General features: G+C 37.1%; 1 long non-coding RNA gene across 1 annotated transcript; it reads left to right on the top strand.

Annotated features, from left to right (window-relative positions):
* Positions 1-17,824: 17,824 nt before the first annotated feature.
* On the top strand, positions 17,825-85,407 carry LOC131519928 (uncharacterized). Its single transcript, XR_009265880.1, has 9 exons — positions 17,825-23,685; positions 61,986-62,105; positions 62,544-62,701; positions 71,517-71,703; positions 72,401-72,474; positions 77,667-77,722; positions 81,261-81,369; positions 82,170-84,064; positions 85,103-85,407. It is a non-coding gene; the product is annotated as an uncharacterized LOC131519928 (long non-coding RNA).
* Positions 85,408-118,820: the final 33,413 nt, after the last annotated feature.

Genomic DNA, 118,820 nt, shown 5'->3' with positions numbered 1-118,820 from the left:
ATCAGGCTTAACGATTCAGTTAGCTGAAGTTTTCTTAGCTTCATGTGAGATCTTTAACCATGGTCATTCTTCTCTTTGTTTTTTTTAAATTTCTACTTCCCTAGTAATGCTTCTCAGAGTATTAGCTGAGTAGACTGTGGTTATCATAATGGTTATCCATTCAGTTACTAATATTTGATACCCATCACTAAACTGTCAGGACAAAAAAACAGACGTTTAAGTTTTATATTCTCAGAGGCATAAGAACTATGTGTATGTGCAGAAAACACTTAAGAAAAAATGAAAATGTCCAGAAGTAACCTACTTCATTTAATTCCCAAGTTTGAATAATAGTTGCAAAGACAATTTTATTTTTTAATTTAAAACAATTTTTTTAATGTTTATTTTTGAGAGACAGAGAGAGAGAGAGTGCAAGTAGGGGAGGGGCAGAGAGAGAAGGAGACACAGAAACTGAAGCAGGCTCCGGGCTCAGAGCTGTCAACACAGAGCCCGACGCGGGCTCAAAGTCATGAACTCTGGGGTCATGACGTGAGCTGAAGTCAGATGCTTAACCGACTGAGCCACCCAGACGCCCTGTAAAGACAATTTTAAATGGTTTCTAACTCTATTTTCCCTTACAAGAGAAGCTTTAGATGTTGGGAGATTCACTAGTGGAATCATTTTTTTTTTTAATGTTTATTTATGTTTGAGAGAGATGGGGAGGGGCATTGAGAGGGAGACAGAAGATCCAAAGGGGACTCTGTGCTGACAGCAGACAGCCTGATGCAGGGCTCGAATTCACAAACCATGAGATCATGACGTGAGCTGAAGTAGGAGGCTCAATCGACTGAACTACCTACGTGCCCCAGTGGAATTGTTTTAATGGAAGCAGATGGATGAAGGGGACAAATACTGGTCTAGTCTCTCCTGCACCAAGGATTCCCCACTTGACCACATGATACCCTGGGCTTTAGAGCAAACTGCACAGTGAGCAACTCACCTGTGATCGGACAGACATGGAAAAGAGAGTGCACAGTTTACACACACTGTTATCTGTGAGGCATATGGTGGATATGTTCATGTTTCTGCCACTTAATTGGAACTCTGAAAGTGAGGATTGTGTTTTATTTATTTTTGTATACGTGTTCTCATTCATGTACACAGACATGCATATAAATACTCGCACCCACACACGTCGTATTCTCAAACCCTACATCACACACACACAGCCGGTACCAGCACCATCACCAGGACTAACCCGTTATGGATACTTAGTGATTGGGTAACATGTTACTTCTTCAAACTTCGCCATCTCCCTTCACTCATGCCTTGCTATCCCCTCACCTACCCTAAAACAGCTCTAACGTAAGTCAAGATTTTTCTGCAGAAATCAGAAGATATTTATCTGTAATTCTTATAGATGCCGTATGTAGGGAAGCGATGGGAGTTTTGTTGGAGAGGATGCAGTGGCTCTCAAATGAGGGTGAAAGGTGGGACATGTTTCATTAAAATCTCTACAGCTAGCATCTCTATACACACAATTTTATATATAAAATTGAATCTATATTATTTAGGATATAAGCCCTATTGTTTTATCTTATGATATTGCATAGAATCTTCTGAGCAGGTGGGGACATCTATTTATAAGATGTACTTATTTGGATGGGGCATGTTGTGAAAGATGGTGAGTTTCATGAATATCAAAGGGCTCAGCGCTTTAAAAAAGGTTAAGAAAGGGGCGCCTGGGTGGCGCAGTCGGTTAAGCGTCCGACTTCAGCCAGGTCACGATCTCGCGGTCCGTGAGTTCGAGCCCCGCGTCAGGCTCTGGGCCGATGGCTCGGAGCCTGGAGCCTGTTTCCAATTCTGTGTCTCCCTCTCTCTCTGCCCCTCCCTCGTTCATGCTCTGTCTCTCTCTGTCCCAAAAATAAATTAAAAACGTTGAAAAAAAAAAAAAGTTAAGAAAACTTTACCAATCGATGCCGAATGAAGGAGTCCATCTGTTTTGAAGGCTCAGAGATTTACTCTTTCATTGCATAGGTGCCCTTAGGACCTGAGACGCAAAGTCGTAAGAACCAAAATATAAATGAGACTGCAGTGTAAACCAGAATGGCAGGGAATTCATCGAAAGTCAGTCTTATAAGTGTCCCATGTTCTGGTCTAAATCCCAGGGGCCAGTCCATTGTGTCGCCATGGTCACAGTAACTTAGAAGCTAAAATCATGATCAGAAAGCCTCTGTTGATTTTATCTGAAGGAGTGCTGCCAAAAGTACCAAAGTTACTCCACCCCTTAACACTCTACACGTTGTAGGTAGGCTTATGTGGCAAAAAAAAAAAAAAAAAAATCATACTTGGTGAGCATGGGTTTAGACCCAAGAGAGTTAGATGAATCAAATGTTAAATGGCATAAGACTAAAATAATCTGATACATCCATTTCAAAACAGAGATGATCTCTTGAACAGGATTAAAAATACTCAGAGTCCCCTGGCTATAGCACTTCACATTCGTCTCCACACTTGGAACAGCCTTGCAAGTGGGGACTAGCAAGACCTACACTGACAATACGAGCCCCTCTCCAGCCTGGGTGCTTAGACGGGCACAGTCAACGCGTATCTTTGTGTTCTTCTTTTCCCATTTCTCTAGCTATCTGATCCTTCTTCCGACTGAGAGTCTAGTCTACCTCTTGAGTCTTAATGAGTTGGAAGCTAATGACTTATACTTACACTATGTTCAGCTAGGAGATTAACTGTCAAAAATTAATTGTTCAACCTTTGATTCCTAGTAATAGGGGAACCTCCAGAAACACCTAAGCACTGCTAACAGCAGTTAGCGCTCTAACATTCAATGATTCTAAGGCCGATGTCTCCCCAGGCGGTGTGAAGAGCATGGAGTTTCTGGTGCCTAAAGCATTAAACTTTAAGGCAAAGAGACTCAGATCCACGGAATCCTGCATGGGCTGTATAAGCCATTCACCTGAAGGGTCTACTTTATAAATACAAAAAAATAATAATAAATTTTTGAGATGCACAGTTGCATCACACTGACTCTTCTTGAAGGCAGTTGGTGAGACGTGAGGCAATTTGCCTCGGGAGTCGCCACAATCCATTTAGAAACGGCGGCACAAAAGTCCCATGATCGTCTCCCCCCTGCCAGCCTGAAATGTCAGCCCTGTGGGAAGCTGATAGGTGTTCCTGCTATCAGCGGAAGCAGCACCTCTACATGCGTATCTTCCAGAGTATTTTATTCACTCTATATCCTATGTAAACTGTTGGATTTGACAAGGAGGAGTTGTCAAAGGCAGACTACTGGGAAGGGGCTATGTTGGGTTGAATTTGGCACCAATCTCTCACACTTGACAGCTCAAGTACAGGGTTGCGGATGAGCTATAGAACCTATGAGCCCCCTCAGTCAGCGTGCGCAGACCCTAAGTCACATTTAATTCAGGGAGCCCTGACAGCCCTGCATAAAATGGGAGCAGTAAAATGGAGAAATAGGAGCTGTGTGCAAGAGTGGGCCATTTAAGTTATTTCCTTTTACTGGAGTTTTGGAAAATACGAACCAGGACAACATAGACTATGAGACACCACGAGGAGATCGGCGTTAGCAATGTAAGGAAAATAAGCCAAACGTTACACCTGAGTGACGTGATAGGATTTTTAACAGCTAAAAGCTAAAAGTGGAAGCAGGGAAGAGTTTGAAACTGCCTAAAATTCTTATTTTTTAGCCTACATTGTACTTATCTGTATCTGTATCTCCATGTAAACAAAATAAAAGAGAGAGAGAGAGAGAGAAAAGAGAAGGATCAAAGTAGTTTTGTATAGTGAATAGAACATTGGATTTGAAAACATCTATATCTAAGTCTTGACTGACACTGGCTGCCTGAGATAATGACCAAGGTATTTAACCTCCTTAAGCCCCATCCTTAATTCTCAAATGGCAAAACTAATACTTTACCTACTATATGAATGATTATTCATGCCACGATAATTCTGTATAACAAATCACCCATGACTCAGTGGCTTTGCAAATGATTCTGCAGGGTTGAGCTGATGTTGGCTGGGTTTGCTCACGTGTCTGCTGTAAGCTACGCGTTGGCCGGGCAGTGCTGCTGGACGTGTGTCTAGTTGTCTGATGTTTCTGGGAACTGGCTGGAGCTTGGCTGATTCCAAATGATCTCAACTAGGATTACTGGGGCAACTCACCTCTATTCCATGTGTCTCCTCCTCTAAGGCAGAAGTCAGCAAACCATGGGTGGCTCTTCAGCCAAATCGAGCCCACGGGCTATTTTTATAAATAACGTTTAATTGGGACACAGTTGTGCTCATTGATTTTCATTTTTTCTACGGCTACTTTCCTGTCACAATGGCAGAGATGAGTAATTGAAGAGTTGCAAAAGAGACCACATGGCCCACAAAACCAAAAAAAAAAAAAAAAAACCCAAAAATTACGATCTCATCTTTTACGGGAAAAGTTTTGCTGACTCTTGCTCTAGTAGGCTAGCTTGATGTGCCACCATGGCCATGGCAAAGAGCAATAGAGGAAATGGAAAAATGTAAGCACGTTTTCAACATTCTGCATGCATCACATAGGCTAACATGCTATTGGCAAAAAAAAAAAAAAAGTCACATGTGTAACTGCAGAATGAAAATGCTAGGAAATAGACTCAACCTCATTAGTGAGAACTGCAAAGTCACATGGCAAAAAGGCATGGATGCACAGAGAGAGAAAGAGTTTAGGCTGTTTATGCAAGCAGTCTACCACATCTGCCCATGTTATGATGTTGTTATGTAAGGTTCAGTTCGAACACATGTAAAGCATCTTATAAACTCTACCGCATTAAAACAGCATTCATTCTAATGTGTAATAATTCTTTTCAGATTCGTGGTAATCTGTTATAGACTCAGTATGATAGCAATAGTTGTAACTAAATAAAAAATATGATACTGGGTGTGTGAACTTGGCCTTCTCCCTCTCATTTGCAATGTGCTGCCTAGGGAGACAGATGGGACAAGGAACAAATATTTGGATAGCCTTATTGCCTCCATAATCAAGTTGGTTCCCAAACTGTGCCCAGTCTGTTCTCTTGAATTATGACCTGCACCCTGCTCCCAACCAAGTGTTTCCTCAAATCTAATCAATTTCTAACTATTGGTGTATAGAATATAGAATAGACAATATTACTGGCCCAAATGTAAAATTTTTGTTTTAGTATTTGCTGGAATAATTGTATATTATCTTTCTATGCATTGTATTAATGATGAAAGTAAGAACTGTGCTAAATTCTTCTCTGAGCTACTAAATCTATAAGCTTGATAACTAATGGTATATAATTTACTTTTCCTTAATAACTCATATTTCATGACAATACAATTAGACTTGAGAACCAAGAACTGGTTCCAACAACAGTTTTGCCACTAATTTGCATGAGACACTCTTGCACATCACCTACCCTTGCTCTCTCCATTTTTCACACTTAAAAGAAAGAGGTTGAATTAGAAAAACATTTAACATATTCTCTGACTCTAGAAGTTCTATTTGTTTTAAAGGCAGGTATTGGACTCTTCTTTTTCCAGTGGTAAAACGTGAATGGCAAGATGTGGGAATAGTTATAGCAGAAAGCTTGTAGCATCTATTAATGAGGTCAAAGATAAGCTTGTAAGTTAAATATCAACTTGTGGTTTAATGTCTTAGAATATTAATCTTTAAATTAATTTTCTCTGAGTATCCAATGTGATGTCACCAAAACCAAATGATCACTTGTTAATTTTCTGGAAAAAAATGCATTATTGCTCCCACTTTTAAGCTTTCCTTCTATTAAACTTTTTCAGACATTAAACATACTATCACTGCAGTATTCCAGTCACTAGTAGCGGTGATCATTTGTGGGACAGAGCGAAATAAGATTCCTTGTTTTTTTTTAATTCTTGGCTTCCAGAATGTTGACTCTAAGAGTTAGCGAGGTTCCATCTAGTCCAAATATCTACATGTAAAACAGCAGAAAAGGTTTTATTCATTGTTTTATGAAAGAAATATTCACTGAGGGCCTCTTCTGTGCCAGGCACTGCTCTAGGTGCTTGGTATACATTAATGATAGACAAATGAAGATCTTTGCCTCATAGAGTTTGCATTCTAGTGGGGATCCTTTAATTTAGGACTTGTAAAGAAGGCCAAAGGAAAGCAAAAGGATTTGTTCAACTGATTGAACCTATGCTATAATGGGAATTGTCTATGCCAGAGTTCAGGTCACTGTGGCCTGTGGGCCACATCTGACCTGCTACCTGTTATTGTTAGATCCATAAGCTACAATTTTTTTTCTTTTCTTTTTTACTAATGAGCATGTGCACTAACTTTGATAATTGAGCACACCCTGAACCACAAATAAGCTAAATGGTATCCTTTGAATAAAATTCCATTCTTCTCTCTAGTGGATCTGAATTACAAAAACAGAATTGGGCTCCATTATAATTGTCTTTTGAATTTCCTCAATTAAAAATGTGGAAATTTGCTTTCTCTCTTGTCATAAAAGTAGCTGCGTAACACACTCAATTTTGCTCTTAGTTCACAAAGTTTAAATATTCACTATGCAGGCTCTTACAGAAAAAAATGTCGGTTCCTGATCTACACAACTGAATCAAAAGGACACAAATGGATGCAGCAATGTCTCTAGTTCTTTTTCATTAAATAACTTATGCCAGAATTTAATCAAAGCAACTAAGAAAACTTTATTTCAGGGCACCTGGGTAGCTCAGTCAGTTGGGTGTGAGACTTTGGCTCGGGTCATGATATCACGGTCTGTGAGTTTGAGCCCCACGTGGGGCTCTGTGCTGACAGCTCGGAGGCTGGATCCAGATTCGATGTCTCCCTCCCTCTCTCACAGTCTGCCTCTTTCTCTTTCTCTCAAAAATGGATAAACATTAAAAAAATTAAAAAAAAAACTTTATTTCAACATTGATCCTCTTATGTTTGACTTAAGTTATCTATTTTTGTTACAAATTATTATGTCCTACATGATATGGCATATGCTGGAATATTTGGTAATCTTTTAAGCATTCGCTCAATTGTTAAAGGGATTGAGATATTGTTAATTGACCTCTGTGAAAACACAGCTTCTTACCAGCATGTTTTGCATCTGGATGAGTGCTCCCTGGTAGCTGAATTTTCTCCTTGAGATCAGTACTCTTGATGTTACCATGAGGGATGTTGAGGTTTGGAAGGCCTTTTGGCTGTAAAAGTTTCGTGTTGCTTGGATTAGACGTACAGAAATCATGACACTTCCAGTGTAACACTATTATTCACTCACATGTCAGACACGGTAGTTAAAACCATTAATGTTTAATCACTTCAGGCAGTTTACACTAACAGAGAGCAGAATAAACTGTGGGCAAATGAAAGTGAATGGGAGACTCAGAAACCATTGACGAGACTTAATTCAACATCTTTGTTTTTTCCTGGGACATTTATGCTCATGGTGGTGATTTTATATTGCATACATATAATATAGTCATGGTTATTGATTTTAAAATTGTTCTTAGTTTCTTTGATGGATTTAAATTTATTACTATTTTATGGAGAAATAGGATCTTGTTCGACTAGAAAAATCACTTCTCATTGCTCTGCCACACGAACGAATTTTAAATTCACGAATTCAAAAATCACCCCAAACCCTTTACCAAAACCCAAAACACTAACCATTACATTTAGAATTCTGAGTTAGAGTTTTAAAATTATTTCAAAATATGAACTAGCAAAATTGCATAGATACCCATTTTTAGGAATCCATCCCAAAGATATACCAGTCCAAAATATGAAAGTACTTGTGAACAAGGCTGAAGCACCTGAATTCACTGAAGCACCAATGAATAGCAAAATACTGAAAATAATCCAAATACCCACCAATAGGGAATAGCTGAATTATCTATGATACACATGGATTATTATGCAGCTGTAAAGAATGAGAAAAATTTCTATGTTAACTATGGAATAATCTCCAGGTTGTAAGAATGTGTGTGTGTGCATGCGTGTGTGTGTGTGTGTGTGTGTGTATGTGCATGCCAGTGTGTGCTTATATTTTAAAAATCAATGAAAAGACAAACCATAAGGTTCAAAAAATAACTATTTTTTTTGCAGGGGACAAAGAAGGTAGAGTGGAAGGGGGAAGGATAGAAACTATTCTTTTCTTCCTTTAAATACTTTGTTTTGAAGATGTGACTTTGGAAATGTAAATATTTTACATAATAATAAAATTAAATTAAACACAAAGAGCAATTCCTAAACACTGAAAGTCAAAAGAAAAAGAATCCTCAGAGTGTGTGTTGATGGCATAACCTCCCACAGAGGAACTATCCCAAGTGACTTTAAAGCGTAACAGATTGATTGTACATCCTTAGTGGGACCAAAGAACATAAAAAGACAAACAAACCAAATCTTCTTTTCCGTGATGCTATAGCTGGTGGTAGTGTCAATATTATTCTAAGACGTTTGTGTATTTAGTGTGAAATAAAGCAAATGAGTAGTTATCCTGGCATCGTTGAAAATCAGGATTTAGGGGCATGGCAGAAAGGAGATACAAATATGAAATCAGTTAGTGGAGTGAAAAGCCTGTACTCCTGATTTTGAATTGGAAGTATTAGTTTGAACTTATGATGTGTTTCATCTAAAATGAAACAGAGATAACCTTACTTTCTATCTACGTTCACTGAAAAGAACTAACAGCCAGATGCAGGAAATGTAAGATGAACCTGGAATATAGCTTGTCACATCAGGAAATAAGGATGCTATTCAACTCCACTAGTGTCATCTTGAAAAGGACTCAGGGGCCTAAATGAATAGACTCCTGTGTCAAATACAGGATGACTTGAGTATCAGGAGGAATAATTGCAGTAAACGGTAACACATCAAAGATGTTTAAATCCATGAGTTGATAAAATATTTACAAATACATACACATACATATGTGTACATGCATGCATATTATACATCTAATATACATAAAAGACCACATATATTATCTTCTTTGAAGGATGTTAGGGGTCCCATTGTTTTTGAAAACTGTTAAAAAAAACCAAGCATTTATGTTGCCTCTTTTACAAACTGTACCTCAGCGTTACCAATTGCTGTTGAGAGGGAAATGTCTCTTTGTAGAAGAATGCCAGCTAATAATTGAAGAAAAAAAATTTGTCTTTTCAATACCTTATGAATTAATGGATCCAAACAATGATTATTCATGACCACAAACATCACAAAAAGAAGACAGCCAGCGATAATTTATTCCTGAGGGTAGTATACAGCACCACCTATGAAATTGTCTGGGCAAAAAAAAAAGCCAGCATGAGTCTCCACAAGCCTCTAATTTTTAATACAAACTTATAGGAAATACAAAGGATTAAAAGTCACCATGAGGATGAGATTAAAAATTCAGACTGAAGCAAACTTTAAAAGACAATCCATTTTTTCAACAAAAGCTTGAAGAAAGAGAATAAAAGCAACAGAGAAAAAGAAAGACACTGGGGCGCCTGGGTGGCGCAGTCGGTTAAGCGTCCGACTTCAGCCAGGTCACGATCTCGCGGTCCAGTCCGTGAGTTCGAGCCCCGCATCAGGCTCTGGGCTGATGGGTCAGAGCCTGGAGCCTGTTTCCGATTCTGTGTCTCCCTCTCTCTCTGCCCCTCCCCCGTTCATGCTCTGTCTCTCTCTGTCCCAAAAATAAATAAAAAACGTTGAAAAAAAAAAAAGAAAAAGAAAAAGAAAGACACAGACAGAGAAGGAACCGATAGATAAAAGAAATTTGAGAGATTTATCATCTGTCCATGTATGGATGTCATTTGGATTCTAAATCAAGAAACAAAGTGAAAACCAGTAAATAATTGGGGAAATGTGAACATGATTGAATATTTGATATAAAGGAATATTTTTTAGAAAAGAATTCCTTTAACATTTTTCGGGTGTGATAATGAGATTGAATATGCAAAAAAGTCTCCATCTTTTAGAAACATCTCTGAAATATTTACAGATGATGTGGTTGGTGTCTGAGATAATTTCAAACTGCAGGGATGGGATAGAGGACAAGAAAGGGTGGGTGTAAAGAAAGCGACATTGGTCTTGAGTTTTGAACTGTTGAAGCTGAGTGATAAGTTCATGGAAAATCACTATACTGTTCTCTCTGCTCTTATTTGTGTTTGAAATGTTTTAAAATAAGAGAGAGAGGGAAGATGGCGGCGTAGGACCGCGCGTCCTGCTGATCATTTAGATTCCACCTACACCTGCCTAAATAACCCAGAAAACCGCCAGAGGATTAGCAGAACGGAGTCTCCGGAGCCAAGTGCAGACGAGAGGCCCACAGAAGAGAGTAGGAAGGGCGGCGAGGCGGTGCGCGCTCCACGGACTGGTGGGAGGGAGCCGGGGCGGAGGGGCGGCTCGCCGGCCAAGCAGAGCCCCCGAGTCTGGCTTGCAAAAGCGGAGGGGCCGGATGGACTGTGTTCCGACAGCCAGCGCGACTTAGCGTTTGGGAGGTCATAAGTTAACAGCTCTGCTCAGAAAGCGGCAAGGCTGGAGGACAAAGGGAGGGAGAGCTGCTGAGCCCCCGGACGGCAGAGCTCAGCTTGGCGGGGAACAAAGGCGCTCGCCAGCGCCATCTCCCCTGCCCATCCCCCAGCCAAAATCCCAAAGGGAACCAGTTCCCGCCATGGAACTTGCTCGCTCCGTGCAAACACCTAACGCTGTGCTTCTGCGGAGCCAAACCTCCGGCAGCGGATCTGACTCCTTCCTGCTGCCACAGGGCCCCTCCTGAAGTGGATCACCTAAGAAGAAGAGAGCTAAGCCTGCCCCTCCTGCTCCCATGCACCTTGCCTACCCACCCCAGCTAATACGCCAGATCCCCAGCACCACAAACCTGGCAGTGTGCAAGTAGCCCAGACGGGCCACGCCACCCCACAGTGAATCCCGCCCCTAGGAGAAGGGAAGAGAAGGCACACACCAGTCTGACTGTGGCCCCACTGGTGGGCTGGGGGGAGACATCAGGTCGGACTGCGGCCCCGCCCACCAACTCCAGTTATACCCACAGCACAGGGGAAGTGCCCTGCAGGTCCTCACCACGCCAGGGACTATCCAAAATGACCAAACGGAAGAATTCCCCTCAGAAGAATCTCCAGGAAATAACAACAGCTAATGAACTGATCAAAAAGGATTTAAATAATATAACAAAGTGAATTTAGAATAATAGTCATAAAATTAATAGCTGGGCTTGAAAACAGTATAGAGGACAGCAGAGAATCTCTTGCTACAGAGATCAAGGGACTAAGGAACAGTCACGAGGAGCTGAAAAGCACTTTAAACGAAATGCAAAACAAAATGGAACCGACGACAGCTCGGATTGAAGAGGCAGAGGAGAGAATAGGTGAACTAGAAGATAAAGTTATGGAAAAAGAGGAAGCTGAGAGAAAGATAAAAAAATCCAGGAGTATGAGGGGAAAATTAGAGAACTAAGTGATACACTAAAAAGAAATAATATACGCATAATTGGTATCCCAGAGGAGGAAGAGAGAGGGAAAGGTGCTGAAGGGGTACTTGAAGAATTTATAGCTGAGACCTTCCCTGAACTGGGGAAGGAAAAAGGCATTGAAATCCAAGAGGCACAGAGAACTCCCTTCAGACGTAACTTGAATCGATCTTCTGCACGACATATCATAGTGAAACTGGCAAAATACAAGGATAAAGAGAAAATTCTGAAAGCAGCAAGGGATAAACATGCCCTCACATATAAAGGGAGACCTATAAGACTCGTGACCGATCTCTCTTTTGAAACTTGGCAGGCCAGAAAGGCTTGGCACGATATCTTCAGTGTGCTAAACAGAAAAAATATGCAGCCGAGAATCCTTTATCCAGCAAGTCTATCATTTAGAATAGAAGGAGAGATAAAGGTCTTCCCAAACAAACAAAAACTGAAGGAATTTGTCACCACGAAACCAGCCCTACAAGAGATCCTAAGGGGGATCCTGTGAGACAAAGTACCAGAGACATCACTACAAGCATAAAACATACAGACATCACAGTGACTCTAAATCCGTATCTTTCTATAATAACACTGAATGTAAATGGATTAAATGAGCCAACCAAAAGACATAGGGTATCAGAATGGATAAAAAAAACAAGACCCATCTATTTGCTGTCTACAAGAGACTCATTTTAGATCTGAGGACACCTTTAGATTGAGAGTGAGGGGATGGAGAACTATTTATCATGCTACTGGAAGCCAAAAGAAAGCTGGAGTAGCCATACTTATATCAGACAAACTAGACTTTAAATTAAAGTCTGTAACAAGAGATGAAGAAGGGCATTATATAATAATTACAGGATCTATCCATCAGGAAGAGCTAACAATTATAAATGTCTATGCGCCGAATACCGGAGCCCCCAAATATATAAAACAATTACTCATAAACATAAGCAACCTTATTGATAAGAATGTGGTCATTGCAGGGGACTTTAACACCCCACTTACAGAAATGGATAGATCATCTAGACACACGGTCAATAAAGAAACAAGGGCCCTGAATGATACATTGGATCAGATGGACTTGACAGATATATTTAGAACTCTGCATCCCAAAGCAACAGAATATACTTTCTTCTCGAGTGCACATGGAACATTCTCCAAGATAGATCATATACTGGGTCACAAAACAGCCCTTCATAAGTTTACAAGAATTGAAATTATACCATGCATACTTTCAGACCACAATGCTATGAAGCTTGAAATCAACCACAGGAAAAAGTCTGGAAAACCTCCAAAAGCATGGAGGTTAAAGAACACCCTACTAACGAATGAGTGGGTCAACCAGGCAATTAGAGAAGAAATTAAAAAATATATGGAAACAAACAGAAATGAAAATACAACAATCCAAACGCTTTGGGACGCAGCGAAGGCAGTCCTGAGAGGAAAATACATTGCAATCCAGGCCTATCTCAAGAAACAAGAAAAATCCCAAATACAAAATCTAACAGCACACCTAAAGGAACTAGAAGCAGAACAGCAAAGGCAGCCTAAACCCAGCAGAAGAAGAGAAATAATAAAGATCAGAGCAGAAATAAACAATATAGAATCTAAAAAAACTGTAGAGCAGATCAACGAAACCAAGAGTTGGTTTTTTGAAAAAATAAACAAAATTGACAAACCTCTAGCCAGCCTTCTCAAAAAGAAAAGGGAGATGACCCAAATAGATAAAATCATAAATGAAATGGAATTATTACAACCAATCCCTCAGAGATACAAACAATTATCAGGGAATACTATGAAAAATTATATGCCAAAAATTGGACAACCTGGAAGAAATGGACAAATTCCTAAACACCCACACTCTTCCAAAACTCAATCAGGAGGAAATAGAAAGCTTGAACAGACCCATAACCAGCGAAGAAATTGAATCGGTTATCAAAAATCTCCCAACAAAGAAGAGTCCAGGACCAGATGGCTTCCCAGGGGAGTTCTACCAGACGTTTAAAGCAGAGATAATACCTATCCTTCTCAAGCTATTCCAAGAAATAGAAAGGGAAGGAAAACTTCCAGACTCATTCTATGAAGCCAGTATTACTTTGATTCCTAAACCAGACAGAGACCCAGTAAAAAAAGAGAACTACAGGTCAATATCTCTGATGAATATGGATGCAAAAATTCTCAATAAGATACTAGCAAATTGAATTCAATGGCATATAAAAAGAATTATTCACCATGATCAAGTGGGATTCATTCCTGGGATACAGGGCTGGTTCAACATTTGCAAATCAACCAACGTGATACATCGCATTAACAAAAAAAAAGAGAAGAACCATATGATCCTGTCAATCGATGCAGAAAAGGCCTTTGACAAAATCCAGCACCTTTCTTAATAAAAACCCTTGAGAAAGTCGGGATAGAAGGAACATACTTAAAGATCATAAAAGCCATTTATGAAAAGCCCACAGCTAACATCATCCTCAACGGGGAAAAACTGAGAGCTTTTTCCCTGAGATCAGGAACACAACAGGGATGCCCACTCTCACCGCTGTTGTTTAACATAGTGCTGGAAGTTCTAACATCAGCAATCAGACAACAAAAGGAAATCAAAGGCATCAAAATTGGCAAAGATGAAGTCAAGCTTTCGCTTTTTGCAGATGACATGATATTATACATGGAAAATCCGATAGACTCCACCAAAAGTCTGCTAGAACTGATACATGAATTCAGCAAAGTTGCAGGATACAAAATCAATGTACAGAAATCCGTTGCATTCTTATACACTAATAATGAAGCAACAGAAAGACAAATAAAGAAACTGATCCCATTCACAATTGCACCAAGAAGCATAAAATACCTAGGAATAAATCTAACCAAAGATGTAAAAGATCTGTATGCTGAAAACTATAGGAAGCTTATGAAGATAATTGAAGAAGATTTAAAGAAATGGAAAGACATTCCCTGCTCATGGATTGGAAGAATAAATATTGTCAAAATGTCAATACTACCCAAAGCTATCTACACATTCAATGCAATCCCAATCAAAATGACACCAGCATTCTTCTCGAAGCTAGAACAAGCAATCCTAAAATTCATATGGAACCACAAAAGGCCCTGAATAGCCAAAGTCATTTTGAAGAAGAAGACCAAAGCAGGAGGCATCACAATCCCAGACTTTAGCCTCTACTACAAAGCTGTCATCATCAAGGCAGCATGGTATTGGCACAAAAACAGACACATAGACCAATGGAATAGAATAGAAACCCCAGAACTAGACCCACAAATGTATGGCCAACTCATCTTTGACAAAGCAGGAAAGAACATCCAATGGAAAAAAGACAGTCTCTTTAACAAATGGTGCTGGGAGAACTGGACAGCAACATGCAGAAGGTTGAAACTAGACCACTTTCTCACACCATTCACAAAAATAAACTCAAAATGGATAAAGGACCTGAATGTGAGACAGGAAACCATCAAAACCTTAGAGGAGAAAGCAGGAAAAGACCTCTCTGACCTCAGCCGTAGCAATCTCTTACTCGGCACATCCCCAAAGGCAAGGGAATTAAAAGCAAAAGTGAATTACTGGGACCTTATGAAGATAAAAAGCTTCTGCACAGCAAAGGAAACAACCAACAAAACTAAAAGGCAACCAACGGAATGGGAAAAGATATTTGCAAATGACATATTGGACAAAGGGCTAGTATCCAAAATCTATAAAGAGCTCACCAAACTCCACACCCGAAAAACAAATAACCCAGTGAAGAAATGGGCAGAAAACATGAATAGACACTTCTCTAAAGAAGACATCCGGATGGCCAACAGGCACATGAAAAGATGTTCAACGTCGCTCCTTATCAGGGAAATACAAATCAAAACCACACTCAGATACCACCTCACGCCAGTCAGAGTGGCCAAAATGAACAAATCAGGAGACTATAGATGCTGGAGAGGATGTGGAGAAACAGGAACCCTCTTGCACTGTTGGTGGGAATGCAAATTGGTGCAGCCGCTCTGGAAAGCAGTGTGGAGGTTCCTCAGAAAATTAAAAATAGACCTACCCTATGACCCAGCAATAGCACTGCTGGGAATTTACCCAAGGGATACAGGAATACTGATGCATAGGGGCACTTGTACCCCAATGTTTATAGCAGCACTCTCAACAATCGCCAAATTATGGAAAGAGCCTAAATGTCCATCAACTGATGAATGGATAAAGAAATTGTGGTTTATATACACAATGGAATACTACGTGGCAATGAGAAAGAATGAAATATGGCCTTTTGTAGCAACGTGGATGGAACTGGAGAGTGTGATGCTAAGTGAAATAAGCCATACAGAGAAAGACAGATACCATATGGTTTCACTATTATGTGGATCCTGAGAAACTTAACAGAAACCCATGGGGGAGGGGAAGGAAAAAAAAAAAAAGAGGTTAGAGTGGGAGAGAGCCAAAGCATAAGAGACTGTTAAAAACTGAGAACAAACTGAGGGTTGATGGGGGGGTGGGAGGGAGGGGAGGGTGGGTGATGGGTATTGAGGAGGGCACCTTTTGGGGTGAGCACTGGGTGTTGTATGGAAACCAATTTGACAATAAATTTCATATATTAAAAAAAAAGAAATGTTTTAAAATAAAACATTAAAACATAAAGGGGGAGGTGAACAAAGTCTTCTAAGACCTAGAACTATAGCTTTATCAAAGTCTAAATAAATTAGATGCTGTCTGTTGAACTAATACTTTAAAAATATTTGTATTCTGATGAGCACGGAGTGATATATGGAAGTGTTGAATCACTATGTTGTACACCTGAAACTAATATAACTCTGCATATTAACTGTACTGGAATAAAAATTGATAAAAATAAATGATCAACCAAAGGAAAAAATGTTCTGTACTCTATAGAAGAAAATTATAGACAAGCTGAGGTACATTAATTGGTGCTTATGATTAGCATTTTTATCCACAGTAAAATTTTATATTATTTTCCAACTTTGGATTTCTCCTTTAAAATCTCTGTTAAGATATTGCCATGCGGGGCCAATATCTTAATATAACAGACTCGATGTGCATCTGTACATATATAATGGAGATAATATTTTCTCAAACAATTTAATCTCTTTTAAACCACACAATTTTTGCCATTAGTACATGCCCTGAGACTTTATCACCTCAGGCAAGAAGAGAGTAGGTACCTTCTAGAATTGAGAGGCCCATTGGTAGGAAAGAGGGAAGATATGACACAGGAGAATTCTTCATTGAAGAGGGACAGCAAACCACCAAAAAGAGAGAATGGGTCTAGGAATGAACTGCTACTGAGATCCTATGAGGGGACCTACACCTCCTTGGCCTTTGTGAGAAGATAGAGGCCCCAGTAAGAACTGTGTCCCATCTAATTGGTTTAATAGTGCCCCCTCCCAAAGATGTGTACAAGTCCTAACCCACTAGAACCTATAAATGTGAAGGATCTTTGCAGATGTAATTAAATTAAAGATCTTGACTGGAGATTTTTCTGGATTAGGATGGGCCCTAAATCCAATACCAAATCCTTAGAGGAAAAGGGAAGGGGAAACAGAGGCTGAGGTACAGAGGAAAGAAGGTGATGGGAAGATAGAGGCAGACTGGCGTTATACAACCCCTGCCAAGGAACGCCAAGGGTTGGTGGCAGCCATGGGAAGTGAGGAGAGAGCCATAGAACAGATTCTCTCTCAGAGCTTCCAGAGAAAACCAGCCCTGCTGACAACTTGATTTCAGACTTCTGGCCTCCACAACTGGAAAAGAATCAATTTCTGTTGTTTCAAGCCACTGAATTTGTGATAATTTGCCACAGGAACCCCAAGAAACTCATATGCCCAGCTTCTGATAGTGGGCTCTGGGAAAAGTGCATCTCACAGGGGTTCCAGGGCAATATGAGAATAGCAATGTCAGCGTCACGTAGTTTGGAAGGGAAAGGCCCAGAAATAAGACCCCCAAGTCTCTCCTGGCTCACTTTCAGAGACTGTTTTCTGAGTTTCTGACCTGTTCCAGGTGAGATAGCTGAGAACAGGAGGCCTTATCACAGAGGTCCCACGGTGAGGGGGACTGTGACTCTAGTGACGGTCACAGCAGAGATGACAGGGGCAGGTGGATGGTAGACGTAGACACTGGGACAGAGGTTGGGTGGGAATGGAGGATATTACCAGACACACTAAATGTGCTGAGAGAACAGCCCAGGGATTCCACGAGTATGGACCTGTTAGAGTGCATTTAGACAGAACACTCTGAGGTGGGAGAGTAGAAGAACCTATAAATGTGAAGACTGAAGCAAAACTTTAAAAGCTCAGACAAGCAGAAGGCAGGAGAGAAATACAAGAGACTGGACATCACTTCCCCCGTATGAACTTCTTCATGTGCCCAAATTTCACTTGGAGGAAGAGGAGAACCTTGCAAAGAGAAATTGCTCGAATAACTAGTTTGAACTGCAGTAGGAGTTTGCCTGCAATGGATGATTGTACTCGAGAAGAGGGTTGGTGAGCATGCATGGGAACATTTAAGACTTTTCTTGTCATTAGATGACGGGGATGTAGGCGGGTGGAACTGAGGACTTTGAAATTACATCAAGTAGATACTTTTTGAAAAGCTGTACTAGGGTGCACGTAGTATGTGTAAAAGTTGACCTTGCTACACATAGAAGAGGCAAAAAAAGATCAGTGCTTACAGACTTTGAATAGTTTTGTCATAATACAATCCACTGTGATTTTTATCATCTAAGTTAGATCTAATTTAATTTATTTGCACATCTGTCTGCCTGTGAAAGAGTCAGCTTTTGACAATGAATTTCTGATGCAACTGTATCTATTTCAGCTTCAGTCCTACCATCAAAGGCCAGGAGAAGCCTGCCTCTTCTGAGGGCTTTGTTTTATCAGTCTGGGTGGCTGGCTTTGATTTGGCTTTGTCATCTTGCCATGAAGCTCACAAGTGACTCTCATTAAGAGTTCTGCTGATGCTAATTTATAGATCAGCAAGTTTGGAGGACTGTTTTTAATGTATTCACTTTATTTTGAAGCTTTGCATCTTTTCAACCTCTCAAGGGTCAGGTCTGTTTTGCAGACAGCTAGAACAAGAGTATGGAAGTAATCATCTGTAAAATGAGGGTCTCCCATCCAGATCCTCTCCTCAGCACACTGGCCTGAAGAATCTATCTGTCTTCACTCTTTGCTTTGTTTGGCTATCCAGTGACTCTTTAGGTGTGGTCTATCAAGTGGTGAAGGTTTCAGGCGCTGCAAATCTTTCTGACCTCTGCTTGCCTTCAAATGCAATGACTGATTTGTTAGGGTAGGAGGTGAAGTTCAATAAATGAATGTAAAGCCCCCAAGCGGCTAGTGGTTTGGAAATTCTTGGGCTCCTCGGGTGCATTTCCGGGATCTCCCATTGCCACTAGATGTCCCTGTGTGGCTTTTCTTTTGGACATCGGTGCTGTGTGCCTGCAAGTTATTTCTGCCCTGCTGCATGGCAGGAGAGCGTTCTACAGTCTCCGAAGAGCCAGTTTACAGTTGAGTGTTATCCAGGCTGGCACCCGACACACCTTACTCTCATACTCTGATTTCAAACATAAGGGCATGGCAAAGGGGAAAATCACTCCGAGATTGTGAAGAAATCAGGACCCTCTCTACAGAGGTCCCTGGGTCCTTTCCAACTCTCAGTCATTAAACTTCCCTGCCTGTCAGCCCACTCTCAGTACCCTGAACCAAAGCTTTTCAAACTATCATGAAGAACTAGCTCTTAAAAATATGTTTTTATGCTTCTGATCTCTCTCTCATAGACCAATACATAGTCTCACTGGTGCCCAGCCAGCTTGCCCCTCACATCACATGTAACTCAACAGGCGAGTTTGGTAACATCCAAACTGGGTATTCCCTGTTTAAGGAAATGAGTTCACTGATTATGTGCTTGGATGTGCCATTGTACTGCAGCGTAAGCTGACTATAAGTGTTTTCTCGTGCGAACTCTCAGTTTCTGTATTTCTGCTGTCATTGACTGGCAACAGTTTGCAGAGCAGCATTGGTCTGAGGACCACATTTGGAGTGGCACTGGTCTAGTGTTACCCTAAGGCTTAGTTCTACATCCTTGAATTAAAACCAATGGGCCATTAGGAAATGGGGAACTAAAGGCAGCTTTGGAAAACTTGAATGGAGACTCATGCCATGTGTGGAGGGTGTGGTCTCTGTCTTTTCAGGGCACCTGCTCTAGGTCAGATATGGATCTTCCACTGAGCTCCTGCACTGCATCTCAAATTATGGATACTTTTTTTAAAGTTTTTTTTAATTTATTTATTATGAGAGAGAGAGAGAGAGAGAGAGAGAGAGAGAGAGAGATCAGGGGAAGGGCAGAGAGAGAGGGAGAGAGAAAGTCCCAAGCAGGCTCCACACTGGCAGGGCTTGGACTCATGAACTGACAGATCTTAACCTGAGTTGAAATCAAGAGTCATATGCTGAACCAATTGAGAGACCCAGGCGCCCCTCAAATTATGGCTCCTTTAAACAGAAACAATGGGTGACCCTTGGAAGCAACAACAGTGGAGAGGGAATGAGAGTTCTTACAGCTTCTGAACCTTCTTGCAGAAATTAAGTGAGCCTTGTAAGGGCTCACCTGCACTTTAGAAAAGAAATAAAGGTGGGGTAGGGATCGTAAATACCATGTACTTGGATTCATTTTAATAATTACCCATAGTGAAGCCTAGGTGATAGATAGTGTGATGGCTTACCCAGCAACCGGCTCCAATTACAGAAATAGGGGAAGAGAGTTTTAGCTTCACAAACGGGAAAGAAATAGTTTGTTTACTCAATGTACCAACAGTTTGTGTCCCAACAATCATTTATTAAGCCAGCTATGCGTAATGCAAAAGCACAATTTGCCTTAAAGACAAAGTCGAGGATGGTGGTTAAGTTTCCTGTTAGTTCACAGAATATCATTTAAACCAGGCAGTAATTGAATTAAAATAATAAAGCAATGTTTTTTTTTCTTTTATAATTCCATAGGTTAGATCAAGTCCACCGGCAGAAAACATTGATTTCTCTATTACACCCCATTTTGATCGAAGGTTTCCCTGCCCTTTCTCAGGAGAGCCGCTGGAGGCACAGGGTTTCTCTGAATTTCCTTGCTCTGATCAGGACAGCAATATGACCCGAGACCCTCATGGCAGTGGCCAGACGAGAGGTAGGATTCCAGACAAAGGGAATTGTGGAAGAAGGGTTTCATAAGCTGTTTCTTTGAAGTTTGAAGTATAAAGCCATGTTCAATGAGGAGGGTTGGGGTTTGTGCAGTACAATCTTCTAGTGGTGGCCTGGAGCTAGGCATGGGATGTCTCACAGACGATGCAGAGTGGGGAGTACCAGAAACTCTGAATCAGGTACTACCGAGAGGAAGTGCGTAGAAGAGTGAGAGGAAGCTGCACAAGTGGAAAAAGAAGAGGAAAGAAATGCGCAGGTGAGAAAAGAAATTGAGGGGCAATATACACAGGTCCATCAACTAGGGACTGAAATTCCACGGGGTAAGGCTCATGTTTATATGTTTGCCTTTATGTGGCAAGGGCTCCAAAAGAGGGGCCCTAAATATGTCCTTCCAGAATGATGCCTCTTGTGAGGGCCGACCTCTGCAGCATCTTCCTTGGAAAATATAACACAGGCAGGGACACAAACAGGTTTCGTTGAGCCTGAAGCATATGTACTTTGCGGGTACCTCAGAGAAAAAACAAATTTAAAAATATATAAAATTAGGTATAAAAGTAAGTATTTATTGAGATGAGAAAATAAAAACAAAACAAAATATCCATCTTAAGGAGCTAACGAGTACCACAAAATACAGAAAACATAACCATTTTTAATCGCCAGCCATCTTCGTGTCATTTTTTTCTACATATTTTCATTGCATCTTCTTTGAGTGCCTCTTCCTTTCATGTGATCGGGTTGAGGATCAGTTACCTCAAAATATGGCACCTTGGCATATGGAGTATTTTTTTTAAATTTTTTAATGTTTGTTTATTTTTGAGAGAGAGAGAGAGAGAGGCAGAAAGAGATGGAGACACAGAATCTGAAGCAAGCTCCAGGCTCTGAGCTGTCAGCACAGATCCGGATGCAGGGCTGGAACTCATGAACTGCGAGATCCAGACCTGAGCTGAAGTCAGATGCCTAACCGACTGAGCCAACCCAGGCACCCCAGCATATGGAGTATTTTAAGGTGAAAAACTTTGAAAAAATAGCAGAAGCAAGAATGTCAATCTGACCTTCCCAGCCCTTCTCTCCTGAAACAGGTCATACAACCCTTGTGAAAGAGGTGCCCTCCCAACACCTGGAGGAAAGACGTGTCCTTATCTCTGAAGACAAAAGGATGCCAAGGAGAACTTCACAAACCACTTTGTTAAGTTTTGCCAGCACACTGCACTTATCCCATACTCCTTAACTTATCATATTTCTATACAACTGCTCACCCCTTATCAAACCTAGCATAAAATATTCTGATCTAACCATCTCTTGAGGTTTCCATTCCCTAACGAAGGCTCCTGTGTCAGGCAAAACTCATATTAAATACATTTGTGTGCTCTTCTGCTGTTTATCTGTCATTGTCAATTTAATTTTCAAACCCCGTCGGGGCCCGCAAGAGGGTGGAAGAATAGTTTTTCCTCCCCTACACACGTTTAGTCAAAAAATTTAAACACGTACTGATACTATGAGAGAAATTTTAGTTTTATAATGTGTTATCAGTTAATATCATGCAAACTTTTGGGATTGTTGACAAATTTAGGAACATTTCCATCAGATTTCTTCATACATGAATGGTTGGAAAGATTTCTACAGACCAGGCTCTGGTTGCATGTGTTTCAACCTGATTTCTCTCCCTGTATTTATGTGATTTGGGTGGTTAACACAATAATATATGTTCGAATCATAATATAAACTCTTGGCGGTCACTTGTGTTCTTACCAGGTGAGTCAGCACAGTGGCCAAGATGAATATTCCTACAAGCCATTACTACACATGGATGCTTAGCAATAACTTAACCTTGCCCAGAAATGACTACAAGCAATTATCTGTCTCTTCCCCATCTCTATCTTTATCTTTATTTAGCTGTATCTATTATATAATTATTTGTATCTATTATGTAATTATATCTAGTCAGATGGATGGATGGAGAGATAGATAAATAGAGAGAAATTGATATTTATCCATATCCAACTAAAATCTTTTTTTTTAATGTTTATTTATTTTTGAGAGGAAGCACAAGTGGGAAAGGGACAGAGAGAGAGAGACAGAGAGAGATAGAGAAGATCTGAAGTGGGCTCTGCGCTGACAGCAGAGGGCCTGATGTGGGGCTTGAATTCACCCACCACGAGATCATGACCTGAACAGAAATGGGTCTTCGTTGTAACCGACTGGGCCACCCAAGCATCTCCAACCTAAAATCTTTTTTTTGTTTTTAATTTTTTTTAATGTTTATTTATTTTGACAGAGACAGAGAGAGAGCATGAGAGGCAGAGGGGCAGAGAGAGAAGGAGACACAGAATCCAAAGCAGGCTCCAGGCTCCGAGCTGTCAGCACAGAGCCCGACATGGGGCTCGAACTCACGGAGTGCAAGATCATGACCTGAGCAGAAGTCAGCGGCTTAACTGACTCAGCCACCCAGGCACCCCTCCCACCTAAAATCTTTTTAGTGTATTCCCAGTTCAACTTCCCCTTAACCAAGTATCAAAAATGCTCTGAGCTGTTGTAATGTCACTCAACATGAGCTGAAGTTTTCTGAAGGGTGTGTCAGGGTGAAAATAGACAGTGAGTGGTCTCAACTCATTCCTGTTTACACACATTAGTTTTGCAAATTTTATAAAGACATATAATCATGTGAACACACTGCTGGGGCTCTTTCCAGACCTTTTGAAGACACCTGTGCAAATGAAGGGGTCTTCATGCTTAAAGTTCAATTGCTTCAGAGTAAGTTGGTGAGAAGAGACAGGAGCAGGAGAGTGTGTCCCCAAAAATGTGGGAAATAAAGAGGAATGTCCCCTGTCATGTGCACTGTCAACACTAGATTCTTGGAGTTTCCTTCCTGTTTTCTTTTCCTGTCAGGGCAAGAAAAACCTGCAGTGAGAGGCTGTCCACACAAGAGCAGTGACTCTCAGATATTACCACAGCAGCAAAGGTGAAAACCAACAGATTTGGAGTACACTTTCATCAAACCTGAGGCCTGGAGGAACAGCAGGTAACAGTTGATGCTCGTAATGAAAAAGCTTATAAACCTTTGGCAATCACCTGGATTTGAGAGACATGGTTTGAGGAAAGAAAGGAGGCTGATATTTCAGAGAATATGCTAATTGGGGCTCAGCCTGTTATACTTCCATTACCCACATCCTTATGTTTTTCTTCCCTTGGTCAGTGGCCCCAAAATATCTGCTACACTTAAACATTTGTAATGCATTTAAGCCACTAGGATATTGTTATCAGTTGACACGCAACTCAAACCCAATCCAACCTGACGGTATAGTTCTTTTATTGTCGGTTTTGTTTGACAATCTACTACATTAATAGACCGCATTTATCCAGCTTATAAACATTTAGGTTGCTTCCTAACTTGTGCTGTGAACATCCAGATACATATGTCCCTGGGCTAACATACAAGATATTCTCTGGGAGACATACCTAGAAGACAAATTATTGGGCTGTAGAACATGTACATCTCCAATTTTACTTGGTAATTACAAACTGTTTTTCCAACCTCATGGCCTCATGAAACACTTCCACCAACAGTATATGAGACCTCCTTTTGCCCTACATCTTTATCAACACTTGGTAATGTCATACTTTTTAATATTTCTCAAATTTATGAATGGTTAATGGTATCTCTCTGTGGCTTTAGTTTGCCTTTTTGTCTATTGTGGCAAGCAACTTTTCATACATCTTTGACTCTTGGAGTTTTGTCTTTTTGCAAGTGCTTATTCAGCTCTTTTGACGATTTTTCTACTGACTTATCTGCCCTTTCTTTATTGATTCATAAAACTTCTTTATATTTTCTGAAAACTAGCTCATACCAGTTTCATATGCAGTAAATATTTTCTGATAAGCTTATCTTTTTCTTCTCTTTGAGGTGTCTTTTGATAAACACAAATATTTAACGTTAGTGTAATTGAATTAAAATATCTTTTCTTTTTCTGTTTTGGTGTTTTCTGGCTAAAATGAATGACAATACTCTGAGTTTATAAAAATATTTCCCTGTATTTCTAAAATATTTGTAGTTTTATCTTTTTATAGGCCATAATTCACAGGGGGAAGTGACATTTGAAAATATAGTATGAGACAATCTTGAAAAAGAAGAACAAACTGGAGGTATCACAATCCCAGATATCAAGATATACTACAAAGCTGTAGTAACCAAAACAGTATGGTATGGGCACAAAAATAGACACATAGATCAGTGGAACAGATTAGAGATTCCAGAAGTAAATCCATGATTAATAGTCAATTAATCTTTAATAAAGGAGGCAAGAATATGCAATGGGGAAAAAAATCTCTTCAGCAAGCAGTGTTAGGAAACCTGGACAGCTACATGCAAAGAAATGAAACTGGACCACTTTCTTACATCATACACAAAAATAAACTCAAAATGGATTCAAGACCTAGATGTGATACTTGAAGCCATAAAAATTCTAGAAGACAGCACAGGCAGTAATTTCTCTGACATCAGCCATATCAACATTTTTTTCTAGATATGTCTCCTGAGGCAAAGGAAACAAAAGCAAAACAAACAAACAAAACTACTGAGACTACATCAAATTAAAAAGGTTCTGCACAGCAAAGGAAACAATCAACAACATTAAAAGACAACTTACTGAATGGGAGAAGATCTTTACAAATGATTTAACTGATAAAAGGCTAATATCTATATCTATATATAGATATTTATATTTATATATATATATACATACATACACACATATATATAACTAATAAAACTCAACACTCAAAAAATGAATAACCCAATTAAAAATGGGCAGAAAACATGAATAGACATACCTCCAAAAAAGGCATCCAGATGGCCAACAGACACATGAACAGATGCTCAACATTGCTCATCATCGGGAAAATGCAAATTAAAACCACAAGGAGATATCTCTTCACATCTGTCAGAGTGGCTAAAATCAAAAACACAAGGAACAAGTGTTGGTGAGAATGGGGAGAAAGCAGAAACCTCGTGCACTGTTAGTGGGAATGCAAACTGGTGGAGCCATTGTGGAAAACAGTATGGAGGTTCCTCAAAAAGTTAAAAATAAAAATATCCTACTACCCAGTAATCACAGTACTGGGTATTTACCCCACAAATACAAAAATGCAACTAATTCAAAGGGATATATTCACCCCTATGTTTATAATAGCACTTTTTACAATAGCCAAATTATGGACACAGCCCAAGTGTCCACCGATAGATGAAGGGATAAACAAGAGGTGATTTATATTTATATATAAATATCTATTAAATGGAATAGGACTCAACCATAAAAATGAAATCTTGCCATTCACAACAACATAGATGGATCTAGTGAGTAAAATGCTTAGTGAAATAGAGGAAGACAAATACTATATGATCTCACTCATATGTGGAATTTAAGAAACAAAACAAATGAACAAAAGAAAAATAGACAAAAAAATTGACTCTTAACTATAGAGAACAAAGAGATGGTAACCACAGGGGACGTATGTGGAGGGATGGATGAAATAGGTGAAGGGGATTAAGAGTACACTTATGATGAGCACTGAGTAATGTATAGAATTATTGACTCACTATATTGTGCACTTGAAACTAACATGGCATTGTATATTTACTATACTGGAATTAAAATTTTTAAAAATATTAAACATAGTAATTAAGCAGAAGATAAAACTGAAAAGAGAATCGGATTGATAAAACACATAAAGTCATCTATAGAATAAATTTAATAAACATACACCTAAAAAGGGGCTACATCTAAGACTGAAACTATAAAACTAAGGAGAAAACATAGAGGTAAATCTTTTTGACCTTGGTTTTGGCAATAGTTTCTTAGGTATGACACCAAAAGTGCAAGCAACAAAAGAAAAAATAAAGTGATCTTCCTCAAAATTAAAAACATTTGTACATCAAGGAATATTGATGGAGTGAAAAGACAACCCACAGATTGGGAGAAAATATTTGTGAATTATATAACTGACAAGGGTCTAGTATCCAGAATACATAAAAACAATCCAATTTAAAAATGGGTGAAGAGGGGCGCCTGGGTGGCTCAGTCGGTTAAGCGGCCGACTTTGGCTCAGGTCATGATCTTGCGGTCCGTGAGTTCAAGCCCCGCGTCGGGCTCTGTGCTGACAGCTCAGAGCCTGGAGCCTGTTTCAGATTCTGTGTCTCCCTCTCTCTCTGACCTTCCCCCGTTCATGCTCTGTCTCTCTCTGTCTCAAAAATAAATAAACGTTAAAAAAAAAAATTAAAAAAAAAATGGGTGAAGAACCTAAACAGACATTTCCTCAAAGATGTATACAAAATGGCCAAGCATGTGAAAAGATACTCAACATCATTAGCCATTAGGGAAGTGCAAATCAAAACCACAGTGAGATATCATTTCACATCCACCAGGAAGACCATAATTAAAACAATAATAATAAGTTGTGGAAACATTGGAACCCTCATACAAGTTGTTAAAAATGTACATTGGTGCAGCCAGTTTGGAAAATGCTTTGGTAGTTCCTCAGAGAGGCAAACATAAAATTACCTTATGACCCAACATTTCTACTCTTAGCTATATACTCAAAAGAACTGAAAACAGACATTCAGCAAGTACTTGTACACATATGTTCATAGTAGCACAATTTGCAATAACCAGAAGGAGAAAACACGCTAAAAGTCTGTAAAGGGATGAGTAGATAGGCAAAATATGATACATACATACAAAGGAATTGTTCAGCCATAAAGAGGAATGCGGTGCTGACATATGCTACAACATGGATGAACCTTGAAAACATGCTAAGTGAAACTAGCCAGACGCAAAAAGCCACATATTGCATACTTCCATGTATATGAAATAAGCAGAATAAGTAAATCCATAGAGTCAGAAAGCAGAGAGGTGGTTTCCATGGGATGGGCTGGGGGGCAGAAATAGAGGGCGATTGCTTATTGAGTATGAGATTTTCTTTGGGGGTGATGAAAATGTTTTAGAACTTACTAAAGGTGGTGATTGTACAACGTTGTAAAAAAAAAAAAGAAAATATCGTACAAGGTAGGAAATCCCACTTTCTCATTACCATTCATTGAAATTCCATCATTTCCCATTTAAATGAAATAAACCTGCTCTTCTCTCTCCCTAGTCCCTTCTCTCCTCTTATTCCTGTGCTTTTATGTTTATAGCTGAGGGCCTAGTTGATATTACTGCCACAGTTCTCTTTTCAAACCTGTAATAGTCGGGTCAAGGAGAGAATTTCAAAGCATGTACAATTAAATCTGAAGGCCTATAGTATGCATTGTGAAAGAACCTGGGTCATATATGGTTTTATAAATTTAAAACTTACAATTAAAAATTAACACTAAAAATTAAAAGATAAAATGATATATTTTTAAATTTTGGACATTTGAAGTAAAATACATTAGAAAATTAAGGCAGGTTCATAATATTTGTATTACCATTTAACCCAATTAAAAAATATTTTGACTAGAAAAACATTGAGAATGCAATTCACATTTTCCTCCCTGTTTCATAATCTCCCTCTTATCACAAGTATATCACATCTCTTTCTATGAGTGTCTTTCCACTTTCTGAATACCCTTCACTACCTCACCCTCTAGAGGTCTCTTTGAAAAAGACTTGCCATTTTTTTTTCCTGCAGTTGATGCTTTGACATATACAAAAGTTTACTATATATACAGTATAGTATATATAGTATAGTTAACTATACTATAATGCTATATACTATAGTATATACAATACTATAATATATACTATAATACTATGTACTATAGTATACAATACTACAATTGTAGTATACAATACTACAATATATACTATATACTATACTATACATATATATACTATATATATACAATTATATATGTTATACTATATATATATATGTATATATATATATATACATATATATATATAAATAATTTTTTTGGATATTTTTATATCAACATATGTGAAGTTTCCATATATGTGTATGTGCTTCCCTGACCTCTCTATATTCATTTCCATTAGTCTATGTGTCTACTCCAGCATCAACAGCACAGTATTTTAATTAAAATAGCTGTGTAATGTCCCTCCCCCTCATCCTGCCCACAGCACTACATTAAAATTTGGGATAGGGTTACATTAAATCTATAGGTCACTAGAAGACCTGTTGGAAGATTGACATTTGTACATAATTGAATCTTCTAATTCACGGTCACAAATATCTCTCCATATACTTATACGCACTATGAAATCTCTCACAAATAGTTCAATTTCTCTATAGAATTTTGTGCATCCTTGGTTAGATTTATAAGTAGTTCTTATTATTTTTGATGTTATTTAAATAGGACCTTTTTCTAATTTTTTTCCTGTTTGCTGCAGTGGTATAGAAATGTAATGGAGTTTTATATATCATTCTATATCCAGTACACTTACTCAAATCTCTTAATATGATAGATTCTTTTGGATTCTCCATTTATTTGTGACTTCTAAGCTTTTCTTGATTAGTCTAACAGATATTTGTATGTGTTTTTTGTTGTTGTTTATTTGTCTTTTAAGGAACCAACTTTCTCTGTTGTTGATCTCTTCTATTCTATGTGTGTTTTCTATTTTATTGATTTCTGCTGTTTGCTAATCTATTTCCTTTCTTCTACTTTCTTTGGATTTATTATGGATTTTATTTTTGCCTTTTTTATACATTTAAAAATTATTCTACTTTTTAGATGGATGCTAGACTCAATAATTTTTATTCTTTCCGTTTTTTAATATAAATATTTAAGACTGTAAGTTTCCTAAAAGTACAGATTTAGCTGCATCCCACAAATTTGGCATGTAGGATTTTTATCATTCAGTCAAAATGTTCTCATTTTTTTTTCCAACTCTTCTTTGACCCATAGATTATATTTAATACTAAATGTGTGAGTTTATTCCCTCTTTTTTGCTTGTTTGCTTCATTGTTACTTCTAGTTTCTGACTTAAATTCATGAGGCAAGAAGATATGCCATGTATGATTTCAGTCCTTTGAAATTTGTTTAAACGTTTTTTATGGCCCATCATATAGTCAATGTTGCAAATATTCCGTGTATTTAAAAAAAACTTATTTTGCAATTGATGGATATAATGTTCTCTATGTGTCAAAGTTTAATTATGCTGTAAAATTTTTGTCTGATTTTTTAATGTCAATTATGAGCAAACTTGAAATCTTCCACTATGATCGCAGAGCTATTCATTTCTCCTTCCAGTTCAGTGTTGTGTCAGGTAGTTTGAGGTCATGATTTAAGCAGATACAAAATTATATATGCAAATATATGCATATATATTTGAGTTGTAACTTTTGTCCCTCTTTCTCCCAAGAAATTCTTTCAGCCTTAAAATCTGTTTTGCATGATAATTAATATAGCTACACTAGCATCCTTTTAGTTAATGTTTGCACAGTGTTTTTCCTATCTTTTTACTTTCAACTTGTCTGAATTATTACAATAATTAACAGCATATATTAGATTATTTTTTAAAATTCAATCTGACAATCCTCATCTTTTTACAGGAGCATTTGGTTTCTTTTTAGTCTATTCACTGCTGATATATTTGTGTTTATCCCTAATCTTCTATTTTTCTTTTTTATAATTAATCATTTATTCTTTTCCCAGAACTAGTTTAGAAGCTATATATTCTGTTTATATATTTTTTAATGTTTTTTTTTTTTTTTGAGAGAGAGAGAGGCAGAGAGAGGGAGACATAGAATGTGAAGCAGGCTCCAGGCTCTGAGCTGTCAGCACAGAGCCCGACGCAGGGCTAAAACACACTTACCCCAAGATTATGACCTGAGCCCAAGTCAGACGCTTAACTGACTGAGCCACCCAGGCACCCCATTCTGTTTATATTTTTAAATGTTATTCTTAAATTACTACAGGCATCCTTAACTGATCAAGTCCAAATTTAGCCAATACTTTTAACCTTCTCTGAGATGTTTTAGAGATCATTAAAATTTTGCTTGATTTATTTCTTTCCATACATTTATGCTATTGTCCTTGTTTATTTTAATTTTTAAATTGTAGAGATATTACTACTATTGTATTCAGTCAGTGATCTAGCTTTACATCTTCATATGCCACTTTATTTGCTCCTTATGTCTGTGTATATAGAACTGTCAACTAGGATTACTTTCCTTTGGTTTGAGGTACATCTTATAGACTTGTTTTTAGCATGGATATGTTGGTGGCAGTTTTAGTTTTTGAAAAATGTCTTTATTCCACCTTTATTCTTGAAAGACATTTTGATGAGTATAGAACTATAGTGTGATAAATGCTTTTCAATAAGCACATTCCAACTATCATTCTATTTCTTTTTCACTTCCTTTAGCACTGTTGAGATGAAAGCTACCAGTCTAAATGCTCTTCCTTTAAAGTTAATCTTTGCCTCTGACTACTTTTACAATCTTTTATTTCGGCATTTGGCAATTTTACTATGAGTATTTTCCTCTACTTTGAATTTATTGAGATTCTTGTATTTGTGGTTTGGTATATTTCATTTGTTTTAGAAAATTCTTAGCTAATAAATTACCTTTTTTTTTGTTCTCCTTTCCCTACTTCTGAAATTCTGATTTAATATGTCAGATCATCTCACTCTCTCTTTCACATTTTTCATATTTTCTAATTCTTTGTAAATTTGTGCTACATTCTGGATAATTGCTTTTGATCTCTGCCTAATTCACAAATTCTCTTTTTAGCTGAGTCTAATCTACTCAAAACCCCATATAATCCACTCTAAAGTCTATATGTATTCACTTTAAAATTTTGAGTGTAGTATTTCTCATTTTCAGAAGTTCTTTTTTGTGTGCAAATTTACTTGGTCATTCTTTAAAGTTTTATATTCTCTGAACACAATGTTAAATTTATCTCTTATTTTTAAACCAACTAGACATTAGTATTTTATATTCTGTGTTTGTAATGTAAACACTTAAAGTCTTTGTGGATATGATTTCTCTTTCTGAGTTCATGTTTATGATGTCTAGTTTTCATGAATAGTTTACAAAGAAAATGTGAACTGCTTTTTTAAAAGAAATGTATTGGGGTGCCTGGGTGGCTCAGTTGGTTAAGCATCTGACTTCAGCTCAGGTCATGATCTCTAGGTTTGTAAGTTCAAGCCCTGCTTCAGTCTCTGTGCTGACAGCTCAGAGCCTAGAGCCTGCTTCAGATTCTGTGTCTCCCCCTCTCTCTGCCCCTCCCATGCTCATGCTCTATCTCTTCCTATCTCTCAATAATAAATAAGTGTTAAAAAAAAAATAAAAGACATTTATTTGTAGAATTATTTGAGGCCTGGAGTTAAGGCAGTGTCTGTCTGTCTGTATATATGTGTGTACATATATTCCCAAATATACTTTGACAGAAATGTCTGTTCAGAAAACAGTCCATTTATTACTCATAGAACATTTTAGCATCTGTTAATCATAAACCAATATCTAATAAGGTGAAGTCATGATGGCTACATGTTCACCGATGCATGCTGTCGGGTTGTACCACAGGAAAGAATCTCTGAAAATAAGGAAGATTGGAGCTAACACATCTACCCTTCTTCATCTCCACAAAAAGAGAGAGAGGAAAAAGAGGAAGAGAAATCTTTACTCTGAAAAACAAACAAATTCTCTTTAAGAAGACAGGAAAGGAATATTCAGATTTTTATCTCCCTGGAATGTAGCAAACAAATGGCTCCTGGGGAACTGTCTCTAAACCTTTCTAGAACAATACCATATCCATTGCTTCCAGGGCAAGTTTGGTATTCAACCATCCATTAGCCATATTACCAGTGTTCCTAACCCATCCATTTCTCCTTATTCACAGAATAGACTACACTTAATTGGTTTGGTCTTGTTTTCTCTCAAACTTCTTCAGAACCATTCTATCACTCTCTTGCTTTTCTACCCAGTTAGGCTGTCCTGCATAGAACCTTTGCTGTGACTTTCCCTCTGGCTGGAATGTACTTCCTCCTGGCTCCACGCCCGCTTATTTAGCTCTGACTCTTCAGCCATTATGTACTTAGGAATGCTTTCCCAGACCTCTATCTCCTATAAAATCTTTCTGTTAAGAGACCTTCAAGGCAACACCTACTTGTCAAAATTGTAATTGTGTATTTGTCTGTTTTTATTTATTGGCTGTCTTCATTCTAGGCCTAAGTTTTATTAGGGTAGAACCATGTCTGTTGGACTGGCCATGACTTCTAGTCCTCAAGGTCTTGTGCAACCCTACTGCCTGGATCATTGTAAGTTTTCAAAGTATTCATTGAATAAATAAAAAAATTACATACAATGTTGAGTATATCTCATACATTATAATGATTAAATCCTGTGAAGTGAGTTATTATATGAGCCACAATCATGAGATAGCCAAAGAAAGATTTTAAGTGTATAGAGAATATTACCTAAGATACTTTTGTGTTAAATTTAACAGACTACTGGGACAGTGAGAGGTTGCAGTTCAAAAAACCCACAAAGATTTTTTTTGAAAAGTCAGTCTTCTTTAATAATATATGATGTTTTTGGATGACTTAGCTTATGCAGTTAATTCTAATAAAAGCTAATGTGACATGATAAAGGGATACACAAATGGTGGTGTTTCAGGTGATGTAATTCCTCAAAAGAGTAGCATCATAACAAAGTTGCTCTCTAATGCTCTAAGCAGAGGATAGAACTAGGGAAGGACCACGACTTCTTTGATGATGTATGTTCCCTAAAGAGGTATATTAGCCATAAGAGTAGTAGAGAGTAATCATTAAGAGCATGGATTTTAGGATCAGTCCTGACTTCATATTTAGGCTCATTCACCTTTAGCTTTGTGGTCTTTGGAAAGTTACATAAGTTCTATAAGCCCTACTTGACATAAGTGCCAAATGGAATTAATGGTAATACCAATCTCATAAAGTTTTGGTAAAAATACAATTAGCTCATATAACGTACATAGCATAGTGCCTCCTAAATAGTAAACTACTTATAAATGTTAGATATTCTTGTTATTTGGCCAGTGATATGTCTGAATTTTTGCATTTAGAAGTCATGCATATGCAGTGTGGAAATTGGAGCTACACTATTCCTAGTTATTTCTTTTTATAGATCAAACTTAAAGTGCATTAGACTTGAAGTCAGAACACTTGTATTTGAATCCAACTCACTAACTGTGACCATGGGCACAGCCTAAATCTTAACAACTACATCAATCACGTGAGGTATGGTAACATCTACCTCAGAGGATTGTTTTACACTTATGAAATATAATCTTTAAAGTAACTGCCCCACCCCGATCTGCCAGGTTTCCTTTTTATCATTTTGTTCACAGACAAATGTAGTGAGATATTACTTAGAAATATTAATTTTGTCCTAATCTCTTCCTGGTTGGAATTGGTCAGAGGCATTCATTACTTTGAAGAGAATTAGAATTGTAAATATTAAGAAGCATTTAGAGAAAAAACAAAAAAACAAAAACAACTGACATTTCTTCCAGAATAGGCTTTTGGATCCATCATCAAAAGCAGTAATTTTGAAAATAATATATTTTTTTTTAATTTAGAAGACTCAGCTTTCTATGGAAAGAAGAAAAGCTTCTTAAGATCAAGAAGAGGGCTCTGAAGGAAGCAGAACATAGAGTATATGCCATGATAATAAGTTAGAAATAAAGTAACGAACTCCTTGGTCTTCCTACCCTTGATGGTGGTGGTAGTGGTCATTAATTTTGGGGTGAGTCGTGTGGTTACTCAATGAGGACCACCGAGAAAGAAAGGAGGGAAGGGAATGGATGAGGCTAGCAAATCAGCATCAAGAGAACCACTATCACTCTGGTTTTTCAACCTCAATTTGATGTGAAAGAGCAAGTTGATTCCTGTGATGCTCTGTTGCCATTTTGGTGGCCACCACATGTCACTTGTGTTGAGGAGCCCTGTTAGCTGCTGCTCATGTAGTTGTTAAGGGAGAGTCTTGCATTCACAGGTGCCTGTATGTTGTCTGTGGATTCTTCAGCAGAAAAGACATCTGTTCATTGCCCAAGATTTTGCTGACTGTCATCCAAAGCAATCCCATTATGAACAGGTCATCCGATTTTTAATGGCTGGGACATTTTGTGAACACTGAAAACAGCAAGTAAGTGGTTGTGCGGCATTTGATGAGAGAGAAATCTCCCAGCCTGAGTATCTGGATGAGGAAAAATGATGATGAAATATTCATTACACTAGAATTCCCTTTTATCCTCTCCCCAGATAATGTAAGCAAAGTCTACTTATCTTTATAGATACATCTTAAATGTCTCACCTACTCTTAATTCTTTCCACACATTCTCAAAGAAGTGTTGATTATCCCCTCCTTTTGGGTAAACCACTACATCTTGTTATTCTAGCACCTGTCATAGTATGTTGCCAATATTTGTTTACATTTATTTCCACTTCTAGGCTATGCAATTAATAGTGTCATTTAATCTTGGCATCTCTAGCATATAATTCCTGGCACATAGAAAACTCTTAGCAAATACCAAATGAATGAATGAATGTATCTACATATTATTCTCTTCTTGTAAACATAATAGTAAGCCTTACTCTGTGCAATATTTTTTTTTTCTAAAACAGAGTGAACTTTAACTTTTATGTAGGATCAGTAGTTAAGTATCATGATACATGCCTAGTAAGAGTTGTGACTCTATGGTCTTATATAACCATATAAGTATTTCCTACTTATTTCCTACTTGGTAAAATTTTTTGTGTCTGTAGAAGGCTCTTTGTAACCAAATATTCTTCACTCCAACTTCCAGGATACCTGAAATTCTATTATACAGACATTCCAGATATTAAAGAATGCCAAGATGAAAAGTTATGAACATCATGATTGGAAGCCTTGGTGTAAGGGAGATGGGAGAGAGAGAGAGAGAGAGGGAGAGAGAGAGAGTCACACATTTCAACATAAATTTTGAATGAATTGCAAGTTTAACCTCGTTGTAAACTAGTACTTTGTATAGAGTAAAAGTAGTTAAAAGTGCTTGTATTATTCCTTTAGAATCATTCTATTTTGTAATTCTTCTGTTAACAAAAAATATTGCTTTTTTTAAAAAAAAAAAGAGAATTATAATACTGAAGTAGAGTCAGTGAGTATTCATTCCTAGTCATATATTTATGTCCTTCTTCCTAGAACCACATACCACTTTCCCAATGGCCCTCTCTAACATAGTACCAAACACTTTGATCTCTATCCTCTTATCAAGGAAGAGCTGGAATTTGCCTTCATCTTGGACACTCCTGAAGGCTGATAAAGAGTGCATGGAGCTTTGTAAAGAAAAGAGAACCATGGGGCGCCTGGGTGGCGCAGTCGGTTAAGCGTCCGACTTCAGCCAGGTCACGATCTCCCGGTCTGTGAGTTCGAGCCCCGCGTCAGGCTCTGGGCTGATGGCTCGGAGCCTGGAGCTTGTTTCCGATTCTGTGTCTCCCTCTCTCTCTGCCCCTCCCCTGTTCATGCTCTCTCTCTGTCCCAAAAATAAATAAAAAACGTTGAAAAAAAAAAATTTAAAAAAAAAAAAAAAGAGAACCAGGGTGAGTTTAATTGTGAGGGTGCTGCTACCGTATTCAGCAAGTCCTATCAGAATTACTGTTCAGTATTTCATTGCTCATTGTCAGTTCTAAGAAAAACGTCTTGACAAAATAATATACTTTAAACTCAAATCTAGTAATTCTCAAATCTTACCAACTGCCAGAATTATCTGGGGCTTGTAAAAAAAATAAAAATTCTTCATCCCTTTGTAGATTTTGTTTCAGTAGGTCTAAAGAGTGCCTGTAATTTTTAAAGTTCCTAAAGTGATTCTGTTATTCTATCCATATCCAAGTGGTACTCAGGGTAACATTTGTCTATCATGTCTCTCATTCCACAGATGTTTTGTACAACCAAATAGACCAGTAGGTGGTTGACTCAAAAGTCCTTCCAATTGCAGACACTGGGACTTGGTGCCTAAATAAATGTTTTACGAGATATGTCTGCCAGTGTTAAGCTATTTCAGAGGCTGCGAACCTTCTAGGTCAACACTATCCTCTCATGTTTTTTAAGGCCAACTTAAAAATCTATTCTGAACTGACGGCTTCCTAAACTAGTAGTGCTCATACTAACCTTTTTCTTCTCCAACACCCCTGCATCAATAAAGCCTATAGTATGCAACTTAACATTTAAGGATATACCTTTATTAAATGAAATGATGAGCACTCTTTGTAATTGCTAGCTATGAATCAAATTTTATATTTATTATTTTTTCTTATATTTTTTGCTGTTATATTTCTTCTCTCCTTCCTATTGAGATTTCAAAGTCTCTGAAAATTACTAGGAATTGCACTTTTCTTATGCGAAGAATGAAAAATCAAAACAACATGCTGGCTCGCTTGTGAATATGCTGCAAGAAAGGCAAAGTGGGTTGCTAGTTCTACCAAGAGCAATAATATTGGTGTCCACAAAGACAATTAGGCTTCCTAAACTTCTGCACTCTCTTTATCCCTCTGGGATGTCAATTATTCTAGCTACTACCTTTTAGTTTTATGTACACAGATTTGTGATATTTTTTAGACTAAAAATGTGGACTCTACAGGTCAGAGACTCACAACCAATTGGTAAGCTATTTATTACATTCAAACTATTGACAAAAAGTGGAAGATTCATGACTTCCTCCATACTACCTGATTTCTTTAGGTCTCAAGATGGTTATTTAAAAAATATATATTTTCTGATAATTACTGTATGTTTTAGTATTTATGGTAGGTTAAAACATTTATAAGGAACTGAGCATTAAAAGCCAAATTTGCATTTCATAGTTGATATGTAATTTTCTGGAATCACATATAAAGGAGGAATATACATTTCTGAGTTCTTGGATGAGACCTTTGTAATAAAGGACAGACTAACAAAAGAAAAACTGAAGTTTATTGATACATATGTACACGTTGGAGATACCCAAGGGAAAATGAATAACTCCCTAAGCTTGCTTAAAATTCAGGCTTAAATACTGTTTTAACAGAGAAAGGAGAGGCAGGATGTAGACTTAGTCTTAGAAGAGCCTAAATGATTTTAAGAAAGGTGAATGGGTCCTTGGAAGCATATATGGGAGGTATGATCATTTGTGACAAAGTTCCCACATCGTGTCTACTTCTCGTCTTCTCCTCTGTGACAAAAGTCAGTCTTCCTTCATTGATGAAAGTCAGGGAGGGAACTCATGGCCATTGAGTTCTTTTTGGAGGGTCTGTCTTTAGGCAGAAGAGAAAGCTTGTCCCTGCATTTACTCTTTTCCAAAGGCCTGCAGCTCAGATTAATCACTATATCAAACCAGCATATTTTTGGGTAGCATATTCTGCTACTCTTCCCATACATTAAGATTTTAGACAGTCTACTCTTCACGTATGTCTTTCCATTTTCCAGTTTGAATACAAAAGCAAGAATTTTTCTCGCTAACATTTGGAGTTTATATTGTTTATTTCATGATGCCAGTTAATTAATTTCCATAGTGAAGAGGGGTGCATAGTGAAGTATACAGATTTGAAGACATCATCTTATTTACTCACCATATTTGCTTAGAAAACTCACAAACAAATGTCTTTGAAGCTTCTTTTATAAATGTTTGTAGCAATATTCTAGAAATAATTGAAAGATTTGCACTCTCTATATACATTCTATATGCTTTAGCAAAAAGAATAATATGTAGTCCCTTCATGTGTGTTTGTATATACATAAATGAATGGTTGCCTTTAACATAGGGTCAGATGGGCCTATTAATTTTATCTACCTGTCTATCTATCTATCTATTATTTATTTATTTATTTATTTATTTATACGTTTATTTTAAAGTTTATTTATTTTGAGACAGAGAGCATGAAAGAGCGTGGGGGAGGGGCAGAGAGAGAGAGAGAGAGAGAGAGAATCCTAAGCAAGCTCCCCACTGTCAGCACAGAGCCCAACACAGAGTTGGAGCTCACAAACCATGAAATCATGACCTGAGCCAAAATCAAGAGCCAGACACTTAGCAGACTGAGCCACCCAGGTTTAGTTTTCTATTTGGGAACAAGATATTAAATGAAACCATGTGGAAATGAAATAACTTTGTAGTTATAGATTTCATTGATTATGAAGTCAATTTACACCTCTATTTTAAAAACTGTTTTGTATTTTTGCTTAAAGGTATTGTTTATAAATGCGCTAAGCTTGTCATTTTAATGACGTAAATGAAGATAGTTTTCAAAAGTTGCAAATAAGTAAGGGTCAAACTCAGCCTAGAAAAGAAATACAAAAATGTATAACTTTTAAACTAGATTGAAGTGCTATTGTTTAAGATTGGAAACTTGGAGGAATTTCAGAGGAAAATAAACAAAATGGATGAGAGGGTAGATGTAGAAAGAATTGTTACAGACTGGAGAGATTTGGTTGAAAATTTGGAAGTTCACTGTTAAAAACTGAGGTTAGAAATTTGTAGAATTATTATCATTCCTCATCTCATTTGTTACAAGTCCAGATCCAAAGAGTGACCACAAGGTAGCCAGCTGAAAATGTGCCAAGCTCTTTAGCTTTCAATTCCTATACTAATTGTCTAATTGATTAAAATATTTCTTGATTCCACAAACTTTGTTTTTTTGTAGTTTTTACCTTGTTCTAGGTACTCTGATAGACTCTGTACAAAGAACAAATAAATGAGAAATGGTACCCGGCTAGAGGAGCTCAGAGAGCTATTTGTCCAAGATGCTGCCGACAGATAGTAGCAGAGCCAATGTGCTAACTCAGGTTGTCACAACTCCTGGTTTAGTGCTCTTTCTATAAGACTTCTGAAGTTTAAGAGTCTGACCAATACTAAAGACAGAGAATGCTCGGCAGTTATGTAAATGAATCAGTACCTCTAACTCATGGCAGGTTAATAAAGACCTTTCTATTTTGGAACTATTAAAAGCAAACCTACAGTATTTGAAGTAATGGGCCTTAACATCCGTACAACAGGGATCAAATTCAGAACCTAGAAAACATCCCCAGATGCAAGTACTAAAACATCAAAGGTATTGGTTTTAAAATACAAAAGCACTAAAGCAAGTATTTAAAGTATCAAGACAAGTATTTAAATGTAATTGAGGTCCTTCCTTAATTACTCAATTAAAGCAATTCAACATATGGAAGATAGGAAACCTTCAATTTCCAGCTTGAGCAGCTCTTCCTTGCTCCTTGCTATAGGGAAAGACTGTTAAGACTTGGTGGCTGATTGCACATGTATCCCTTCATCAGAATATAAAATAGTCAAAGCAGGACAGAGGGAATTCATGATTATTGAGTATCATCCATAGGCTCCGAATGTTATGTTTGTCATGTCATTTAATCATCCAAACAACTTTATGTGGCAGGGTTTATTGTTCTCATTTTATTGAAAACTGAATTCAAATATTTTAAAAACTATGCACAAGGACGCAGTTAGTAAATGGTAGAGTCAAAAATGGAATGAGGCTAGTTTAATTCCAAGGTTCATGTTCTTTGCAGCATACCAGTCCACCTCCAAGGATGAGAGCAAGGTTCAAATGAGAGGGAAAAAAAACACCTGAAGGTGAAGCAGGGAAGATGGAAATCAGGAAGTGCTATCATTTATATTTTTGCTGAATTAACAAATATATCATCATAAGGGCTGCGCTTATTATCCTTGTTATTCTCTGATCAAAATGACTTTCAACATGGAGTGCCAGGAACAGGAGTTCAGTTCCCTCACTTGTTCTGTACCCAGGAGCACACTCTAATACTCAGAGAATATTCTGAGAGTTCTACTACCATCAAGAAGTAAGAAGATGAAATTCTGGGCTTTGAAGACAGAGAGTCTGTATTTAAATACCACTTTTCCCACCAACTAGATATATGTAGGCAAATATTTAACCTTTTTGTGCTTTGGTTGTCTCGACAGGGATAATAATAATAATAATAATGTCACTCCTAAGGTTGTAGAGAGTAAATAAGATGATACATATAAAGAACCTAACATTGGGTCTAGTCCAAAGTGAGTGCTCTGCTGAAAGAGCATCAGAGACATTCAAAGTAACAATGAACTTTCCCAGTAAATTATCTTGTTACATAAATTTGTATAAAGCCATTCTACCTATAAGATACTGTAGGAAATATTGAGAAGAATATGATCTATTCCTTCAAGGAGCTTACCATCTAGTGAGGGAAATGAGACCTAGCCGAGATAAAACAACTGAGCCACTTCTAAGCTTCCTGGAATTTCTATGAAATATCTGAGTATCTTTGATTTTAAAGTGATTTTAAAACATGACAATTTTAACTAAGCACTGGTTTGGAAAGCTATATCTCTGCCTGAAGATATACTTTGATGGCCATAATCTTTGCCTTTCTGCTTCAATGACATGGAGACGGATTGGATGCCAGGGTGTCAGAGAATCTTCCTAGCTGATTAGACTGCTGTAGACATAACAAAGGCCATACTTTAAATTAGCTCCAACAGTCTAATCAGAGTGAACAGACTACTTGGGTCTGTGATGGAGACATATTGGCAGCTGATAAAGGCTGTCCAGAGGGATTTTGGTGAAAAACCAAAGTATATTAATGCTGAAAGCAGTTTGAATCCAGTGTAAGGATTAAGGGTGATTTAGAAGGAAATGTTTATGCTAACAATTTATTTCTACTCTGATTTTATTTTCCTTAAAGTTTGTCTTTATGTATTGGCTTTAAGAATCAATCATGCAAAATAATAATTTTTCCTATTTCTTTCACGGGTGACTAAAAATGTTAATCTTTTAAAATAATTACACTCAGGCACATTTTGATATCCCAGACCACCTCATCTAGGTGCCCACTTCCATAAGGGGCAAAATACCCTAACTGCAGATTCAGGTCTTTTCATTGAGGATGCTAATTGCATTTTGATTCTGCAACATTGAGCATATTCATAATCTAAGGAAAACTCACCTCCCTTGTCATTAGAAAGGCTCTTGTAATGAACTTTCCCAGACTCTATGTAATTTTTTACATGTTTTTAAATCTAAATAGAAAACTGTCTTAACTTAGGTTTCCTGGGAAATAAATTTTGAGTCTGAGGTTACCATGTTGGATGTTTCTTGAGGTGTGCTCGTAGGATCAACACTGGTGATGGAGTGAAAGAAGAATAGCAGAAGGAAGTTGAATTGTGATGCAATCACGACAATACCTCCTTGGATCCTATAGAAAATTCTGGAACTGGAATGATTCTTCAGAGTTGGACCTTTATCCAAACAGCAATTGGATTTGGGCTGTCAGTGGGAAGGGGAGGTGACCCTGGGAAACACTGCTGTCTCCTGTCAATTGCCAGAGGACTCATCTAAGAATCTTTAAGCATTAGCTGAGGTTCCCAGCAGTTGAGGCAATGAGTGCCTCGGCATCTATTACAGTCTACCCATTGAGCTTATCAGATCCATTTGCTTTGCATGATAAGTTCTAGGATCACTTTCTCCAGGATTCTGATAGGTCCCTTTTTGGGGTGAAACTTGCCTGAGAAAGGTTACTGGGATGCATTACTAGCCCATTTCCACAATTGTTCTCAAGACTGCAGTCGATGCTCCTTGTCTCCTTCCTCTACTAAATTCTGCTACCAATTTCCCTGCCTCGTGACTACCACCTCTTTTTGTCTGCATTACTTGACCTGATGAAATGATCCAGACTTCAGTCCTGAGGAGTTGCTATACCCATGGCTACTGCACATGTCCATTTACCAATAAAATTGGGTGAGAGAATAACAGTGGATCACCTGAGTACCAAACATACACCCCCATTGTTTAAAAGTAACCTTATCACTTATTGATCAAGGTCTGTTGCTTCTAACAGTAGGGCTACTCCTTTCCTTTCCTGCAGGTTTCTTGGAAGGATGACTCTCTGTCTGATGAGGTAATAAATAGCCTTAGCTTAAAGTTTAATGAGACTCTTATTTTCTTCCCTGATGAAAGCATTTCCCTTTTGGGAACTAGACCACTAAACTTATAAAGCCCAGAGTTCCAAGAATGAGAATCACCAATTTCCCAAGTGGGGCTTCTTCTACTTCTAGTTCATAGCTTCTAGATCCATGTATCCTATTTATTGAATACATAGCATATTCAATAGCATAGCATATTATAAGTGTTATATACTTAAAATGTATTTTTCACGTGAACGGTATTTTCTATGTATGGAATCATCTCCTAATTGTTATCTCACTTCTGCCTTCAAATCGTTCTTTCGTCACTCTATCAAACCAATAGTTTCTGGATGGTACGGTATATGATCCATTGTCATGTCCATGGTGATAAACTCACTGCCATGCTTCCTTTTCTGTAAAGTGGTTTCTTTTTTTAAAACATTTTTTTAATGTTTTTATTTATTTTTGCGACAGAGAGAGACAGAGCATGAGGAGGGGAGGGGCAGAGAGAGAGGGAGACACAGAATCGGAAACAGGCTCCAGGCTCTGAGCTGTCAACACAGAGCCCGATGTGGGCTTGAACCCACAGACTGTGATATCATGACCTGAGCTGAAGTCGGACGCTTAACCAACTGAGCCACCCAGGCACCCCTGTAAAGTGGTTTCTTAGTTAGAGCACTCTTAGATGGAATTTTGTGCTGATGAGTCAAATACTCTATAAGCCCTATCATAGTAAGTAAGAGCAACCCGTACTTGAAATGTGTGTCCGTTTTCGTCAAGATGAATAACACCACCTTCTAGAGTAGAAGGGTTCAATGTAATCAACCTGATTCTCAGTGGCTGTTTTAATCTCCCTGAGGGATGGTGCCAAATCTGGACCCAGCATTCATTCCTGTCATCACTTTAGATCTCTGTGGCTGGCTGCTTTGATATTCATCATCAGGAGCAGTGGCTAGTTCAACCTTAGTGAGTAAGTGCATGCTACACCCATGTATAAATAGTCTTCATTCTACCATCTTAGACTTTTACACCAATTGTGCCAACAATGCAATGGCTATTGGCCAAGCCTGGCTAACATCAACTGACTGGGTCATTCCGTCTCAATGGCCATTGAATCCTTCTACTGGGGGACAGGTGCTTTCTTCTAGGCCTTCCCTTGGCATTTTGTTTGTGCATTCATTATGATTCTAATTATCTGAGGACTTGTTATTTTGCTGCCCAACATTCATTGACCCTTCCTAATTGCCTATTCTATTCTTGGAATTATGAATTCTATTATTGAAATGACGGCTTTTCCATTTCACTCTTCTGTCTAAAGGCACTTGCTCCATGATAGGCCAATCCTACACTCCTTCCCTGGAAAGAAAATGGTCATTTTACCTAAGCACATAAGTAAACTTACCTAAGCCTCACCAGATTCTGCTATCACTCCTCTGTGGTGGTTCTTGCATTTTAGCTTTCTTTCTGGATGTGGTGGCTCTCAGTGCTCTAGCCTGGTTCTTAAGCTTCCCATTAATTCCGAAAACCTCCTCAATTCATCCAACATATTTTCCTGTTTACATTCAATAAAATGACCTACCCAGCTTTGTATTATTATTAAGCGTATTTCTTGATGCAACTAGACTACAAGTCAGTGGAGAGCAAAAACCATGATTTATTCATCTTCTTGTCTTCTGTAGAACCAAGAAGAAATATAGATGTTAAATAAATGCTGTCTTAAATTTAATCAATCATTAAATGTTTTTAGCACCTACCTTGTGAAGGATATATTGTTTACTTACATGAACACGTCACAGTCTTTCAGTCCAACAGAGCAACCAGAATCAACTTCACTTTGACCTAAGTCTTCCGGAGAGAATGTTTGGAAGAAATAGACAGCATTTTCTATCTAAAAGTATACAGGAATGAAGTAAAGCCCTTCATGTACCACTTTGCAAAAATCCTCCAAACTTCTCTGCAAAATCTAGTGATCTAAAACTTCCGAAATCTGTACATTGCCATTGATAATATTGAACTCTCCTCTCTCATGGACACCTTTTCATTCCTGGGCATTGAGTTACCATTTTTACCTTTTCTTCTAGTTAATCCCTCTGAGATCCAGGATTGAAATGTGTGCTCTGTTACTTCTTCGCTTACTTGCTCTCACCACATGTATGGAGTATGAAGATGGTTTCCAAATCTTTATCCAAGGCATAATTTCTCAGCTGTGCTCCAGTTTTATGTCTGCTGCTGCCTGAGTGACATGGGCATGTGCATATACTGCCACCCATAAAAGCTAAATCTGGCACAAATTGAACTTCTTACCTTTTAAACTGTCACCTTGTCATTTTCCCCACCATCATTAAAACTACCATCAGCCCTCATACTTGGAAAGGGAAATATAGCCTCTATTTTATTACCCTATTCATACAGATCAAGTCTACATGAGTCATACTTCCCCAAAGTAAAGCTTCTTCTTTACCTCTCTTCATATATATATATAGTACACACACACACACACACACACACACACACACACCATATCATAAATATATGTATATATACCAAAGAAAAAAGCAAAACAGATATGTTTGGGTCAGGGAGAGGGAATTCTTGGATGACGTGCTTTTTTCTTTATCAAGCTGAGTGCTGAGAGTCTCTCATTTGTTTTCCCTAAAGTAGCGCCTGGAAAATGTTCAAATTTGTGTGCCTCCTACCAATCCTGCAGAGTTGGGCTGGCTTTCTGCATAAGTTCACAAGCCACCTGCAAAGGAACACAGTCATCTTCTGTGGGGGCACATGGGGAAACTGCCATGTTGGGAGGGGAATGAGGTGTGCAGAGCATTGGGGTTTTCCATAGGCCACTCAGGTGTCCACAGGTGAGGCATCCCACACCACTCATGGGTGGATTTCCTGATGGAATTCACAAAGTGGTTGGTGGGATCCTTGGCCCTTTGATGAATTCTGAGCCCTGATTGCTTAGAACCAGAGTCCCTACTCCCAGAACACGTATCTTCCCTGCTCCTAGGCTCTCAATCACTCGGCCATGCCAATCACCTCAGCATTCTGGGTAGGCTTTGGGCAATATCCTGCCTAGCTAGGAAAACTAGTCTCTCCCTCACTGTGCTCTCTTTTCTGTGTAGAAGAAATCGTTGGCTGAAGGGAATCTCTCTTGGAATTGAACTGTGCTGCCTTGGGACATGAGTGATACAGATAAAGTAAAGCTGTTCTTGCATCTATTTTTGGGTGTTTTGTTCCACTAGTATTCTGGAATTGCTCTCCTTGACTCCAAGACTCCCACGAAAGTATTCTTGTCTTTGAGTGATTGTATAGCTAGTTTCAAGCCTTATTTTAATTTAAAACTTTAAAAACTTACTGTTTTTAATATTTGTTCTTTTTCAGAAAGTCATATGTATGCTGGGTCACTTCAGCTATTTTCTATGGCTCTTACAGTCACTCTTGTGTTGTGGTTGATAGTTTGAAACTCTTATTTAAATTTTTTAGTTGATGTTTTGTTCCTATAATTTCCTTTCTTTTTTTTAATTGAAATATAATTGATATATAACATTATATTAACTTCAAGTGCACAACATAATGGTTTTTATATTTGTATTTATTCTAAAATGATCACCCAATAAATCAGTTGATGTCCATTACCATATGTAGATGTATGTTTTCCTTCTTTTCAGATTGTTAAATAGTACTCTTCACTCTTCCATGTTTCTTAACTTAGTTAGGGCTTGGAGCAGTGGGAGAAAATAAGTAAATACTTATGAGCAGCCTGCATATTACCTAGTCAACCCTGGATGGTTGTTTTCTGCTTCATAGCTGCAGCAATGATTCGCTTAAGAGCAGATGGGACGAGCCAAAAATGAAGCTTAAATTATTCAACATCTTAAACTTCTACTTTTGTCTTTGTTGCCCCCCCCAACTTTATAGTCTTATTCCTGATAATACATCTTCACCCCTACCTAAGTCACACACACATATACACACACACACACATGCATATACACACATATACTGTGTCAGTCAGAATTCTCCAGAGAAATAGAACCAACAGGATATGTGTGTGTATACACATACATACACACACACACACACACACATATATACATATATATACATACATATATACATATATATAAATAGAATCAATAGAATGTGTGTATATGTATCACATATAGAGGTAATATATATGCATATATATTGCATATTATATATGTATATATGAGATATATATATATATATATATATATATATATATATGGAAGAGAGATTTATTATAAGGAATTGGCTGTCATGATTACGGAGACTGACCTGTCCTAAGATCATCTGCTGGTGAATCGACAAGGTGGAGTCCCAGAAGAGTCAATGGTGTAGCTCCAGTCTTAGTCTGATGCCCTGAGAACCAAGACACAGATGGTCCAGTTCTAATAAAGACCAGCAGGCTGGAAACCCAAGAAGAGCTGACATTTCAGTTTGAGCCCAAGAGAAGGAAAAGCTAGTGTGTGATTTTGAAGGCAGTCAGGTACGATTAATTCTCTTTTACTCAGGGGAAGGCCAATCTTTCTATTCTATTCGGGCCTTCAAACAGTTGGATAAAACAACACTCTTTTAGGGAGGGCAATCTGCTTACTCAGTCTATGGATATAAATATCAATCAATATTATTTAAAAACACTTTTACAGAAACACCCAGAACAATGTTTGACCAATGTGCACCTTGTGACCTACTCAAGTTAACCATCAAACACACACCTCCAATCCAAGATGGTCTTCAGTGTCCCCAAGGCTTTCTGTTAGTTTTAATGTTGGTTTCCATATCTATGCTTCTACCTCTCTTTTCTGATGTCCACAGGGTTGATTTTGATAAACGCCATTATCTCAGACTAATTTTCTATTTTCTGCGAATTTACAACTCCTAGATTGGTTATATCATCATCAATACTTTTTCCTGTATGAGAGTAAATTGTTTCTTTTTTCCAAAACTAACTTCTACTATTTCCATCTCTTTCTCCAGTCCCCATTATATTTTCCATTTCAATGCAACAACAAGCACCTTATATGTATATCTGTAAGCATGTATTTATCTCTATTCTATCTGGACTAATAAGAATATTCCTCATATAGGCACACCATCAATGTTTATTGAGTGAACAGATAAATGAATGGCTAATAAATGGATGAATGAAATAATCACTGAAAACAAATATTTAATGCAGAAATCATGAAACACTATGCAAATAAGAAAGAAATGCATTTTATGAATGGTGGTAGCAAGTCATCCAGTTGAGCTGTACAGCATTATAAAACACTTTCTAGTTTTAAAACACAAGATTAAACAACAGAAATTGTTGGTTCTTGCGATCACTCTTTATGTCTCATTATAGTTCCAAGTAATTTTCATTTATTTTATTTCAACTTGTGTGTGTGTGCGTGTGCATGTGCGTGTGTGCGTGTGTGTGTTTCTGTTCCATTTTTAACATGCTGCAACTAGATTTGGCTTGTGTCTATATGCTGGATACTAGGAAAAACTCGCAGAGAATTATTCCATGACCAGTTAAGTCCCTAGATGATTCAAAGATTCATTGTCACCTTAATTAAACAGCCGTTCTTCATTTTTACTTTTTATTTCTTATCCCGCCTCCTATATACTCATTACGCTCTTTTTTTCTTTTAGCAGAGATGAGTGGAAGTTCTGAATTGTTTTTGGAGCATTCAAATCTCTATGGGGAATTAACCAGCATGCTTGACTTCCAAGAACCCTTAAAGTAAAACGATTTGACAGAATGTAAATTTAACCCTACTTTGATAGCTTCCGCTGTGTGGTTTTCTCATAAATAGAGATCACATTTGATATTAGTTTGGCTTAGAAAATTATTTTCTTATGAAATTGAAAGAACATAAGCAATGAAAGTTAGAGGAGAAATGACATTTTTAGTTAACTTAATCTGGTAGGTTTGTATAACTCTTTCATTGTTTATTTTTAATTTTATCCAGGATCCTGTTTTAAATATATCTAACAAAAGGATGTCCATCTTTTACCAAAAAGTCCATTTAAAAACATTCAGCTCCGGGGCGCCTGGGTGGCGCAGTCGGTTAAGCGTCCGACTTCAGCCAGGTCACGATCTCGCGGTCCGTGAGTTCGAGCCCCGCGTCAGGCTCTGGTCAGGCTCTGGGCTGATGGCTCCGAGCCTGGAGCCTGTTTCCAATTCTGTGTCTCCCTCTCTCTCTGCCCCTCCCCCGTTCATGCTCTGTCTCTCTCTGTCCCAAAAATAAATTTAAAAAACGTTGAAAAAAAAAAAATTTAAAAAAAAAAAAATAAAAAAAAATAAAAACATTCAGCTCCAATTTATTGAGCACCTACTATATACCAATATTCCAGGCACTATTCTAGGACCTGGGAATACAGATAACGTAAAAACTTTTCACAGTATACTCTTGTTATTTATCTTTTTTGTTTGTTTGTTTATAAGCTCTTTCTATATCACTATTTATTTTTTTTCCAATATATGAAGTTTATTGTCGAATTGGTTTCCATACAATACCCAGTGACTTGTTATTTACCTTAATTGGCTTTATGCTGATTTCATTTCCCTGTCCTAATTAAATGTACAAATAAAGAGTCATGAGAGACAAGAACATAGAAATGTTCAAATACAAGTACAAATGAATGAATATTGAAATAGCACAGGTAAATTTGTAAGTTATTGTTCATAATTCCCTTGCTTTATAATTACAACTTATAGGCAATACTTTGGCAATATTATTAAACGCTTTGGTTTTCATAATTCTAAGGAAATGTGCCTAAAGTAAACTTACACCTTGAATTTTACATTCTAAATTTTATCTTCTCCAATTCATAGCTAAAACATATATGATTTCAATCAAATTCTGACTATGAATTTTGATTTCTTTATGTTAGAAACACTTTTGTCAAATCATCTTTTTTCTCCTTCAACATTCTGAGTATTTTTTTTTTTAATTTTTTTTTTCAACGTTTTTTATTTATTTTTGGGACAGAGAGAGACAGAGCATGAACGGGGGAGGGGCAGAGAGAGAGGGAGACACAGAATCGGAAACAGGCTCCAGGCTCCGAGCCATCAGCCCAGAGCCTGACGCGGGGCTCGAACTCACGGACCGCGAGATCGTGACCTGGCTGAAGTCAGACGCTTAACCGACTGCGCCACCCAGGCGCCCAACATTCTGAGTATTAATAAAAGGGAATTTTTTCCCTTTCAACATTCCACAAATATTTCATAATTCTTTTTTACATGCTGAATGGTAGATATAGAATAATAAAAAGACAAGGCATATAACCAAATCAGAGCTACAATTCTAAAAGTTATGAAAACAATTATAACCCTAGATCTCATAGAAGAAACAAACCACTCAGACTAAAGTGTGGAAAATTAAAAATTCGACATGATTGTGTTGTTTATTATCTTTTCATAGGATAAAGAATGAAATGTGTTGTACTTAGGGGCATTGTTATTTCAGATACTGTTCTAAGATAGCCTTGAGTTTTCAATAGCCCTTAAGTCATAAGATCTATGCAGAAAAATTCAAACATAGAACCTATGTGATATCCTTGAAAGAAACTAGCTATTTTGATGCTGACACAATAATATATATGTATATATCTCACATATACAAATTCTTTCGAAAATTGACTTCATAATTCCTTGGCTTTACTGAAATCATTTAGAGCCTCTAATTAGTACTACCACAAAGGTCAACACTATGGAATTTCAACCTCTTCCAACAACAAGGTATTTCTAATAGGCTAGTATTTGCTTTTCCTGAGAGTTGCACTAAAGAAACAATGACAAAATAAAGCTAAATCAATTACTAAATATTTACCCAGTTCTTACAATGTGAAAAACATTCTGTTGAATACTACGAGTGATAAAATCACCTTAAGGTAGGCTCTGTCCTCAGGTGTTTAAAAATTTAGTTAGGCAAGCTATGCCATGTGATGTGCCACATTCAGAGAAAGCTTCCAGGAAGACCTGAACAAGGAGATGGAATAAGTTTTCCTTAAATGATAGGTATTCTTCACATGTTAAATTTATTGAGAGAAGGAAATATGTTGCCTATGTCTTTTTCTCTCTCGATGTTGCCTAGAACAATGCTTTGCATTCAGTAGAAACTCAAGAAATGTTTTCTAACTGAATCCACATAAGTAAATGCAATAAAAGAAGGTATTCCAGGGAAAATGTGAATAATTATAATAATAAGTATAATGATAATTATGATGATGGCAAATATTTGTTAAGTGCTGCTGTTTAAATGTATTGAGTTTTTTAATTTTCAAAACTGTATTGAAATAATTGCTATTGTTATGTCTATGTTGTCCCGAAGAAGTATCTGAAGCACAAAAATTAAACAACTTGTCTAAGATCACACAGCTAGTTAGTGGTTAAGCCAGGACTTAATCCCAGAAGTCTGGTTTCAGCATCTGTGCTCTTAACCACTGCACAATGCTTCTCAAAGCTCTGTGGGTAATATAGAGAATGATATTGACATGGTCACTTCCTTCAAAGAACTTTATATATAACCGGGAAAACTGTGCATGTTTGCATCATTTAAGTAGCTAAATAGTAATAAATACATTAAAATTATAGCTATTGCAACTAATCTCAAAAATGAGGAGCAAGGGCATACATGATTACGTTAGAGAAAGGGGAGATTACTGAAATCCGGAGTACTCTGGGAAGACTTCCTGGAGGAAGAGGAATTCAGACTAGAGTCCTGGGAAGGTGAGATCAGACAGGAAGAAGATGTGGGACATTTCCCAGAGAGAAACCATGTCACGAATCAAAGTCGTGTGACTCTAAGCAGCAAACAGTTATGCTCTGGGAAACATGTATAGACCAGGCTGTCTGGAATGATGATTCTGTTTGAGAGTCAAGGGTAATGGTTAGGAAAATCTGTTTGAAGCAAATGACAGGCTGACACTGGCTCTTTTTGAATCTTCAAATCTGGTGACACCTGAATCTTTGGCAAAACAAATCCACCCTGTGCCCAGGATTTGGTGGCTTCCAGAAATTCTTCCCAGAATAACCCCCAACGCTCTGCAGTCTTATCTCCATGAATGGCTGGCACAAGTTGACTTTCAAGTTCTCATTACTCTGGAGACCTCAGATTTCTTCTCAGGCTGACTGACCGAACTAGCTTTCAGTTCCTTCTTGGTCAACCTTAAAGGCAAGCCACTCTTTTCTCTCCCTTCCAAAAGGAAGGCACTTTGCGTGATCACTTCTAAAAGTTTAGGCATTTTCAAAAGAGAAGGAACACACCTTTTCATTCTTTTGCAAATGTGCTCTGAGGGTAAGAGATCATAAACTCTGTTTGGAAAAGAGCACTGAGGGCAGAAACGAGTGATGGTAAAACATAGAATAAACAGAAATAAACCTCTCACAGATTTATTTATCCCCAAGTTTTACCAGAAGGTGACTTGGTAACATGTCTTATAGGAAGTGAAAGACCTAGATCAAATGTTTTAAAGTATCCTGAATGTCTTTCCTCTAGGACCCGGGTTGTCCTCACAGGGTTCATAACATTTTAAAACTGTTTGGCATGCCTGGGCTTACCTCTGTGGTATAGTAGAATAAAAAAAAAAAAAAAAAAAACCTTTTGTCTGCTCTTGGAAGACAATATTGGGCTAAATATAGTGCCATGTTCCACAGCTTGTAAAATCAACGATATGGCGCAAATCTGAAGGCATCCTCAAAAGAAATATGGCAAGAAAAGTACATTGCCTGCGTTAGTCATACCTGCCATCTCCCTGAATATCCCTGAAGTGGCTGGACATCTGCATTCCACATCCTGGCTGGCGTTAATGTGACTTTTCTATAAAAGGAGAGGAGGACAAAAGAAAAAGCAAAATGTGCTCCACAATGGAAAATGTGATCCTCAGCCACTGGGATAAAATTACATTGACAGTGGGGGAGTTACTTTCTTCCTTCGAAGAACAATGTTTGATGTTTGAACTAGACTCTCTGGTGACGAAGCTCATAACTTGGGAGATAAATCAGGTTCAGATTTAGAAAAGACTTTTTCAGAAGTTGCTTAGCAGGGTAGTTTTAGAGGTTAACATGTGAATAGAGGTTACATCATGCCTTGTCTGTCTGTCCTGCGTTTATTGGACAGAGATAATATGGCCTCTTCCCCGTGTAGCACACATAAAGAAATTTAGATTCTGTCATAATTGTTCATTTTAAATACTGTGACATTTTAATATCTGGAAAATGTTTAAATCTGTCTCTTTTCCTTCTTTATGTTAATTTCTACATCTCTTCCTATTTATCTCTTTTGTGCATCACACATATTTTACTATGAACTCGATTTTGCGGGTGAAAGGCCACAACTAACTGTTTGCATGCCTTATCTCTGCCCTAGAGAGGGGTAACTCACAAATGAGCCAGCTGCACCTACTGTACATAAAACAGCAACATCACTTTGATCTCTCCCTTAATGTGCTAGGTTTAGATTACTTTGTGAGCAAAAAGGGGTGAAAGGTGGCCGGATACTATTTTAACTAACTACTGGGGGCAGTATTTATTCATGGTGCAATTTTTAATAGGAAAGATGGAACATGAAAGCCTGTCAAATATACTGCTCAAACAGTCTGACAACACAGAATATTTTTACAGATGAAAGGTGAGGAATCTCCAACTTCTCAGGATAACATAAATTGTATGGAAAAAGTAAGACATGTGAAAAAAAAAAGCCAGATAGAAGACTATTTATATCCCCTTGTGATTGTATGAAACCCTGCCACAAAACCAGAGGACTATTTCAGAGTTGCATTTGTCGGGTACAAAGAGGAACATAGTGAACATTAAAAATACACACTTTGAGAAAGATTCTCATTACATTTATAATTCATGTAATATTGTTTTTACTAAGAACTGAGTGTTTCAGGGAGTGTCTGTTCCAATTTGGTAACAAGGTGGAAACCAGAAATATATAAGAAATATACGAGGATGTTATTCTTCAGGATTGGAAGAGTGACTGTCTCCAACCACCAATCAGATTCTTACTCCTATTGTGTTTATTCAGAAATAGCTTGAAAATTCTGTTTCTGCCTTTGATGAGAGCTTCATCTTTCCTTTCTTGGCTTACCACAGCCTTGTCCTAAAACATTTATTTTCAATCTTTTTTCTTTCTGTCCCCAAAACACTGGTGGTACTTGATGTACTCCTGTTGGAGTTACAGTGGCTCCCTATGAGAGTGTTCGATAAGGTGGAGGCATGGAAAGTACAAGAGGGGCATGACGATCTCTGGAGTAACTTGCATGTTATAAAGAAGACTCAGTCAGACAAGGACAGATATCATATGTTTTCACTCCTATGTGGATCTTGAGAAAATTAACAGAAGACCATGGGGGAAGGAAAGGGGGAAAAATAGTTACAGAGAGGGAGGGAGGTAAACCATAAGAGACTCTGAAATACAGAGAACAAACTGAGGATGGATGGGGATGGGGGAGAGGGGAAAATGGGTGATGGGCATTGAGGAGAGCACTTGCTGGGATGAGCACTGGGTATTGTATGTAAGCGATGAACCATGGGAATCTACCCCCAAAACCAAGAGCACATTTTACACACTGTATGTCAGCCAATTTGACAATAAATTACGTTAAGAAAAGAAGAAGAAGGAAAAGGAGAAGGAGAAGGAGAAGGAGAAGGAGAAGGAGAAGGAGAAGGAGAAGGAAGACTCCATAGGTGCCTGGGTGGCTCAGTCAGTTGGGCTTCTGACTTGGGCTCAGGTCACAATCTAGAGGCTCATGAGTTCAAGACCAGCATCTGGTCCTGTGCTAATAGCTACAAGCCTGAAGCCTGCTTCAGATTCTGTCTCTCTCTCTTTCTGCCCCTCCTCCACTCATGCTCTGTGTCTCTCTCAAAAATAAATATAACATTAATAAAATTTAAAAAATAAAATAAAGAAGACTCCACAGTTATTTAAACACACCTAACTCATGCCTAGGAATCATTAGTGTTAAATTATTTAGCCTTTTGTAATCTGGATATAATCCAGGTCACTAATTTCATTAGCATTATGAACCCCACTTATTTGCCCTGAATCTCACCTTTTTATATATCCATCTGGAAAAGCAAACTCCACCTACTCTATTTTCTTTCTCCCCAGAACATTTCTATTTCATTTAAAATTCCAAGCTGAAAAATAATAAAATAAAATAAAATAAAATAAAATAAAATAAAATAAAATAAAAAATTCCAAGCTCAAAATTTGTTCTCGAGTGAAGCCTTCGCCATCAGCCCCCACAAAGACTTGGTTTTTGTCATCCTAGTTATTACCTCAGCAACACAATGATGACTCTGAAAAAGAATTTATGATATGATATTCTGATTTGTCTGTTTAAATACCTGTCTTCACAACCCCACCACCAGAATGTGTGGTAGGATGTTCATTCATGTTTTTTGTTATTATTATTATTTTTTAGAGAGAGAGAAAGCAGAGGAGGGGCAGAGAGAAAGGGTAGGGAAAGATCGAGCAGGGAGCATCCCAATGCAGAGACCTGAGCCAAAATTAAGAGTTGGGCATGTAACCAACTGAGGCACCCAGGCGCCACTGTTCATTCATCTTTGTGAGTCCTAACTTCAAATTCAGTGGCAACCACAATTTAAGTGATGAATAATGATTAAATAACATTTGCATATATTTGTATATGTGTGTTTTCATTTTATTATAAATAAATTGAGAAATATAAATAGATAAATATAAATAAATTGAGAAATTACGTACACACACACACACACACACACACACCTTAAGTGTAGGGCTCAATAACTGTTACATTTGTATACCTCCATGTAACTGGGACTCAGATGAAGGTATAGAATAATTCCAACTTCCCAGAGGGTTTCTTCATGCCCCTTCCTAATCAACACCTTCTCCCTACCAGGTCACTGCCATTCTAACTTTAATGCAATAAATTAATTTTGCTGGTTTTGAACTACATAGGGAGTCTATAAGTGGAGCCAAACAGTATTTACTTTTTTGTGTCTGACTTCTTATATTTGGCACAATGTTTTTGAGATTCACCCATACTGTTCTATGTTCATTCTTTTGTATTATGGTATAGAATCCCATTGCATAAGTATGACATGACTTATTTATCCATTCTCTTCTTCATGAACATGTGGACTATTTATAGCTTTTAATTTCTATGAATAAAGTTACTATTAACATTTTTGTACTCATTTTTTGTGGATATTTATGCCATTTTCTTGAGTATATATGTAGGCATTGGATTGGTATGTCATAGGATAGGTATAAGATTAGTTTTTCAACTTTCATTACTTCCTAAATTGGCTGGGGCAATTGATACACTCAAAAGCTAAATTTAGGAGTCCCACGTGTTCCGTATCCTTGCCAGTAATTCATATTGTCAGTGATTGATTTTAGCCACTCTGGTAGCTTTATAGTGGCCTCCTTGTAGATGAAATTTACATTTCCTTATTGACCAATAATGTTGAGCACATTTTTATGTACCTATTGGCCAATTTGGATATCATATTTTATTAATTGCCTTTTCAATTCTTTTGCACTTTTTACTAGGTTGTCTTTTCCCACTGATTTGTTGGAGTTCTCTACATATCTGAATACAACTCCTTTGTCAGATGTATTGCAAATAAAGTTTCTCAGATGTGGTTTGCCTTTCTTTTGATGAACAGATGTTCTCATAAATTTTTTTTAATGTTTATTTATTTATTTTTTTGAGACAGAGAGAGACAGAGCATGAACGGGGGAGGGGCAGAGAGAGAGGGAGACACAGAATCGGAAGCAGGCTCCAGGCCCTGAGCCATCAGCCTAGAGCCCCGCGGGCTCCAACTCACAGACCGCGAGATCCTGACCTGAGCTGAAGTCAGACGCTTACCCGACTGAGCCACCCAGGCGCCCCGATGAACAGATGTTCTTAACTGAGTCCCATTCTTTTTTTTCCTTTCATCTCTTTATGTACTTTTAAGAAATCTTTAGCCAAGTTTGTAAAGATATTGTTCTGTAATTCTTCTAGAAATTTGATTTGTTAACTTTCAAATTCAGGTCTGTTATCCACTTCAAACTTATTTTTCTTTATGGTGTGCAGAAAGCTTTGAGATTTGTTTATATCCCATAGACAAATGCAACTGCTCCAGAACTATTTATTGAAAAGATCATCTTTACTGTCACCAGCTTGCAGTAGGACCATATATGTGTAGGCTTACTTTTGGTTTGTTAATTTGATATCATTGGTATATTTGCCTTAATTACTATATCTTGAAATCTGGTAAAGTAAGCCCTCTAATTTTGAATTTTATTAAGATTATCTTGAATATTCTAGGTTGCTAGCTTTTCATACAAATGTTAGAATTAGCTTGTCACTTCCCACTTACTACCCCCCCCCCCCAAACTGTTCTAAATTGATTAGAATGGTATTGAATCAATAGATTTTAACTTGGAGAAAAACACTTGAAGAGACATAGAACAGTTCAGGGACGCCTGGGGGGCTCAGTCAGTTGAGCATCCAACTCCAGCTCAGGTCATGATCTCATGGTTCATGAGTTTGAGCCCCGCGTTGGGCTCTGTGCTGACAACTCAGAGCCTGGAGTCTGCTTCAGATTCTATGTCTCCCTCTCTCCCTCTGCCCCTCCCCTGCTCATACTTGGTCTCTCTCTCTCAAAAATAAACATTAAAAAAAATTTTTTTAAAGACATCCAACACTTTAGATTTTCCATCTTGTGCTGGTTTTGGTAACTTGTGTTTTCAAAGGATTTTTTTCCCATTTCATGATTTTTAATAATTTAGCAAATGTAAATTCTTTAAAAAATCACTTATTACCTTTTTAATATCTTTAAAATATAGTTTTCCTTTTTTTTTTACTTTGAATAGTGATAATTTATGCTTCTTATTCTCTCCCAACCCCTTATTTTGTCCATCTTACTAGTTGTTTATGAATTTCATTAATCTTTTCAAAGTACCAACTTTTGGCTTTGTTGACTGCCTCTATTGTATGCCTGTTTCTACTCTTACCTAATTATTTTTTTTCTTTCCACCTTCTTTGAGTTTAGTTTGCTGTTCTTTTTCTCACTCTTGAGGAAGACGCTTAAATTATTGATTTTAGATCCTTCTTTTGTAATGCATGCATATAAAACTACAAAATTATTACTCAGCATGCTCTAGCTGCATTGCATAAATTTTGACATGTTGTATTTTTTTATCATTTAGATCAAAATATTTCCTAATTTCCCTAGTGATTTTTTCTCTGAATTAAGTCTTTCGCAGGGGTATGTTGCTTAATGTCTAAATATTTATAGATTCTCTAGTCGTCTATCTTTTATTCAGTTCTAATGTAAATACTTCGATGATCAGAATGTGACTTAAATCCTTAGGAATTTGTCAAGGCTTATTTTAAGGACAGAATATGGTCTATTTTGGTAAATGTGTTATGTGCACCACAGAAGAATATGCTTTTTGTGGTTGTTGCATATGATGTTCTATATATGTCAACTAGATAAATTTGGTTTGTCAGTTCTTCAAATCTTATTCTTATTGATTTTTGTGGGGGGGGCGTTAGGCAATTAATTTGTTTTTTCTTTTAAATATCCTTTATTTTTTAGGGAAGTTTTAGGTTTAGAGAAAAACTGAGTAGAAATTACAGAGTTCCTTTATACCTTCTATCCATATACATGCACATCCTTCTCCACACTCAATATCCTACACCTGAGTGTAACACATTTGTTACAGTTGATGAGAATATGTTGACACATCTTTTACATCCAAACTCCACAGATTACAAGAGGAATCACTCCATGTTGTACATTTCATAAGTTTGGACAAATGTATATTGACATATACCCACCATTATAATTACCTACAGAATAGTTTCCCTACCTTAAAAAAATCCTCTTTGTTCTGCCTCTTTATCCCTCCTTCCCCCAACCCCTGCCAACCACTGATCTTTTTTATTGTCTCCATAGTTTTTTCTTTTCCAAAATGTTATATAGAGTCATACAGTATGTGACCTTTTCAGAATGACTTCTTTCGCTTTGTAATGTGTATTTAAAGTTTCTCCATGTCTTCATGGTTTTATAGCTTTTATTTTTAGTACTGAATTACATTCCTTTGTCTGGATGTACCACAGTTTATTTATCCATTCACCTACTGAAGGACATCTTGATTGCTTCCAAATTCTGGCAATAATGAATCAAGCTGTTATAAATATTCACGTACAGGTTTTTGTGTGGACATAAATTTTCAACTCTTCTGGGTAAAAGCCAAGACATGCAATTGCCGGGTTGTGTGGTTAGAGTATGTTTAGTTTTGGAAGAAACTGCCAAATTGTTTTTCCAAAGAGGCTGAACCATTTTGCATTTCTACCAGCAATGAGTTTCTGTTGCTCCATATCCTTCCCAGCATTTGGTGTCTTGTGCTCTGGATTTTGGACATTCTAACGGGTCTGGAGTGATATTTTGCTATTGTTTTAATTTGCATTTTGCTGATGACACATCATGTGGAGCATCTTTTCATGATTATTTGCTATCTATATGACTTCTTTGGTGAGCAGTCTTTTAATGTCTTTGGCCCATGTTTTAAATGGATTGTTTTCTTATTGTTGGGTCATAAGAGTTCTTTGTATATTATAAAATATATAATGCTGCTTTATCAGATGTGTCTTTTGCAAATATTTTCTCCCAGTCTGTAGTTTGTCTTTTCATTCTCTTGACATTGTCTTTCACAGAGCAGAAGTTTTTAATTTTAATGAATTCAAGCTTATCAGTTGTTTTTTCATGAATTATGCCTTTGGTGGTTTATCTAAAAAAAAAACCATTGCCATACTCACAATTACCCAGATTCTCTCTTAATGTTAAATTCTAGGAGCTTATAATTTTGCATTTTACATTTAGATCTAGAATCCATTTTGAATTCATTTCTATGACAAACATAAGATCTGTGTCTAAATTCTTTATTTTCTTTCTTTGCTTTTGTTTTGTTTGTTTTGTTTGCATGCAGATATCCAGTTGTTTCAGCACCATGTGTTGGGAAGACTACTTTTTCTATTTTGAGATGCCCTTTTTTCCTTTGTCAAAGATCAGTCGACTATACTTATGCAGACCTACTTCTGGGCTCTCTGTTTTGTCTGTTCCTTCACCAATACCACATTGTCTTGATTATTAGCTTTTTAGTAAATCTTGAAGTCAGAGAGTGTCAGTCTTCCAACTTTGTAATCCTTCAATATTGTATTGGCTATTCTGAGTCTACCTTTGGGGGTTTTGTCTGCTGTTCTCTTAGTTATTGAGACAACTGGGTTGAAATCTTGCAGTGTTTTATATTCATCAGTTAAAACTTGAGTGTGTTATATTTTTCAAATCTTATATCCTTACTAAATTTTTTACTTGTTTATACTCTCAGTTACTGAGAAAAGTGTGTTAAACTGCCCAATTGAACTTGTGCATATACTTGTTTATTCTTTTAGTTCTGTTAACTCTTGCATTATATATTTTAAATCTTTACTATTAGGTCCATAGTAGTTTAGGCTTATATATCTTCTTATTAACTAGGACTTTTATCTCTACAAAGTGTTTCTTTATGTCTTGTAACATTTCTTGCATTCAATGCAGTTTTGTCTAATATTAATACGGTAATAGCATCTTTCTTATGGTAAGTATTTACATGGAAAACCTTTTTGTCCATTGTTTTATTTTCAATATACCTTTACTTTTATATTTAAAGTACACTTCTTGTAAACAATATACAATTAGATCTTTTAAAATCCACTCTGATAATCCTTGTGTTTTAATAGGGATTTTTGATCAATTCATGTGTAGTGTATTTATGACATGGTTATGTTTAAGTCTAACATCTTACTTTTTGGTCTTATTGTTCCATATATTATTTGTTACTGTTGTATTGATTAAATATTTTTGTTATTCCTCTATTAGCTTTTTCCTGGGGGGGGGGGTTATAACTTTTAGTATCATTATTTTGTGGTTATCCAAGAAATTACTTCTTTAACTTATTACAGTATAGCTTAAATTAGTACTTTTAGAACATCTTAAACAGTGTAAGCTCTTTCTACCAGTTGACTCCACTTAATACACTCTCATCTCTTTTTCATTTTTTATATTTTGCTAATTTTGTCATGCCTTTCATCCTAATGTAAAAACCCCCACAAAATATTATGATTGTTGCTCCAAATAGTAAATAGTTTCATGTTTATCCATTTATTTACCATTCCAGAGCCATTTATTTCTTTTCACCTCTCTGCTTTTATCTTGGCTTATTTTCCTTACAGCTGAAGGAAATCCTTTAGTATTTCTTGTAATGTTGGGCTGCTAGTGACACATCCTCTCAGCTTTTTTTCTCCTTTGTCTGAGAATGTCTTTATTTTAGCTTCTCATTTGAAGGATAATTTCACTGGAGATAGCATGCTAGATTTTAGCAGTTGTTTTCCTTAGCACTCTAAAGATATTTTCTGGCTTCCATAGCGTGTCAGACATTGATGCAAGATTAAGGAGCACAAAATGTTTATTGGAGGATGGGAGGAGTAGGTAACTCCTGTGAAAGATAAAAAGGCAGAAGGCAGGTATGTCAGATTGTGAGGCTGATCTGACATCTGTGAGTAGAAATTAAGAAAGAAAAAGACCTGGGCAGGAAGAGCCTCATCCCATGATACAAATCTGACACAACCTTGACTAACTCTTTGGAGAGCTCTGAAGCAAATTCTACCTGTTTGAGAAGTCCCATGTTAGTGAGAAATAGCCAGGTTATAATACCCCTGCTCTGTTTAATCATTAGTTTGGTGCTGCCTGGCAAAAACATAGCCTTGGCTAGAACATTGAAGTGCATCCTTAAAGCACTGCAGTTGGAGGCTGTTAGCTAAATATACTCAATACAACTGAATGACGAATTCTCCTCAAAGAGAGATCAGAGAGGAATAACTCTATGCCTAACATGATCCATGTCTTGCATTACAGGGATTCACTTTTTATGTATTTAGGTTGTAGCCCCTTCAGGGTTCCGATGGATCTCTCTTCCAGGGTGGAAAAAAAGCATGAGGTTAGTGGGACAACTATAACCACCACTGCTGTAGTTGTTCTTGGGACCACAACTGGTGTTCATAGTCTCTCTTCCACAATGATTTAAATAACCCTCATCCTCAGTGTTATTTCTGCTGGTTTCCATGACTAGTGGAGTGACCTAGGGGTGTTTGAGTTACATGTAACAAAACCCTTCTCAGAATAGAGTTACTGCATTTGTTCATTCACATGTACTGTCAGGCAATGGAGTACCAAGAGACATCCAAGTAGATTCCATGAATATTTTTCTCTGGTCCATTATCTAAGAATAATCCTAACTCATCTTACTGGTAAGGATCAATTGCCCCTGACAAGATGATAACTATTCTTCTTGTCTGTTGTTCCCTGATCTCAGCGTTCCAAAGTGCCCCGATGGCAATCAAAGAATATAGGTCAATCGCTACACGTGTCCACTGGCCAGAATATGACCCTGTTGGGGATCAGGAGCTCCAACTGTACAGAATCCAGAGTTGTAGTAAGGGAAATCTCAAAGTCTTACAGTGGATCATTAGGAATGATGGTATATATGTAGACCCACTTCTACTTCCATCTTCTGGTTCATGTATGCATGCATGTTTTTCTTGGGGGGACACAGTGCTATATAAGTCTCTAATTCAATATGGATGCTGCATCCTAAGAGATGGCAGCCCATCCTCACAGAATATTACTTCTGAGCTGGTGCTTCTAGCATTACCTCTGGGAGGTCATTCCAATGTTCTAAGGCTAGCTAATTCTGGGTGGTACGTTGTACGATATGACTAGTGGATCCCAATATTTGGATACTTTCATATCGTGTGTGTGTATGTGTGTGTGTAGAGAGAGAGAGTGACAGAAACAGACAGAGAGACAGAGACAGATATTTTAAAGAACAGGCTCGCATAATTGTGGGGGCTGACAAGTCTCAAATTTTCAGGGAAGACCAGCAGGCTGGAGACTCAGAGAAAAGTTGATGGTGCAGTGTTGAGTCCAAAGACTGTCTATAGGAAGAATTCTATAAACACTGAAGAAGACTTCAGTGTTTTCTCTTGATGCCTTCTGCTGAATGGATGAGGCCCATCAACATTAAGGAAGGTAAACTGCTTTACTCAAAATCTACTAATTTAAGTTAATTGTTCCTAAAAAATACCTTCACAGCAGCATCTAGACTGGTGTTTGACCAAAAACTGGGTACCATGGTGTAGCAAACTTAACTCACAATATTGGCCATCACAGCTGTAAATTAGACATCTGTAGGCTTCCAGATAATAGTTTTGGCTGAAGTCCTACAAAGCAGAATTCAAACTCACATCCAATAAAAATGTCATTTGTCATCCTCAGATAAGAGGAGCCAAAAGTAGTCACCTTGTCACCGAGTGATGGTATCTCCTTCAGAAATAGTGCCACATTTTGTGTCAGTCTTATTTCTGGAAAATTGATGAGAGGATACAGTAGCTATATTAGCCTTGGTAAGTGGTATTCCATGCTATTAGTCCCATACATAACCTAAGTCTTTGCCACTGTGGTCAATCCTTCCGGGTGCCTTTTTAGCTAGTTCTAAGTGGCTAATGACAAAGGCTGACTTAAGACAACTTTCTGAATTATCTTGTCTGCTCGGTTTTTCAGTGCCTGTTCCATAGTTGGTGTTTTCTTTTTTTTTTTTTTTTTTTTTTTTTATTAAATTTTTTTTTTTCAACATTTTTTATTTATTTTTGGGACAGAGAGAGACAGAGCATGAACGGGGGAGGGGCAGAGAGAGAGGGAGACACAGAATCGGAAACAGGCTCCAGGCTCCGAGCCATCAGCCCAGAGCCTGACGCGGGGCTCAAACTCACGGACCGCGAGATCGTGACCTGGCTGAAGTCGGACGCTTAACCGACTGCGCCACCCAGGCGCCCCCATAGTTGGTGTTTTCTGTGAGCATTAGTTTTTATTATAAAAATATTCACCTTATACCTATTTTTATATATCCTTCAGAAACCTTTTCTCCAGACTCTCTTGTTATTGATCTTTCAATTTATTTCTATAAGTTCCTTGGCAAGCTAGCTAAGCCATTTTCCACTCAGAACACTTTTCTTTTACCAAAGCATGCATAGACATAAACAGCATTAAAAGTTCCACCTATTGGGAAAATTTTGCCTCACCAATATCTTTCAAGGCCACCTCTAAGAATAACTATAGAGCAGGCATATCATTTTCAGCTTATACCACATACTGAGCCAATCCTTCCATTAACCTAGTCAACCCATCCACTGGGCTTTGTTTCCCTCCTTCAGCTGATTAGGTAGAATCTTTCACATGGCCATAGGTATGAATAAACTGAAGGAACCGTGGTGAAACAACCATGGTGAGTGACATGTGGTTCTGAGTAAGCTGTTCACATAGCTTACTTATGCCTTCTGGTTTTGCTTAGTACATACAGTTTCAATTTGTGATGGATTGTTGCTGGGACCACTTGATTACATGACTTGGTGGGTCCAATATAATTGAGCTCATAGGAAATTTTAAACAAACTGATAAACTAAGAATCTTGTACCATACCAGAAGCTGCTTTTTTAAAGGAACATAGTTTTGTTTTGTTTTGTATTTTTGCTGCAGATGGCATGACTTCTCTAGCGGCTTGAATTGTGATTTTCCCACTGGAATTTGTCATAAAATCCATACTGCATATTTTACACTGCTGAAACCTCCAAAATCATAAAGTCTGCTGGATTTTAAGTCCCAAACTGCCGGTTTTATTTACTGCGGCCTGGACTTGCTGTAGAGTCCTTTTCCATTCCAGACCCCATTCAAGTCTATCAGTTCACTACATGGGCCAGAGTATTCTTAGATGTGGAATGTGTGCTGCTTCCAGAACCCAAAGAGGCCCATTGGGTATTGTGGTTCTTTGTGGTGGGTGATGAAAGATACAGTAAATAGCCTTTACGTTGGTGCGATTGTCCTGGGATAGCCCTTATGATTGAGCACTAGAAATTTGCTGAAGTGGCAGGTCCCAGAATCTTTGCAGAATCTGTCTTCCACTCCCAGAAGCTCATGTGTTTTATAAAACCTTATCATTTACAAACTAAGTTCTGTGACAGCATTTCCTAGAATCTAACTTGGCCTGAGGAACAGAGCCACCACTGAACTTATTATTGATTCTGGTATCCCTCACACCAGTGGATTCCTGATGGCCTTGCTGAATGACATTTTCTCTGGAACATAATCTGGAACATAATTATGTTTCTGTGGAACATAATCCTCTGGTGGGTCTTCTGGTCTCACATAATATAGCCATTCTAGCCTGCCCACCTCCCTGAGGTTTTTTATCCCTTTCCCCATTGTCTCGCATGGCAGTTCAAGCATTGCAACTTCAATTATCATGGGCCATCACTTTCTCTAAACTTCTGAAAGCCACTATAAAGCAACAAATTTGCATCATTCTCTGGAGTCCTTGCCAAGTGTTAAAATCATACCCTGGGAGAATTAATAAACTCTCCTTTTTTTAGTGTTATGTCCTGTCCTCTTGATCAAGAACCTTCAAAATTCAGTTGTGAGTACTCTGCACAGGCTTTTCGCCATCAATGCTGGCTAATTATTGAATATCTTTTTCCTTTCTTTTCTTTTGTTCTTTCTTTTTTTAAGTATAGTCCCTTTCCTCACTAATCAAGCCCAGTAGATCTTTGACTTGCTTTTGCTATGACTTAAATCAAAGTTTGGCCTGATGTGCAGAAAAGAAGATAGTGGGGAAAATCCTGAAGCTGACCCTGTTTCCCTGTGGGAGAGAGGACTCTACAGTGTTTCCCCACATGCAGAAAAGGCCACCTGTATAAGATCTAAGTATTTAGAGGATTTGGGGAGCCCAAATGTTTGGGTACATACATTCAGATGATCATCATATGTCAGGGCTTCAGGCTTTCCCAGCAAGAGCCCTAATCTTGGCATAACAGAACTGACTCTGTCAAGCACTCTATAGTCTTTCCCAGCCCCTGCTCTCAGCCAGACATCCTGTAAGCAGTCTCAGAATAAGGTCAACTCAGGAGATGTCCAAGGTTCTGACAGGTGGTAATGGTGCTCACCCATGAGCCTGACTTTTTTCATGGGTTGTAGCCTTGTCTCAATTGCTATCAAATGCCTAAAAACAGTTCCCTCATATATATTTTTCTAAGTTTTTTAGTTGTTTATGGTGGGAATTTAATTACAAAACTAGGTACTCTATCATGGCCTGAACCAGGAGTCTCTTAATAAATGCTGATGAGTTGAAGGGAATTCTGGTATATCCTGATGAAAATATTGAGGAGGCATTGGGAATTATCTGTATATCGGCAATAGTTAAAAGAGGCTATAAGAGTGGTTGATGTTTTCAAGGAAGGTTATACAAGACCAAAGAAAGGAAAAATTTTAAAACAACAAATTAGGGAACAACAGTATTTATAGGGTACAAGATTATGAAAATTCAGAAAAGACTGAAAAAGTGACAGAAACATAAATATTTTATCTAGGCATTCTGTTGTGCTTCAGTTAATTAACAAATATTTGCTGTAATATTCTAGAATTTGTATAATTAACAAGGAAGAGATCGTATGAATTTGTGGGTAAATCAAGGATTAGGGTTCGATGAGGAAGAATTTCTAAAAGAGTAAGTTTTGAGTTAAAGACTAATTGGATCAAAGCATGATGAAATGGAATAGATGTAGGGAATAGGGTTAATTCTGCCCTCAGCTAAGCATGAGCAGGATTAAGACTTTGCTGCTGTAATGCACATGAGGAAATAAAGAGACATGTCAGGGTAGAAAAAAACAAAAACAATGGCTCCAGAATTTTCATGTTGATGGAGATTCAGAGCAACAATGTAGTTCAGAGCAGATTCAGGGCACTTGTCTGGAGGCTGCATTTCCCTAGTAAATACACTCAAAATTTAAAGTCTGTGGTATAGATCAATGCAAATAATATTGAGTTGATGTTTTCAAACACACATTTGCTAATTCTCTTGTCATTTAAATAATTAAGTGATTATTTAACTTGGGGTTGTTTGGGGAAGCTACTAAGGATTTTAGAAGACCTTTAGTTCTCTCCAATCTTATCCCAAACTATCTTCATTCTGCTAATGAAATGCATTAATGTGTTGATAGAAGAACAAGGTGGAAGATTCTAAATGAAAGAGGAAAGCAGGAAACATTACCCTAATTGGTCTGAAAGGCAGAAATTCACTTTAAATTAGATCTCATTTGTAAGTGAGGTAGGGGAAGGTTAGGTCTTTAAAAGTCAAGCTAACAATGTTAAAAATAACTCATAAAAATACTGGTAATTTTAAACCTAGTAAGATGGAGAAAATCATGATGCTATGGGGTCTGTGCTGAACTTTTTGTAAGTCTAGTTGTTGAGGTGAGTATACTGTAGTGCATATGCAGGTGGACACTTTGTAGTTAGCAAAAGGCCCGCGATTGGATGGAGAAAGATTGATTCATGGTCATCTGTCTGTCTGTGACATAACAAATACTCCATGATGTAACTGTTCATCAAAACAGAACGGCAGTAACCAAGATAAACTATATTGTATTACCAATAGGGGGCTCTGTGGCTTTGCAATACAATTGTGCTCATTCATTTAAATGCCCCCCCAACCCCCCTCCAATGAACCACTTTGCTTTGTTAATAAACTGTTGGGGCCTTCTATCCATCCATCTATCCCTTCATCCTTCCATTCTTTCAGTTAGTGTCATTTACCTGCAATTCTTCATTAGTTAACGGTGAAAATACTCAGAAGGCAAATAGCTCCACTGCTTTCTCTCCACCTCATTGGGATTGTGGGAACTCTTATTGAGTGGTGAGGGTTAGGGTAATGAAACTTGGAAAAATGCCATCCCAGGATTCCTCTGTGCTACCAATATGCAAATAATTTAATAGTAATGCAGTCAAGAGTTCCCTGAGTAAAGACTCTCCATTTTCATCACTGTTGGTAAGTGCCAAGAGGGACAGATGAGAATAAGTTATAGCCACATTGTGACATGTAATAAATCTTCCAAAAGAGGTTTACACATACTCAGCTCTTTGGCTTTTATCCTGTGTACGACACTTCTGTTTGCTTTGCATCTAAGCAACAGAAAGTAATCAGCCTCTAAGAACTTAATTATTGGTTGCACGGATAACCCTTAGGGTGTGTGTGTCCAGTCACTTGGGCCTCCTCCTACATCTCTCATCACATAAAGCAATATGCTTCTCTGAGTGCCAGCCTCTCTGGAAAGCACGGGGGTTCATTTCTTCTTCCAGGGGAAGACAAAGGGCTGCTGAAACAACAGAATACATCGAAATGGCCCTTCTTTGGGAAAATGAGCTGCTAACAGTTCTTGATGACTGAAACAAAGGAAGAGTCCTAGGGCTAGAAATCACTCAAGAACAGAGCCTTGATAACAGTCAGCCGCGGAGAAGTAGAAATTGTAAGGAATTCTAGGGAGAGCAATGGGGCAATACTGTAACAGGCTTGCAAAATCCAACTCAGAATCACACTAGTATATTAATGAGACAAGTTTAAACCAGTCACACTCCCACCTCTAAACCAAACTGTTAACACAGTTTAACACACTTTCAAAGGGGCACCCCTATGATGTGCTAATGAAGTCACTTTCTTCCCAGCAGGAGTCAATGGGCTTTCCCTTCTTTGTTGAGCTCTCTTTGATCAGGCAAACAAAATACTCAAATACCTTGTCAATCCTGGCAGGCAGTGTGTTTTTCAAATGTATCTTAGGGGAAACTGAGGCGTAAAGGATCAAATTTAAAATTTAAAGGTAGTACAATTATCTGAGTTTGGATGGATTTTCTGCTCCAGCTTTTCCCTACTGCTATTTAAACGTTGTGAAATGAATAAGAGCTATTCAGGTATTATATCTTTTAAGTTAACAACTTGGAGAGTAACAATAGCTGTGAAATGCTCTCTAATTGTTAAACACTGAACAAATGTATGAAGCATTACATTTCAATTTTTTAAATTACATTGCAAATCGTTTGTGTGAAACTGGACATTTAAACAATTGGGTTAAAAAAAAAGCCTATAAGTACTAATGGATACATTCTAGACACCAATGGATACATTTAAAGCAGCCAAACAATTTAATTCAATTATTTTCAGAATAGCTTCAATGAAAGCAATCTCTTAAAAAGCATTGTTCCAGGTAGCTCCAAGGACAGAAACTATATTTTTTTAGATTAGGACAGTGGTGTGTACATGGGGTGTTTCTTTTTTTTTAATTCTTTAAACTGTACACACAAAAATATACAATATATACTTTTCATGTGTATTCCACATTTCAAAATAAAAAAGAATTTTCAAAAAGACTTTGTTGCATAGCTGAAATCTTAAAATGAATTGAGCAGAGACAATGCATTTAGCATTCTTAAAAGTTTCTTGCAAGATTTTATAGAAAAACCGCCCATTATTCTATTTGACAACAAGCCTATGAATTTTGAAGAAAACCAAAAAGAGAACCTGTAAAAAACAAAAGGATCTTTTTAACTGAACTACATAATATACAGATCACTATCTGTAATTTTTTTTATGAGCCTCTAGATTTCGGCAGAAAAGATTTTAAAATTTCTTATTGCTCTTATAAACCTTTGTGATTATCTGACAATGATTCATGTAATATTATTGTATATCTGACTTTGGCAGTTACCCATTACACCATGTTAACATATTTCAATAAGTAATCAATTTGGTTTCCACTACGCTGATTTAATTCAGGTTTCATTACTTGCCTAGTATTTATTTTTTAGGCATGTTGTCCATCTTAGTCTAGGACTGCCCTTTTTGCATTAGCCATTTTAGGATAAAATACTTAATAAGATTTGCATTTAAAAAATGAACTAGAGGAACTGGACCCCCTCCAGCCAGAACAAGTAATTATGTCATTTGTATTGCAAAGCAGGAGTGGCTATAAAGCAATGGTATACTTTTTTAAAGATTGATAACCTTAAGCAGTATTATATTACACATAAAATGGCAGGTCTGACAGAGGAACTAAACGTGGGCAGTGTATAAAATCCCGAGACTTGTAGAGAGTTTCAAAGTTTTTACTTTGCCTTCCGATGACATACTCAATTAAAAGCAATCATTTGCAGTCTATGTCCTTATTTTCTATTATATCTCCGTGTCCTACATCAGTCTTTCTCACAGAGAACCCTATGTTTATGTAGATAACCCATGTCACATAGGACTGAACGCTTTCAGATTTACGTCCTAATATTCAGAGGCCAAAGTTAGATTGTATCTATAAGAAGTGGCCAATACAAATGAACCTATTTAGTTGCCTGTAATCACCTAGGAGGCACTCAGTCTGCCCCACTGAAATTTTCCATTGTTCATAATGACTGAAACCTGGCAATGCTGTTGATGTTACTGTCACTGCTAAGAAGAACCCAACAGAGAACCTTTATTGAGCCTTTGGTAGTCAGTACTATGCTCTAAGTGCTGTGTTAAGTACTATCTCATTAATCCTCACAATAACTTTTCAAGGTTGGTATTAGTCGTAGGAATGAGATGTGTTTATGAAGGTTACATCATGATCCCAGGGCCACAAGCTATTAAAGTGGTAAAATTGGGATTTGAACCCAGTCTAGGTCTAACTCCAGAGCTGATGTCCTTTTTTTTTTTTTTTTTTTAATGTTTTTATTTATTTTTGAGACAGAGAGAGACAGAGCATGAGCAGGGGAGGGGCAGAGAGAGAGGGAGACACAGAATCCGAAGCAGGCTCCAGGCTCTGAGCTGTCAGCACACAGCCTGACGCGCGGCTCGAACTCACGAACTGTGAGATCATGACCTGAGCCAAAGTCGGACACTTAACCGACTGAGTCACACAGGCACCCCCAGAGCTGATCTTCTTAATCATTATGATAAACTTATAAAAACTAAAAAAATCTTTTAAAAATATTCCTAAGATATTTCCCTAACAAAAGCATCTATGACTATGTTTCAGTGAATGACAGGGCATTATAATTTCCTGGCCTATATTGAAATCTTTTGAATTAGAAGTGGTCCCCTCGTTACTTTGTGGAAGAAGGTTTTGTGATAGAATGTGCCCAAATTATCAATTATGGTCTTTCTTTAGGATGAAAGGATACATAGCAGGTTATTATTTAGGCAATGGTCAAATTGATAGTTCTCAGATTGGATGAAAGTGCTCCAAACCTTAAGTTCACAGGGCTCACATTCTCATAAAGGGCAACAGAAAGACATGCAGGGCAAATGGGAAAAGCAGTCTCATAAGAAAATCAAAATACCTCAGAAGCACTAACCAGTGTGATATGAACCAAGAATGCTGACTGCTGACCGGGAAAGCTTCTACTCTTCTTACTTGCTCAGGAAACCCATTTAGGGAGTTGTTAAAAACTGAGAGAGGCAATTTAGAGATAGCAACATCCTCTTAGACTTCAAAGAGGAGGAAATATATTTAGGGACCTTTCTGATATAAAAAGCCATTATAATTTTGAAGCTTTTCCTTAAAATATATCTTTCTCAATTTGAAACTCTAATGTTCAGTAATTGAATTCAATGTTTAATTGCTCAATATTTCAATCAACAGTCTACTTGATACAATAAATCAAACAAAGCCTCCGATAGTGTATTTTATATTATTTATACAGACATGCAGATACACATATATGCATATATATTTATATCATAATTGACACTCAGCATTTTTTAGTTAATTACGGAATAAGATTTATTAGTTTCCCAAGGCTGTCATAACAAAGTACCACAAAATGATTGCTTAAACAATAGAAATGTGCTGTCTCACAGTTTTGGAGGCTCTAAGTCCAAGTTCAAGGCATCCATAGGATTGGTCTCCTCTGAGGCCTGTGAGGAAGAATCTGTTTTGTGCCTCTCCCCTCGCTTCTGGTAGTTTGATGACAATCTTTGATGTTTCTTGACTTGTAGAAATATTGGCCCGATCTCTGCCTTCGTCTTCACATGACAGTTTCCCTGTGTGCATTTCTGTCTCCAGTTTTCCCCTTTTATGAGGACACCAATCATATTGGATCAGGGGCCTATTCCACTGTGATATGACATCATCTTACCATTACATCTGCAATAACCCTGTCTCCAAATAAGGTTGCATTCTGAGGTACTGGAAATCAAGACTTCAAATATGGGTTCTGAGGGGACCCAATTCACCTCATAACATAAGCTTTAACTTCTGAAAGGAGGGAAATATTTAGGATCAGAATAGAGTTGTAAGAAACTTCAGAAATCCATCTGTCTTCCATATGAGAATACCTCAGCCCAGAGAAATTAACTGGCTTACCTACTGAACACAGTCAGTGGCAGAACTGGGACTGAAATTCAAATTCCAATATATAAACACAATGTGGTTTCCCACTGCCTAGGCTGCAACTTACGAAGAGTGTACTGGGATAAATTATTTCATTTAGAAACTGATTTTTTCTTTTCTTTTCTTTTTTAATATTTTATTTAGTTTGAGAGAGGGAGAGAGAGTGCGTGTGCACAAAAGACCAGGGGAGAGGCAGAGAGAGACAGAGAGAGAATCCCAAGCAGGCTCCATGTTGCAGTGTGAGCCTGATGTTGGGCTCAAACTCACAAACTGTGAGATTATGACCTGAGCCGAAATCAAGAATCTGTTGTCCAACCATCTGCACTCCCCAGGTACTACTCCTAAAAACTGATTTTTTTTCCTGATAGGAAAATTAAATTGTTAAATAAGATTTTAAAGGTGAGAGTGTATACGTCTCACACATTTTATGTAGAAAATTATGGACTAAATAGTTAAATAACAACAATTTAATCTCGAATTCTCTTTCCAGGGACACTTAGGTATCAAAGGCATTGCAGAAAGCACTCTACTTCACTATCTCAATGTATCTTAAGACTTCAAAAGGTGAGTGCAATTATTCTCATTAGAAAGATGAGCAAAACAGAAAGATGTCAAATAAGTTGACCAAAGTCACGTGGATAATAAGTTGTGTAAGTAGAAATCAAAAAGGTCAACTATCACTGTGCTGTCCCATATATTTGATTTTTGGTATCACAAAACAGCCTGTAAAAGTATACAGGAAGAAGAGATCAAAGATGAATCATTTTAGACATAATTTTCCTGCTGGAAGACATGGCCACCATATAAGTAAAAGCACTCCTTAGCTAAGAGTGTGAAAAGGAGAAGTTCAAGGTGTCAAAATTGAATCATTGATGAAATTTGTAGTTAATGTGAAAAATGTTCAATAAATTTGAATAGACAAAGACCTGGGAGATTTGAAGAGAACCAGGAAAGACTGCAGCCAGATATCTTACATTAGGAAAGATGTGAATGAAAACAGTTTATTGAACCTAATCCCATACTGGAAACAAATCTTACTTTGATATTTGCATCACCACTGTCTGGTGTGCAAGAAATGATTAGTAAGTATATATAAATATATTGGAATTAAAATTTTGAAAATGCCTATAGGAAGACATTTTCCATAGAATTTTGAGGATTATAATTACATATAAGTGTAGTAAATGTACATAATTCCATAATAATCTATTCTACTGGTTTGAAAATTGATCCATGCAAAGGAGAGTAATAGCCAACATTAACTGAGCACATACTATGTTTCAGGGACGGTTGCAAATAGTTTATCAATATTGCTTTTTTCTCCACAACAAATTTATGATGCGGGTACTATTACAATCTCCATTTAAAATGAGGAAAATGAGGTTTAGAAGTCACAGAGTAAAGGACCCACTGGATTATTCAGAGCAATCACTCTTAACCACTGATATCACCAAGGAAGAAGAAATGATACATGAAGGAATTTAATTCAGCTTTTTTTTCACCTATCATAGCACTTGGCAGGTATTTAATAAATGTTGGATAAAGTGCACTGAAGTTTTAAGTTATGTTTTATTAAGGATTGGGTGCATGGAAATGCTGAATAGTACAGGGGTGTCTTCAGGGGATAAAGCAGATGATGCTACAGAATGAGAGGAAACATCCGAACCAAGAAGCCTCATCAAGTAAAAGTAATCTATGCATAAGCATGGATAGACAGGGTAACCTTGTGTAGAAAGGGAAATACTCTGCCATATATTGCTGTGTTTCATCAGATCTTGAATTTCAGAAATCAATATAAGAAAGTTAAGTTTAAGTTAATGGTCATGAAACCCATGGAAAGAATTGCCCTGGGAAATTTATATATTTTGCAATTATCTATCTCAAAAAATTGAAATATGAACCATATTATTAATATTGTATAACCATAAAAATTTCATCAGTAAGTTATTTTATTTTTTTTATAAGTTTTGTTTACTGTTTATTTATTTTTAAGAGAAACGCACAACATGAGCGGGGGAGGGGCAGAGAGGGACACCCAGAATCCAAGGCAGACTCCAGGCTCTGAGCTGTCAGCACAGAGCCCCAAGCAGGGCTCAAACTCACGGGCCATGAGATCATGACCTGAGCCGAAGTCGGATGCTTAACCAACTGAGCCACTCAGGAGCCCCTCAGCAGTAAGTTATTAAAACAAAATAGATGATAGGTGAATTATTTGGGAGTGTGTTTATGAGCGTATGGAAAGTTATATTGAACTATTAAATGGCAAAATGCCTTAAATTATTAAAATAAATAATATTTAATTAATATTAATACATATTTAAATAGTTAATTAATAATTATTTAATAAATAAAAAATGCCAAAATTATTCAATGTGAAAATAGCTAAATAATTGAGTTATTTAGCATCAAAATACTTTGATGCTAAAATATATGAACAACTGCCTCAAGATATGGACAACTTAAAATATATAAGCCACTATTTACATTTCAAATATAAACAGATTTATTTCACATTTATTGAGTTTCTGTTATATGCCAAATATTGTGCCAGGCTCCAGAATGTCTTCATATTTTTAAAATAAAAAAAAAATAACTACTGGGGTGCCTCAGTCAATTGATCATCCAACTCTTGATCCAACTCTGGATACCAGGGTTTTGGGATCCAGCCCCACATCGGTCTCTGTGCTGACAGAGTGGAGACTGCTTGGGATTTTCTTTCTCCCTCTCTCTCTGCCCCTTCCCCATTTGCATGCGTGCACTTTTCTCTCTCCTTCTCTCAAAATAAATAAATCTTAAAAACTTTAAAAATTAAAATAAAACAAAATAAAATAAAAAATAACTACCATTTGTTAAATTTTTTTTTGTTTCCGAACTGTGGAAACACTTGGCATTACTAATTTTCCCCAATTAGAAATTTTGATTTCTACATCTTTTAAGTGAATATACGGGTGCCTGGGTGGCTCAGTTGGTTGAGCCTCCGACTCTTGATTTTGGCTCAGTTTTTTACCCCAGCATTGTGGGATCAAGCCCTGCTTCAGGCTCCATGCTGACCATGGAGTCTGCTTGAGATTCTCTCTCTCGCTTTCTCTCTCTCTTTCCCTCTACCCCTCTCCCCTACTTACACTCACTCTCTCTAAAGAAAATGAAATAAAAAATAATAATTAAAAATAAATGAATATAAATTTTTGACAAATATTTTCTGAATGTTAGATAAAATTTGTTGCAGCCTCAAACCACTATTCACTATGTTTATCAGATTCAGAGGCTGAATTTAAAAATATACTTATATTTTCCATCTTTTTTGAGAAAATTATTAGTATGCCTTTAAACCTTGGTACTAACCCAAAGATAGCTATTTCAGTCAGCTGCAAAAAAAAAAAAAAAAAATCTATTCAGGTGCAGAAGCCATACCCTCTCAGACAATGGGCCTAACCTACATACTAAATAAAAAATAAATGGGAATATGCAAAGATAAACTTACCTAAGGAACATCGGTAGCTATTTCTGCAATAAATGCCATTTTCAATCACCACTGACTCACTAGAGGCAAAGGGCCCAGAAAGAACATTAATCTAACTCAGTATTTTGGAAATACTCTTAATTAACACATGAACTTTATCACCTCCCCTACATACTTCTTCATCTACGTTCTCTAACTCATAAATAGCATTATTAGCCTTCCACGTTTTCCAAAATGGAAACCTCAAGCTATTCTCAAGTCCTCTCCCTCTCCACAGCCAATCAAATGTGAAATTCTGTCAGTTCAGCTTCCGAAAACTGATGGCATTCATTTCCTTCTCCACTTGTTCCTTAATTCAAATGCCCACCTTCTAACCTGGACTAATGTAGGAGTCACTAAAGCCCTACCTCCCTCTGGTCCGCTCTGCCCTCCAGTCAGTCTTCACTTCACCCAAGTTAAAGACCTGACTTGTCATTCCCTGCATAAAAATCTTGTAAGTTCTAGCCAAAGAATCCAAAGAATTCTAAAGAATCTAAACCATTCTTTTTATGGAATTCATGTTGAGAGACTTATGGCTTCTGTGCCGGTCTTTTCAGAGCTGAGCATGAATAAAAGAAATGACATTGGTATTACTAAATAGTTTTACTACAAAATTCTTAACTAATGTATACTTATTAAGTATTTACAATGATCCCAGCTATAGTTTTAAATTCCCTTCAAATATATATGTACATATCATATGTTGTATGTATTATGGATATGCATTACATAGATGTATATGTTTACATTTTACTTTGTTTTGAAAAACTTGGTAAGATGCTTTGAACCTTAGTAGTAGTAATCTAAAGATGGCCATCTTATTAGGTTGCAAAAAATGTGCCCTAAATACCCTAGTTTATAATTCAGCAAAGTGCTTGGAGGAGGCACAGTAGATGATGAATAGTAAAGATGGGGTTATTACTCAAGTCTCATTTGTGACAGTTGACTTCCGTGATATTTATCTTACATTTTTCTTTTTGGCTGTGTGTGTGAGTGTAATACAGTTTATATATTAGCATTTGTCCATCTGTTATTATATTGGCAGCAGGAGATTTTCATTGATTAGTTTCTCTCTATTTGCTTTTTCTTTCTCTAAACCTTCGTGCTGTAATGCAGAAGATTTATTTTCAATGATTTATTAAAATGTAATTCTAAGGTGACTCCTTATCAAGGAAGTAATCTGCAGGCTATCTTTGTTTAAACTTGCAACCTGCTTTGTCAAGGAAAACTGCCTATGAAATTTTCATTATAATAGACAGCTTTTCATAATGAATGAAAAACAGCTATTATGATTGAAAACAAATTGCTCTGAAACATATTCTTTGAAACAATGTGCTGCTTAATTGTATTTTGGAGGAGGGGGGGGAGCAAAGGCAATTCTATTTAATTGGTTACATTTTTCAGTTCTATAAATTAATTTGCACTACCCAATATCACTTAATTTTTCCCTAGGAAAGCTTTTGCTTGCCCTAGCAATATTATAACTGCTAATTCAATTACACTGAAATTGTTTAATAGAAAATATAATTGCTTATTCATACAGAATACCCATTAAAGCAGTGCAAAAGCGTGAACCCGAGGGTTACTGCATATTAATACTTTGGGAATAAAGATGGGAATGTTGTGCAGAGAAGGTGCTGGCTGATCTTTAATTGTTCATCACCTGCCTCCAAAATAATATGAATGGACCCAAACTAAATGACCACTCATTACAAGTTTCAATTTAGGAGCTTGGCTGGGGTCAGCAGATTGCTTATGCTGATCGCAATGATTTGAAGTTGTGATTACCATAAGCAATTTAAATTTTATTGATCTCCTCTTCTGAAAGTTGTAATTGAGCATAGATGTTGGACCCAGAGCTCTCCAAACTAAATTGTACTCTGAAGCCCTTGCTGGATTCCTGCAAGAATCAATAAGCAGTCAGTCACATTAACAATGAAATAGGTCCATTAACATACGGTGCTATTGGTGAAACTTTATTTAGGAAGGGTGTTAGTTCACTTCATTGTTTTATCAATGAATCTTGGCTGTACAAGGAAAAGTATTGCTTTAATAAGTATAATAAGCTTGTATGAAAATGAAATTATATATTATAAATATATGGAATATGACTAGGTAGGCAGTTGAGTCCTTATATGAGAGTCATTGTGATTCATATCATCATTTTACTGTAAACAGAGGTTTCATATGACTGGAATTGCAGCTTGCCCGCTGCAGTGCTTTGCAGTAATTCGGGATTTTTATTCCTCTTTATTAGATACAAGGTTTCCCTCCATCAAGGTTAAGTACATCTCGAAGTCTCCATGTTCAGTCGTAAGTAGTGGCTTGTTAGGGAAGCTATATGACCTATCCTGCTGAGCTAGAGTGAGAAAGCTGGGAATTCTAACAGAAATCCAAACAGGTCCAGGTAATTTGGGACAGTATTTTATACCTGGAGCACTACTGAGCTTTAGGGACAACTCTGGCTTACATATTGTTATCAAATTATAAAACGCTTAAAACTGCAAAAGTCTATTAAAGCTTTATGACAATAGGGCATTATTTGTTTTTCCAGAATTAATCACTTAACTTCTCTTTCATTCACTTCCCTCTCAAATTATGAATAGTAAACTCCAGAAGATTCCCCACCTCTTGGAAATTTTAAACCCAAAGAAGCATGGGGATGAGAACACCAACATCTAAGAAACTTCCTACTCATCCCATGAGTTTGGGGTGTCTGAATTACCTGTTGCATGGGGCTCTCTAATGTGGCATAGTATGGTAAAGGAAAAAGAAAATGAGATCAAAAACGTTTCTGTCTAATTTTTATTACTTGAGGTTAATTTAACAATAGTACGTACGGCCAACTTTTATTTTTTGATTCAACCAAGGTCAGGAATGAAGAGGTGGGAAGGAAATGTCAGATCAAGGGTCAGATCAAGGTAGAGAATCTTATCTGATTCAGGATGTGCTTCAGGTTTTTGCTAGAATATCTCAAACAATTCTGGAACTCAGCTTCTCAACTACATCTTTTGCCCTCATGACCTTGATAGTACATGTAAAGCTCAGTGGAAATTTACTTCAAATATGGCCTTGGGTCATGTCTGTCTTTATGGGGAAGGTCTCTATAGTGGCTTTGTTTCAACAATCTCAAACAGCAACGAGGATTGACTATGGGCTATGGAAGAGGCATACTTTATGGATCTGAATATCACATTTTTTACCCACTTGTATTATGGAAATAAAAGCTAAATGGATTGGCAATGTTATACAATCCTTCTATGTTTCAGTTTCCTCAGTAGTTTCAGGATGATGATAGAGGACACTTCATATCTAGGGTTGATGTGGAGATTAATTGAGACAGTCCATGTAAGGAATCTGGTATAGGGCTTGCTACAGTGTATTCTCAATAAAGGTTATTTTTTAATAGGAAGACACACGTCTGGGTTGCCTAGGATAGCCGTGGTTTCTTGTAGTGTCCCCTTACAGCGGTTTGGATGAAAAACTAAATGTCCACTTGAGCTATCATTATCATTCAATGAAACTGTGAGTGAAAAAGCATAGCATGGACATTTTCTCCTGACAGAATGAGAAAGTGAGAGAACTCGAGGAGCCATATGGTCAGTTAGAGAGTTAGAGTTCATGCAGGACAAGGTGATATGGGCTGCCAAGAACTTAAGTAGGCCTGGACAAAATGAAAAACTACTAAACAGTTTCTCTTACCTACTCCCACCTTCCTTGTGAGAGCTCTGCTCCCAACCTTAAGTGGTCTCTGTTCCGCCCAGGCATCTCCTCTTTAGTGTGACTTTCCCTCACTGTTTGAGGCTGCCTAATACTTCCTAGGATGGCAGTGGATTCAGGGTAACTTTCTTTGGGGAAATATCTCATGCTCTGGGTGCTGTTTTTGTTGTTAATCGCCTCCACCCTATTCACTTTTAACCCATTCTTTATACTCCATCTTTGGTAAATGATTTCACATTTAAATTCCGATTAAATTGCAATGGCTTGGGTTTTTTTGTTTGTTTTTCAAATAATTTGTTTATGGAGTGGGTGATGAAGTGAGTGAATGAACACTCAGAGGGGTTTTTGTGTTTTAACAGATGTCTGGTGATGCCGTACCTGAACTTTAACAAACTATTCTTAACAGGTAACTGTTCTTAAAAGGTAAATTTCTAGGTTCCATAGCAGGCCATTAAAGGAGATAGTATAAAGCAAGAAGCTTTCCAAGCAACTCTTAAATCATATATTTAACTTACTTGCATGGTGGAGAAAGTTTAAGAGAAGATGCAGAGGAAGATGCACAATAAGTGGATGAAGTGAGTGTTACACAAATTAACTAACAGTAAAGCAAAATAGAAGTGATAAAGTAATAGAAAAAAAAACAAGGAAAATAAAGTGGGGTTGCTTTGGAGACAACCGAAGCTAAGGGGATGATAAGTTATTTCAATGAATCGTCCTGTGTTCAAATGCCAGTTTCATGGCTTACTGACTATGTGACTGTGACTTACAAGTTTCATCTGTAAAGTGGGTATAAAAATACTATTTACTTTATAGGTCATGAGAATTATGTAAAAGAATCTGTGTAAAAATACTTCTCGTGCAGCCTGGCACCTAGTGAATGCTCGATAGTGGTTATCATGAAACACTTAATGCGGTAGAAATGCAAAGTAACATTTCTCGCATCACACTATTCTTCCTACTTTAATTTTTTTTTAAACGTTTTATTTATTTTTGAGACAGAGAGAGACAGAGCATGAACGGGGGAGGGTCAGAGAGAGGGAGACACAGAATCTGAAGCAGGCTCCGGGCTCTGAGCTGTCAGCACAGAGTCCGACGCGGGGCTTGAACTCACGGACCGCGAGATCATGACCTGAGCCGAAGTCGGCCGCTTAACCGACTGAGCCACCCAGGCGCCCCTATTCTTCCTACTTTAATCTATCGAATGCCATAAACAAGAAAAGCTTTCATGATTAATATCTTCTTGGTTTTGTTTTTTTTTTTTTCCTGACTGGTAGCCTCTAGAGAAAAGGTTTTTTTCCCGCTTTGGTAAAATGGGTAGTTTCTCTGGTAAATGATTTCTTTTGCCCCAGAGTGATTTGGCTTCAGATCGTAGTATGATTAAAAATTTAAGGGGCGCCTGGGTGGCGCAGTCGGTTAAGCGTCCGACTTCAGCCAGGTCACGATCTCGCGGTCCGTGAGTTCGAGCCCCGCATCAGGGTCTGGGCTGATGGCTCGGAGCCTGGAGCCTGTTTCCGATTCTGTGTCTCCCTCTCTCTCTGCCCCTCCCCCGTTCATGCTCTGTCTCTCTCTGTCCCAAAAATAAATTAAAAAAAAAAAAAATTTAAATCCAAGAGTCTATGATAATAATTAAGCAAGGGCTGTGTGTATTTTGCTTCAGGGCAAGTGTCATGCCAACCAACAAGCTACCAGTTGTTGGAATTACAGTGTAGAGTAAGGTTCCTTCCTGAGCCATGGAGTTTGTATGCCCTGGCTTCCTACTCACAGGCACTCACGGGCATTACCCTGGCACATAACTTCAACAGTTTAGAACCTGAACCTAATAGTTACGCATTTCTGCTCAAATGACAGTCAGTCCCGTGTTCCTGAGTCAGTACAAGGCTTTATGTAGTGACTGTGACACCGAGCAGCCTTCCATCTTGGGGCCCCTCTATATCCTACAGCTTTGTAGTCCTCTCGGGTGCAATGTGTTGTAATTCAATAAATTGTTGGATAACCTCTACAAATAAAGAGAAGGGAATTCTCAAAGAGAAAGTCCTTTTGCTTTCCAATCTGCCTGCTTTCTAAGAACCCATGCCTCATTTCCCCCTGTGCACATGTTTGCTTGACACCAGCGGGGCTGTGTGTTCTACAGACTTGGAACAGCAAACTAGAAATACCGTACTCTGTACCAAGACTGCCTCTCGGCAGAGAATGGTGTGTATGAGCAGCCCGTTTTCCAGATGCATCCTAGATGCGAGACTGTGTTTCCCTTATTGACTTCAATGTGGATAGTGGCTAGGTGAAGGGGGGTGGTAGGGTGCACGCTGGGACAGGGAAGAATCGCTCCACAGACCAGTAGGGGCTTGTTCTTAAATAGAATCCCTTTGAACTCAAAACGTTTACGAAACACAAGGTGAAGAATATGAAACCATTTCTCTAATTCACTTTATTCTGAAGGGCATACATCTTATGGGAAAGTGTGACCAACCAGATTCAACTCTGCTCACATCCTGTATTTTAAGGTCTAAATTTAACTGGTTAACATTTAAATGGATTGGGGCTATTAGTACAGAAAGTGTGATGGGCTATGTTCCCCAAAATTTTACATCTCCCACCCCTTCAGCCTTTTCGCTTTAGGCCTGTCGTTCATATTCTCTGACTTGCATGTTGTTTCTCAGTTAAGACATAACTTATAGGTCTTACTTTCCTTATTCTTTTTTAAGTATTGAAGTTTCTCTGGAGGTAAAAACGAACATTTATTTTATGGAAATATCTGTACTTATTTAAAGACTCAATTGCTTGATTATTCAAGAATTATTAATTTGTATAATAAGCTGATTAGTACAGTAATTATATTTAAACACACACACACACGCACGCACACACACATACCATTTGCATTTTCTGCGCATAGTTATTGGCAAATAGTCACATGGCCATACTGAACCCGGCAGTAGGTAGTGTATTTTTGTGCCCTGGGAAAAGAAGGAATGGATTGGTGAATGGTTTGAGGTTTTTGTACTACTATTCCTCTCACAGAACCCTGATTTTTTTTCAACAGCTGTCTAGGTCAAGCATAATGATTCTGATGAAAAGTGAAGGATTCTACTGTATGTAATTGGACTTTGACAGAACAGTTTTGCATAAAGACAAGGTTATTATTGAAACTTGGCCATGACAAAGAAACTGGTACAGCTTACTTTTGTCATCTAGTCTTAAATTCATCAACCTTGGTTTAAGAACGGTTTTGATACCACAGTGAAGAAGAAAAGATTTCTAGTTTGAGGTCATTAGACATGAACCGCTTGAAGGAAAGAAAAATGAGTCGTCTAAAATGGCTACAGCAGAGGATATTGTTTGTATCAGCATGGAACAGAATGAGCCGCCTCAGAAAACTACAAGAATCCCAATTAGACATATTTTTCCTCTGGATGGAAACTGGTAACAAAGATAAAGGAGTCCAATAACGAACTCTTTATTTTTCTTTCTCTTGACACACCCCCTCTTTTGTATCAGGCACTAAAAAACATGCCTGCCCTAAAATCTTGAATATTGAGCATTTTGATGTTTCCTCCCTTTTTTCTAAGAATTTAACATTTCCCACAATTTTGTAGCACTGATAACTATCACTCCTGTCCCCTGATAATCTCAGTTCCATGCAACTTGTAAAAGGCAGTCTGACCCTGAGACTTCATAGTGGGTGGCAGATGGCTTTCGTGAATGCCTATTTCTGCTATTAAAATAAAATGACAGGAAACACCACAGAGAAGTTTCTTTTATTTGAAAAAAAAATAAGGTTGTCATATGATGTGAAATACAAATCTAAGGGCTTTGGCAGTCACTAACTTCACATAGCATGGTTATCACTGGAAGGTAAATGTAACATCCACCTTCGGGTCTCCGTGAAAGATGCATTGTGCGAAAGGCAAGACAGTGCTTTCTGGCCCACTACTTACACGTGTAGCAATTTATTATATGAAAATGCAGAGTGCAACTCAGACAACTTGTGAGCACTTATTGAAGTTGCCAGGCAAAAATATTTTCCTCCATGCTACATTAGCATTTTCTGGTTTAGACCAGCTGATCTTTTTGAATTGGGCTGCATGAATCATCACATCCAGTATGTAAATTTCATACGTATATTTAAATATTTTTCCTTTCAAATTGGAACCAGAATTCATATTATAGCCAATATAGTCTGGAAAAAAAAAAAAAGTCAGGTTGCTGTCCTGTGTTCCCTCCACACATCTAAAAATTCTAAGAGCCTACAAGCTTAATGTGGAGAGCATCAGGGATGTTTTCAATAGTCAAGAGTGTCACTCATTCTACTTTTTCAAAGTTCTTAGTTCCCGTTAATAATTTTATATACCATAATCATTCACCTTGAACATTTGCTAATACGTTTAAAATGCCATTCTCTACTTAATTGTTTCCAACAAGCGCTTTTATTGAACATCCACCAGGCAAAAATGTACCATTTCGAGTGTTCTGGAACCTCCTGCTTTCGCTTATTAATAACTCCCAAACAGAATGTCTGCTTTAGACATTAGCTTCCGAAATAGAATCGAATCTTAATTAGTTCAAGAGAAACTCTACTTAAGTAGTCTTAGAGAAAATGCGCTAATTTCCCCTCTAATATATCCTCCTGTTGTTTGACTGTGATGAGAATGGTCTTTTAAAAGAGGCCTCAGGTGTGAAACCAACTGTTCAGGCTCATTGTCAGCTGCTGGTTTCTAGAGTATTAATTCAAAATTAGTGAAAATATAAGACTATGTCTACATTGGCCAACTCTATTGCAAAATTGAGCAATTTTCAGTCAAGGGTGCAGCATCCTCTACAATGCCCTTGAGGAAGATTCAGAAGCTCATTCTATTTCCATCTGCTTCCATCATTAGAGAATGCAGTTGATTGATTCAACCTCACTAACAATAAGAACGGATGCTGTTTAACTAAAAGGTGAGTATAGGCATAACATCTACGTCAGAATTTAGAAAAATAGCAGGCTCTTTGTTAATTTATATACAGATATGGGATACACATAAATTTATACATAGATACATATAACTTTTAAAGATAGAAATTATGGGTCTCATGGTATGAAATGCCCTTATTTGTATTGGGCCCTTGTTATTGGGTGAAAAGTGCAAAACAAGAGTGGGCACCCATGAGCCAGCTAATGCCTCTCATTCCGTCTTCCAGCAGGAAATGAACACTGAATACGAATAGCACACATCTTCCACGCCACTCATTTAGCATCCTTCATATGTTCCGTTATCAGCAGCATTATAATTCATATTATTATTGATGGAATTTTGTGTATATAGCTGATTTCCCTAAAAATATCAGACCTTCCTTTTGAGTAAAAATTGGTATATATTTAAAATCCCTTGCGGGCCCTAGTGAAGTGCTGTATACAAAGTAGGCACTCAGGAAAAATATGTTGGAAGATAAATTAATCAAAAGCATTATATTATAAGCTATCTATTAAATGCTTAAGTACAGATTGTTAATTGCCCCCTAATATCTACTCACTTCTTCTTTCCTGTAGGAACACAATGCCTATCCCCATCCTCCAGTTTTAGCAGGGCACACGGCTGTCTTGTTAGGGACTACATTTCTCCATCTAGCAGATAGATAGCAGCAGATAGCAGACAGCAGGCTAGCAGTTAGATAATATGTTCAATGTCTAGCTCATTTCTTTAACAATGAAACTGGTACCTTCTATCTCTTTCATCTTTTCAGGGGTGGTGGTGAGCCATCTTCACTCATGTGAGATGAGCAACACTTAGGGAATGCTAGAAAATGAGGCAGAAGGAATCTAGATAAAGTAAAGCTTTTTATGTGTAAGAAACTTGTCCCCTATCGCTGCACTGTTACATGTGAAAGAAATAAAGTTCTATTTTCTTTTTGAGTGATTGTATTTTGGAGTATCTTTGTCACTGCACCTTCACTAGCAGCCTCTTTTACATAAATGCATAATGTTCTTTTCCATAGGTGCCATTCTAGAATTTCATGGATTCACCTGTTGTCCCCTAGTAGGTCTATGATAATCTGAGAAAGCAGCTAGACCGGACCCTTGCAAGAGGGTTTGTGTCCTACATGTTGAAGACTGAAGAGGACTCTGTTAAGAATGCCAGCTCCCAAGTAAAATATGGGCAAAACTGGTTGGAGTTGAAGGCTTCCTTGTAAAGAGGTGCTGCACATTTGAGAAGTCAGCACCACACAGATCCTCAGACCAAGCTACCTTCATCGATTATGCAATCCGTAACTCTGCCTCAAATAAAATCAACAGGAATTTCTTTTAGGCTTTATAAATAACTGAAAACAAAGCTTAAACTTAGCCTTGGATGATGAAACTATTTTTTTTTCTAAAAGCTTCTTTGTGGCCACACACACACACACACACACACACACACACACATTATAAACAAATGGAAGAAAAAAGTTGTTTTATATTTCTGCTTACACAGAAATCATATTATTGTACAGAGTAAAACAGTAAACTTAACTTTGGGGCTCAATTGAGACTTGTTTAATTGATTGTTCAGAATACAGATACTCGAGAATATTACAGATTTCCTAGTTTCTATGACTAATAATTGGAAAAAGTTTCACTATAATTTACTAATCAAAATACTATTTTTTGGTCATTTTTGTTTGTTTGTTTGTTTTGGCCAAATACAAAATGGCCATTATTCTAGTACAAAAGGAAATGTTTGGGGGAGTTTACTGAACACAAAAAAATCAAGTGATTACCAGAGTTATTTGAGCTTATAGCTGTCCTTCAGTTGAGATTTCCAGAAATATCTGCCATAAATTTTATTTTGCATTTTAGATTAAGAAGGCAGTGTTTATTTCTGATAGGGTCAATGTATTTGCAGAAAAGGAAAGAAAATCTCTATATAACATTTAGGTCAAGTTTGCTATTTTGAGCAATAAATGTCGATGTCATAATAACATAATTTTTCTCCATAATACTAACCTTTTGAGAAAAGAAAAGCTTTCTTGTTGTTAAGCTGATCAGTTCTGTCTGGGTAAACAGGACTTAATCATGTAGCAATTACTTGTTTCAGGAAGACTCTCTGTTATTTGTGTTGTGTTAATCCACATCAGAATAAAATAGCCTTGGATAGGTACCTTTGTGACTTAGACTGACATAGATGATGATTAAGAGTGTCTAAAAACCTCATTTATGGCTCGATTTTAAAGAGCTAATTGAATCACTATACATTTAAATATAGTCCTTTGAAGATTTTTGGCAATCACTTCTAGAAAAAAATAACTGTTTGCATTTTTTAAAATTACCTGAAAAATAATAGCAAAATTCAATAATGGACTGAAAAAATAATCAATTACTTGAAAGCTACCTATTTTTTTCCAAATTACAATTATATACTAAGATCCTGAGTTTGGGGGATCATTTTAAGTAAAATTTCTACCAACCTCCCTTTATTTGAGAACATTTCTAAACTAAAAACAATTAAGTTTTGAGATCCATTTAATTTTTACTTCTTTTAAGTACCAGCATAAACATCTGCCATCTGGCATAGAAATTAACTCATATGGTGGGAGGAGAGATGAGATTTATTTAAAAGTTCTTTGTCTTTGATACTTTTCCCTACTGCATTTTCCACTAGTATAATTTGAACCTGACTGTATTTAAATAACCATTTATCGCCATAATGGAAGAGCAGACTTAAAAATACATAACTGCTGTCATTCCAGGAGACCGTATTAAGGAAACATAGAATTTGCCATTCTAGATCAGACCATTTGTCTGTCTTGTCTAACACTTGCCTCTGGCGGTGGCCAATATTGAAGACAATGGAGAACAGCAGAATTATGCAACGTGAGCACAAGCCATTTTTTAGGGGAATAATTATTTTCTCAGTTGGTAATCTTAGACTATGGAATATTAGAATTGAAACACCCCCATCTGTTTACATTATTAATATTTTTATCAATCAATAAACTAACCAGTTCTGTTAAAATTATTGTACTGAATTATACTTAATAATCTGTATGGTATTTCTGTATTTCTGTATATGAAATAATCTTATTGCACTAACATTGGGTATTTTAATGCTATGATTTTTGAGCATGAGGAAAATATGAGGACTTTCAGCTACAAAGCAAAAAGAAAAGTGCCATTTAATTTCAGTGAATAGTGCAGAGTCTACATAAAGATGTATTTACTACAAAAGTTCAGCTTTCAGGTCCAGAAATTTAACATTATCTAATTTTATAGAAAAGTTACTATAGATAGTAGCAGAACAATCTTATTCTGAGTGATTAATGAATTGACCAGAATATAGACCTACATATTTTAATCTTCCTTGACAACTCACTAATGTTGTTGAAGAAAGTGCTATGGAGGCATCTTGATCCATCTCTGAAGTTACAGGCAGATGCAACAAACAGAATACTTACCAACTGTAGACCTCAAACACACTCATACACGATCTCTCCAATGCGCCAATCATCAACTTCCTGGTGTTCCCCAAACCCATTACTTGCCTTCACCTTACCCTCTGCTAATCCCTTCCTTACCTCTCCCCAAGTGAATATACATGACTTTCCTCTGAGATTATATACATTATGCACATTCTTGCATAAACTGCTATAATCCCTCAAGGAATTATAAGTGCATAAAATGTGTGTACTCCGTCAGTCAACTCTTCACTTGGCCAATAAAATATATTTATAAAACAGCTTTTTTTCTGATCTTCACAATCAGAAAAAAAAATTGAGGGTCAAAAGTGAATATTTGTTAATTAGCAGTACTGACCAAACGACAAGTCCCACTAATGATGAGACCACCTGTTTTGAACAAGACCTCCTTAATGTTCAGAAATCAAGAGTTTTAAATAATTTGGGTAAACACCTGCACACCTGGTTACTTGGCTGAGCTGAAAAATGGTGAGTGTTAGTGGCTGAAGATAGTATCAGACATCATTTCCACCCTCCAAAGTGCTGATATATCAGCTACTAATTTAATAAACTCTTTTTCCTGAAATGACAAATTCCTTTGGAGATATTTTTTTAATATTTGTTGTTATCCATATTGAGGGATAATAAAATCATATATGACCATGGATGACTAAAGATATCCAAATGAATATGCTTAGGTACTGAATACGCTTTTAAAGTGCTCCTTTAATAGGTAAGTAGTTGAAATAGTTTATTTCCATTGGCTTTGTACTTTACTGACAGTAAAAGAAGAGGCTCAAAAAAAAAAAACAACCCAAAAACTCCAAAACAAACCAAAACCAAAACTGAAAACCTTTTGCTTTCTTCCAATAAGAGGTGGAATGCTGATATTGAGCCCAGCTCTAAAGACATCTGGAAATCCTTGAATCAGTTCCTTAGCTCCTTGCATTTTGTAGGTTAGTCTTTCCATGGAGGCAAAAAGAACTCCTTCAGAGCAAATAATTCTTCCAGCAAAATCAGTCCCTGCCTTTTACATGGAGCATATCCAGTCAGAAATAAACCTGGCCAAGACTCCATCCATAATTCTACTAGACAATTTTTAAATCTGTTAGCCAGAACCTTGACTTTAGTATAAGGTTTATATACCTCTCCAAGTCAGTGATTCTCAAAGGGAGCAATTTTGTCTCCACATCACTCCTGCCCCAGAACATTTGTCAATGTCTGGAGACATTATTATTGTCCCCACCGTGGGGCTGGTACTGACATAAAATGGGTAGCAGTCTGGAATGCTGCTAGACATCCTACATCGTAGAGGGCATTCCACCCACAATAAAGAATTGTCTGGTCCAAAATGTCAATAGTGCTGAGGTTAAGAAGCCCTGTTCCAAATAAAGGGTGTTAGGAACACAACCAGAGAAAGTTAAAATGTTGGCCCACACATTCGGGAATGAGAATTGCAGGCATAGACTGGGACTTAAGTTAAACATAAACATATACAATTCTCAAAGTAATACACTAGGCTTCTGATACCCATTTTTAGTGCTCCTCTCTAAGGAACTAGGAAGAGCCCTTCTATATATTTCTGGTCAGTTCCTCAGTTTTCTGGTGATGCTGACGTGCCTGTCTCCCACGCAATTCACTAGGTCATCTGTGTTTTGTTTGGTCATGTCCTTGTTTCATGCTCTGCATTGCTATTTGCAAGTAAGTCTAATCACTGAGAATGCAATGGCCTCAGATTAATTTTAAGCAGCAGCCTTTGTCCTATTATTCCTATGGGAGTTTTGCTTGCTCAGCAGCTCTGTATCTAAACTGACCATTCTGTGCCATACTGAGACAGAGTGAGAGATTTGTTCTTCAACCTTCCACGGAAAAGATCACTTCCTGAGGAAGTTCCATTTGGAAAGACACCCTTCATTGACTGTAAATATAAACACTATGACATTCCTGTACAACATCAGTAAAAATCCACTTACTTCTCGACCCCACTTGCTGCAACTACTCAATTTTTTCCCTCTTTAACCATTTCGTGCCCAATAGCAAAAAAGACAAAATGTCATAAAGTGACAGAACATGCAAAGGTATCTTTGCAGCTCCAGGAGTAGGGATATTTCCAATTTTAAATTTTTCTAGAGGATAGGGTGCATTAATCAGCTGTCATTTATCCTGTTAATTCTGAACTGATAGAAGTACCTATAAAAAAAAGTTTACAGTTGTTGGAATTCATTCAAACTTGCTGCAGCTCTTGGATATCAACACCAACACAGACTTTCAAAATTGCTCCAAAGCTGAATATATATCTTCAATAAACTCTCAAATGATTAAGTTTAAAAATGAGTATTGTCTCAGACGACTGGTCTGATTTTCCGTTGTCATTACTTTTCTCCTTACTGAACATGCACATGATATAACCTCTCTATCCCCTTTCTCTTGCTTTCTATACTCCTCTGCCACTTTTATTGCTCGACCATTCCTGAAGAAATGACAAATGGTTATCTTCAGATCATGTTTGAATGAGAGTAATAATAATAATAATAATGATACAAAAATACAAATTCAGAGAAGATGTGTTTGATTCAGAAGCCTGCGCATTTGTGCATGGTGTGAAAGGTGTCCTAAGAAGGTATTAATCTTATTTTCTCCTTTCATTTTACATGAAAGCTGTCATTATTAGGATAAGAATAAAATGAACATAAGTATGATAAATGATAAGCGCACATGGAAGTCAATATACCACTCTGAGAGAGCATTGCTAATCAACCAGTGCAGTAGGCTAATGCACCATGTGAACAAGCACCTCAGAGAGATTCTAAATTTGTAACTCAGGGAAGCTTGGCATTTAACTTGAGCTGCTTTTGGCTTAAGGTGAAACAAAGGGTACAATCATGTTCCATTTGTGGATTACAGTAGCAAATCATGTTTCAGAAGGTGCCTTTGCAAGACAATGTAAAACAGAAGACCAATTCTATATCCCTAACAGGGCCTAGTATATACATGAGTTGTTCAACGAATGTTAAATAATGTTAATAAAAATGGGTGAGAGGAAAAAAATAAGTGAGAGAGTACCACACCCATTTTTTTTTAATGAACAGTGAAAAGGAAGAGTAAGAGAATCAATTAATTCTCAGTTTGAAAGCTTTGCCTTATAAATTAAAGCTGATGAACATGATTTTTAAAATGCAAGTGCTTGAGTCTCTATGCTATTGGGGATCTGCCATGTTTTAATACCTTTTTTTTTTGCCATTGAAATTTTTTTATTTTATTTTTTAAATTAATACATCCAAATTAGTTAGCATATAGTGAAACAATGATTTCAGAAGTAGATTCCATAAAGCCGCTTACCCATTTAGCCCATCCCCCCTCCCACAACCCTTCCAGCAACCCTGTTTGTTCTCCATATTTAGATCTCTTCTGTTTGTCCCCATCCTTGTTTTTATATTATTTTTGTTTCCCTTCCCTTATGTTCATCTGTTTTGTCTCTTAAAGTCCTCATAGAAGTGAAGTCTTATGATTTTTGTCTTTCTCTGACTGACTAATTTCACTTAGCATAACACCTTCCAGTTCCATCCACATAGTTGCAAATGGCAAGATTTCATTCTTTTTGATTGCCGGGTAATACTCCATTGTGTATATATACCACATCTTCTTTATCCATTCATCCATCGATGGACATTTGGGTTCTTTCCATACTTTGGCTATTGTTGACAGTGCTGCTATACACATGGGGTGCATGTGTCCCTTTGAAACAGCACACCTGTATCCCGTGGATAAATGCCTAGTAGTGCAATTGCTGGGTCATAGGGTAGTTCTATTTTTAGTTTTTTGAGGAACCTCCATACTGTTTTTTAGAGCGACTGCACCAGCTTGCACTCCCACCAACAATGCAAAAGAGATCTTCTTTCTCTGCATCCTCGCCAATAGCTGTTGTTGCCTGAGTTGTTAGTGTTAGCTATTCTGACAGGTATAAGGTGGTATCTCATTGTGGTTTTGATTTGTATTTCCCTGATGATGAGGGATGTTGAGCATTTTTTCATGTGTTGGTTGGCCATCTAGATATCTTCCTTGGAGAAGTGTCTATTCATGTCTTTTGCCCATTTCTTCACTGGATTATTTGTTTTTCGGGTGTTGAGTTTGAGAAGTTCTTTATAGACTGGATACTAACCCTTTATCTGATGTATCATTTGCAAATATCTTCTCCCATTCTGTCGGTTGCCTTTTACTTTTGCTGATTGTTCCTTCGCTGTGCAAAAGCTTTTTATTTTGATGAGGTCCCAGTAATTCATTTTTGTTTTTGTAATTCAATTTGTTTTGTTTCCCTTTCCTCTGGAGACATGTTGAGTAAGATGTTGCTGTGGGCAAGATCAAAGAGGTTTTTGCCTGCTTTCTCCTAGATGATTTTGATGGCTTCTTGTCTTACATTGAGGTTTTTCATCCAGTTTGAGTTTATTTTTGTGTATGGTGTAAGAAAGTGGTCCAGGTTCATTCTTCTGCATGTCGCTGTCCAGTTTTCCCAGCACCACTTGCTGAAAACACTCTCTTTATTCCATTGGATATTCTTTCCTGTTTTGTCAAAGATTAGTTGGCCATAAGTTTGTGGGTCCATTTGTGTGTTCTCTATTCTGTTCCATTGATCAGTGTCTGTTCTTGTGTCAGTACCATACTGTCTTAATGATTACAGCTTTGTAGTATAGCTTAAAGTCAAGGATTGTGATGCCTCCTGCTTTCGTATTCTTTTTCAAGATTGCTTTGGCTATTTGGGTCTTTTCTGGTTTCATAAAAATTTTAGGATTACTTATTCTAGCTCTGTGAAGAATGCTGGTGTTAGTTTGATAGGAATTGCATTGAATATGTAGATTGCTTCGGGTAGTATCAACATTTTAACAATATTTGTTCTTTCTATCCAGGAGCATGGAATCTTTGTGTGTGTGTGTGTGTGTGTGTGTGTGTGTGTGTGTGTGTCTTCTTCAATTTCTTTCATAAGATTTCTATAGTTTTCAATGTATAGATTTTTCACCTCTTTGGTTCGATTTATTCCTAGGTCTTTTATGGTTTTTTGTGCAACTGTAAATGAGATCAATTCCTTGATTTCACTTTCTGTTGCTTCATTATTGGTGTGTAGGAATGCAACTGATTTCTGTGCATTGATTTTATATTCTGCAACTTTGCTGAATTCATGAATCAATTCTAGCAGTTTTTTGGTGGAATCTTTTGGGTTTTCCATATAGACTATCATGTCATCTGCGCAGAGTGAAAGTTTGACCTCCTCCTGGCTTATTTGGATGCCTTTTATTTCTTTATGTTGTCTGATTACAAAGGCTAAGACTTCCAATACTATGTTGAATAGCAGTGGTGAGAATGGGCATCCCTGTCTTGTTCCTGACCTTAGGGGGAAAGCTGTCAGTTTTTCCCCTTTGAGGATGATATTAGCATTGGATTGTTCATATATGGCTTTTATGATCTGGAGATATGCTCGTTCTATCCCTACTTTCTTGAGGGTTTTTATCAAGAAAGGATGCTGTATTTTGTCAAATGCTTTCTCTGCATCTATTGAGAGGATCATATGGTTCTTGTCCTTTCTTTTATTGATGTGATGAATCACATTAATTGTTTTGCAGATATTGAACCAGCACTGCATCCCAGGTATAAATCCCACTTGGTGTGGTGAATAATTTTTTTAGTGTATTGTTGGGTCCAGTTGGCTAATATCTTGTTGAGGATCTTTGCATCCATGTTCATCAGGGAAATTAGTCTATAGTTTTCCTTTTTAGTTGGGTCTCTGTCTGGTTTTGGAATCAGGGTAATGCTGGCTTCATAGAAAGAGTTTGGAAGTTTTCCTTCCATTTCTATTTTTTGGAACAGTTTCAAGAGAATAGGTGTTAACTCTTCCTTAAATGTTTGGTAGAATGCCCTGGAAAGCCATCTGGTCCTGGACTCTTGTTTTTTGGCAGATTTTTTATTACTAATTCGATTTCCTTACTGGTTATGGGTCTGTTGAAATTTTTTATTTCTTCCTGTTTCAGTTTTGGTAGTGTGTATGTTTCTAGGAATTTGTCCATTTCTTCCAGATTACCATTTTATTGGCATATAATTGCTCATAATATTCTCTTATTATTGTTTTTATTTCTGCTGTGTTGGTTGTGATCTCTCCTCTTTCATTCTTGATTTTATTTATTTGGGTCCTTTCCTTTTTCTTCTTGATCAAACTGGCAAATGGTTTATCAATTTTGTTAATTCTTTCAAGGAACCAGCTTCTGGTTTCATTGATCTGTTCTACTGGTTTTATTTTTTTTTTTTCGTTTCAATAGCATTAATTTCTGTTCTAATCTTTATTATTTCCTGTCTTCTGCTAGTTTTGGGTTTTATTTGCTGTTCTTTTTCCAGCTCCTTAAGGCGTAAGGCTAGGTTGTGTATCTGAGATCTTTCTTCCTTCTTTAGGAAGGCCTGGGTTGCTATATACTTTCCTCTTATGACTGCCTTTGCTGCGTCCCAGAGGTTTTGGGTTGTGGTGTTATCATTTTCATTGACTTCCATATACTTTTTAATTCCCTCTTTAAGCCCATTCATTCCTTAGTAGAATGTTCTTCAGTCTCCAAGTATTTGTTACCTTTCTAAATTTTTTCTTGTTGATTTCAAGTTTCATAGCATTGTGGCCTGAAAACATACATGGTATGATCTCAATCTTTTTGTACTTACTTAGGGCTGATTTGTGTCCCAGTATATGGTCTATTCTGGAGAACGTTCCATGTGCACTGGAGAAGAATGTATATTCTGCTGCTTTAGGATGACATGTTCCAAATATATCTATTAAGTCCATCTGGTCCAGTGTGTCATTCAAAGCCATTGTTTCCTTGTTGATTTTTTTATTAGATGATTTGTCCATTGCTGTGAATGGGGTGTTGAAGTCTCCTACTATTATGGTATTACTCTAGATGAGTTTCTTTATGTTTGTGATTGAGTTATATATTTGGGTGTTTCCACATTTGGCGCATAAATGTTTACAGTTGTTAGGTCTTCTTTGTGGATAGACCCCTTGATTATGATATAATGCCCTTCTGCATCTCTTAATATGGTTTTTATTTTAAAGTCTAGATTGCCTGATATAAGTGTGGCTACTCTGGCTTTCTTTTGTTGACTATTAGCATAATAGATGGTTCTCCATCCCCTCATTTTCAGTCTGAAGGTGTCTTTAGGTCTAAAGGGGGTCTCTTGTAAACAGCATATAGATTGATCTTGTTTTCTTATCCATTCTGTTACCCTATGTCTTTTGATGGGAGCATTGAGTCCATTGACATTTAGACTGGGTACTGAAAGATATGAATTTGTTGCCATTATGATGCTTGTAGAGTTGGAGTTTCTTTTGATGTTCTCTGGTCCTTTCTAATCTTTGTTGCTTTTGGTATATGCCACTTTGAATGACAGTCTTGCTGGATAAAGAATTCTTGGCTGCATATTTTTCTGATTCAGCACTCTGAATATTTCCTGCCACTCCTTTCTGGCCTGCCAAGTTTCTGTGCCAGGTCTGCTGCAAACCTGATCTGTCTTCCCTTGTAGGTTAGGGACTTTTTTTCCCTTGCTGCTTTCATGATCCTCTCCTTGCCTGAGTATTTTGTGAATTTGACTATGATATGCCTTTCTGATGGTCGGTTTTTGTTGAATCTAATGGGGGTCCTCTGTGCTTCCTGGATTTTGAGGTCTGTGTCTTTCCCCAGGTTAGGAAAATTTTCCGCTATGATTTGCTCACATAACCCTTCTACACCTATTTCTCTCCCTTCCTCTTCTGGGACCCCTATGATTCTGATGTTGTTCCTTTATCTTTTTTTAATTTTTTTTTTTAACATTTATTCATTTTTGAAAGGCAGAGAGAGACAGAGAGCGAATGCGGGAGGGGCAGAGAGAGAGGGAGACACAGAAACACAAGCAGGCTCCAGGCTCCGAGCTATCAGCACAGAGCCCGACCCAGGGCTCGAACTCACCGACTGTGAGATCATGACCTGAGCAGAAGTCAGCCACTTCACTGACTGAGCCACCCAGGCACTCTGTGATGTTGTTCCTTTTTAATGAGTCACTGATTTCTCTAATTCTTAAATTGTGCTCTTTTGCCTCTTTTTTTCTGCTTCATTATTCTCTATAAGTTTGTCCTCTGTATCGCTGATTCTCTGTTCTGCCTCGTCCATCCTTGCCGCTGCTGCATCCATCCATGATTGCAGCTCAGTTATAGCATTTTTAATTTCATTCTGGCTATTTTTTACTTCTTTTATCTCTGCAGAAAGGGATTCTAATCTATTTTTGACCCCAGCTAATATTCTTATCATCATGATTCTAAATTCTGGTTCAGATATCTTGCTTGTATCTGTGTTGGTTAAATCCCTGGCTGTCGTTTCTTCGTACTCTTTCTTTTGGGGTGTATTTTTCATTTTGTCATTTTGAAGGGAGAAAAGGAATTAATGAGGTAGAAAAATTGAAATAAAAAAATTAAAATTAAAAAAATATTAAAATTAGAAATTAAAAACACACACACAAAATCGAATAGATGACGCTAGATCCTAGGTGTGTTTTGGTCTGGGTGTTGAAATTGGTTTGACAGATTAGAGGGGAAAAAAGGGGGGGGAGGGAGAAAAAAAGGAAATCGTTTGAGAATTTGAAAAATGAATACCCTGAAGTAGACTAAAATGAGATGATGAAGGTAAAACAGGATTGGAAAAAATATACACAAAAGTAAAGAATATAGTAGAAAAAATTAAAGAAAAATATTTTTAATAGAAATTAAAATCAATATGAATTTTTTCGTTTTCTGTATTTAAGAAAAATGAAAAGGAATGAAAAAGAAAAAAGATAAAAAAGAAAAGGAAAAAGAAGAAAGAGTTTGAAAATTTGAAAAAGTGAATACACTGTAGTAGACTAAAATAAAATGATGGAAGTAAAATAGAATTTGAAAAAATTTACATAACAGCAAAAAAATATAGTAATAAAAATTAAAAATATTTTTAATAGAAATTGAAAGTAAAAACGAAGTTTTTCCCTTTCCGCATTCAAGAGAAAGAAAAAAAATGAAAAAGAGGAAAAAGAAAAAGAAAGAAAAAAAGGAAATTGTTTGAAAATTTGAAAAGGTGTGAAGTATACTAAAATAAAATGATGGAAGTAAAGTAGAATTTGGAAAAATTTACACAAAAGTAAAAAATATAGTAATAAAAATTAAAGAAAGATATTTTTAATAAACATTAAAAGTAAAAATGATTTTCTTCTCTTTCTGTATTCAAGAAAAAGAAAAGAATTGCAAAAGAGAAAAAGGAAAAAAAAAAGAAAAAAAATTGAATAGATGAACCTGCTAACAGATTGAAGTAGGACTGAAATTGCTTCATTTTCCTCTAGAAATCAGTCTATGTAGCTCTTTATAGTCCATAAATTAAGCTGGTGGTGAGACTTGTGTTCTTGAAGACTGAAGTTGGCCCAGTTGGGCGGGGCTCTGTGTAACAGCTCCGTTCTCCACTAGATGGCGCTGCTAGCCTACTGGGGTGGATTCTTGCAGTGCTCCTCAGTGCACATGCGCATGCACGGGATTGATGAAAAATGGCGCCACCCAGCCACCCAGTCTGTTCTCCTGGATCAGCAATCGCGCACCTGTCCTCTGTCTTCAGCTCTCATCTACTCCCTGCTTTTCCACTCTCCGTGATCAGGCCTCAGGCAGTACCTCACTCCCGAGTTTTGTCTCAATGTGGCTGTTTTCCCTGGCCCCTTACTTCTGAAGGACTGCGGCTTTGACCTGTTCCGCCCCTCTGCGGGAGGGTCTCACCAAGCAATGGCCGAATGAGCAATGGCCGAATGACCAATGGCCAAATGTCAGCTGCAGCCAGGAACGCTTGCTGCTGCTGGTGCCCCGAGACGGCAGCCAGGTGCCAGCCCGCCTCAGAAAAAGTTTGCGAGATAGTGTAGCAGCAGCGTTTCAGGGATTACGGAAAATCACAACAGACATCTGGCACCAGGCTTCACGCTTAACGACCTTGTTCCAGCACCAGCGAATGTGGCCTCCCTCTGGAGTCTGCTGGGACCAGGTGGCTTCAACAGTCTCTACCAAATGTCCTTCCAGCAGTGGAACCGCTTTTCCCCATGTGGCCCAAGAATCTCCCGGACCCCACTTTGTTCCTGGGGATTCGCCCTTCCCACCAGAGCATCACCAGGTATCGAGCTGTGGCGTTGCAGCCTTTGCTCTCCCCTTGTTTAGAGTCTTAATGGAATTTAAGCCCTCTCCTTTCTCCTTTCTCCCTTTTTAGTGTAGTGCCTGCAGCTGTTTCCAATTTTCCACTTTCTCTCCAACTGCTTTTGGGGAGGGGTGCTTTTCCTGTATTCTCCACCCTCCCCAGTCCATCCTCTCTCTGCCCTCAAAAGCGGTTCCCTACCTTTCTCGGCTTCTTGCTCCCCAAGTTCACTTCTCCACTCTGCATACCTGCTGAATTCTGTGGTTCAGGTTGTGCAGATTGTTGTGTTAATCCTCCAATCAGGTTTCTAGGTGTGTAGGATGGTTAAGTGTTGGTCTGGCTGTATTTCATGGATGCGAGACACACAGAAACCTTCCATGCTGTTCCACTATCTTGGCTCCTCCTCCTAATACATATATTTAATACATATTCTTAATTATTCGTAGATAAATGAATCCCAGTTCTTTGATGATCTCACAATCTCTTACATATCTCTGTTGTCAATAGCATTACCATTTCTGTTTTGCTTATTCCAGTGAAGCAAGAAGATGGAAAAGTAGGAAGTCTATGGTCCTGTTATTTTAACTAAAAGGCATTTCTTATCCCCTTTTGACAAGAGTGGAATAGATGGCAACTGGACTAAATACCAATATGGCTTGCTGGATTGGGCTTGTGTTAGTTAAGAGCATTATTGGCAATAGCAGTTCTTTTGCTGATTCTTGGGATGAATAGTAATTCTTATTGAGATCAGTCACCTTGGCTCTTCTGGTATTTCAGAAGTGCCTCTGCTGCACTCCCTTTCCAGGTGGCTGATGAATTAATTAGTATTTACTGAGCATCTACTATGTGCCTGATTCATTGTTAAGTACCTAGAGATCTAGTAAAGCAGAAAGCCCATAGCCATCTAGAAAACATGTCTGTCTGGAAGTTCAGGAAAGAGTTGGAGACGTGTTAAAAGGGAATGTGGCCATGGCTAGAAAGAGGAAGCTGATCACTCAGTTGCCATCCTACATCTGCCATCACCCACCCCCCACTCTCATAACCATGTTCCAAACCCTATGAGGACCTGGTAATATATGAGTAAATGGTGAAGAATAAGCCAAGAGTGCAAAGGGGAATAACCATAGTGATAGCAGCTAGAGACTAAGAATGGTGTGATGTAAAGAGCACCAATAAAAAGACTCCTCATATTTTTAAACATCATGATTTAGTTGACAGACATCAAAGACATTGCAGCATGGATAGGGAGCCAATAGTGGTTGTGAGGTCATTGCCAGCTTTATTTGCCATCAACTAAATCAGTACTGTGCTCTGTTATTTAAACATATTAATATGTTTCAGAAGTTATTAATAGAATAGTTAGTATAAGGTATGCAGGTTAATTAATCTAAGTTATTAATATGTCATTAGTATAAGTTAATACATATATATATATATATATATATAAAATATATCAACATGGCTACATATAGCAATCTTCTCAGCAAGATTTACTCTCATTGTCTACTGTATCTGGCCTTATATAGGTACTAAATGAACAAAGATGACTAAGACATGGTTTCTGCCCTCAAAGAGGACAAACTAACTGGGTATTTTCTTCTGAAAGGTGCTGATATCTACACCAGAATCATGGTCATGATTGGTTAAACCTTGGTTAAATGTATTCGTTTTGTGGGTTAAACCAACTGAAATTGAGTCTCCTTAGTCCAAGGATAATTTTTAGATGAGATGGGACATGAAGGATGTATTTGAATACATAAAGGGGTAAGGAACATTCCAGATAGATGAAAATATGGAAGTGAAAAAGAAACTAGTTTTGGGAAGACAACATGGTACCTGCCCGACCTGACAAGGTCATTCACTGAAATCCAGCAGAAGATAAGGGGATTTCTGCCTTGCTCAGAGAGTAAGTAGTCTTTGGAGAGAGATTAAGTCAGGAAGTCAGGACATTTGAGTTTAGTTTTGTAATCTTGAGCCAAAACTTAATCTCAAATTTTTAATCTCAAAATCAAGTTTTAATCTCAAAACTTAATCTCAACTTAGTCTATCAAGTTTTAATTTTCCTATTTATAAAATGAGAGTGAAAATACATATTTATCTCTCACGTAATGCACATCTTCTTCATAGAAGTGTTTCTTGACTGAATAAGAACAGAAAGCAAATTGCTTTGAGCTCTTGGAAGAAAGATATTACTCATATCTAAGGAATTATTTTAAAATCTTATATTCATTCACTTTTATATGTGGTTTTGCTAAAACAGAAAGATTAGTTGGAAATTAATCCTGCTGGTTTGGTAAAATCGGTAAAAATGTCCTCCTGATTTTTTCTGAGCATGAGATAAAATTCATTGTCCTTAGCAAAGTAGATTATCAGCCATTCTCTTTGAACACCTAGAGATCAAAAATAGCATCTGTTTTTTTTATAACCTAAAAAGTGACAAGTAAACTTATGAAATTTCATTCCAAAATGAGTTAAATGCATGAAATAATTTTTGGTTTTGAGTTTGTTTTTCCTATCTGCATAATACAAATTGGATCTTCCCTAACTTAAATTTTAGTGATTTCAAAAAGGCTAATACAGGGGCACCTGGGTGGCTCAGTCGGTTAAGCGTCCGACTTCGGCTCAGGTCATGATCTCGCAGTCCGTGAGTTCAAGCCCCGCGTCGGGCTCTGTGCTGACGGCTCAGAGCCTGGAGCCTGTTTCAGATTCTGTGTCTCCCTCTCTCTCTGACCCTCCCCCATTCATGCTCTGTCTCTCTCTGTCTCAAAAATAAATAAACGTTAAAAAAAGAAAATTTTAAATAAAATTTTAAAAAAGGCTAATACAAACAAGTTTCTTTCAAGCATATACTTTAGGGTGTTTTTTTTTTCCCTGACAAACTTACTAAATTACTTTTCTATTAAAGTGCCTTTGAACAATCATAATTGTAGAATAGATTAGAAATGTCTTCATTCTTGTCTATACCTAGTGCTCAGCTATTAGCTAAAGTCATATTGCCTCTTAAAAATCTAAGAAAGATGAACTTGAACCCTTATTTTATGTCCAGTAGAAAGTCCAGTGTGAGAAAATACATCCTACCTGAGATTTCTGCTTCTTATGAGGTATTTCAGCCCCCAGGTCATTTTGCTACCTTGTTCCACTACATTGTCCTGGAGATGAAACTCACCTTGCTCATCTGCTTTCAAGAGCTTTTGGTGTTAGCCAAGGTTAAGGATTCTTTGGGGAAATAAATGGGATTGACAATGCAGCACTATAAACATAAAAATTGAATATCAAACATTTCATTTCCTCAACTGTCCATTTGTAGGTGTCTTCTGAAAATCAGGTTTTAGCCTTCCTTTATGTTTCACTCATTTCAAAGCCCAACATAAAACAAAATGAAAACAAATTCTTCTCATTTTTATGATACAGGACAATTGGATACTCTCTGGTTTCTCATTAACTCATAGCCTTGCGGTTATATTTTCCATTCCAAAACACTTTTTCCAAACCCACATGATTCTTTCCCTGTGAAGGCCTGCTGTTACTATATTTATATTTTATTACATATTTTATATCAAAATATGTTTCAGATTGGTTAAACCATAAAGCTAGTAGAAGAAAATTCTGGTGATTGGGTTTTGTTTTGTTTTGTTTTTGCAAATTTCAGAAGGTTGGAAAGATATTTTAAATATAAAATAGATGTTAAATGATAATATCTAAAAATTTATAAATTTATAGATGTGGTCACATTAAAAAGAATTAAGCTTATAAGGAATTCACCTTGATTCTTAAATTTTTAAAAATTTATTGCAGTGATAGTGATGCCTGGGTGGCTCAGTTAGTGAAGTGTCTGACTCTTGATTTCCACTTAGGTCATGATCAACTCAGGTTCATGAGTTTGAGCCCTGCATTAGGATTCTGTGTCTCTCCCTCTCTCACTGCTCCCCTCCCACTCATTCTCTCTCTCTCTTTCTCTCTGTCTCTCTCTCTCTCTCAAAAATAAATAAACATTCAAAGAATTTATTGTGGTGAAATACACATAACATAAAATTTCTCATTTTAAAGTGAACAACTCAGTAACATTTAGTACATTCACAGTGTTGTGCATTGTGCATTGTGAATGTACCACTTCTATCTAGTTCCAAAACATTTCCATTGTTCCAAAAGAAAACACTGTATCATTAAACAGTTTTCCCCATTCACCCCTGCGCCCAACCCCTCACAAACATTGATAAACATTGATCAGCATTCTTTCTTTACGGACTTCACCTGTTCTGGATGTTTTCATGGAATATAAGTAGATATAAGGGGAATCATACAATATGTGACCTTTTGTGTCTGGCTTTTTTACTTAGCAATTTTTTGGTGTTTATTCATGTTGTTGCATATATTAGTATTTCATTTCTTTTTCTGGCCAAATAGTATTCCATTATATGTATATATCACATTTTTTTCCTTCCAAGTTTCCTCCCCACCTCGCTCCCAAATTCTTTTTTAAATTCCAGTTAGTAGGGGTGCCTGGGTGGCTCAGTTGGTTGAGAGACTGACTTCGGCTCAGGTCATGATCTCATGGTTTGTGAGTTCGAGTGCCGCATCGGGCTCTGTGCTGACAGCTCAGAGCCTGGAGCCTGCTTCCGATTCTGTGTCTCCCTCTCTCTCTGCCCCTCCCCCGTTCATGCTCTGTCTCTCTCTGTCTCAGAAATAATAAACATTAAAAAACATTAAAAAAAAATTCCAGTTAGTTAACATATAGTGTAATATTGGTTTCAGGAGTAGAATTCAGTGATTCATCACCCTTATAAAACACTCAGCGTTCATCATAAGCGCCCTTGGTAAACCCATCACCCGTTTAACCCATCTCTCTGCCAGCCTCCCCCCTGATAACCATCCGTATGTTCTCTATAGAGTTTATTTTATGATTTGCCTCTCTCTCTTTCTCCCTACCATGTTCATCTGTTTTCTTTCTTAAATTCCACTCATGAGTGAAATCGTATGTTACTTGTCTTTTTCTGACTATTTCACTTAGCGTAATATTCTCTAGCTCCATCCATGTCATTGCAAATGGCAAGATTTTATTCTTTTTATGGCTGAATAATACTCCATTGCATATATAGCACATCATCTTTATCCATTCATCAGTCAGTGGACATTTGGACTCTTCCCAAATTTGGCTATTGTTGATAATGCTGCTATAAACATTGGGTTACATATTTCCCTTTGAATTATTATTTTTGTATCCTTTGGGTAAATACCTAGTAGTGCAATTGCTGAGATGTAGGGAAGCTCTATTTTTAACTTTTTGGGGGAATTTCAGTTTTCCAGAGAGGCTGTAGTCTGGAAATTCCAGAGCAGCATTCCCATCAACAGTGTAAGAGGGTTCCCCTTTCTCTGCATCCTTGCAGCATATGTTGTTTCCTGTGTTATTAGTTTTAGCCATTCTGACTGGTGTGAGGAGATATGTCATTGTAGTTTTGACTTGTATTTCCCTGATGACGAGTGATGTGGAACATCTTTTCATGTGTCTGTCGACCATCTGTACACTTTCTTTGGAAAAATGTCTACTCATGTCTTCTGCCCATTTTTTAACTGGATTATTTGTTTTTTCAGGTGTTGAGTTTTATAAGTTCTTTGTATATTTTGAATACTATTACATATGTCATTTGTAAATATCTCCTCCCATTCTGAAGGTTACTTTTCAGTTTTGTTGATTGTTTCCTTTGCTGTGCAGAAATGTTTTATTTCAATGAAGTCTTAATAGTTTATTTTGCTTTTGTTTTCCTTGCCTCAGGAGATATACCTAGTAGGAAGTTGTTATGGCTGATGTCAAAGAAGTTACTGCCTGTGTTTTCTTGCAGGATTTTGATGGATGGTTTCCTGTCTCACATTTAGGTCTTCTCCCAGTTTTAATTTATTTTTGTGTATGGTGTAAGAAACTGGTCCAGTTTCATTCTTTTGCATGTTGCTTTCCAGTTTTCACAACGCCATTTGCTGAAGATAGTCTTTTTTCCATTGGATATTCTTTGCTGCTTTGTTGAAGATTAGTTGGCCATATACTTGTGAGTTCCTTTCTGGATTTTCTACTCTGTTCTACTGATCTATGTGTGTGTTTTTGTGTCAGTACCATACTGTCCTGAACACTACAGCTTTGTAATATAACTTGAAGTCTGGAATAGTGATTCCTCCAGCTTTGCTTTTCTTTTTCAAGATCGCTTTGACTACTTGGGGTCTCTTGTGGGGCTATACAAATTTTAGGATTGTTTGTTCTAGTTCTGTGAAAAGTGCTAGTGGTATTTTTATAGGAATTGCATTGAATGTGTAGATTGCTTTGGGTAATATAGACATTTTCACAATATTTGTTCTTCCAATCCATGAGCATAGAATGTTTTTCCATTTCTTTGTGTCCACTTCAATTTTTTTTTAATCAATGTTTTATATATTTTTTTTTTAATTTTTTTTCAACGTTTTTTATTTATTTTTGGGACAGAGAGAGACAGAGCATGAACGGGGGAGGGGCAGAGAGAGAGAGGGAGACACAGAATCGGAAATAGGCTCCAGGCTCTGAGCCATCAGCCCAGAGCCTGACGCGGGGCTCGAACTCACGGACCGCGAGATCGTGACCTGGCTGAAGTCGGACGCTTAACCGACTGCGCCACCCAGGCGCCCCTGTTTTATATTTTTCAGAGTACAGATCTTTTACTTCTTTTGTTAGGTTTATTTCTAGGTATCTTATGGTTTTTGGTGTGATTATAAATTGGATCAATTCCTTGATTTCTTTTTCTGTTGCTTTATTATTGGTGTATAGGAATGCAACAGATTTCTGTACGTTGATTTTGTATCCTGTGACTTTGCTGAATTTGTATATCAGTTCTAGCAATTTCTTGGTGGAGACTTTTGGGTTTTCTATATAGAGTATCATGTCATCTGCCAATAGTGAAAGTTTGACTTCTTCCTTTGGATGCCTTTTATTTCTTTGTGTTGTCTGATTGCTGTGGCTAGGATTTCCAGTATTATGTTAAATAACAGTGGTGAAAGTGGACATCCCTGTCTTGTTCCTGACTATAGAAGGAAAGTTCTCAGTTTTTCCCCATTGAGGATTATATTAGCTGTGGGCTTTTCATAAATGGGCTTTATGAAGTTGAGGTATGTTCCCTCTAACCCTACTTTGCTGAGAGTTTTTATCATAAATGGATGTTGTACTTTGCCAAATGCTTTATATGCATCTATTGAAAGGATCATATGGTTCTTATTCTTTCTTTTATTAATGTGGTGTTTCACATTGATTGATTTGTGAATATTGAACCACCCTTGCAGCCCAGGAATAAATCCCACTTAATTGTGGTGAATGATTGTTTTAATGTATTGTTGGATTCAGTTTGCCAGTATTTTATTGAGATTTTTTGCATCCATGTTCATCAGGGAATTGGCCTGTAGTTTTCTTAGCGGTGTCACTGTCTGGTTTTAGTATCAGGCTAATGCAGCCCTCATGGAATAAATTTGGAATTTTTCCATCCATTTCTATTTTTGGGAATAGTTTGAGGAGGATAATGTTAACTCTTCTTTAAATGTTTGGTAGAATTACCCTGTGAAGCAATCTGGTCCTGGACTTTTTGTTTGTTGGGATATTTTTGATTACTGATTCAGTTTCTTTACTGGTTAACAGTCTATTCAAGTTTCCTATTTCTTCCTGTTTGTTTTGGTAGTTTATATATTTTTAAGAATTTATCCATTTCTTCCAGTTTGTCCCATTTGTTGGCATATAGTGTTTCATAATATACCACAAATTTTTTAACAGACATTACTGAACATTTTTTCCAGCTTTATTGAGGTATGATTGACAAATTAAAATTTCATATATTTAGGCCATACAATGTGATTTTTAAGGTGGATAACATGATGATTATACATATTATGATTATATACTATAATCATAATTATCTTGTAATTATATATATATATAAATATATATATATAAGGCAAAATGATTACCATGATCAAGTTAATTAACATATCTATTACCTCACAGTTACCTTTTTAAAATCTTTGTGTGTGTGTGTGTGTGTGTGTGTGTGGTGAGAACACTTAAGATTTCTCTCTTGATAAATTTTAAGAATACAATATAGTATTATTAACTATAGTCGTTATGCTGTACATTAGATCCCCACAACTTATTTTATAACTAAAAGTTTGTACCCTTGACCAACATTAGCCCTATTCCCCAATCCTTGGTAAGCACCATTCTATTCTCTGGTTCTATAAGTTTCACATTTTTAGATTCTACATATAAGTGAGATCATAAAGTATTTGTCTTTCTATGTGTGGCTTATTTCACTTAAGATAATGTCTTCCAGGTTTATTCATATTGTTGCAAATGGCAGGATTTCCTTTAGACTTTTTTTTTTAGAGCAACTTTAGGTTCACATAAAAATTGAACAGAAAGCACAGATTTCTCATATAATCCTGCTACATAATAGTTTAAATATTTTAAAATACCTAAAAACCCCCATGATTTTATGAACAAAAATCAAGACACAAAATGGATCACAAAGTAAATGTAAGAGTTAAAACTCTGAAACTACTAGAAGAAAATATATGAATAAATCTCTGTAGCATTAGATTAGGCAAAATTCCTTTGATAGGACACAGAAAATTTAAAAGAAGAAATGATAATTAAATTTCATTAAAATAAAAACCTGCTTTTTGAAAGAAACTATTAAGAAAATCAAAAGACAGGCCAGAGACTGGGAGATAATACTTGCAAAACACATATTGGATGATGAACTTGTATACAGAACACGTAAAGAAAACTTACAAGTCAATAAAAAAAGAACAAACAAGTTAACATAAGAAATGGGCAAAAGATTTGGATAGATACTTAAACAAAAGGTCCTTCCTTGATCTCTAATCTGAGAGATTAGCCATTTTATTTAGTAAAAGAATAGATAATAAATATTTTTGACTTTGCGGGCTATACATGTGATCTTTGTCACATATTCTTTATGTAATTACTTTCATCACCTTTTAAAAATGTTAAAACACAAAACCCTTTTTTTGTGACACATACACCGTACAAAAGCAGACTGCAGGTAAGATTTGGTTGTCAATCAGAGTTTGCTGCCCTAGAGCCTAAGCTTCCAAGTAGAATAGAAAAAAAAAAAAAAACAACTTAGTGGAAATTTGTAACAGCATCTCTATCTTCACATGTGTTTATGGTTCAAATTATCATTATGGTCCAGGAACCTGAAGCCAAAATGTTTAATTAAAGTAGACTTGAGTTGCAATGTGGATGGAACTGTTATGCTAAGCGAAATAAGTCATACAGAGAAAGACAGATACCATGTTTTCACTCTTATGTGGATCCTGAGAAACTTAACAGAGGACAATGGGGGAAGGGAAGGGGAATAAAAAAGTTAGAGAGGGAGAGAGCCAAACCATAAGGACTCTTAAAAACTGAAAATAAACTGAGGGTTGATGGGGGGTGGGAGGGAGAGGAAAGTGGGTGATGGGCATTGAGGAGGGCACCTGTTGAGATGAGCACTGGGTGTTGTATGGAAACCAATATGACAATAAATTTCATATTAAAAAAATAAGTATTGAATTACTTACATGGAAAAAAAAGTAGACTTGAGTAAGACATGCCCAGAGATACTTGGAGGAAACAAAAACCCATCATTTCTGTGGAATGGGCTCTCAAATCAGATTTAGGGCAGCAAAGTATAAACTCACAAAAACTCACATGACTAAAGAAATAATTAATTATCTAGAAGGTTGATTAAAGACCACACAGAGAGAAGCATGAAGAGAAAGGATTGGGAAAAATAAAATGTGATTATAAGTTTTTTGAGGAACTTCATGTTGTTTTCCAGAGGGGCTGCACTAGTTTGCATTTCCACCAGCAGTGCAAAAGTGTTCCCATTTCTCCATTTTAGCATCCTTTTAGCATATTAGCATCCTTGCTAATATCTGTTGTTTCCTGAGTTGTTAATTTTAGTCATGCCGACAGATGTGAGGTTTGATACATATTTTTCTGATGGTGAATGATTTTGAGCATCTTTTCATGTGTCTGTTAGCCATTTGGATGTCTTCTTTGGAAAAGTGTCTATTCATGTCTTCTGCCCATTTCTTCACTGGATTGTTTGTCTCTTGGGTGTTGAATTTGATAAGTTTTTTTTTTTATATAGAGATTTTGGATACTATTTAACTGATATGTCATTTGCAAATACCTTCTCCCATTCCATTGATTGCCTTTTAGTTTTGTTGATTGTTTCCTTTGCTGTGCAGAAGCTTTTTATCTTGATAAGGTCCCAATAGTTCATGTTTGTTTTTATTTCCTTTGACTCCAGAGACATGTCTAGTAAAAAGTTGCTGACGCCAAGGTCAAAGAGTTGCTGCCTGTTTTCTCCTGTAGGTTTTGATGGTTTCCTGTCTCACATTTAGATCTTTTATCCATTTCGAATTTACTTTTGTGTATGTTGTAAGAAAGTGGTCCAGTTTCATTTTTCTGCATGTCTCTGTCCAGTTTTCCCAGCACCATTTTCTGAAGAGACTATCTTTTTTCTATTGGATATTCTTTTCTGTTTTGTCAAAGATTAGTTGGCCCTATATTTCTGGTTCCATTCTACATTCTCTATTCTGTTCCACTGATCTGTGTGTCTGTTTTTGTGCCAGTACCATACTGTCTTGATAATTACAGCTTTGTAATATAGCTTGAAGTCTGAAATAGTGATGCCTCCAGCTTTGATTTTTTTTCAACATTACTTTGGCTATTCAAGTTCTTTTCTGGATTGTTTGCTCTAGCTCTGCAAAGAATGTTGGTGTTATTTTGATTGGGATTGCATTGAACTTGTAGATTACTTTGGGTAGTATTAACATTTTAACAATATTTGTTTTTTCAATCCATGGGCATGGAATGTTTATATATACACATACATACATATATATACATTCATATATATTCAATTCAATTCAATTTATATATATATATGTATTCCATTGTGTGTATACATATACATACATACATTTATAGATTCTATTGCATATACATATACACACATGTACCTATACACAATTCAATTTATATATATATATATATACACAATTCCATTATAAAGGTATACAATTCCATTATATATAATACATATAATATATTATAATGTAATATAATATACATAATATAATATACGTGTAATATATGTAATATATTACATATATTATATGTGTATGTTTATATTACATATAATTGCATTCTATATATGTATTCCATTATATATATATATATACATATACACACACACACACACACACAATGGAATACTACTTGGCAATTGTATATATATACAATTCCATTATATACATATGTGTGTGTGTGTGTGTGTGTATACAATTCCATTATATATATGTGTATATATAAATGTGTGTATATATGTGTGTGTGTATATATATATATATATATATATATATATATACACATACACATAATGGAATACTACTTGGCAATCAAAAAGAATGAAAAATCTTGCTATTTGCAACAACGTGGATGGAACTAGAGTGTATTATGCTAAGCAACACAAGTTGGTCAGAGAAAGACAAATATTCTATGATTTTACTCATGTGGAATTTAAGAAGCAAAACATGAACATAAGGGAAGGAAAAATAAGATAAAAGAGAAAGGGTGGCAAATCATAAGAGAATCTTAAATACAGAGAACAATGTGAGGGTTGCTGGAGGGGAGGTAGGTGGGAAGATGGGCTAAATGGGTGATGTACATTAAGGAGGGCACTTGTTGGGATGAGCACTGGGTGTTATATGTAAGTGATGAATCACTAAATTCTACTCCTGAACCCTTACTACACTGTATGTTAACTAACTTGTATTTAAATAAAATTTAAAAATAGTAGTTATAAGATATGGCTGAAGTGGATGGCCTAAAATAATGCAATCACAGTTTCAGAAAAAAAGGAGAGAGTGAAGTATGGGCAGGTAATATTCAAGGTAATAAATGCTGAGAATTTTTCAGAATTAAAGAAAGTCATCAATCTTCATACTCAGAATACATAACTAATCTCTAGCAGGAAAATTCTAAAAAAATTATTTAAAGTCATATGGTAGGAAAATTGAAGAACCCAAAGCAAATAAGGATTTAAAAAGAGCTAGAGAGAAAAAAACATTTTACCTAGAAAGGAGTGATGTGGATTGACAATGTAAGCTAAGGCATATAACATAATACCTTTAAGGTGCTGAAAATACAATTATGTTTGATGTAAGTTGCATCTTAGTGAAATCTGATTTAAAACAGAGAAGCAAAATAAAAATATTTTCATGAAAACTAAACTAGAGCACTGGTAATCTAGTTTACCAGTAAAGTCAAAATTGATGAATTTCATTATCATAGTGGGAGATTTTGACACAAAACTCATAATAATTCATAAGAATGAATATGGAAGATTTGAGCAATACAGTTTCCTGCTGGACCCAATGGATCTTTTTAGAAATTTACACCACAGAATTAGAGTACACACAAGATACATCCTACATTCTTGGGAACACCCAAAACATATGCAAAAGCTGACCTCATTCTAGGCATAAAGCAAATACCAACGTATTTCAAAAAATGAATATCACATAGGACACATTGTCTTGCTAAAGTGGTACTAAGTTAAAGACCAATAACATAAAGATAACACAACTAAATACATCCCTCCACCTACAGTTTAAAACATCCTTAAGCTAAAAACATCATTTGTCAGACTCCCTTGCAGCTAGTCTTCCTGGAGGTAACTTAGTCTGCAAAAACCACATGAGCTCCCCTGAGCCTCACATTTGGAACTGAGTTGGGAGAGAGGTAGATCAAAAGGCATCTCTTTTGTTGGTGTGAATTGTAGCAGAAATAGCATGGCTCAAGAGCTGGCCTCTGGGGCAGTGATTTTATAAAATGACTGGCAAACCCTGATTGCCTTAGGGTTAGAAGATTCTTCAGAGTATAGTTTTGTTTTGAGGTGTTTCCAGAAAGCACAATAAAGAATTTATTCCTTGTAAGGTATTTTGTATGCTGCTACAAGTTCCTAAATTTCTTTATGCTTAAATAACCAAAAGTAAGGATTACTGGATTCTCTCAGCAGCTCATTATACTGTTGACTGCTCTCCCCTGCTTGAAGCACTTTCTTTTTTTGGATTCTGTGCAAGTACATTCTATAGGTATTGTTGTCACCTCTTTGACAGTTTCCTGGTTCTTTTTGCAGAGTCATCATCTTCTGTGTGGCCATCAAATGCCACATTTTCTCAAGGATTAGCCCTAGGCCCTCTTCTAACCTCATTTTAGAACTGTGATGTTCAATATGCTAACCACTAGCCACATATGGGTATTAGTATTAAATTTATTTAAAGTAAATAAAACTTAAAATTCAATTCCTCAGTTGCACTAACCATATTTAAAGTGCTCAACAGTTATGCATGGCTCAGTAATTATTAATAAAAATATAGAAGATTTGAGCGTATTGAGATGGATTATGTTTTAATCCATTTTGGATTCATCAGCTTCCTGAATATGAGGATTATTATCTTTTAAAATTTCTATAAAATTCTCAGACATTATGTATGTAACCATTGCTTTCCCCCTTCTCACTACTCTTTCCTTCTAAAACTCCCAATAATTAATTGGCATATACATATATTTCTAGCCAAACAATTTGTAGACCAAAGTCAAAATAAAACAGGTGCTAGAATATTATTAAAACTGAGTGATAAAAATGAAACATAAAATACATGTATTTTAGCAAAGGCCATCTATTTCGAGGAAAATATATAGTCCTATGTATTTGTCTTAGTAAAGAAGAACACCTAAAAATCATTGCACAAAGTATTCAACTCAAGAAATTAGAAAAGTAATACCAAAATAAATCCAAAGAAATTAGAAGGCAAGGAATAATGAGGTAAAAGCAAGTATCTCCCTCTCATTCACTTCTTTCTCTTTTGCTGGCTCCACACCAATCACAAAAGGATCTCAATGACCTTCTAATGTGCCCAACATTGCTTTCACACCAGGATCATGCTCGTACCACCATATATACTGCTTTTCCTTCTGAGAAAGGGAGGGTTCCCTCTGCTCTTATTCAGATCTTTCCCAAATGTGACCTTCTCTGTGAGGTCTTTTTTGACAACCCTTTACAAAACTACACTCCTATTTCCAGAGTCCTTAACTCCTCTATCCTGATGTATTTTTCTCCATTAAGTATATCACATTTAACACAGAATGTACTTTACATATTTATTCTTGTCTTTACATTAGAATCCAAGTTTCATCAGATAAGGGATTTTTTAAACTTTTTTCACTCCAGAACCTAGAAGAATGCTTTGCTTGTTGTCAGAATTCAATCAAATGTGTTAAGTAAATGAAATCAACAAATACAAAAACAAACTACAATAATAGAAAGACAAGGTTAAAAATTGCTTTTTTAAAAAACTTACAATTGGCAAAACATTTTTAAAGGAGAAATCTAAAAAGTGATATGCATATTATGAACAATTTTATCTGAAGAAATTTGATAAATTAGATAAAGTAAATGCATTCTCTTAAAAATGTTATTAAAAATGACTTAGGAAGAGCCGCCTGGGTGGCTCAGTCGGTTGAGTGTCTGACTTCAGCTCGGGTCATGATCTCACAGTTGACGAGTTCAAGCCCCGCATCAGGCTCTGTGCTGACAGCTCAGATCCTGGAGACTGCTTCTGATTCTGTGTCTCCTGCTCTCTCTGCCTCTCCCCTGCTCATGCTCTGTCTCTCTATGTCTCAAAAATAAAGATAAACATTAAAAAAAAATTTGTTTACATGACTTAGGAAGAAACAGAAAACCTAAGAGGTAAGGCTCAACTTGTCCAAGACAGATTTTCTATAGCCTAGCTTTTCCAGAAAAGGAGTTTGGCTTCAAGTAAAACTCCATGAAAATTGGTCAGAGCCTAGTGGTTACTATGGTCAGCTCTGAAAGAATGCTGATAAGAGCAGATCAAGACATTGGTCCATCATATCATGTAGCTGAATCACCAGTCTTGGGATTCCAACCAGGGAAAAGTTTCTCTCTTCCCAATTCTTGAAAGCTAAGGGGCTGATGAAGCACTGGGCACAAACTCTTCACCATTTGGTCACAGTGCTATCATTGCAGGACTTGAATTCCAGCTCTCCATTACATCAGAGTAGTCTGTTAGCCCATCAGTGTTGAAGAGGGCAACATATCTTTCTGCTGTTGAATCCTTGAGATACATCAGCTGATGTATCCTAGAGAAGAGGCTAGTTGTTCCCTAATCATGCAACTCTTTTTTTTAATGTTTATTTATTTTTGAGAGGGAGAGAATGTGAGCGGGGCAGGGGGGCAGACAGAAAGGGAGACAGAGGATCCGAAGTGGGATCTGTGCTGATAGCAGTGAGCCTGATGTGGGGCTCAAAGTCATAAAACCATGAGATCATGACCTGAGCCAAAGTCAGATGCTCAACTGACTGAGCCACCCAGACACCCCTCCTAACCAGGCAACTTAAAAACCCTGGAGCCCAAGGGGAAGGGTAACTTGTATAGAAATTTGGTATTGAGCCCTGAAAGATCCTTGTGTATTTCTCTGGAATGCATTGGGTGGACCCTCAGGCTAGCTACTGCTCTTGCCTCAGTGAGGTCTTCCCCAAGAAAAACTGCTCCAGAAGACCAGTGGTATGTGAGGTCTGGACATTCACCCTTGATGGAGCAAGTAAAACTGAATAGGTTGTTCATTACAAGAAATCAAATCTGTTTTTATGTAGAAAGCAACAAATCTAGACAATTTTACAGCTGAATTCTAAATATTCTAAGGAACAAATAATTTCAATCTTGCATAAACACTTCCAAGGAAGAGAAATGGAGGAAGGGCTTTCTAACTAACTTTTATCAGATTAGCATATTTTAGGGGCTCTTGGGTGATTCAGTTGGTTAAGCAAGTGACTCTTGATTTCAGCTCAGGGCATAATCTCATGGTTTGTGAGATCCAGCTCTATTGGGCTCTGTGCTGATAGTGCGGGGCCGGCTTGGCTCCTTCTTTCTTTCCTTCTCTGTCTCTGCCCCTCCTCCGCTTGCATGCACATTCTCACACCCCTCTCTCTGTCTCTCAAAAATAAATAAATAAAATTTTTAAAAAAGGTTAGCATATTTTGATAGCAAAATTATATAAAGACAGTATAGTCAGTGATGATCAATCTCACTGATGCACATAGATACAAGTGGTAGTTACAGAAATGAATAAGGAGGAGAGAGGAAGAAAAGAGTTATCTAGGTATTAATATATTAATATAGTAAAGGCACTACTAGAGACATACTATTTATATTTCCTGGAACATGTAATAGAGGTTTAAATATATTATTTACAGTTACAAAGGGAATGACAGAAGCATTCAAATGATGATTTAAAAATTGACTGGTGAATGGGGTAATGAGAAGTGAAAGAATGTGAGTTAAATCTCCACCTTCAGTACCAGGAAGTTGAAAAGTATATTATTGAGCATGGATTGAGAAATTAAAGAGTAAACAACTCATTTAGCACTATCACAGTAATGAAAGGAGAACTAAAAAGAAAGTGGTTAAAAGTGGCTTTTCCTCTGGGGAGTAAGTCTAGGAAAGTGTGGAGTTGAGATGAGAGACTATCGCTTTCCTTTATAAATCTTCCTGCACAATTTAATTTTTAACCAATGCATATATTACTTTGATTAAAAAAAAATAAAATCAAATTATACCAAGCTCCTTCCTACTTAATTTTACTTAATGGTGTCTCACTGATATTTGAATAAAGATAGATAGTTAGAGCTTATAAGACCCTGTAGAACTCAGCCTCCATGCCTCAGGCCATCCTCTCTCTCATCACTCTTTCCTCTCTGTGCTCCAGGCACAGGGAATTTCCAGTTTCTCAATGTATCATACTCTCTCACCTTGGAGTGTTCTGTCTGAGATGCTCTTCACTGTTATGTCTCCCAACCCCCTGTTTCCTTGGTCCAGCGAACTACGTACTGTAGGTACTCTTCAAATCTCAGGTCAAAATCACCTATTCTGAAAAGTCTTCCCTGTTCCCACCTTCATACACTCTTGAGAGATCATTTTCTTTTCTTCAATGGCACATCTCCTGTTTTGCAATTATACATTATTAATATAATTATCTAATTAATATTGGTCTCCTTAATTAGACACTTAGTTAGACACAAGGGTCATAATATCATGGATGTGTTATGTTTTAATCATCGTTATTTCTCTACCCCTTAACTAGGCACAAAACAGGTGAACAATAAATAATTACTGGACAAATGAGTGAGTCACTGATTGAATAATGAATGATGAGTTGAGAAGACAATGTGGGGCTATTGTATATCAGTGTAAGTTTGTCATTCATTTTCTCCTTTATCTTGGGAGTGTAGTAGTAGGGTTCATGATTTCTGTTTCAAGATCTCTAGTTCATGCTTGTTTTTGCTGAGGTTCAGCAAGTTATTTCATTTTTGAGATTTTCTTGGTGGTAAATGGTTTTACTATTGCCTACCTATGCCCAGTGGGAGCCCTCATGATTGATAAGCACTCAGAGCTCTTAATAAAATATCTGGATTGCCTGTATTTTCGTGTTTACGATCCAGGGCAACAATTGGTCAGTTTCCCAAAGTGCTCATCACTGCTTTGAATTTCCATACAGGGCTTTAGTTGAGTGTCTTTACATCATTTAATTCTTACAACAGTCCTTGAACATACAAGGAACTTATAATTTAGAGGCACCAATGTCTTATTGAACATCATACTAGTAGTAGAGGTACATTAGACACAGCCAATTATTTTTGCTCTTGGTAAAGTGCTTCCTATATCTCCCTTTTTACCTTGATGGAGTCACTAACTATGGTAGAATTAGTTGTCATTCTCAATTATTTGCTGTCTCTATGAGAAAGAATTATACATCTCCATTCATTGCCATGTAATTCCATTACCTCCCTTTGGAAAAATATACTTTCTCACTTGGCTTCGTGAGTTACTTTGGCCAAAACAATATGAAGGGAGAGTAACATACACCACATCTATGCAAAAGCTTTAAGAGCCACCAGTTATGAACATTTCTCTTTTCCTTCTACCGTGAGAATAGCATGTCTTATATATGGGCAACAGGGGGATGGGAGATTAGATCCCAGACTGGAGAAGTGAAATAGAGCCAAAGTAAATCTGATCCATAGCTGATATGTAACATGAGTGAACAACAAACATTTGTATTTAAAGCCACTGAGATTCCTGGATTGTTTGTTATAGAAACTTATCTCAGCAAATACTGACTGTTTATTGAGCTACTAGCTAGTACTAGCTAATGTTTATTGAACAATTACTGTCATTGTACTAAGCACTTTGCATATATCATTTAATCTTTATACAAACTTGTGAAGCCTATAGTATTATCCTATTTCACATATTAAGAAACCAAAACTTAAGAGAGTCATGTAAATAACAGAGTATGTTCAAGATTTAAAAATCAGGCTGCATGGGGGTGCCTGGATGCCTCAATCAGTTGAGCACCTGACTCTTGATTTCAGTTCAGGTCGTGATCCCAGGGTTGAGGGATTGAGCCCCATGTTGGGTTCCATGCTGAGTGTGGAGCCTGCCCGAGATTCTCTGTCTCTCTTTCTCTCTCTTTCTTTCTCTCTGCCCCTCTGTCTTCCCTCTCTATCTCTCTCTCTCTCTCAAATAAATAAATAAATAAATAAATAAATAAATAAAATATAAAAAAACATATAATAAAATCAGTCTGTATAGTACCTGAGTCTGGGTAATTAACTCCTCCATCAAAACCTCTCTATCCATCCTAGAACACATGAGACCCCATTACTTTAAGGGTCAAATTTCAATTTTTTGGAAGATCCTGAAACATCATAAAATGACATGATTTAAGTATTACTTCCAACATACGAACTCCTCAAGTGCGTAGAATGAGCAAAATGGAAAATATATCTATTTACTGCTTCCAGATTCAAGATACCGCATCATGCAGAGAATCTTACTTTCTGATTTACCATTTGAGAACATCTCCTGTAATATGATATTTAACCAAAATTTCTGTAAATAAGTATTTACATGTTTTGCTTTTAATTGCTAGCTATGTTGGTGGTTCAACCTCAGTTAGAGGCATAGTTATTTTGAAAGGCACTATATAACAGCAGAAAGAATAGTCACCTAAGATTAAGGAGATCTGACTTATGGTCTTTCTTTCTAAACCAACTAGATGTTTAATATTTGACATATCACTCTGATCCCAATTACCTCATGTGCAAAATGGAGCTGGAAATACTTCATAGCTTATTGACTAGAAGCTGAAAATAAATGATCTCTGCAGGAATTTTATAGCTCTAAGTACTATGATTAATTGTTCTATGTTAGCTTGTAACCTGATGGCTGAGAGAGAAAAAGAATGGTATAATGGAACGAGAACTGCTCCGGTAGACAAGACATGTATCTGGTTCTAATTCTGCTGCTAGTTTGTTTTGTGAGTCTCTGCAAATCACTCATTCTCTAAGTATTTATTTATTTGTTTGTCAGAGAGACAGAGAGCATCTGCAAACACACACATGTATACACGTACACGTGCCTGTGGGCAAGAGCAGGGGAGGGGCAGAGGGAGAGGGAGAGAGAGAATTCCAAGCAGGCTCCATGTCCTCAGCACAGAGCCAGATACAGGGCTTAATCCCACTAACAGTGAGATCATGACCTGAGCCGAACTCAAGAGCCAGTCACTCAAATGACCGAGCCACCCAGGCAGCCCGGCAAATTACTCATTCTATGTAGGTCTCATTTTGCCATATCATTGTCCACTTTCCTTTCTTAAATAATGAGGAGATAGGAGGACACGTCCCTTCTCTCCGGTTAGCTTAAAGAGGCATTATTTCTGAACTGGGGAAATGTAAGCACTCTACATTTTGTTTTTCAATGAAACCATAGGTTTGTCTACTTCTAACATATATACCATGTCACCAAGTTCAAGATGCTTTGAGATTTTCTTATAGATAGAATTATATTTAGCCATATTCTTTTTAATGAATGCGTCTCTTTTGTCTTTGCTCACCTGTATTTTGTACAAACTCTGTTATGAAATAAATGATCACTAGCTTTTTCTTCTTGATAATGATCTTTTCGAGTCTTTCCTTCTTTGAAAGTCACAGTGTTTTTGTAGTCATTTCTTATAAGGCACCCATTAGTTTATAAGACAAAGTATGATTTTAGAATATTGCAATAGTACCAACTATCCTTTAACTACATCAATAGTCTTCTGTGTGGTTTGGCTCAATTTTCAGTCATCTCAGTTACATTTGATAAAAGTGTACATTAAGAGTATAAATGCTTATGCTGCTTGTAATTTTATTTTTAAAAGTTTATAATGTTTATTTTTGAGGGAGAGACAGAGCAGGAGAGGGGGAGGGTCAGAGAGAGAGGGAGACACAGAATCCAAGGCAGGCTGCAGGTTCTGAGCTCCCAGCACAGAGCTGGATGCGGGGCTCGAACTCACAAACTGTGAGATAATGACCTGAGCCAAAGTCGGAGACATAACCAACCGACCGAGCCACCCTAGTACCCCTCTGCTACTGTGATTTTAAATGTAACCTTTCAATACTCACATGAATTCAATGATATATAGAATTGTGGATTCAAATTAGAGTTGTCACCTAATATGTATAATATTTATCTTCTTATTAAACAAATAAAATAGATGATAATTTATATTAAAGTATTTTTCCTAAAACAGTCGTTTGGTGAGTATCTGACAGCACTTAGGGTGGCTTTAAAGTCACCATGTTTCCCTGCATCTGGGGAACACTGTGACAGTGCTTGATTATTTCACCCAACTGGAGCTTGGAAAGATGGACCCTGATGTGGCAGCTTGTAGCTCTGCATTAGTGCAGTTTGTGTTCGAGCCAATTGCCGTCTGACCTCTCCTCCCAGTAGAGGCAGTGTGGTGCCATCTGGACATCTTTTAGTCACATTAAATCATGTCATTTAAAGGGCCTCTGAACGTGAACCAGTTTACCTTATGCTTAGGAGACAAATCAGCCGAACTGCTGAACTCCGAGTCTGTAACCATGTGTACTCACCAGTTTTTAT

Source organism: Neofelis nebulosa, chromosome 8, assembly GCF_028018385.1.
Source record: "Neofelis nebulosa isolate mNeoNeb1 chromosome 8, mNeoNeb1.pri, whole genome shotgun sequence".
Lineage (NCBI taxonomy): Eukaryota > Metazoa > Chordata > Mammalia > Carnivora > Felidae > Neofelis > Neofelis nebulosa.
The sequence above is the reverse complement of the archived record's forward strand: the minus strand, read 5'-3'. Positions and strand labels throughout refer to the sequence as shown.